The sequence below is a fragment of the Polypterus senegalus genome, chromosome 10 (assembly GCF_016835505.1).
Source record: "Polypterus senegalus isolate Bchr_013 chromosome 10, ASM1683550v1, whole genome shotgun sequence".
NCBI lineage: Eukaryota > Metazoa > Chordata > Cladistia > Polypteriformes > Polypteridae > Polypterus > Polypterus senegalus.
This window is the reverse complement of record NC_053163.1, coordinates 162,496,043-162,616,408: the sequence shown is the minus strand read 5'-3', so window position 1 is coordinate 162,616,408 and position 120,366 is coordinate 162,496,043. Positions and strand designations below refer to the sequence as shown.

Here is a 120,366-nt window from a genome sequence, read left to right as displayed (position 1 = left end):
CTGGGTGACGTTTCAGTGGTCGGGCGCGGCTCAGCGTATTGGGAGACGTATCGCGTGTATTGTGTGTATGACGAGAGGACGTCCCCAGTAATTTGGGACAAAGACGGGACACAAGCTGCTACAGGCACATTTATTGAGAAACAGCAGCCAATTAAAAGTGAGTGCCATCGGCACTGGAGAGTGACAGAGAGAGATGCCACCCTGCTGGTCTCGACGTCTGACGCGGCCCCTCCTTGGTGTCCTCTCCCTTTTTAAATTGTTTGGTGGACGGCCGTCGGCGCTTCACATCACGTGTTGCAGCTCGTTTACGATATTCACGCCTTTTGCTCTCATTCGTTGATCTCTCAGGTGAGCGGGCATTGGGGGGCCACAGAGTCCCTGCCGTGTGTGGAGTGCTGAGGAGTGACACGGCACGTCGTTTGGTTTTCTTTTATTTATCAGAATCTGTTTCTGATGACGCGTTTCGTTTTAACATCCGTCCATTATCCAACCCGCTATATCCTAACTACAGGGTCACGGGGGGCTGCTGGAGCCAATCCCTGTCAACACAGGGCGCAAGGCAGGACACAGCCCACCACGCAGCAGGGCACGTTTGAACGTTTAGTCAAAGACGTTTGAATATTCGAATATCTTCTTACTAAGGGCCATGTCGTTACGTTTCAGGAAGTGACGTCAGCACACGATGAGGTGTGAAGGCCATCCGAGTTTCCGAGGGCCTCTTCGTCAAACAAATTCCCGGCTGAAGACCCTGGGCTTTGATTTTCTGAGCTGCTTTGGGTTTCAGTTCTGGGGTCTTCCTCGGTGCAGACCCTCGTGTTTGCAGCTTGCCTCGCCCTTTTGTTTTTCTGTGTGAACTTTACGGAGCGGCGACTCCGCTGCTGCAGCCCACGAGCCACTCGGCGCCACAGGTGCCTTCTCTGCACAGCCAAAGTCCTGAAAAGCAGCTGCCGCCTTTGAGCCGGGGGTCTGCACTTCAAATCCTGCAGGGTCTTTGACTTCCCTTCTTCCTTCTGCTAAGGCCGTGATTTGAGACAGGCCTCTTCATCGTCTGCTGCTTTACTTCATGGCCGGCAGCCTGCTGCTCATTCTTAACCGAGCGTAGAGCTGTGCACGTGACAGAGGGGCTTGTGGGTCAATTCTGTAAATTGTCATTGGCCTCTTGTGTCAGGTGAGGCCACATCGTGGAGGTCGGACGGGTGACGTTAATGACGCATGCGTTGAGGGAGTCCACCCGTTGGCTCATTTTTGTTCCTTTATTATCGGCAAAAGAAACGTTTCTCCATTTGGTGTATCATTTCTTTGCTGTGGCACCTTCTTGTCACATTGTGTTGCTGTGTCACCGTGACTGGTGGCTTTGTGGCCATCGTTTTTTGTGAGGTCATTAAGCCACCTCCTGAGCCACTACAGGTATGTGGGCTGCCCTTCCTGGGATTCGACACTCGGCGCCTTTCTGCCTCTCAGTTGCACTCGAGGTTGACTTTGTGACTTTCTGTTAGTTTTGTTCTTCTTACTTCGTCATAAAGTTGGGACGAGCGTTTTAAGGGCTCACTACCAGAGAAAGGCCTTCAGATTAGGGAGGAGGAACGCTGAGTGGCGGAAGGTGAATGAAGGCAGCCATTCGTTAGTCACCTTTACGTCACAGAGGTCACGTCAGGCTGGGGGGCAAGCACTGGTATGGCACGTCACCGCACCCACCGCACCCACCACATGACGAAACAGCTCATGACCCCAGCTGGCAACCCCCCAGGCAGAAATGACCCTAAGCCAGGTGTTAAGTGGGGGACCCCTTGGCCTGGTCCAGCCACTCGGGTCCTCAACAATGAGGGTCCTATCAGCTGATCACCCTTGGAGAATCATGTGACCATAACTGACACTCCCTCACAATGCAGGTCATGTGCCTCATTGGGGACTCCGTGAGCAACACAAAGTCACACCAGCAGGACCCAAGGACCCTCAAAAGACACACTTGAAGGAGTCCAGTCTTCATCTCCAGTCACTGGAAGGTGTCCATGTCTCGCTAACAGGAAGCACCAGGACTCTAAAGACTTGGACCTTCGTCCTTTTGCTGAGATATCGGGAGCACCACACACCCCTTTCCAGTGACCTCATGAGCCCCCCGTGAGGAAGAGTCACATGAATGTCACTGCTGAGGTCAGTAAACCTCTCGATGACGAGGTTGACACTCAGACAGACACACTGCTGATGTGCCCAAGAGGTCATTAAAGGCCTGGCTTTTGGTTTTTATCAGAACCCTCGCAAGCCCAGACACTCAGACTCCTCACTCAGTCTCGAGACCCCCAATGAGAGCCTCTATTGAAGATCACAAAGTCAAGAGCAGTGAATCTTTCCTCACAAACAGATGCCCCCCAGCCGCTGGACCCCATGACCTTACCCAACACAGAATAGACCCTTGATGGACCCCCAGAATCAACTGGGAACAACACAGAGGTCCTGCCACCACTCTGCTCAGCACTCACAGTACCCGTACAACTTCGAGGGGATCCCGCGAACCCTCAGGACGTCCCACAGGGCAGCTCGATCAACTGAGTCGAACACTTTGCGAAAATCGACAAAGGCTGCAAAGAAACTGCCGATATTCACGTTTGGGGTCCATGAGACCCCTCAGTGCCAGGATGCGGTCGATGGTAGACAACTTAGGCATGAAACCAGACTGTTCCGGTCGCTGGTAGGTGAGCAGGTGATCACGGATCGTATTGAGGACGACCCTAGCGAGGACCTCACCCGGCACCGAGAGCAGCGTTACCCCCTGTAGTTGATCCCCCTTCCCTTTCCAGATTGGGACCACAAGTCCCGTTTTCCAGTCAGCAGGAGGAGAGCACAGTCAGTCCGTCAGTTAGTTACGCGACTTTAACGAATCTCTGAACACATCACAGCCATCTTAGCATCGTTACGTTATGTCGGTGAGCCGCCCGCTTCATAAGGGACCCTCAAGTCCTACTAACGCCCGAAGTAATCTGCCTGCCCCCTTCATTCCAAGTCATAATCTTAGATCTTCTGATGGCCACCGAAAACCTGATAGAGAAACGCCAGTGGAGATCAGACCCACTTTTGGAATTTCACTCGTCTTCCCAATGGAATTCTCGTGCAGGGAGTTGCCGTCTTCTTCGTGGATTCTCAGGCTTTTCTTCTCTGTGACTTCTCGTTTTTTTTTTTCAATTTGCGCCGCTGCCACCATCGCCTGATCAATGTCCTCTGCAGACGCCTGTGATGAAATGCGGACCCCCAACTTCCCACGAGACCCACTGTGTTGAATCCCCTCGGACAAAGCCTACATTTGGCAGAATGGCCACTTCTTTTGGCCTTGAACCCCTGCTGGTTTTGTTTTTCTCATCAGACCCTTTAGAGTGCGATGTTATTATCTGTCTGTCAGGACTCTCTACTTCTCCGTCAGTGACTTCTCTGTTTTATGGACGTTAACTTGACATTTTGTAAAACACTGCAGTCTGTAAATGTGCCATAGACTGAAGTGGACATCTTGTTGTTGTTTTCCACAATGACTTTGAGTTCTGGGGTCTCCAGACCTTAAACGACATTTCTTGGTACAAAGACGCCTGCTTTGCTTTTAACGCGCGTCTCATTAACGCAGCTAAGCCGTCACCGATTGGGCCTCCGTCGACAGAGGAAAACTGCCATTTATTTTTCAAAGGACTTTCTGGGATTTCCCGGGACTCAGACGACTTTCTTCAGAGCTCAGTTGACTGGACCTCCAAAGTCCAAGGGATCTGAGCGGTCAGCTGGCAAACTCTGCGGACCTTCTTATGTAGACCTCCTGTTGTTATTGCAGAGCCTTTCACTGGGCGATGTCTCCTAATGTCATCTTCAAACACGCTGACACCTCAGCTGATGCACTGACAAACGATTTGAATGAAATCCTCGACAGTTTGAATTTAATTCAACATGTCGACTTTTCAACTGCTAACAAGGCTGATATTTTAGACTTAGTTGGCTGCTCTGGTATCCCACCTCGCAGTCGTATGCCTACTGAATCACAACAGGGTCACATTTGATGTCAAGCGCCTTATTAGTTTATTGCTATCCCGGCCTGTTTCTCCTTCTTCTACCACACCATCAGAATGAGTCGACCGTCGATACGCCGGCTCCCTTAATCCCGCGGACTCTTTCATTAATTCACAGCTGAACTCTGCCAGCTCAAAGCCATGGGCCGTCCGTTGGAGCGTCTAGCGGGTCTTGACGTGCATTAAGAAATGTATTCCATCATATGTTAAGAAAGAAGAAGACTCTCTCTGCGGCCAAAACGGTAAACTACTCTACCGTTACACCAGAGCTCTTTTTTCAACAATGAGGAGGCAACTTCCACCACCAGAAAATGTCGCTCACCATAACCTCTCTGCTAAACGCTGCTCTATCTCGGCACTGTCACTCAAATTATATTCCCTTACCAACCTTCTGATTCTCACGTTTCAGTTTGCCAGCTCAAAATGGAATTCTTCCACATGCCACTTAGATCCACCAAGTCTCCCCCATGATAGCTGCCATAGTTAACTCGTCCCCCTCTCACTAGCATCGGCCTCAATTACTCCAATTCTGATAGATCCTGCCTGAGACCCTAATGTCCTTCACAACTACCGGCCGATCATCTCAGATGTTCTAAAGTTCTCACAAAGATGGTTGCCTCCCAACTTCGGCCCCATCTTTCTAAAAAGGCCCTCGCTGTTTCAATCTGCCCTTCGTCTTGAGCACAGCCCAGAAACTGTCCTGCTCAAAATCCCCAATGATCTTCTCCGGGCAGCTGACATGGGACTTTGATCAGTTCTTGTGCTTCTTGACGTCACATCTCGTCAGATGCTTTTGAAACGCCTGGCTGGTTCTGGAGTCCGAGGCCTTGTGTTCAAATAAAGAGAGGCGAGAGTGCGGTCGTCTGCCTCCTCTTTTTCTCGTTTAGATCTTCCCGATTGGTAATCTCTTGACACCACGCTGTTCCATTTCATTGTGCTGCTGGTGACACACAGCTTGATCTCCCCCCAGATACTCTCATGTCACGTCTCCAAATACATAAAGCTCCTCGTTGGTTCTAAAGCCACACTCGCTAAGGTTAACCGTTCTTCCATTTTAATGAACAATATTAACACAAACATCTCTACCCAGGTGAAGAGCCTGGCGTTATTCTGGTCAGTCCCCTTTCTTTTTCTTCCCATCTAAGTAATGCTTCTCAGACGTGAGACATTTCTAGACGTCGTCCTGCTCTTACTCAACACGGTACTGAAGTATCGGTTAACGCTCGAGTCACGCTAATCTATCTGCCGTCCCACATAAACGTATCCATCGCTTACCGCGTGTTCAGAATTCTGCTGCTGGCTAATAACTCATCGCACCCGCTTCACTGGCTCCCTCCCCGTTTACTAGCGGAGACAACAGAGACCTCCTGGATCTCCCTTCCGCTCCTCTTCTGCAGCTCGACTTTCTGCACCGCACGTCACGCTCTGTGCTATGGGTGCTCGAGCATTCTGTCATGGCGCCCCTCACGTCTGGAAGTCTCGTCCCTCTCACATCCACCAACTCGTCAGACTGGCGCGCCACTCGTCAATTGCCTGATCTGATGACTTCTGTACCTTCTTGCTTTTGGATTTTATCGTCCTCTGATCTGATTTTATTAACGTTGTTTAACTTCGCTGTACGGTGACGTTGAGTGTTAAGAAAGGCGCCTATTAAATAAAAGGTATTATTATCATCGTGATTATTAAGTCCTCATGGCGCCAGCCCCATATGGGGTTTACTAAGGCAGTCCAGGGGCTGCACGTCCAGAGCCCCCCTGCCACGCTCGGCAGCACCTGACCCTTCTTCTCTACTTACTTCCTTCTACATTTGTTTAGTCAGATGAGCGATTTCCTCGAAGTCGGTGAGAACGGCACGACGACTGACGGCCCACTAAGCCGCCTCCGCACGTTTGCCTGCCTGCTCATTTCCTATCCAAGCATTAGTTATGAACGACCTGCAAACGGGTAGATGCCCAGTAGGGTTGGGAGAGAGAGGGGGCATGGCCAGGAGGTGGAGGGCAGACAAGGACCAGAAGACCTAAAGGTACCGATTGGGACGAAGGTCAAAACCTGAAACGCAAAACCAAAACCTCAGCCACAATACCTTAGTGGAAGGGTCCCGACGCCGACTCGCTGACGTTACCCCAATGCTCGCTAAGAGGGGATTTGCTTTGGTCGTGAATTTACACTCGTGGATAGCAGTGCCACCATCTTCTATAGGCAGGACATTATGACATGATGTGTCATGTGACCTCCGAAGCACATGACCAGCACCGAGATAAAAAACAAAGCCGTTGTGACCACACAAAAATCGACACCAAACGACAGGGACCTTACCAAAACTACAGCGCCCCCATAGAAATAATAAAAGAATTTGGAAAAGGCGAGGAATTCAGCAAACGGTCAAGCGCAGATTCATTACACGGGCGACATGATCGGTGAGATGCATCCTGGGACAATTCCGAGGCTGAGATGTGGGCAGATTCACATTCAGAGGGGCAGGAGAGGAAACTTCCGATGACACAAGGCCAGCCCGCTGAACACGAGTCACCTGACACGATGAGAAGGAAGCGAGGTGATACGCGCAGCTCCTTCGACTTCCACCTGATCACACGCGTCACGACTCTCTGCGTGAATAAGCACTTCCTGAGGTTTCTGTGAATTTACCCTCAACTTTGTCCCCACGCTGATTTTTTACGGTAAGAGCTGCCATCTTCATAATTTAAACACATCTGTCCATCCACTCACCCTCCTCCAACCTTAAGGTCTTGTATGTTGGCCTTGTGCCTGCTGCCTGCAAGGTGGGCACTAAAAGCGTATTTACCCTTCTAGGGGTCCACAAGTCCGGGCCTTGGTTCTGCTGGTCGGTGACGTCCCTCTTAGCTCGCGTTGGAGCTCCTGGGTGACTGTGTGTGGCACTGTCTGAGTGACGTGCCTTTCGTACGTACATCAAACATGGCAGAGCGGAATCGAGACCCCCGAGACATTCCTGATGTCAAAGGGACTTAAAGTCAAAAGGAAGTGACGAGTGTGAGGACGAGAAGGCCATGTGGTCCCCGAGGAGCCCTGAGGAAATGCGTGGCGTCACCTGGGAACTCAAGGCCAGGGGCGAGTGGGGGGGCCGCTGCTTGAACAGATTCAGAGTCACTGGGGGTGACAACGCGATACGATTTACCTGCTGCAATCCAGAACACGATGCAAGGGTGTGCCAGTCATCTGTAATTTCTGGACCGACTGTAAGGAGATTTAGTTGGGAACCGATCTACGAACTTACCAACAACTGCAAATCGATGCTGCCATCATCTGTAGGTCCGAATACTCCGATTATACTTACTCTGCTTGGCTTCAGGCCGAGGCCCATTTCTACTTACATATATTAACGTAGACGGAAGACCACCAACGAGAAACCTCCAAATGACCCCAAAACAACGGCACTGAGCACGACACGCAGTGCTCTGCTGCGCCATATTGACGTTGACTGTGCACGAGAGGGAAGAGCGGAAAACTATGAACAAGACTCTCAAGCCCACCTTGACGTTCCATGCAAGTCCAAAAATGATTAGAGACGGCTCCGAGGGAAGTCCTCTGTGCTGCATCGTGCGTTCGGTCCCTAAAAATGGACCCAAGTTTGATGTTGGCAAACCTAATCTGAGGGCTTCGAGGAAGGGGACTTGTGCAGGGCCCAACCAGTGGCACCCATGGTGGTCTACATGGGCTGGCAGAGGTGCTTGGAATGTCAAAAGGCTGAGGAAAGCTGAAGCACAGATGACAGTGGCCAATTCAAACATCCCAGACGTCATTTATGGGTGGTCCTTAACCGCAACGTAACGCTAAACTAAAACGGAACTTGAAAGAACAGGAGAAGCTAGAGACGGGCAGAGAGGTGCAGGTGAAGTGCGGGCGTCCTGAAAGTGGGCGAGCTGTTGGCATCACTACTTACACAGCCCGGGCCCTCCTGGTGCCACATTCTTCATCTTGAGCTAAGCCTCCCTGTGTGTGCATAAGCTGGGCATGCTGATCTGGTTGGCACTATGGGCGACATGGCTGTGTGCTGCTCAGCTGGTACATTCTTACTACATGATGTGCCTCAGAAAACAAAAGTCAAAAGAATCAAAATGTGTGAAATGAAGCAGAAGAGGTGCCAAGACGACTGAACGCCAAAGCCGTTCTCGGGCTGCTTCAGCATTTCTTGGTTGGGGTCTTCTGATGTGCTTGTGTTGCCCTCCACAGGAGGTACCATGGACTTGTTCTGGTCTGAGGGTCTCTTGGTGGTTGTTTTGGGTTTTGCAGCTGTGGGTCTTGCAGGTGGGGGTGCGGTGGGTTTTACAGTTGGGGGTGCGGTGGGTTTTACAGTTGGGGGTGCGGTGGGTGGTGCTGTTGGGGGTGCGGTGGGTTTTACAGTTGGGGGTGCGGTGGGTGGTGCAGTTGGGGTGGGGTGGGTTTTGCAGTTGGGGTGGGGTGGGTGGTGCAGTTGGTGCGGCCACAGTGGTGGTGGTGGTGGTGGTGGTGGTGGTGGTAGCTGGGGTGGTTAATTGTGGAAATGCTGGTTCAAACACCGGGTTTCTGTTCGTCACTTTAAATGTGTTCAAAACCCAGGGCAGAAATCCAAGCATTCGGGTGTAAATCCCAGGTTTTTTAGGCTGTGCACAACTATATCCATAACTGACCACTCCAATGTGGTAGAACCTTCCATTTTTGTCATTGTAGCACACGAATGGACCACCGCTATCCCCCTGCCAAAATAAAGCTTGTGTTTTTCAAAAAGAGAAGCCCTCTGAGATGTCAGACAAGAACAAGAGGAGCTCAGAAACAAACCAAAGGGACAAAAGAACCAAAAGGCAGCAGAAGGACAAGAACACAAAGGGGGGACACCTCAGCCCCCCCGGCACACTTGTTATCACCCCCCAGCTAGCACTTGATAAGCCTGTGCACAGTCAGGCACGGGTGGTCCCCCATTGCTGGAACACAGAGGGTCTCTACTGCTCAATGACTCCAGCTTGTGTGGACTCACCTGGTGGGGAACATAAACTGGGAAGAAGGGGGACCAGAGACTGACGGAGGAAGCAACAGGGAGGTCATCCTCATTTTGAGGTGGCATTGGCACCAAATGCCGATGGGCATGCATCAGTGGCGAGGCCCTCACTACCAAGGAAGCAGGAAAAGCAAACGTACCTGACAAGCATCCTGCCCCCCCTTTTCATATCCAGCGCAGAACTGGGTCTCTTTGTTAATTGGCGGTGGCAGCCAGTCCTTGGCAGTGCACTGCCTCAAGGGCACCAGGGGCACGGGCAGTTCCTTTAAGACTGTAGGAGGTTGTGGTACTGCAAAGACAAAACAGAGCACATCTGTCGGCGTCGTCTCAGGACTGGCGTGTCACACCAGCCATCACGTCTGACAAAGCTACTCTGGGTCACGGGTAGGCCCAGGCCACCGAGCCACGACGTCACAGATGGCTTTGTGGGTTAACTGAGTGTCACTGCTCGCCGTCCTCCTCGCTTGGAGACCCTGACACGGTGGCCTTTTAATGATAGTCTGCACGGCCACACCATACGGAAACTGAATGTAGCGCCTTGTCAGTCGCTTGCGGCTATCGCAGAGGGTGTGATGGAGCAGAAGCCAACCGTCGGCCTTTCTGATGCCAGGGACAGGGGGTCAACACGCAGACAGGACGGCTCTTGATAGTCTACATCGGCTCGTAAGCCAGTCATCGGCCCCTAAAGGCCCGTCGCCATTGTCGGGTCTGACCACGCAAGCCCCCCTTAGGCGATGAACAGGCCGTTGGGCTTTACGGACACCAGGCGACCGACTGTGAGGAGCGACAGCCGGCCTGAATACGCAGCATCGGCCCTCTTAACACGTCACACTCGTCACGGCTCGTGATCTGAACTGCGATACGCAGCACGTGCTGTCATTTAGCTGCTTTGTTTGCATCGGGGGGCTCGTCGTTTCCCCCTGACTCGGAAGTGTTGCCTACTGAATGTGTGGGTCGCCATTTTTCTTTTGTAAACTTTTATAAACGTGAGCCCAGGAGTGCGACTGTGTCTGATTCTCCCACTCACAATTCGTCGTGGACCCCCACCGATGCTGCCGACTGATATTTTTTGTTGTCACTTCTGGGTGAACTAATCCTGCATTTAGTCACTTGTCACATCTGTGCTTGCGTTTTACCCCAGAAGTTGCGCCAGGGCTCGGCGGCTACGCTCGGTGAAGGGCGCTACACAAAAATAATGTGGCTGATGGACCTGGGGGGAGGTCACGTAACCTTTGGCAAGAAACGGACATGAAGTGAAATGACGGACGGGCATCAAGTGGCCCAGCGACAGCCAGTCATTAAGGATCGCTTACCGGTCACGTTGATGTTTCCCCAGCCAGAGACGAAGCACTTGGTATAGTTGATCCCCGAAAGGTCGCCTATGGGCAGGCAGGCCGGCCGCACGTAGTCGTTGAATTTCAAAGGAGGCTCCACTCTTAACAAGACGATGTCGTTCAGCAACTCCACAGGTTCGTAGTTCTTTAGGAGCTTCTCCACGACGACCAGCCTCTGGCTCTCCGGCCCCGGCTGATTGTATCGAATTCCGCCCACGCGGATCAATAGGAGTTGCCTAGGGCTACAGAAACAACAAAACTGACCACGGGGAGAATACGACTACGGGGCCTGCACGTCTTCTCGAGGGCTGGACCCTCTGCCCGCCTCTGCAGTGCCCACCCTAAGAGGCAGGACCTACCTCTCTTTCTTGGGAAGGCAGTGAGCCGCCGAGATGACCCAGTTCTTGGTGATGATGGTTCCTCCACATAAATGATTGAAACGCGTCGTTGCAGTTACGCCGTGTGCCATGCTGATCTGCCACGGCCAGCTGCCCTCTTTCGCGTCCCTTCCACCCACAATCCTGTCCTCATATGCTGGTCTCGTGCCACAAATTTCTGTAATGCATTGAAAAGCCAAGCTGTTTTTTATATAGCGCCTTTACGGTCCGTCGCATTACATTACAGCATACAAAAGCAAGGCAGCGTAACCTACAAGGGGAGCTACTGAGAAAAGAGAAGGAGAAAGTAAAGTGAAGCTTTTGTTCAGATGGTCAGTGGAGATGTGTGGTCCAGTGGTGGTCCTGGAGTCCCTCCTGCCAGCCTCATTAGTCAATGCTTTGATGGGGCAAAAATGCCACACAACCTGCCAAATGAAAAGGAGCGACTCACAGCGACAGAGACGTCACAACCTACTGTGGCAGGGACCACCACTAGACCCTGACATCAATAACGCCCTGGAAGGGACACAGAGGGACAAGCTCTTAAACAATGCCCCCCAAAGACTAGGGGGCAGATCACACAGCAGGGGGCCGAGTGAGGCTGGGGAGAGTGGTGAGGTGACCTGGGCAGCGGGTGTCACTTAAAGGGCCCCTTTGAGCCAGCCAGTGTGGGTCCGTTAGGTGGTCTTGGGTGCCAGTCAATGGAGCCACACTTGGCACTGTCAGGGCTTTCAACTGGCACACCTGTAAATCGAGACATGGCTGATGTGAGAACATTTGGGAGGACGCGTAAAGTCACAGCCGGCCAGGTTGAGTTTGAGGGTCCAGGTCCACTGAGGGGGGACGAAGAAACAGCAGCAGTGGCCATCTGTGAGATAGGGAGACGGGAGCAAGCGCTGGATTAGGACCCCCACAGGCCCCAGGGTGCCAAAACCCACCTCACTATCCCAAACAGGCCCACACATCTGTGCTGATATTATGGGCACCATGTACGACATCAGGTACAGGCACTGGAAGTAGAAAAGATCTCCAAAGCTTCATATTGGATCAAGTGGACCTTGGAATTTACTGGGGTGCTGTATATTCCTGGGGGGCCAGATTGCGGTGTAAATAAAGCCTGCAGTCAATATGCCCGAGAGTGCCCAAGCAACACAAACAGCATCATGCAGAATGTCAATGCTGCAGCTTCACCTGGCGATAAGACAAAGGCGGGCAACGTCGGTCAAACATGGGTACGGGCACAGATACCAGAGCACTGCGCCCGGGCCGATCATCAAGTAAAACCAAATCAAAAAAGGGAAATATATATATATATATATATATGTGTATATATATATATATTTATTTATTTATATATATATACAAAGTATATGACAGCAACACTCATCACTCATAACAGTGACAACACAATTACATTGACAATCATGTTACGTTATTTTCAAAATGTTTCCTTTTCTTTTTCATTACTTCTTTAACACACTACTTCTCCGCTGCCAAGCGCGGGTATTCTGCTACTGTTCTTATATACAGTAGTGCCTAAACTCTGAGGCCACAACTGCTGGCCACAGTCGCCGTGACCCTGAGCACAATAAGTGACAGCAAGTGACACCAAGTCAAGCGGGACACAAACTCCTCGTCAGCCCAAATTCACAGTCACATCGATGGCTCCCACGCCCGTCTCGGTGACGGTCAGGAGGTGGGAGGTTGTGGTGAAGCCACCCGAGTCTAGTAAACGAACGTCTGATCCACTCGTGTGTGCCTAAACACCCACATGGGACACAAGAACACCGAAATCTGGGGACAAGACGGGCAGGCAGACAAGCAGAGGGCACAAAGCGGGCGCAGATTACAGAGGGCACTTCAGCACAGCCAGGACCAGTGGCGGCCGAGCAGCGTGACATGGGACCAGCTCAGGTGCCACTGTTCTCAGCGTGAACTCAGTTGGCACACAGCGGGTACAATACGGCTCCATGTTCAGGCACAGCCTTGAGGCCTAAACCTTCACCCAGAAGACATTCAACCATCTCAAGACAACACAACCCACATGGCTTGTACAAAATGTGGGCAAGGAAGAGACCCCAGGTGGGCACAGCCAACTCCCAGTGTGAGCCCTGGCACCGTCCCTATACTGAGGCAGACTCACTTATTTGTGCTTTGGTTGATGGAGCAGCCCCTTGGGTAACAAGTGACCCAGAGTGACCACCTGGCACCTCCTTCCAGGCTGGGATGGTATGGTGGCACAGTGATCAGGGCTGCTCCCTCTCTGTGTGTGCCTGGGGCCAATGCCCACTTGAGGTTTGGACTCTCTCTGCCCTAAACTGAAACCGTGACAAGGCCCAGGGGCTGCAAGCCTGGCCAAGCAGAAGCCCATCCTGGTGGCACACTCACTGTTCCGGTATGCCTCCTCGCCTATCTTCTCCTCCTCCTCCTCCTGGCTCTGTGTGAAGACCCCAAGTGCCCTCAGAAGGAGCAGCAGGACGCCCCACACCAGCTGGAAACGCATGATGCAGCTTTACCTGCGCACTCAAGTGATGAAGAGTTAAAGAGAAAAACTTGGCAGCCGGAGGTCTGTCATCTCCCAGCCAGTAGGTGGTGCCAAGCTCTCCCTTCACTGTCACCAACTGCAGCCACGACAGGCTCCAATGGCGTCCCTGCGTAATGAAAGGCCGAGAGTGAAGCCGAGTAGGAGAAGGAAGACGGGCATTCAGACACACAAATATCTGCTGAAAGCCCAACAAAAGGGAGCTGTACCTTGGCAGCAGACTGGCACTCACCTCTTGAAGGGCAGATAAGTTGACAAAGCAAAAATAAAAAAAGACAAAACACCGCAGGGCACCAGAAAAAACTCGAGTGCAATGGAAGGAAGCAGAAGGAAGAGTGAGGCTGAAGTGACGAGCCGAAGCCACAGAGTGGGACTTGTATGCCAGCGGGAGATACCAAAGGGCCGTCTGGGACGGGGGTGCCATCTGGGCACAAGCTGGCTCTGGGGTGTGCCAATGGGCCAAGTGCTCCTCAGTCTTGAAACCTGACGATTGAACTAAAGAAGCCAATAAAGGCAGCAGAATGGAGGAGTGACATTTGAGGAGCAGCGTCACCTACACTTGTCATGTGGGCAGAATCCACAGCTTTGGGGTCCCCCTGGAAGACGATTAAGGAATTTGTTTTTTTGGTCAATTTGTTGCCCACCCGTGTCACCAAAACATCTTTGTCTTTGCTTTCTATACAAGTGAGTGATTAGCTCTACAAAGAACAGAAACGTCTGTGGTGGTCTTCACTTCTCCTGTTGCTCTTTGAACGCGACATCTGCACAGCATGCTGGGATGGCTCTGAATGATCTCAGGGAGGAGTTTAAAGTGGCCATGTTGAGATTTAAGGAAGTCAGGATTCCGTTTATGTGGTCGTGTTATTCACGTTGCTGTAAAGGACTGTGGAGTGAAAGGTGGCTCAGTGCTTAGCTGGTGGCTCAGTGCTTAGCTGCTCCACAGTCCGCGGTTCCAGTCCTGGCCTGGTCACATCACCTGCCACATCCCAAAGACACGCACACGACTGAATGGGCCTCGGACTGAGGGGCATATGCCTCATTGTGCCCGCCCTCAACTGACTTAGGTGCCCATGATGACCTTCTGCCCTCGGATTTCTTTTCTTTGCTCTTTTTGTCTTATTGATGCAGGGTGTGCGAGGACAGGCCTGTGCAAACAGACACTCAGATCAAACCCTTGGACCTTGGAGTGCCGCCCTCGCCCAAGGGCACCTCGGCTATCTGACTTGCTGATGCTGGCGATTCAGACTCGTGACCTTTGTCTTCATCCTTCTTCTTCTTCGAGCCGAGTCAGCGCCAAGTCAGCCATTCATGATGTCAGCCCTTGGCACTTCACCGTGCCAGCTGAGGCCCTTTCTGTCTTCTAGACTGGGCACTTTGCTCCACATGTCAGGCCGGGTGCCCACATGCTGTGTGCCCCATGAGGATGGCCTGTAAATGGCCTTGCACCACCCGTTTCCGCTGGCCTTGTCCTGCCTTACTGCCCTGTGGCATCTGCGTGTAGTGTCTCTGGGTGGCACACATTTTTGGTGGACGTTACTCCATTTTGGACTGCAGTGTCTTGTCAATCAGCCGCCTGCCAGTTTTGGGAGTTCACCTTCCTGCCGTTATTTTTCTCCTTTTATTTTCTTCACTTTAGTCTTCTTTTGTTCTCCTTATCCCCCTGCGCATGTTGACATTTATTTCCTCTTTCTGCTTTAACACACAGAAGACGTTAAATAAGACAATAGCGAGATGGTGGCTCAGTGGTTAGTGCCCATGCCTCAGCGCTCCAGCTGTCTGGGTTTGCCATCTGTGCGGGGTCTGCATGCTCTCCACAGGTCCCGGTGGGCTTTGCCTTCCTGATTTACTCCCACCATGGAGCCGTAGAGCAGCTTAGGCCAGGTATGCGGTGGGCATCAAGGGAGTACAGACTGGCATCACACGACCCAGGTGACAGGGCCCACCTGCTTGTGCCCCATAGTTTCCAATTCAACTCACCGAAAGGCTAAGCAAGCCACTCGTGAGCAGCGGTGAAGCTTTGAGGTTAATAGACGGCCGACTCGACTCACTTTTATTAAGCGACGCCCGACTCGACTCGTCAGTGCAGGAAGACAACGAACTCACCTGACGTTCTGAGCCCCCTTCAGTAGACCCTTCTTGTCTGCCCAGGTGCTTGGTGTTTGTGTCACAAATTCTGTTATCTGTTCAGGGTTTTCTTGTCAAGTGTTGCGTACTTTTGTATTTTTATTCTATTGTCTAATTCAAAGCATTGCGCTTCCTGTTCTTATCTTTACTTTGTGTTTCATCAGATATTATTTGTATCCAGCGCTGCACATGTCTTGTTGATCGTCTGGAATCTCTGTGAAGTGCTTTGAGCGATGGGCGCTATATAAATCACCTTGAATGGGACATTTCAACTCATCTCGGGCATCTCGTGACTGTTTAGAGCTCCTCCTAAGCAGACCCATGGCGCCCCACTTTGGCTGCATTTCATCTTGCCACCTAAAGACGTGAAGCTACAAGGTGGCACCCCACGATGACAACCTGAAGGCTCGTTGGCCCAATACTGTCACTCGCAGAGCCGCAGCACCAGACGTCACCGCAGCTGTAGACCCGGAAGTGACGTCACCTTCGTTTTAGGACTGACTTTGTAAAATGAAGGTTTAGGCAAATTAAATTACAACATAACTGAACTCCTGAAAAGTGGCACTAAAGTGTAACTTAAGAAAACGCAGCGGTATATAGCGCCCTGCCCTCAGCTGACTCCCCTCAGTCATTCGTTTAGGGGGACATTAAACTGACCTGACGTTCGGCCCCTCTGTCTGTCTGTCTGTCTGTCTGTCTGCCTGTCCAGGCACTCGGGGTTTGAACTTTTATCACGGACCATTTAATTAAACACATTGAAAACAATTCAGTGTTTAAGGAAGTTACGGCACGTTGTCTGGTGGAGAAGTAAAGCTGCACTGTACATTTTAAAAAAATGTAATGACTTTTATTATTAACGTCTTATTAAACTCTAACGTGGTGCAAACATTGTAATTATATTGTATACTTTGTTTTACGAATGTAAGCGATAAACTGTTTTCAATTAACACAGATCTCGATGATTTTAGTTTTGCCGACATGTTAAATGGTTCTTACAGACCCGAACACAACGTAAATGTTAATACTTCACAGAAACGCTCCGCATTGTTTAGTTTGACGTGCGACACGACGTGATGGCAGAAACCCTCTGAACTTCACAATGATGCGTATTGTTTGGTGTGATGTTCAGTTTTTCCCTTCTACTTTTAATCGCTTAATTTCTGAACGGGTACTTGACCCGATGTTACTTTCCGGGCTTTGCCGAGTCCTGCCGAGACCTTCCAAAAGTAACTTTACGATGTCAGTCCTGAAACGACGGTGACGTCACTTCCGGGTCTGTAACTGCGGCTCTACGGCCATAGACATACCGTATATACTGACAGCCATAGACATACCGTATATATATACAGTACTGTAGATAGGCGCCACATTCACTGTGCTGCCCAGTCGACACGATACGTCAGTGTATCCGCCACATTGCGAGCCATTTAAACTAAGACAGATAGACGTGGACTCCGGGTTTTCTGATGAAAAAACAATAACGTTTAAAACAATTTCATTTACATACAACAGATTTTAGCGAATCGTTTACATGTAATTATTTATATCAATGTATACACTAATAATGACAATTATTAAATAACAATAATAAATAATTCCTCACATATAAGTCACATTTCTCAGACTGCCTTCTTCCATCTCTGACACATTTCTAGACGTCGTCCTGTTCTTACCCAGCACTGTACTGAAGTATGCCCGAGTCACCTGACCTATAGATTACTGTAATGCTATTCTAGCTGACGTCCCACATAAACGTATCCATCGCTTACAACTTCTTCAAATTCTGCTGCCAGGATGATAACCTGCTGCTCTAAATCCACTGAACACATCACACCGATGCTCTCTCGACTTCACTGGCTCCCTCTTGACGACTGAATACGACACACAATCCCGCTGTGAACATTTCAAGCTCTCCACACCTCGCTGATCTCCTCTCCTCACTCAGATCCTCATCTGCAGCTCGACTTTCTGTCCCAACAACTTCAGACTCTGTGCTATGGGAGCTCGAGCGTCTTGATTCAATAACACATTTTATGCCACAACTGGCATACCAATTGTGAATTTTGCACTGTTAATGCCAGTTATCTTTGTTTGTTTGCTAATTATTGCTTTTTGATTTATCATTCTCTTGTTTTAATTTTACTAATGTTGTTTAATTTTATTGTAAGGTGGCCTTGAGTGCTAAGATTATTAAACGGGATTTTATAATGGCCAAATATAACTAAAACAATTGTTCAGCCTTACCGATGAAATGTAATCCCTGTGATCAGGTTTGGAGCGCACAGCGGTTTGTACAATCCCAAACTGCACATGCGCGAGGCACCTTTATGCTGTACTTCACTCGGCAGAAGTGCCACTCGCAATATGGCAGAAACGTTGACGTACGATACTGCTGGTCATGCGGCGTCTAGTAATTCTATGTCTATGTCTACAGCCATAGACATAGAATTATATATGTCTGTGTCTACAACTGCGGTGACGTATGGTGCAGTGGCTCTGCAAGTGGATGCTACTCAGCGAGCCTGCTATTATTTGAGCGCGCACGGTACAGATGCCTTTTGGCCCTAAAGGCGCTCCGTCCGGCTCTGGCATGTGATGACGTCACTGCCTTTGACTAGGGGCGGGTCTCCTTGTCTTCCGCGTTCAGTGCAGCTGTCCGCTGCGAGGTGAGGAGGCGGTTTGGAGCCGTGCAGAGCTTCGTTGGTGACAGCCATGCTGCTCCCTGGGGGTAAGCAGCTCTTGATGCGGCTCTCCGGCTGCTGGAAGCCCCTGCTCAATGGGCGTCTCCTGCTTGTGACCAACACCGTGAGCTGCGGGGCGATCCTGGCCACGGGGGACATCATTCAGCAAACTCTAGAGAGGAGGAAACGACCCGGGCAGCAGAGGAGCTGGGCCCGCACCGGTGAGTTGCGTTTCGCCGAATCACGCGCGAGATTACAAAGGAGTGCGGGGCATAACGGGGCATCCTTGAACGAAGGTAGAAAAAAAAAAAATACGTGCGTCCAGGGTGAGGTGGCAGGGTGGGCTTATCGGAGAGGGCACTCGTTCACGAAGCTCTTGGCTTGACTTGGAAGACGAGAAGTTTGCACGGCAGGCACTCCCTGTTGCGCAGAACTCGCTTGAGGGGAGAAAACAACCGTCCACGGCATGGCATGAGCAGCTGTCAGGCAGCGACCCTCCGATGTACGCCAGTGACACTTCAGTGTATAGACCAGGGGTGCCCACACTTTCTCGGCTTGCGAGCTACTTTTAAAATGACCAGGTCAAAAGGATCTACCTACATTAAAATTGAGAGATATATATACACTCTGCGTATCAGAGGTAGGTAGTAACGAGTTACATTTACTTGAGTAACTTTTTAAAACATTGTACTTAGATAGATAGATAGATAGATACTTTATTAATCCCAAGGGGAAATTCACAGAGTAAGAGTAACTAAGTAGCTAAGAGTAGTTTTACTGCACCATACTTTGTACTTTTACTTGAGTACATCTGTGAAGAAGAAACTCTGCTCTTACTCCGCTACATTGGGCGACACTCGACTCCTTACTTTTTTCCATTAGATAAAGTCTGACAGTCAATTTTCAATCTTCTCCGTGTAGTTGATGCCGTCAAGTTGTGCCCACGTCTTCCATTGCGTCTCCAGCTCTGACGCGAGGTTTTCGATGTTCCCCAAATCGAGGCGCTGCAGCTTTGAGGACAGAAGTTTGAAAGCATTAACTGAGCTAATCATATTTACCACATTGGTTTTCTCTTTACCTTGCAGCTGTAAATTAAGCTCATTCAACATGTTGGTCAGATCGGGAAAAAAATGGCAAGTGTAGCGGCCATTGATCGTCATTAAGTTGCTTGTATTCTGCATGTCTAATGACGAGGAGACTCTCCTTTATCTCCGGCCAGGGGTCTTGAAATCTCAGCAGGAATTTCTCCCTCAATTGAGGCCTCTTTTATCATCTCTCCACCTGGGAAGGACTTCTTATGCTTAACGATCGAGTGACTCGCCCTGAACGATGCTTCGGTGTGTCTGCCTTTGCTTTTGTATTCAGCCGAGTGAAAAATGACGGCTGTCCGATTAACTGTGATTTTAGTTCCCTCTCCTTTCTCTTTCTCAGATCGCTTTTTCGTAAGGAAGTCAGTTTCGTAGTTTTTATGAACAGTTTGAAGGTTCCTTTCCACATTTTCCTTCTTTGGAAGAGCAATGATAGATTGACAGATCAGACAAACGCACTTCGATTGTCACATTGTGAGAAAAAAAAAATCCTCTTCCAGTTCCACATCCAGCCCATAAACAACACGTTTTGTTTTTAATCCCTTCTGTAGTCGATAGAAATTGGAAGGCTAACTACAAAGTAGATCACTTAGATAGCCGGAGTGTTGCAGTAGCTCACGTGTGTCAGAAGAAAGGAGATCTCCGACTGGCCGCCCTGTATGTCAGTCAAGTGGCCAATGCCATAGGAAGGGTACACGATAGACTAACGTTTAAAAAAATGTGTTTTGAATTCAACGAGATCTACCGGTCGATCGCGATCGACGCATTGGGCACCCCTGGTATAGACATCCTATGTGGATACAGAGAGAGTGACATATGTGTGCCAGGCGCTTGCGACATTTTCACCAGTCACGGGACAACAGCATGGCTGCTGCTGGCAGGTATTTTGCAGGTGACACTCGGTTAGGTGATTCTGGGCCCATGAAGTTTACCGTAATGGACGTAATTCTGAAGTGCTGCACTGGGGGTGTCTAGTGACAAAGGACCACCTGGAGACCCCTTGGGAAAAATCAAGACAGGCTAAATGTTGAGGAGGGACCAGGATAGAAGGATTTGGGTGATAAGCAAATGTGGAAGACATTGAAACAGATGGGCCAAAGGCTGAAGGATGTAAACGTCAGCTGTAAAGAGCGCTTCAGTGAGATCACTGGGTACCCTCAGAAGACGAGTTGATTTTATATTCGTAAATCGGTGTGAAACATTAAACGTCTGGTAAGTGATGCCAGTAGATGGCCTGGCTGGCCCCAGGTGGTAGTGCCATGTGGGTCGGGTCTGTCAAGTGCTTGGAATATTGGCGAGCCCTGAGCCGCCCTTCTTCTTTCTGCCTCCTCTGCTCAGGACTGTCATGGCGTTGGCACGTAGTTTGCCCATCCTGCACCCTTTCATTTTCTTCTGTTGTTGTTCTGGCAGGGCGGATGTTTGCCATTGGATGTTCCATGGGGCCAGTGCTGCACTTCTGGTACTCTTGGCTGGACCGCATGTACACCGGGAAGACCTTAGCAGTGGTCACCAAGAAAGTCTTAATAGACCAGCTGGTGGCATCACCTACCTTTGGCGGCTGGTACTTTGTGGGTAAGTCATCCAGAGGTCCAGATCCTCTCCCAAACTGTGACTGTAACGCTAATGACTGTTGATGTATGTTAAATATGTCCTCTTTTATTTTCTTGAGGTCCTCTAAAAAGTTTAATTTAAGTATCCTTGGATCTAATGCCTTGGCAGATGTGAACAGAAAAGGGGGGCGTTTATCGGCTTGGGGGGTCAGCACAGGGTTTATCGAAGATGGTCTGCCTGGTTTTTCTTCACTGACAGTAAATGAAAACGGCCAACAGCAGCGTGACGTCTGCCACTGACTGGCGAGGTCACTTCCTGTAAGTCTTGTGTAACAAACCAGACGGCGAGTCATGATGTTTGTCTTCAGATTTTTGCTGTTCTTCTGAATTAACTCGCCATCTTGTGCTCTGCTGTGATGGATTTCTGAGCCTCTTCTTGGCTCGGGGTCCAAACACAAAGCCAGAAGCCTTGAGACGTGATGATAGGACTGTTTGCCAAGCCCAGAGTGTTCTCGGGTATCGATCCGCTCCCTGAGATTGCACACCATATTGTGAAACAGCAGCTCCTTGTTGTTTTAGAAAGGAGTGAAGTGATGATCCAAACACTTTAGTGAGGCTGAGGAGACTGGCGAGGAGAAGCCCACCTCGTAGCTGGTGATTTCACGGTGAGCTGCTGTTGACTCCCAGACGTGAACTGCTGGCTCTGCCCTGTGGACGGACAGACAGACAGACATCACTGAAAAGGTCACACGTGTGATCACTCACCGTCTGTCACCACGTGTCATTCAAACAGCCATCTCACGTGACCACTCGGCACTGCCTCGTCATATCAGGGGCTGGAGAAGCCGTGAAACTCCCTGGTGACGTTCACTCGCCCTCTACTGTCCTTCTGTTGCCACATCCTCGGCATGCGCTGGATTTGTCTGATCTTCAGGAGGCTTTTGATGAGGCGTCACGTAAACAAAGGGGGGCTCGTGTGTAGGTGAGTGCAAAACTGGCCCATACATAGGAACCAAAGGGTCATGGGAGAAGAACCATCTCAAGTTTGGGGGATGTTGACAGTGGCGTCCCTTAGGGGTCTGTGCTGGGGCCACTGCTCTTTTTTATGAGACACAAGCGATATGAAGAGCAAGCTGGTGAGGTCAGTAGATGATACTAAACTGGCAGCAACAACCGATGACGCAGAATTGGCTAAATTGTTACAGAGGGGCTTGGTTGGCTGATGGGTGGGCAGATTAGTGACGAAGGAAATATGAGGTTTGAGTACACAATGGGAGATCTGAAACTTGAATGTAAACCGCTGCATAAAGACCAGGGAGACGTCTTGGGCTGGTCAGTGTCTGCATGCACACGATGCCCAGACGCCGTTAAGAAGGCCAACAAGTGAGCTGAACTCTGTGCAGACTCCAGACACCATCTCGCTCGTGCCACCTCCTTACGTGCCGCAGTTTCTGTTAAACAGTTGGGATGCCTTTGCCTTTTTAAACCCCTGAGTCCTTGTTGGAGGTCACTTCCTGTCCCCCAGCTTGTAGACGTAATTGCTGTTCCCTTTGTCCACATGTAGCACTGTCCTATATTAGTCTCCATATTCCAAGACTTTGTCCTCGTCGTCAGATGTTTTTAGTTGTTTTAGCCGCCTCCTCATTATTCGAACATTAGAACAATCTGGTGGCGAGCAGGCCATTCTACCCCACAAAGCTCACCAGTCCTGTCCTCTTAATTCTTCTAAAAGAAACATCAAGTTGAGCTTTGAAAGTCCCTGAAGTCTTACTGTCTACCACACTACTTGGTCTCTCACTCCATGTGTCTGCAAAATTTACACTTCACAAGTGTCAGGCCGTATCCCCCTGTTCTTGACAAACTCATTTTAATGTCACCGTCTCGATCCACTGGACTGATGGCCTTCATCATTTTAAACACCAGTCAGGTCTCCTCTTCATCACTTTGAAGGCTCAGCTCTTTTAGTCTTCATAACTCACCCCCTGTAGCCCCCCGTAATCCGCCTGGTCGCTCTTCTCTGGACCTTCTCTAGTGCTGCTGTGTCTTTATGGAGACCCAAACTGCACACAGGACTCCAGATGAGGCCTCACCAGCCTGAGCAGACCCTCCTGTGACTTGTCCTCCACACGTCAAGGCGCTATATAACCTGACATTCTGTTAGCCTCCTTAATGGCTTCTCAACACTGTGTGGCAGTTGAGCTCACTACGACTCCTAAGGTGGACCCTCGATGTTCAGACCCCCATTGTGTATTCAAACCTCACATTTTTACTTCTTATGTGTAATTCTTTACATTTCCTGACATTGATTTTGATCGTCCACAAATCTGCCAAGCCTGTCTGCTGTCCAAGTCCTTCTGTGATGATATAACGGATTCCAAATGATCTGCTAATCCACTGATCTTGGTATCATCTGCCAACTTGACCAGCTTCTTCCTTATATTCCTATCTAAATCATTTATATTTATTACAAATAGCAGCGGCCCCCACACTGCCCCCTGCTGGTCACTACTCTTAACATCGGCCAGTTCTGATGAGGTTCCTGGCACCATCACCCTCTGCTTCCTGTGTCTGAGCCAATTCTGCACCCATCTGCACACATCACCCTGAAGTGCCACTTCTTTTAGTTTGATGCCCACCCTCTCATGTGGCACCTCATCAAATATTTTCTGAAAGTCCTCATCAATCATCTCATCTGCTCCTCTCTGGTCGTCTCCTTTTGTTGTCTCCTCATTGAATTCCAGCCTGTTAGTCAAACACAACCTCCCTCGTCTGACCCCACGCTGACTGTCCTGTCCTTGCCATGTGTCGCTCCATCTTCTCCTTAATAATTCCTTCCGTTAATTTTCCTGTGATGCCCGTTAAGCTTACTGGCCTGTAGTTGCTCTGATCTGCCCTGTCACCCTTTTTATGTAACAGGATGATATTTGCTATTTTCCAGTCCTCCACAATCTCTCCAGTGCCCAGTGACTTGCTAAGACTATGTGTCGAGGGTTCATATCTGTACTCGCTAACCTCCTTCAACACTCAACTCTAAATCTGATCTGGTCCTGGTGATTTGTTTGATGTCAGCCTCTTTAATCTGAGCAGCTCGTCTCTCTCTACGATTTCCAAATCCCTCAGCACCTCCTTAGTACAACAACAACAACAACATTTATTTATATAGCACATTTTCATACAAACAGTAGCTCAAAGTGCTTTACATATTAAAGAATAGAAAAATGAAAGACATAATTATAAAAAATAAATCAACATTAACATCGAATAAGAGTAAGGTTCAATGGCCAGGGGACAGAAAAACAAAAACTCCAGACGGCTGGAGAAAAAATAAAATCTGTAGGGATTCCAGACCATGATACCGCCCAGTCCCCTCTGGGCATTCTACCTAACATAAATGAGTAGTCCCTGTTACTGCTGGGCGGTTATCCACTTCCTCACATGGGTGTTTAGGGCATCTGCTAATTCACTGCCTGTATTTTTAATTCCCCTTTACTATTCTCCCCCTCCTTGACTGTGACTCTCTTGGGCTCGTCTTTCTCCTTAGCTGCCATATTCCTCTCCAACTCTCTTTTAGCCTCCCTGATGTCCTCCTTGATGGTTGCTCTCCTGTTCTTCTCTGTCCTACGGTTCACTTTGGAGTTATTAGTCTTCTATACCTTATCCATCTGTTTTTTCCTTTGCAGTTGTACGTTTGTCCTTGTCCTGCGTTCCACTTCTAAATCTGTTCGGCTGCTCCTCGACTGTCCCCACACTTAACGGCCTCTCGCAGTCCATTTCTCCTTAGACTTTGCCACATTTGCCCAACCAAAGTAAACGTCCAGACTTTTGCACTCCTGTGCTTCGTCATTCTTCCAACTTACTGAGAATTGTATTCTATTCTGGTCATGTGATCCTAGTGGTCCAGTCACCTCGACACCCTCAATTCTACCCTCATTATTATCACAAGCCAGACGTCCTCACTAAGATGGGGCTCATCGTCCAACTGAAGAGGATTTGTCTTTAAATTCTGCAGCCCCTCCTCCTTTTCTGTTGTTCTAAATTTGTCTTTCCTTCAATTATCTGCTGTCCCTCTAGTTGTACTCGTGGCGTCTGCTGGAATCCACGTCATACGTGTAAAGCATGGACTCCTCAATCAGGATGAAGCACGTGGCACTCTGCCAGGGACGCACAGCTTCCATACGGGACATGAATGCATATCAGACCCCTCTTTGCCCCTTTAGTGGTGGATCATGTTTTATGTTTAGCCGAGCTCAGCTCAGGTGATATCTGCTACCCTACAGTGGTCCCATAATGCCTGCTTTGCTGGCTGAGTTATTTCGAGATGCCTCGCTCGCCTCCGGTCTGCTTTTTTAAGATACCCCCAATTGTAGGTGCGCCCCCATTAACTGTCCTTGTAGGCACCTCGTCAGTATTTAGTGACCCAACGTCACTCGGTAATTCACTTATTCACTTTGTTCTCATTGAAGTGCTCCATTAAATTAAAAAAGTTCAAATTTGGAACTGAACTTTGCACCCCCAAAGTGTCGTGTCATCATTCTCACCGCTAAGCCACCAGTGACCAATCAGGTTGCATCATTTTATTGTATGGCTGATGACTTTGCACTCATTCTTTGTATACCAGCGACACGTCTGCCTGATCGACTAGTTCACTGCCCCCTCATGCATTCAGCAGTCGGGACTGGCACATCCTGCTGGCCAGTGGTCTTAAAGGGCAGGCTGACCCAAGAAGTGCGGTATTCTGCCCGTCTGTCTGCGGAGACGTTATCTTTAGGACAGCATTAATAAGAACAGTAGCAGTAAATATTTAATAACCCTGAAGTGGCATCTCTTCTCGCTAATCAAAGTGCTTTACATGGACAGAAGATGGGGGGTGGCACTTGTACCTCTACCATTGTGTAGTACCCACCTGCATGGTGCAACGGCAGCCATTATTGTGCTGTTAGTTGGAGAAGAGGTGAGAGAGACAGACATTTAGAGACGGGCAAGTGATTAGGGGGCCTGAATGACCAGGTTGTGGTGTGCAAATTAGCCAGGGCATCAGGGTACCCCCTACTCTTTTTGAAAGATACCAGAGGGACCTTTAGTGACCATAAAGAGTCAGGACGTCTCATCTGAAGGGTGGCACTAATTTTATTTCACGGTGTCCCCATCACTTCACTGGGACATTGGGGTCCACATACAGACCTCAGGGTAAGCGCCCCCTGCTGGCCTCACCAACAGCACCCCCCAGCTTCTCCTAGGTGGTCTCAAATCCAAATACTGGCCGGGCCCAAGCGTGCTTATCTTCTGATGGGTGACCTCTTGTGAAGTGCAGGTGGTGAGGCTGATGACATCACATGACAACAAGAAGAGGCCACCACAGTGCTAGAGTGCTGATGCAGGTGGCTTCTGTTGTTGGCATCACTGTAAGTGGCACTGAGCGTCCAGTCCAGTCCAGCAGGCACTTTGGGGTCATGAAGCCCTCCAGATCTGCCCAGGATTAGGGGACCTAAAATGCAACAGAGAACTGGTGTTAGGCAGTAAGAGTGCCCTGTACAAATGTGGCACAGCTGGGCACAGTGATGACCAGCCACATGCTAGTGGCAGAGCAAAGGCAACTGTGAGAGTCACCACCCTTATAGCCCTTCCAGGAAATTGGGCCAGAGATCACAGCACTCCGCCTCACAACGTCCCTAAAGCCATTTGTCATCTCCGTGTCACAAACTGTCAAGTCTGGCACTGATTACTTTTTTCTGTTTGTTTTCAGGGATGGGCATTTTGGAAGGCCGCTCGGCAAAGCACGGCTGGGATGAATTTGTTTGCAAGTTTTGGGAATTCTACAAGGTAAAAGAATTGGTGGGTGGCACTTGGGTGTGCATGGTGCCCCCTTGGGCCTGCATTAGACAACTTTCACGGTGGGAACTGAGCCATCCTCTCCCTGCCAGTGTGGAGGGTTGTGGGCATCCCGTCCTGTTCTGCAGTATGTGGAGTGTCTACACCTCTTTGGATGGGTGAAGAATAACGAGAGCCCTGCTGCCCTGCACTGCCCTGCCCTGAGAGTGTGCCACCGTGCTGACGTGTCTGATTAGTCGCCCGGGCCAGCAGAGCACTTCTTTTTATCTTATCCTTCATTCATCCATCCATTTGAGGTCCTGCCTGTCTGTCACCCCCCCAGCCTCGTGGTTCCTCCTCCTCCTCCTCCTCCTCAGTGTTGTTTTGTCACCTGTAGATCCCCCTTTGCTTATTGTAGATTCATGATGTTCTCACAAAGAGGGGTCTGAGAATGGTGACACAGCACGTGGCACACACGGGGGTCTTCAGAGTCCGTGCTCGGAGACGGGACAGGAGGGTGACGGCCATCTTGAATTCAGTACTAACTTTATCTCCCTTCTTTCTTTAAGGCCGACTGGTGCGTGTGGCCCCCTGCTCAGATGTTTAATTTCTATTTCCTGCCCGCCAAGTTTCGGGTCATCTTTGTGAACATTGTCACCCTGGGATGGGACACGTATCTGTCCTACATCAAGCACCGAGTAAGTGATGCCACCTTTTTGGGGTCGCAGCTTCATTTTCAAGATGGGGACGTGTGACAGCTAAATGGGGGAAGCCCCACAAAGCTCAGGACCAAGGGCCATGTCTGTCGTCACGATGGATGTCACCGTGTGTCCCTGGGCTGAGGCTGTAATTGACTCAAGTGTGAAACGCCACAGCACGGGGTCTTTGCTGGTTTCCCAAGTGGGTCTTACCACCCTGTGGCCGGTGACTGGGCCTGAATTATGACAAAGTAAAAGGGTCCTCGTCAGACCGGGCCGAGGGTCTTCTCTCTCTCTCTCTCCGAGATTCAGGCTTCAGTTTTGTGCCCCCTGGAGACCCTTTGTTCCAGTTCTTGCATTTCTGCTGCCATTTTGTTTGATCTCCGGCGTTGATAGCACTTTGGGTTTTACCTCCAGATGCCCCCCAGAAGTTTTCACCAGGGTGTGGGGTTATTTCAGATGGCAGCTCACCTCATCTGCTGAGATCTCCAAGTCTGGCCCAGCTGTGCGTTTGGCACTCCTGTTAGTGGGGTGGGGGCGGTTGTGACCCTTTTTCTTTCAAATCTTTTAGTCGCAGCCCCCCTCTCCTTTTTGGAAGCCAAGTTCCAACTGATGGGACTCCAAGAAGCTTAGCACTTAAGGTCCCCTCAACCACGCTGGCACTCTGGGTCTGTTGAAATGGTTATTGGATTGGCAAGGGTGGGCACTGCAGTATGTTCGGTGGAATGTGGAGGGTCCCAGCTGGCCATCTGCACCTCTGCAGTCTTTTCACAGATGACTTCACTACACCCTCGGTGGTCCGGTGCATCCCTTGGGGCACTTCCTACCCTCTCACCAGTCTTGTGCTGCACGTGCCAACCTTCACTTTTCCTTTTAATTCTGCACTTGTCTTCCTCTTGCACCTGTCTGGTCATCGTCACCTTCACTGCCCCCATTTGTCAGCCCCACCATTCCTCAGCGGTGGCTTCCTCGTGGGCACCCACCATTTGGCTGCAGCAGTTGCCACCTGGACAGCCCCTGGAACTGGCAGCCAATAGAAGTCTGTCACTTGGAAAAGCAAGAAGTGACGAGGCAATGCAGGGCTGTTTTACTGCGGGGCCGTCGTGTAGCGCACCTCCAAGAGGGGGCCGCTCCAGAGACCCCCGCAGATTCATTTTATTGTCATTTGATGGACGCCAAGGTGGCTGAGAACACCTGACATACAGTTGGCTCTGGTGAAGTGTCCTGCTCAGGGTCACACAGTGGTGGCAGTGGTGGGATTCGAAGTCCACCACCCTGAGCACGACGCCGCCCTGCCTTCCATTATTATTGGTAATGTGGCGCCCAGGAGACCACCAAGTGAGGCAGCCAGTGACCCACGAGAAACGTGAGCGTAGTGTCTTCTGGCACAAATGGAGCAGTGCGTGCGTGTGCTAAACTGAGGTATACTCCAAGACCACCCGGCCCCCCAGTCGTGCACTGCTGCCTCATCTCCGGTTAAGACCACCAGAGACGTCTCACAGAGGCAGCCATTGCATGGTGGGCACACAAGTATGATTGTGATGGAGTTAGTGGGCCACCTGTTGGCCACCTTTACCTCTCGTTGTTTGGCTAAGGGGTCCGATTTAAGCATCGGCTACTCCTTCAGAGAGTGGCTGAAGAAAAACAAACCGTAGCCACAGTGTGACCCCCCAACCATGAATTAGAGGGACAGATGACGGACTCATTGGGACACTGGCACCAGGGGCACCAGGCCTGAACTGGGGAGTCACTGACATACTGGAAAGAGGGGGGAAACAAAAAAAAATAAAATGAAGTGGACTTGGCAGACTGGGGGGCCCCGATGCTGCCCGTCCGAACGCTGCCCGTCCTGACGCTTGTCACTGAGCCCACTCTCACACTTGTTTGGTGTTGTTGTTTGTCTGCAGGACCCTGAACTTACAAACAAGCCCAGCGGGACCCTCGGACATCAAGACTCGGAGCCCTCAGAGGTCACAAAGAGTCTGAAGGAGAGACTGTGAAGTTTCCTAGCATTCCCTTGTAGGTGCCAGCGTGGGACTTTCTCCTGTATGCCATTGAAACTGCCAGGGACCTTTGGGACTTCTCTGAGCCATGGTGACCAGTCTGCAGGGTCAAACCAGCGCTGAAGGACCAATTTGCTTGTTCTCGGCATGGGCGCTGCCTTTGGCGCACTCCCTCATGGGCACAAACACATCTGAGGGCTGCTCAGGAAGCTCAGACTTGGGTGGCACTGCCCACCTTTACCTCAACAGCCTTTCCAGTTTTTATATTCCTCTGCCACCTCACAAAGCCTAAATTGCTCCAGTGAGGCGAGCAGCTGCTCACTCCATTGCCACTTGGGTACTCTCTGTCTGCCCAACATGCCATCATTCGTTAGCACCGGTCACATATCCCATCATGCATTGCTCCCTCAGCTCATTCCCCATATGCTGTCACCCAGTGGTCTTCAGCATGTGCCTCCCTCGTGTCCCATCATTCCTTGCTCTGTCACCACTTATCCCGCCATTGATTCCTGCAGATTTCTGTGCCACTGCTCTGTTGTGCCTTTTCACATGTGTGATGGGAGGCAGCCTTGCCAGTGTGCCATGGTGTCTGTGATTGAGACTGGCCACAGGTACCCATTCATGCACAGTGGTGTTGCCCCTTGGTAAGCCCACCTGCCTCAGATGTCTCACACACAGCTGATGACTACAAGTTGGTTTTGTGTCTTTTGTGCCCCCTTCTTGACTTTCTATACCAATGTGCCAGCTGCTCTCTTGCCCTGCCTGTCCAATAAGTTGCCTTTTTGTCCCCATTGGCCTGCAGCTTTGACATTTCAGTGCCAGCTCTCCTTTATGCCAGGGCTTTTCAAAGCCAGAGTGCCATTTTATAATAAATTGGAGGATTGGACAGAGGCGGCACACCAAGTGGGTCTCGAGGTTGGTACACTCCCTGGTCAGCTCCTGTCCTGGACTCCTGGTGCTGGCCGCCTGCCCGCTTGTGTTCTGAGTGACCCCTGTGGCCCCCCCTTCAGTCTCCCTGTGGTTCACTTGCTGTGTTGTCCTGTAAGTAAAGGTGGGCTCCTCTGTCACGTGGTGGTGGTCCTTCTTTATGTTGTAATTTCACAGGCTGTGCTGCAGTAAGTGTTGTCACCTTGGGGTCAGGGACAGTGGCTGCCCTCAGAGCAGACCCAAATGACCCTCTGATAAGGAGGACCCTCCTGGAGACCACCGATGTCACAGTGCCAACTGACGGGAACAGCGAGCAGAGGGGGGCAGCTCATTTACTGCACCCATAAACGGGGTCCAGAGAGCCCCCCAGGTGAGGAGGCTGACAGTCGAGGGGTGTCATGTGTGAAATGTGCAGCCCCTCGTCGTCTGTACTTAAAATGCCACTTCAAAGTAAAACGATGTTTTAGCAGGTGGGACCCCCACACGAGGACTCGCTAATAATAAAGCAGTGGGCCAGTTTCTCCTTGAGGCGGTTCAGTGTGTCATCAAGCGGCAGACCCCCAGTGAGGGCTTTGAAGTCGTTGCCCCTTTCACCTCCTTGAATGTTACTCCAGTTTGCCTCTAGGGGACGCTTTGGCACAGCGCAGGCCTGTGGTCCTTAAATGATGAAGCAGGTGGGCTGGCAGGATGGGCTCTGGCTACGTGTGGGTGTAGTCCATGAGTAACCCCGCCCATCTGTACCCATCATCACAACTTTGGGGGTGGGGGTCCCACCCACCCATCACATAAACTGGCAAAGGGTTTTGGGCCAGTGGAAGAAATGAGACCCTCATAATAAAAATGAGCTGAAGGCCGCTTCGATGGCCCCCCTAATGGGAGATGAGTGGGAGTCCCGGCCTGTGGAGTGGTGCTGCTTTTACTGGTGGGCTGAGCCCCTCCTAGAAGGTACAAAGTGACACATTGTCATTTTAAGGTCCTCTACTTGGGGGGGTCTGTGGAGGTCCAGCACAGGGTGACAAGTTGAGAACATTCAGACCTGGGACACTGAAATTTGAAGCCAACGGCTGAAGCTTTGAGTGTGGGGGTCTGGTGGGTGGCGGGACTTGACTTTAAATCGAGAAGGCCCACCGCTGGGTCTCTTAACTCCGTAATGTCCGCTCCCTAAGTGACCCGCCTAACAGCAGTCAGCTTACCCGTTACAGTAATCGATAAGGTGCTGATATCCTCATCATCATCATCGTGATAAAGGGGCTCACAGGCGATGGAAGACCCGTTGGTGCCCATCGAGCTCGGCTGCTGAGGATTTGCTGGCCAGTCGCTCTGCAGGGCTGTCATTGAGCTGAGGATCAGGGGACGGAACGATAAGTTGGGGACCGTATAAGGGGGACTGGTGAGGCCTGGCTGGGTCACCTGGGTCAGTGCATGCAGATAGATAGAGTGAAAGGCGCTATATGATAGATACTTTATAAATTCATGATAGAGTGAAAGATACTTTATAAATTCATGATAGAGTGAAAGGCGCTATATGATAGATAGATACTTTATAAATTCACATACTCCAGCAGCAGCATACTGATAATAACAATATTAAAGAGTGATAACAATGACTGTATAACAGACAATAACTTTGAATAATGTTAACGTTTAGCCCCCCGAGTCACATAGTGTGGGGTCTCCTCAGTCTGGCAGTCTGTCTCTGAAGCTGCTCCTCTGTCTGGAGATGATCCTGTTCAGTGGATTCTCCATGATTGATAGGAGTCTGCTCAGTGCCCATCGCTCTGCCACGGATGTCAAACTGTCCAGCTCCGTGCCCACAGTAGAGCCTGCCTTCCTCACCAGTTTGTCCAGGCGTGAGGTGTCCCAGCACACCACCGTGTAGAAGATGGCGCTCATCACAACCGTCTGATAGAACATCTGCAGCATCTTATTGCAGATGTTGAAGGACGCCAGTCTTCTAATGAAGTATAGTCGTCTCTGTCCTCTCTGGCACAGATCATCAGTATTGGCAGTCCAGTCCAGTTTATCATCCAGCTGCACTCCCAGGTATTTATAGGTCTGCACCCTCTGCACAGTCACCTCTGATGATCACAGGGTCCATGAGGGGCCTGGTCCTCCTAAAATCCACCACCAGCTCCTTGGTCTTGCTGGTGTTCAGTTGTAACAAAGTCCTTGATTAGCTTCCTATACTCCTCCTCCTGCCCACTCCTGATGCAGCCCACCATAACAGTGTCGTCCGTGAACTTTTGCACGTGGCAGGACTCTGAGTTGTATTGGAAGTCCGATGTATGTTGGCTGAACTGGACCAGAGACCAGTCCAGTCCGCTGTGGTGCTCATGTGCTGCTGACCACAATGTCAGACCTGCAGTTCCAGAGACGCACATACTGAGGTCTGTCTGTAAGGTAGTCCACGATCCATGCCACCAGGTGTGAATCTACTGCCATCTCTGTCAGCTTGTCCCTAAGGAGCAGAGGTTGGATGGTGTTGAAGGCGCTAGAGAAGTCCAGAAACATCATTCTTAGAGCACCACTGCCTCTGTCCAAGTGGGAGAGGGATCGGTGTGGCATGTAGATGATGGCATCCTCTGCTCTCACCTTCTCCTTGTATGCGAACTGAAGAAGGTCGAGGGCGTGGTGGACCTGTGGCCTCAAGTGGTGAAGCAGCAGCCGCTGCATGGTCTTCATCACATGTGACGTCTGAGAGACAGGCCAGAATTCATTCAGCTCACTAGGACGTGATACGTTACCTTTGGGACTGAGGTGATACAAGATGTTTTCCAAAGCCTCAGGACTCTCCCCTGTTCCAGGCTCAGGTTGAAGGTGCGCTGTAGAGGACTCCCCAGTTCCAACGCACAGGCCTTCAGCAGTCGTGGTGATACTCCATCTGGACCCGCTGCTTTGCTGGCACGAAGTCTCCTCATCTCTCTGCTCACCTGCGCTGCTGTAATTGTGGGTGTTGATGTCTCACCTATGCTGGTATCAACAGAAGGATGGGCTGAGGGTTCAGTACTCTGAGGTGAGAGTGGGTTAGGGTGGTCAAACCTGTTAAAGAAGTTGTTCATTTGGTTTGCTCTCTCCACGTCTCTCTCGATGGTGGCACCCCGCTTCGAGGTGCAGCCAGTGATGATCTTCATCCCATCCCACACTTCCTTCATGCTGTTCTTCTGTAACTTCTGCTCCAGCTTTCTCCTGTACTGCTCCTTCACCACCCTGAGCTGGACTCGGAGTTCCTTCTGCACACACTTGAGCTCACGCTGATCACCACCTTTAAAAGCCCTTTTCTTCCTTGATGTCACTTGTAATCCATGGCTTGTTGTTAGCATAGCAGCGCACTGGTCTTACTGGAACTCCAATGTCTATCCAGTAGTTGACGTAGTCAGTAGTGCAGTCAACAGCCTCCTCAATGTTCTCACTATGTGACCCCTCAGGATATCCCAGTCTCTCAGAGCCTCAGAGGACCACTTCCTGAATGACGTGTGGTTGTCGGTCACTCCGTCACTCTTGGTTTGTAGTGAGGCTGAAGCAGAACCAGGTTATGATCGGCGGGTGGCGCTGTGTGCGTCTTTAACGTTGGCATACAGTAGGTCGATAGTCCCCGGGTGTTCCAGTCCACATACTGGGAGAAGGCAGGTAATGTTTTGTCCAGCGTCACTTGATTAAAGTCTCCTGCGATTAGCACAAGCGCCTCGGGGTGCTGCGTTTGTAACTTAGCAACAGCAGAATTGATGACGTCACCCGCTATCTCCGCGTTCGCCCGAGGAGGGATGTAAACAATAACAACAAAGACGTCCAAACTCTCTCGTAGGGACGCAGACGTACGGCCAACAGTCCGATGTCCCTGCAGCGAGTTACACCATCTTGTGTTCACACAGAGAGCGAGTCCTCCTCCTTTCTTCTTAGCGCTGGTACTCGCGTCTCTGTCCGCTCTAACTGTGCTAAACCACGTTGGCATCTGACATGTTAGTCGTTAGCCACGTTTCACTAAAACACAGCACACTGCGTTCTCTGGAGGTCCTGACATTTTTCACCAGCACGGCCAGTTCGTTGATCTTATTTGGTGGTGAGTTCACATTTCCCAGGATCACAGAAGGCACCGACGGTTTGTAGCGCCACTTTCTCGCTAGACGCTTGGCTTTTGTCTTAGCGCCGGCTCTGCTGCCCCGATACGACCTTCTTACCTCATCAGGTAAATAGGGAACCACACTGGCGTGGACATTTGTTCTCAGCGCTTGAAGTTGACTACTTGAATAGACGAGTCTCGGCGTTTAAAATTACATGTCAAGTAGTAAAAAGTGTCCAGGGAACGAGTCCACGTAAAAAAGTGATAGGAGTGATCAGTGAAATAAGAAGGTGGTAGAAAAAGTAAAGTCGTACACGGAGCTGCTGGAAAGGCTGCCACTTGCGTCGGTGCCCGAGTCATGATGTGACATTAAATCACCTGATGAGCCCGCGATGACGTCACTGGTGACATGTCTGCAAGACCCAAAATGGCCGTCTGGAGGACAGGAAGGTCACAAGTGATCGCTGAGCCCCATGCAGGCCTTGTGGGGTCACACAGTGCAGACGAACTCAAAAGGAAGCGACTTCTGTCTGTTGGCCTCGCCAGCCTCGTGAAAAACAAATGAAATGGGCACAGCGAACTCCACCACTGGGGTCTTTGGAAGATCTCCCAGCATGCTCTGCGGGTTTCAAGTTCAAACTGCCACAGCATTCGTGAAAAAATTCCTCAAAGTTTGTAAAGACCAGGGCCTCACGTATAACGCCGTGCGTAGAACTCAAACTATGACATGACGTAGGCACAAAAGCCGAAATGTGTTTACGCACAGAAAACTCCAGATGCAGGAATCTGTGCGTACGCCAACTTCTGTGTTCTTCTGCTACTTAAATCTCGATCAGCGTGAAAAGTAACGCTCGTGCACGCGCTTTATGTCCCGCCCCAACTCCTCCCCGAATTACGCCTCTTTGAATATGCAAATCAATATCAATCGCCCTTAAGCTCCGCCTTCTGTGAGAAGACAATGGGAAAAGGGGGGAAATATAAGAATTTCAGCGAATACCAAGTGGAGGCAAAGGAAAAACAGACTATTAGTTCAAATAAACTGTGGAATAATCGAGAAAAGGAAGTTGATCGAGTGACATAGCGTGTCGGAGAAACTCGAAAGCTCAAATACACAAAGTCGCACAGTGCTGGAAATAAAGAAGAAGTCACACATCAAAGTCGCCGTGAAAAGCCGAGTTGTAGCCCACCGTCTGAGTGCCACATGAAAGATTATTAGGGTACAGAGAAAAAAAATAGGAACACGGTGGGGAAAAAACACGAAATGTCAACTTGAATCTCGACATCTCCACTTTAATCTCGTAGTTTATTTTGTCATTAAAGTAGAACGTCATAAACTTCATCTTAAAAATCGTTTAATTAACCAGTTTCTAACATCACATCGTAATTAAAGTCGCACGTTAAATGCTTTGTTTTGTATTTGATCTTCTACTCGTATGTGCTCTGTGTGTGTGAATCACTACTTGCTTCTTAAACCGGCTCTCTTCCTCCAACTGGTCACAGAGTCCATGACATTCGTGACATTACAGCTCTCTGAATAACTCAAATACTGAGATGTATACGTGATGTCATTGTCATGATGATAGGAGTTAAAGCACGTTATTAAACAGGAGTTTCACTTTGATGAAATCATTTATTACAGCAGTACAATCAGGGGCGGCTCTAGGCTTGTGGTGGCACTGGGCAGAGGAAGAATCGGTGGCTCCTTCGCCCGCCCGTCAGTAAGGTAGCTTATCACGGTGGATGGCCACGTCCGTTGTAGACACTGATAGCCGCCTCGTGCTCATGACAAGCATTTATCTTTTGTTGAAATTTGTCGCTGCGTTTTTAGCTGTGTTGTTATTTTCTCTTTCTGTTTTATATTCAATATATGTTGGCGTAGCCGCCCCAAGAGTCCTTGCTTTTCTTTCCCCAAGTAACCGATCGCCACACAATCAGCTCTGTAATAGACGTTAAGCCATCTGTAAGCTTAGCGCCGATTCTTCAAAACGTTTAAAGAACATTGAAATATCTTCGTAGTACATGTTTAATTATTCTATCCTTCACGACACTCCCAGTGAAGAATATAGATTATTTAAATGAAGTTCAAGTTTTATGTGTATAATTTAACAAACATATTTTGCTGCATTTCACCTTAAAAATGATCTCGTCATCTTATGTAAATACGCGCTTTATAAAGTGGCTCAGGTTGTGTGATATTATAACTGTAGTGCAAGTTTACAGTGAGGTGATTGTACTTCTAAGTCCTAACAGTTCTACAAGGAGCAGTGATTGAGTGCGTTTAGAGCTCTTAGGATGAAACTGTTTGTGAACCGCGAGGTCCGTACAGGAAAGGCTTTGAAACATTTTGCAGTGGCAGAGACAGCGTGTCCTTAAAGCTGTATACCGATAATTGTCTTTCCGATCAGCTGCTGCTGTGATTCACACTCGGATACAGTGATATAAATACTCTGAGTGGTGCAGTGAGAGGAATATGGAAAAAGATGATCCGCTGTGGCGACTCCTAACGGGACGAGCTGAAAGAAGAAGAAGAAGAAGAAGAAGAAGAAGAAGAAGGTGCAGTGAGAGTAACGACGCTAAAGCAGTTCTGCTGTCTGCACTACTCTGGCTGTTCCCTGGCCCATCATATTGTTACGAGTTCATTACAATCAGACGCGTCACACTAATAAACGATATGCGGTCAGTTTTGGTGTATTTATAAAATAAAGAGTAACCACACAGGAACATTGGCACTGCTGTGATGCTGGGTGCCGCCAGTCTGCCAAACCGAGCGCAGAACTTCCATACGCCAGGCTATGAGGTACCGTGTTAAAGTGCGCGGCTTTAGGTCAAGTGTAAGTTTTATACATCGCGATTCGAACGTAGAAAAGTTCTTACACAACATTTCTGTGCGTACGCACCGTTCATACCTGAGGCCCCAGGAGATCCCACAATGCAATGGAAGGGGCGGATCTTTATGCAAATACGGGATGGTCATGTGACTGCAACAAGCTTATTTTACATTGTGGAACACTTCACCCAAACATGACATTCGCTCTGAACGTCACCAACTAAAGTCACAGAGAAAATCGTTCAGTGGAGCCTCCCAGTCACCAATTCCGGACAATAGAAAACAATGTCACCGCGTCACTCGAGTCACCTAATCTAAATGTGCTGACATATTACAAACATTTTAAAAAAAGCAGCCGGCTGTGTCAACGGCACCACACGTTCCCACAATTCTGTGCGTCAGACCTGAGGACGGGGCTCTTAACCAATGAATGAGGGGCAGAGGCGGACCTCCTCCCGTTGCTTTGCCGTTGTCCTCCTTTCCACATGAAGCCACGCCAGCTGTCACCGTGAAGCACAGAATGTCACTGTTTGGTGGCACATTCCTTCAGATCCCTGCCAGGGATGACGGACGTAAAGGGACCAAGAGAAGGGTGACATTTCCTCGTCCTCCTCAGTGACGTGCGCTTTGTGGAGATTCTGAATAACTGAATTGTGTCACCATAAGTAGGAAGAGCCACACGATGCCAGTGTCACCGCAGTTAATCCACTGGTGACCAATTGGTGAAGGCCGGACAGGCCTGCTGCTCTCCACAGGTGGCACTCGCGAGGACTGGCAGGGAGAAGGACAGTGCCCGGAGGGTCAGACGTGGTCAGGTAGCGGAGCATTGAAGGACCAAAGCGGAATGTCGTTCTTCTGACCGCAGATTCGTTCCTAAAGCTCCAGTGGAGTCGCCACTCACCCCAGGACCCCAACAGGGCTGTCCACTGAAACCACAACACCAATGGACCCCCAAGCAGGGCAGCACTGCCACCCAGGGTCCTGAAGGACCATGTGCCCCTAAGAATGAGCCCTGTAATGGCCACTCAGCTGGAGGCACCAGCCTAGCCCTTCACTGGAGATGCCCAGCAGGGGGCACCAACCCAGTGGTCTGTGTGTGGATCCCAATGCCCGAGTGCGGTGACAGGGACGCTGCACTGGAAAGCAGCCTGACCCTCTGTGGGCGTCCTTTGGAAAGAGTTGGTTGTACCCCGATGTCCTGGCTAAACTGCCCACCATGTCTGGTCATTCTGGCCCCCTAGTCAGCATAGAAATGGCTGCCGTCACGTCATCCAGATGGTGCCTGAAGTGCCCGCCGCAGTGAGAAAGGCGCTATATCAATGTAAAGAACTGTTATTCTTATAAAGGTCTGGGCCACTACCCACCCACCCTGTGCCACCCCCTAGAGGCAGGCCTGGGCGCTGCAGGTGCTGATGTGCAGAAGTGGGGGTTCAGGAGATGACAAAATGGACGGGTCAGCTGACGAGTGGACCAACGGACGCACTGCAAGGAATGAGGGCAACATAAGAAGAAGACCACCATGTGAAGGGGGCAACAGCATTCATCACAGCTCACTGACACCGTGCCCCCAGGGGTCATTTGGGGGTTTACGTAGAACATTCTGCCCTCAGTGTGGTCAGTCACATGATGGTCAGCCCACCAGTGGGCTCCTCCAGACCCCCATCGTTTAATGGACCTGTGCTCCTGGGCGCCTTCTTCAGGGCCCTGTATTCAAGCCCCCTCTCAAAGGCGCTATATTAACAAGGACCGGCCCACCGAGTGGCCTTTTTGTGTTTGTCTGTGAAAGATGAAAACGAGCCAATTAGGGCACGGTGAGGGAAACAAAGGGACAGTCAGCATGTGGTGGTCCGCACGGGGGGCCGATCGATTAATGAACGGACCCACAGACTGGAGGACTGACTGATTGATGGACTCATTGACTTTACTAAGAATCCTCCCCAGTCAGTCACTCCGGTGGTCAGCAGTGGGCGCTCCATCTCCTGGGACCACTCCAGATGACCTCCTGTCCACACCACCCAGTGGATCCCCCTCCTTGTTCAGATCTTCCCTAAGCCCACCCCGTCCTTCACCTTGAACTTACCGCTCTCCCAGTACCACTCCAGATGACACTGGTCAGGTCTTTTCTGCCCAGTCCATGGTGACCCCTCCATGCCCTCCACTCACCCACACCACATGTCCCATCCCATTATGTCCTTTGTCTCCCTTGTGGTCTCCCCTCCAGCCAGCCCCCTTGCACCATTGCTTCTCATCACTGATTTCCGGTTCACCTTTTTCTGTTCTTTTCACGGGTAGCCTGTGACAAGCAGCCCTTTGATGCCCCCTAGTGGTTGACCTGTTGGTGGCCATGACAAGTGGCCCTTTGCTGCCCCCATGTGGAAGTTGCCACTCCTATCCAAGTTTCTCAGCCTTGCTGGCCTGGTCAGCAGTGTGGTGCCACCTTGTGTTGCAGTATTCCAAGCTGGGATGGCAGGTCCAGGCTGCCCGTTGGCACCACGCTTTGCCCCAGAAGTCACTCACACAGGCGGTTTGGTGTTTCGTGTGTGTTATTTTTTTATATTTTTATTTCTTTCTCAACAGATACAGCAAATAAGGAGATGACGACAACTAGCAGTTTGACACTTGATGACGTCACAGTCGTCGCATAAACTACTTGGTGAGGTGGGCACTTTGGACCCCCAGTGAAATGAAAAATGCAAACCAAGAAGAGGCCGAGACGCGGCCCGCTCAAGAAGCACAGGGCATAAGGGCCACCCCGCAAAGCAGCGTGTGTCGGCCAGCGGGTGGGTGCCATTGGCAGTCTCTCTGGTGGCCGACAGCTGACACTGCTACTTCAGTGGCATGGAGGGGGCAAACTCAAACACCCGGGTCAAAATCACGACGAGCACAGCGCAATTGCCAGGAGCAAAATGACAGCACTAATAGAGCTGGGGACGGTCACCATCTGCCACAGCCAGCAGGGGGCGCTGTCCACCGAGTCCTTGGACGGGTCCTCTCTCGCTCTTCTTTTGTGTTTGCTGCCACCTCGACGCCATTGGAGAGAAGGAGTGGCATGGCAGGCTGGCTTTGTATTGCTCAGGGTTCTGGTCACTTGGAGTCATCCACACGGCGGGCTCCCCGACTGTCACCATCTCGGCACAAGCGACCCGGGGTCAGCGCTATTTACAAAAGGAAGACGAGGTCAGGAGGCAGCCGAGGGGCCGGGACCTCAAGGTCAAGAATTCTGTCCGTTTCTAGAACGTTTCGGCCGGCAAAGCAAAAGACTGGAAATTGATATAGTAGGAATTGGCCGCGGTCACTCACAGCAGTGCCCAGCCGGTGCCTCTGTCACTTCTGGCCAAAGCTGTCGCCCCTAATAAACACCAGAATGGGCATCAAGGGCGCCACAATGAACACAGAAATCAAGATGCCAACTTGCGCCACGATTCATGAATGGAAAAGGAAGGGAACAACTGCAGGGTGCCTCCTAATGGAGAGCCCTCAGCCTGGCATCACACCCCATTCAGTCTGCTCGGCTTTGCTTTGTGGTCACCATGAATGGCGCTATAATGTAACGACTCAGGGGGCAGGCCAGCTGGGGCGAGACCATCAGGAAGAGGTGCAGCAGCTCCCAGAATGCCACTCTCGTTGTCATTGTCACATTGTGCAAACCTGGCAAAGCAAATGGACAGTGGCAGCATTCTAGCCTAGGCCAACCCAAAGGTGCCACCAATGGGAGAAAAAGAAGAAAAAGTAAAAAGTGAGCGAGGTGGGCACTACAAGCCATCGGTGTACCCGTCATTGACAGATTAGCGCAGCCTGGCCAACAATACCCACCGTTACCCCTAGTGCTTGTGTGCCCACCTCAGTACAGCAACAGGTGGGATTAATGGGGCAAAGTCAGACCTCCGGAGAAAACTGCACAGGTGAGCATGGCAAACATCGGGCAGGGCACCAGTGGAAATCTAAGTGAGCAGGGCATGTGACCTGGCACTCCAAGGAACTGAGGGCATCCAAATTGATGGGCACATGCTTTTCTGCAAGGCACCCCCTTGCCCCTTTATGGCCCCCTAGTGGTTATTAAAATGTCTTCCTGTGATATAGTGCCTTTCACTGTGACATGCTGCCTACTGCCATGCACTTCTCCCTCCTTTTCACCCTCCTGTTCTCATTGCCCCCAGTAGCACCGATTCAGAGATGTGCCCCGGGTAGTGGACAATATGATGCAGTTCTTTCTTTTTTATATAGTGCCTTTCACACTCCACTGTCTTTCTGTCTTTGATATTTTGCCTTTTGCTGTTATTATGCCACCTAGTGCCAGGCTGTTCATTCCTTCTGTCTTGATATAGTGCCTTTCACAGTCACATGCCCCCCATTGGACAGTCTCCTGCATTTCTCGTTTCCTTTCACTCCACTGTTGCCCCTGAAGCACCAGTTCTGAGATGTGCCCTGGTGCCCAGTAGATGGCATCCCCATGCCGCCTCTCGCCCGAGTCTTGCAGTTGTCAGGAGTGGCGTGAAGGTGTGTGGCGCAGAGCTGGTGTGAATTATTGATTCGAGTGTCGCATTACATGAGCCGGCTGGCACAGGTATCGGTGACGGTGTGACGCACGGCCTTGTCACATGCATCTGTCATTGCTCGCCCGCCCAAATGCCCCCCCTCGCCACCGCTGACCTGCCCAACTCTCAGCTATAGAAAACAGAAGAAGGACGACAAAAAGAAAAGAAAAAGTCAAAACAGCCAATGACCTGAAGGAGGCGCTGCGCTCAGGAAGGCGCACGTCCGTGGAGCTCCTGTGAGTCCGCAGCGGCCGCTTGGCTCGTTGGTCTCCCTTCTAGAATTTTCCATGGAATACACTAAAGTAAAAAACGGAGTGCCTCGAGCCGGCAGCCCCGCTATCGGGGTGGGATGCGGGGGAGCAGGTGTGACATGACACACAAACTCGGGGCACGTGGGGTTGGACTAACGGGGCCGGCTTTGCTGGGCGCCCCTCTTCTAGCAGGCGCAGTCCTGGTGCGGCGGGGCGCTCTGCTCGGTCAGTTGAGGTCCCTGTTTGGCTCCGGTGACCGCGGGGTCGGCGGCGTCCAGGCTCTCTGACATCTTCTCGCAGATGATGTCTACCAGCCGCTCGAAGGTCTGCTTCACGTTGATGTTGTCTTTGGCGCTCGCCTCGAAAAACTCAAACCCTGCAGAGAAAGACAAAGAGAGAGACGAGTCAGGGCAGCCAGCAGGGGGCGCCTTGGAGGCTTAGGCTTGGAGAGCCAAGGGAGATGCCCAGTGGGCCGTCGTGACTCTTGGAGTCTCTGGACCACCAGCTGCCCACCTGCATCCCTTCTGAGTCGGACCATCTCTCCATCTCCTACCATGCTTGTCCAGATTAGGGTCACAGCTGGGAGGTGCCAGCAGTGGATGGCATGTGGGCACACACCTAGGTGGAGATACAAGGTGTGGCTTGATATGTCACCCCTGGGCCCCGCCGACTGCCCTCGACCACATCCGCTGCTGGACGTTCACTGGGGCAGCAGTTCATATCGAAGGGTCCAGGGGGTCTCTGCCCGGGATGGCAATTTCTTCCCTTACATCAGATGCCAGTTGGCAGTGTGAGGCAGCCTGTCAAACGTCTGTTGAATGGCAGGTGCCTACAGTGCCATCCTAAGAAACACTACTGAGCTTGATTCTCCCACTGACACCCTCTCTGGGCGCCAGTCCATGCCCACTTTGTAGTCACCTACCTAGATGATCGGCCAGTTGCCTGCCCCTCTCTGAAGCGACCACGCGCTCGTCCTCCATGTCACACTTGTTGCCCACCAGCAGGACCTGGGCGTTGTCCCACGAGTACGTCTTGATCTGTGTTGACCTGCGGAGAGGGCAGCAAGTCAGCGACCTGAAGGCTCCACGGCGCCCCCTAGAGGCTGGCCAGAGAGGACATGATGCCCACCAGCCTACAGGGCAGCCACCTACCAGTCCTGGACGGCATTGAAGGACTCTTCGTTGGTGATGTCGTACATCAGAATGAAGCCCATGGCCCCCCTGTAGTAGGCCGTCGTGATGGTCCGGTATCGCTCCTGTCCCGCCGTGTCCTGAAAGCGAACAGAAAATGGCAGGTGAGCACCAACCTGTCCAGAGGGCATCGGCTTTTCTAGTGCTTTCCACTGCCTGCAGGTGGCGCTGGTCCCTTTGGTGGGTTCCGCTCGCTTTGTGTGCCCTGTGAAAGGGGCGTACATAGACTCAGGACTAACGGTCATGTGCCAGCCACTGGTCAGCTTGAACCAGATACACGGGGACAACAGCGACTAATGTAGGCGATGAAGGGGGCATTTGTGGGGGGCCGTCAGTGGGACCAGCCCTCTGATTGGCTGCTGCTCATGTCAGCCTCTGAATAGCCAGAGGAGGACCTGGAAGTGTCAAACATTCCAGTGTGCCAGCGGGACGCCAGCAGGATGCCACCCTCATGGCTCATCTTCACTGCAACTGGGGCAAGAAGACCATCAGGTGGCGCCACAATGTGCCCATTGTGGTTTGGCAGTGGTGCCCAGCACCGTGATGTCACTGGGACACAACTTACAATACATCTCTCCACTGAGTGAGGTGACAGCGGGGACGCGCCTACAGTAGGAGAGGATCCTGAGTGACAGACACAGGCGTACAGAGGGACATCATGTCTGGAGAGGCGCTATATAACCAGGTAAATAGCCCCCAGAAGACCCCCCCCAGATGTAGCCTATGTATGATGCTGTCCCCAGTGCTTGTCTTGTGACACCTGTCAAAGTGACATTTTGGTGTTCACACTGGCATTGCCCGCTGGTCACCATCAGGATCAAACCCGAGGCTTCTCAGCGGCTCTGACTTCTCTTTCCTCCAATTTCTAAAGTTTAGGAGCAAAGAGAAGACAAAACCTTCAGGGGTCACACGAGGAGACGTGGCACCCCCCTGACTCCCTGATGCCCGGAATGTGAGACCCACTGAGATGACCCCCATCTGGAGGCACTGGAGCCTCAAGTTTGAGTCTTTGGACTGGAAAGTGTGAGACTGCAGTTTGGGAGACCCTGTGTCACCTTGCCCACCTTGCCCACTTGTGGCAATGTTTGCAGCAGACGGCTGTTCTTGTGAAGATATAAATTAATGGGTGACACGTTATCAACACGGTGACGCCCCCCCACAGTCACCCTTCACACTTAGCCCCTCGTGCTTGCTGCTGCCCACTGGGAGCTTTGGCACTGACAGAAGCCGAGATGCCAAGGCTCACCGAGATGTGATGCTGCCCCCTAAATGCTCAAGCCTTTACTGCACCACTGAGCACAGATGTGGAGAGCGGGATCCTCGTGCTTCATAAAGCCCCCCCCCCTTCAAAACTGGGTTTGCCTGGCACAGGGCATGTGTGGGTGCATTGGCATCAGCTAGAGACACACAAATTGGCGAGCCTCCGCTCACACCTGCTTGCCCTCACAGCCAGCAGCGGACCCTCCATGACTTACCCAGATCTGCAGCTTGATCCTTTTGTCGTTCCTGTAGATGGTCTTCACTTTGAAGTCGATGCCCACCGTGCTGACGAACGCCGGCGTGAAAGAGTCGTCCGCGTACCGGAACAGGAATGAGGTCTTCCCCACGCTGCTGTTTCCAATGATCAGGATCTTGAACATGTAGTCGAAGTTCTGATCAGAGGACTCCTTCTGGCCATAGCGGGCATCAGTGGCGGAGGCCATCTGCGGTGACAAAATGCAAAAAGACACGGATGGGAGTGACCAGTGGGCTTGGTGGGCTGTGACCGGGGTGTCTTTGTGCCACCGTCTGTGTGTGTGTGTCCACCATGGTCCATGGGTGGGGGTGCAAAGGTGTGACCTCTGGCCCTATGTGTGTGAGCTGAGGAGGGGACGGTGTGCACCCCCCACCCGTACAGCTCTTGACAGCCAGCAGGGGGCACTGCTGCAGACACCCCATTATCTATCTTCATCTCCTCCTTGGTGTCACACATACACGCTAAGTGTCACCTCAAGGACCCGAGTCTCGACTGCATGTCCCCCCATTCCTTTCAAAACACGCAGACCCTAAAAACAGCAAGTCTGAGTTTGCTTCAGCCTCCCAGGGTCTCATGAAGTAACCCAACAGGGGGCTCAGCTCTCCGGAATGCGCGGGCGCCCACACTGCCAAACTGCCAGTGCCACCCATGGAAGCGCAGCCTTCACACTCCCACAGCCAGCGCTCCCCTAACATCACGACAACACGCCAAAGGCGCTATAAAAATCAGCAGCTGACTAATGTGTCGGCTTTAGAGCGTGCCCACTGGTCACCTACTAGTGTATGCCCACCCAGCCCAGTCAATGCCACACCAAGGCGATAATAAAAAAAAAGGTACTGGGAAGGGCCGTCCATGGCCGTGTGTCACCTATTGGTCACTCGTGTCCCCGCACCCCGCTCCTCCTCCCCCGCCTCTCAAATCTCCCCACCCCTGCAGGCACAGTGGGGGGAGGGTGCCTCCGAAAAGCATCGCTTCGTCCAGCGGGGCCTGCCGTATCGGTGGTCGGCTGAATGTCCTGCACGCCGGCCGGTGACACCATCTGCTCGCGGTGGGGCCGGCCGGCTGAGCAAAGACGGGAAGAGATAAACGGCTTTGGGGGGGTTCCGATCAGGGCGGCTTATCCCGTCCCGACCCGAAGCCGCCCCGCTTCGCCGCCCTCCTCTACCTCCTCCGCTCCGCCGCTGCCTCCTCGACCGGCTCGGCTCGCCATCCTAAGTCAAATGAAGGTTACGTCGGCGCGGCGTTCAGCACCGCGGCCAGCGACAGGCGGCCACGTCCCTCGGAAAGGCGCTCGGCAAACGCAAAAGCTGCTAGCGGCTCGCGGGCTCAGCTCGAGGGGACAAACGAGCGCGTCTGCAGCCCCGAGTGGCTTACCCTGTCGCTGTCGCAGTCGCCGTCGTCGTCGTCGTCGTCTTAATCTTCTTCTTCCCTTCGAGCTCCTATTGCACCAATGCAGCAGATCTCCGTGCACCTGCAGAAACGCTGACGTCATGTGACGGACAGCCGCGGCTCGGGGGCGGAGTCGGAGCTCATTAGAGGGCTCAGTGGGCGGGACGCGAGGCGACGGGTACGTCAGGAGCGCCGAATTCTGGGTCAGTCGAGCGGGGATGGAGGGTCTGCTGCCACGGGAAGGGGGGCCGAGCGGGGTGATACCGCGCCGTTCTGCTGCTCGTGCACTTGGCGTTTAATTGGACGCGCGCAGTCGCCATCTCTACAGATCCACACATGCGTGTATCTGGCGGGGCCGCGGGAGTCCTGCTGCCTCACAACAAGCAGCCTGCACTTTACGTCCCTGGTGCCCCCTGCACGGAGTTGGCATGTCCAGAGACATGCATGTTAAAGGAACTGGCCCTGATATGTGATTGTGTGTGTGTGTGTGCGTTTTTATCATGCAATGGGCTGGCATCCTGTCCCAGGGTGGTCCTTGCCTTGTGCCAACGCTTGCTGGGATAGGCACCAGTTTCCACTTGACCCGGCCCTGAATAAGTGGATTATGGCCATGGATGAAGTTCTGCTGCCTCGTATCAAGGACACCGAGGATGGCATTCTGTGAAGAGACTGCATGTTCTCCATCTGTCCATGTAGGTCTCCTCTCACACTCCAAAGACATGCAGGTTTGATGAATGGGCATTGCTAAATTGGCACGTGTGTGTGTTCACCTTGCAATGGATTGGCACCCAGTGAACCCTGGCATAGGCACCCCCTTATCCCATAAGTGGGTTAGGAAAAGGGAAGATAGTGGGCCCCAGTACTTGAGGGGGCAGTGGTGGGAATTGAAGATGGGATACACTATATAGCGCCTTTCATTACCAGCACGTAGGTTTCCTGTTTCTTCAGTGGTGGCGGTCACACCTCTAATCCTGAGCCTCGGTGCCCTTGGTGTCCTCGGTGTCCTCAGCGTCACTGCACTCTTCTTGGTTTTCAGTGTCCTTCAGACGCAGCCTCCAGATGCAGGCCAAGTGTCCGTCCCGTCGCACGCCTGACCCCATTTGGCCCCACAATGGCCCTTTTAAGGGGTCTGTGCTGCTTTTTTAACAAGGTGGCCTTTCACACTTCAGCCCCACCAGTGTCTTAAAATCTAACCTGTTGATCCCATCCTGATATGTTTGGCACCCTGAAATGTCACCAGTCGTAGATCTGTGCCACTTGTCCATCACCTGCTCTTCTGCCTCATTTGGTGTCCTTGTCAGACCTGACCTGCCCGATCTTTAAATTCTTATCAGACATTTTATGGCGGGCATCTTCAGTGAGGGCCAAGGCTGCTGGCAGATGACATTGGCAGAAGAATCCACCAAAGTAGGCTGGGCAGGCCATTTCTTTCATTCAAGATGGGGTGAAGCTGACAAGAGCATAAGGGTGACAGCTCTAGGGGGACTTAGGTGGCCAGATTTGGTCCTTCAGTCTCAGGAAGCAGGTGGCTTTGCTGGAGTTCACAGACCACTGGAGACCACAGTGAAGAAGCAGACAGGTTGCTGGCAGAGTTTTGGACCAGCGGATGGAAGTTGGCTACAGAGGCCCCTCATTACACCCTGGAACTCCTTGGCATAGGGGGGCTGCACAACAGGAGGGCCTTCCAGAACATTCAAGAAGCTGCCCAAAAGGCTTCTGGGCGGCTTGGGGTCAGGTGGGCTGAACGTTGGTGTCATCTCCACTGGGTCACCTGGGTGAACCTGAAAGCACCCTGAGACCCCCAGGGTGATCCCATGTGTCCAAGCTGCACCTCAATGTGTATCAGAACACAGCTGAAGCAGCACAGACCCCCGGGCTGCACCACTTCTCTGTGGGACACTTCTAATCCTCAAGGAGCTGAGCAGCCACCTGGACTTTCCCTGACAAGGCTACACGGCCCACCAACTCACAAAGCTCCTCACAGACCTGCATGCCCACCACTGCTACTGTCACTCCACTACAGCCATCTGGCCACCATGTCATTTGGCCCCCTCTGCTCATTCCCTCCTTCTCCACTGCCATTCCTCCCATGGTGTCCTGTCACTGTCCCCACCGCCCCATCACTGTCACCCATTTCTCTTCTCTGGTCTCCACCTCTTGACACTCTGCACATGATAGACCCTCCTGGCTGTGTCTCTCTGAAGCCCCCCCCCAGCACCGCTAAGAGGTAATGGAGGATGTCAAAGGTCCATGCTGACCCCAATAAGGTCCGATCTCCTCGAGCTTCAGAGGCACATCTCTTTCTAACCGGGATGAGCCCCCCCGCGTGACACTCGTAATTTTGTTCTCCTCCTCCTCCTCATCCCCACCCCAGCCAGCCTGCTCGGTCCTCTCGTTTCTCTTCGCTCCACTACTAAAGTCTCCAGCCCACCACCTGTCCCCATGTCCCCTCACACAGTCTCCTCGTCCCTCATGTCTGCAGCTGCACACATCATGGACTCCTCACTCAGCACTGCTCCTTCCTGTTCACACAGGTCCTTATAACTCCTCCACCTGAGAAGCCCACCCTCGACCCCCCTCATGTAGGTCATTACAGACATTTCTGCTCTCCTCCAGGTCTCTTCTGACCACTTGATCCTCATCTGTCAGGTTCTAAGAGGGGCCACTCCACCGAGACGGTCCTCCTTACCGTTGTCACCACATCACGGCTGTCTAGAGCTGCCACCATGTCAGATGTCTCCTCAGCCTTTAACGTGGCCTACCACCAGGTCCTCCTTGCCACCCTCTCTGACCTGATGCTTTGAGTCCTGCCTCTTGGGCAGATCCCACCATATGTCCTGGTGAGAACTGTCAAGGGTGCACCTGGCAAGTAGGGGGCGCCTCAACAACTGGCACCGGGTTCTCTTCTCTCTACACATCTCGCTAGACCCCCATCATTTTGCTAGATGGCTTTTCATATCAGTGCTGCGCTGATGATACTCAGCTCTACGTGGTGATGCCTCCCTTGGACCACCTGGCATCAGCTGGAACCCCAGCAAGTCTGACTGATGTCACAGGCTTGATCTGTGTCCCACCCTGGCATACGGCCCTTCTTGTTCTCCCAGCTCATCCATCCATTCGGCAGCCCATTCCTGTTCAGGTGGGCTCACCGTTGCCAGCACCTGCCAAGTCCGTACCCACACACTGCCCGGCTGGCCTTCACTGCCCACGTTGCTATGGCCTCTCGGTCTTGTAGGTCACTCAGCTCGTATCTGATGAACTACATGGCACAACTCCTGTCCTGTCATGTCAGGACTAGTGGTACTCTCTGCTGGCAGGGCCACCGCTGTGTGTCACCAAGCCACTGTAGATGATTTAACATGCACGTCACTCCTCTTTTCAGATCACTGCACTGGCTCCCTGAAGTGGCACACATGAAGTTCAAGTCCTTGGTGCCCAACTACAGAGTAGCCAATGGCCCACCACCTGCACATATGGAGACACCAGTGAGGACCACTCAGGTCCACTGATGAATGGTATCTGGTGATGCCACCTCTGCCTGGTATTCAACTGCAGACCAGACTCTTGTCATTATGTTTCCCACCTTCATGTGGACACCCTCAGTGTCTCTAAGAAGACTTTGAAGTCCTGCCACGTGCAAAAGTTCACTGACGACACTGCTATGGTGGGCTGCATCAGGAGTGGGCAGGTGGAGGAGTATAGGAACCTAATCAAGGACTTTGTTAAATGGTGCGACTCAAACCACCTACAACTGAACACCAGCAAGACCAAGGAGCTGGTGGTGGATTTTAGGAGGCCCAGGCCCCTCATGGACCCTGTGATCATCAGAGGTGACCGTGCAGAGGGTGCAGACCTATAAATACCTGGGAGTGCAGCAGGATGATAAACTGGACTGGACTGCCAACACTGAAGATCTGTGTAAGAGAGGACAGAGACGACTAGACTTCATTAGAAGACTGACGTCCTTCAACATCTGCAATAAGATGCTGCAGATGTTCTACCAGACGGTTGTGGTGAGCGCCCTCTTCTACACGGTGGTGTGCTGGGGAGGCAGCATAAAGAAGAGGGACAAACTGGTGAGGAAGGCAGGCTCTATTGTGGGCACGGAGCTACCTACAATAGCACAGGTGTCGACAACGTGGCTTCTGGAAAGGAAGAAGTGGCACAGAAGGCATCTTCACAGTGCCAGGCATTCCTGGGCACATCTTCACAGTGCCAACTACCTCCTTTCATATGTTCACTGTGCCAGCTACCTCTGAGCATATCTTCACAGTGCCAGCTACTTCTGAGCATATCTTCACAGTGCCAGGCACCCCAGGGCACATCTTCACAATGCCAGCTAACCCTTGGCACCACTTCAAACCACAAGGAACGATTGGCATTAACTTTGTCGAGCTCCCATAACTCATGAAAATCCACTGGCACCCACTGTAAGACTCCACAAGATAAGCAGACCACCAAAGCACAGAAAGGGGGATGGAAGTAGGGAGGATGTGGGCACCGCATGGCCCCCAGTAGAGGTAGCACTGACTTGGGCTCCAGAAGGACAGAGCTGAGGACTGCCAGGCTCACCTGGAGGAAGCCACCAACAGAGAGCAATGGCAGTGCCTCATGTACTGCCAGAGAGGAAGAGGAGGAGTGAGAAAGTCCTCTTGATGAGGGTCCTCTGCCATAAGAATTGAGCCAAAGGTGTTCCCACCCATGCAGAGCCTCGTGAATGCCACTCCTATCCAAGCCCCCCTCGTTGTATGCCCTTTTGCTCCCTCCTCACTGCACTGTGCCATCCCACCCGTGTTGTGCCAGTGCTGCCCGCTCAGTGTCCTCGGCTGCTCCATTCATGATTTTCTCTCACAGGCCTGTGATACCTTGGCTTTGCCCCGTCCCCTCATTTTCTATAAAGGGGTGACACTTGGTGGCTTCACCTTGTGACTGTTAACCCCAATAGCTCAGCTGTCCCACCTGCCCCATCTCCACAGTGGTGGTCCACTTACGGGGGCCGCCTGAGGTGACCGCTGCGCTCACTTCTGTCCTTGTGGTTAGCCAGCGTCACAGGAAGGGCTTGTCATTTCACCAGCAGACCTTGGAGGAGAGCACAGGGACCCCCTGCCACTGCTCTCTGTCCAAGTGCCACCCACAGGTATTTCCTTTGTTGTTTCATCTAAAGGACACAGCAGCGTCACACCTCTTGTGTCACCAAAGAAGCTTTGAGGTAAGGCGGCCATCGGTGAGACTCTGAAGTGTCTCTGAAAGTGGGGGGCCAGCTTGTTGGGTTGAGTGGGCTGCTCACGTCACACTCGTTCCAATGTCCCTGCTGGGATGGCACACGTCTGCTCTCTTTGAATGCCTTAGATGACTGGCAGTGAGGTCCCCTGACACGTTCTGGCGCCACTGGGGTCCAAGTTTTCATTCCCACCCTTTTTTTTAATAGAGGAAACTAATCCCACCTCGCATCCCTGACTTTGGGGGGATTCACCAAGGTGGTCTCACTTGGTTGTGTCATGGAGCTCATGTGGTGGTCTGCTGCTCCCCAAACAGGAGAGGGGATGGGAAGACCAGCAGAGCAACTGTGGGGGGCTCACGTGGCACCACCTGTGCATAAGGGTTAGTCTGTCCTCCTGGGTGGCACCTCTTCTGTGACTCCCAGACCCCCGCTTCACGTCCTGCTCTCACCTTCTCTGCACGCTGAGCCGTCCGTCCGATTGTTTCGACTGTTGCCCATCGTTGCCACGACCGCCCGGACCCTTCAATGAGCAGACTATGGAGGGGATCTCGAGGTGGGCAGAAGCCCCTTGCTTGGGTTTCTTCTCGCTTTGTCTATTTTGTGGTCTGACGGTCGAGTTTCTCAAGTTGTCCTTCATTTTGTCCCTCTTGGTCGTGACACCAAACCAAAGTCGGGTCCTGCTCTCTGAGTGTCACATCTCCATGACAATCTCAAATTCAGAGTCACACAGCTGTGCAGCTGCCAAAGAGAGCTCTGCTGGGGGTCTTTGGAGGCTGTCACTGTCACACGCTGGTGACACTGGCACACACACATGCTGGCTTGTGATGCTGGGCTGGCACTCATCGGGTGCTCCATTCGGGACGTTTCATTGGCTGAGGGCAGCTGCTGCCATCACTGAAGTCTCACCTTATCTATTAGCACAGGAAGCTGTCAAGGCGCTGCCAATGGCGGCCTCAGAGCTCCTGCCAAGTCCCAAAAAAGACCTGAGGTGTCAAAGCAAATGACGTCGGTGTGTGGCTGCCGGTGACAGATTGGACGAGGTCTTCTTCTTCTGTGAAAACGTGAGCACACGGCGCAGCGCTGCATGCTATGCTCTATATAGCGCCTTTCACAAGGGCGTGAGCTCCGTGCTGAGGTGATGCCACACATGTCACACCTGTGCCTTTATATGCCACCTGTCTGCAGGGGTGCATGTTGGCAATGGATTGGCATCCCCTCTGGAGGCGACTCACCTTCACTGTAAACAGGTGCCAAGGGGTCTGTGCAGAGTGATGCCACACTCCCAACAGGACCATTGACATGGCAGCTCCAGAAGGAACCTTTGATGTCTTCCGATGCCCACCAAACCACAAAGAGAAGATCAGGCACTTGGCTGGCACGGGTCCCACCAGGACCCCAACTATACAGCTCAGATCAGCATCAAAGAGCCCAAAGACACCGTGTCACATGAGTGTGCCTCTGTGCAGGTCACGGTGGCACGGTGGGCAGCGACTCAGGTCCTACACACTGTCTACTCTGGGCACCTGACATGGCGTGACATGCATGTCAGGTTAACCAAGGACGATAAATTAGCCCGGGATGGACGACAGTGCCAGGCGATGCCCTGCCATGCCCCGTCTCTAACTCCATATTGGAAAGAGTGTGCCCTCGAATCGGCACTCGGACGTCCTGCTCCCACTCCTTCACGGCTTCATCCTGAATGCTCGTCTCCATTGTTCCCAACGCTGTCCTCGAGTGTGACTTTGTCACTGCCTGGATGAGGATGAGGTCCCCCTGAGGGTCTCCTCCTCCGTTCCCCTCTTCTCTGTCCTCTTTGTCTCCAGCTGGTTGATCAACTTGAGCTCCGGTTTGTGGGTCACCTCTGAGGCCTTCAGCTTCTCGGGGGTCCGTCGTGTGCCCAATTCGCTGAACTGGTGTTTGGGATTTGGCCCCTGATGATGTGGGTGTGTTCATCCTGTCCAGGGGTTGTGCTGGGTGGGCTCAAGAGATGGATGGATGGATGGACAGATGTGCTGATCATCATGTGGCACGTCACTCGCTGGTGCCAGGGTTACTGGGCAGAACTATTAGACCTCCCAATGTAAAGGGAAACGAGGAGGAGATGAAAAGGGGCTATGAGTAATTCAGAAGGGTGGGCAGCTGGTAAATTTACGGGGTTGCTCTGCCCAGAGTCCAGTGCTGTGCGACATGCCACATGTCACCCCTGCCCGGTGCCACCATCAGTGAGGAGAGCCACCTTCCTTAACTGACAAACACCCCGATCCTGACGTTGCTGCGTCCAGGTGCCCACATTCACTCCCTGTAACTCTCAGAGCCCTCTGTGGCATCAGTGACCAACAACTAGGACTGCGCTGACCAGTGACAGTGGCTCAGGTCACTTTGCTGCAGGTGTCCCCAGGCGTCCCTCCAAGTAACTGACAGGTGACACATCAGACCCTGCCATACAATTCCCACACATGCAGAAGGGGCACAGAACTGGGTGTGGATGGGTACAGCCAGAAGTGGCACTGACTTTGTGGTGGTCCCAGCCACCTGAACCCCAACTTTGTGACGTGAGCCCCCCACCACCCACTCTTCTAAAAAGCCACATGTCCTCCAGACTGGACGAAGTTGAACCCTTTATTGCTATTTTTCTCCCCCATAAAGTGTACAAAACCAGCAGATTCTGAATGTTCGCCAGGTGCAGGGTGGTCCTCAGGGGTCCGGCTCCACTCTCCCACCCAGCTGCTGGTCTGTAACGCTGCTACGACAGCCTCACTCAGAACGAGTCAGGCGCAGGAAGACACCTCCGTATGGACGTCCCGTCTTGTCCGTCTGTCCATCCTCTGGCCGTCTGGGGGGCTCTGCACCCCGGGCCAGTGATGTCTAAAAGAGATGTCGCCAGAGGCCGGCACTCCTCCTTCCACGAGTCGCTCAGGGCGCCCTAAAGACAGCCGGCTGCCATGCCTGGTCAAGTGGGAAGCGTGAGCGACGTGAGCCTACGTAGCGGGCACGGTACCCTCTTGTGCTATGTGCCCAGCTGAGCCAGCAGAACGTTGCCCTCTTGGTCCACGGGGCACTCTCTTCCTTCGACGGCCGTCTCCAACTCACGTGTCACCCCGGCCGTTGTTTGATTCGGGTCTTGTGCTACTGTGACACTTGCTATGGCTGTCGGCCCACCAGGCACACTGCTGTGGTCCCCCGGAGGCTCTTGGGGTGGGGGGCCCAGCTTTGGCAACGTCTCTACGGCCCCGTCGGTGGACTCCGAGTCGTCGGTGATGAGCGTCCTGGCGTCGCTGCTGCTGGTGTCGTCTTCTGCTGGGCTGTCGTTGTCCGACTCGGCCTCATCCTCCTCCAGCGTGAGTGCAAACTGGAACTTGTCGCCAGGGATGGCATCGTCTCTCTCTTGGTCCTCAGGAGGTGGGGACGGGCTGTGCGGGATCATACTCTGGTACCACTCACGGTTGTCCTCCAGAGTGTCCAGGATCTCTTGGGCATCAGGGTGCACGAGATCAGCCCATGTCTCCCAGAGGGGATGCACAATGTAATCGATAAAGCCCACCTGAAACAGAGGAGAGCATCATGAGACATCTTACCCTGTCCCCTTGGCCACCACAGACCAGACTACCAGGGAAAAAGAAAAAAATGGTAGGTATGCAGAAGTGGCACCCCATGACAGGTACAGGGTCCGACCAAACCAATAACGGGGTAGTGGGCAGTTTAAACAACAAAGAGGCGGCAGGCACATCCACCGGGCACACTGGGCATCTACCTGCGACTTCTCAATGGAGGCGTTGTGCTTGTCACACATGGCGCTGATCTCCATTCCCCTATCCCGCTCTCGGTCTCCCTGGGTGAAGAACTCCACCATGATGCGGTCCGTCCACTGCCGGTACAACTCCAGGGGCTTGGTGGGGTTGCTCAGGTCTGCACAGTGGACCATATTCTGAAGGACCTGTGGGGACGAGATGGAGAGAGAGAGGCTGGCATTGGGGATAGATAGATAGATAGATAGATAGATAGATAGATAGATAGATAGATAGATAGATGGATGAAAGGCACTATATAATAGATAGATAGATAGATAGATAGATAGATAGATAGATAGATGGATGAAAGGCACTATATAATAGATAGATAGATAGATAGATAGATAGATAGATAGATAGATAGATAGATAGATAGATGAAAGGCACTATATAATAGATAGATAGATAGATAGATAGATAGATAGATTTTAATTTAGTGTAGTAAGCATAATAGATAGATAGATTGAATGAAAGGCGCTATATAACAGATAGAAGTTTATTTGTCCCCAGGGTGATATTTGACTTCAAGCTAACCACACACTCCATACAGGGACCCCTCGCACCACCCGATGACAGGATTTGGGTGGGCTGACGTGCATCTTTGCTTCTTTTTTCTGGGACCCTTCCTGTTGACCACCCTCTTGCCCCCCGTGACTGCGGTGCCAAGTGCAGGTTACTTGGTCCAAATGGAGGAGGCGCCCAGTGCCACTCACCTGAATGCGATCTGAGTAATTATCCAGGAGGAGGACCCCTAAACTGGTCACTTTCTTCGTCTCCACCATGGTCTTCAGATCGGCCAGCAGGTTCATGTGTTTGGACATATCAGTCGCCAGCACCTGCCAAGAGCAAATGCACACTCGGGTTACAGCGGGACAGCTGGACCAGGGTGCTACATAGTGTTAGACTGGCATCAGTGTCCAAAGTGAAAGGTGGCCCCCTCTCAGAGACCCACAAGACAACATGGATTGGGCAGATGGGGGACGTCAAGCAGAAACAGCCGACATCTGAGCTGGTGCCGCTTACAGGAGTTGTGATGAAGCAGCCAAGAACACAGCAAGCCGGGCACAATGGCAAATGCCAACACAACATTAGATGGAGTGGCAAGGGACAAGATGGCACACAAGACTTTCACTAAGTTAAAGATGGCACAGGGACTGCAGGCCTGCGGAGGCAAATCAAACTAATGGACGGACCGAGGCAACTTCTAAATTGTACAAAAAGACGGAGGTGAGGAGACGGCCAACAGCCAATCGGGAGCTCAGATCTCGTGAAATACGCCATGCGGGTGTCAGGATACATGAAATAGCCGAAGGAAGCCCGTCAGAGCAGCACGGCATCACCCGCTGCTCAGATGTCCAGTCTGCCATTTTCAGGGTCACGGGACGGCACTGATGGTGAGCAGAGACATGTGACAATCACGAGTCACCCCTCAGTGTGACCTTGGTGACCCCCAGCTTGAACACGAGATCTTTACACGCTGTGAGCACACGACTGGGTGACTGCAGCACGAGTGCCATGAGTTCCTTTGGCATCTCAACATCTTGTGTTTGGGCCGAGTGCCCCTTCCTGCTGTCCACTTGTGACCCTCTGTTTCTCTCTTTCATTGTCTTATTCGGAGTATTAACTCTCTGTGAATATTTCCTGCATATTCAGAATTTTCCCGCATATTTAATTCGATTGGATTATTCCTGGGTTTGCATGCATTGTGCTGCTAAGTGACGTTGGGTTTGCGGTTATGTCGGTGACATTATCGTGTCCCCATTTCTGTTCTGTGTTTTTGGATCTCCACCTCTTTCTATGGTCATCAGAGCTGTGTGACTGTTGTGTCACATGGACAGGGACGGAGAGACCAGAAACTGGGAAGACACAAGAAATGTGACAAGTCTGTCACTTGTATGTTTAGCTCGGCTGTCCCCAAGTCTCATCCTCGAGAAAGTTCCTGCTGTGTCCGGGGGGGGGCGGGCTCTCCTCTCACTCAAGACAAGTGAAGCCCCAGGAAAGCACAGACAGACTGGCAAATGGCAAAGGGGCCAACCTGGGCACTCGAGTCAGGGGTCAACGGTCAAACCAAAAACAAAAATCAAAGCCCGAGGACAGTCAGGCGGCAGCGAGTCGCAAGCCCAAATCCTAACCAGAGCACACGTTAATCTGCCGCGCCCCTGACAGCCGATTGTCACGTTACAAACACGTCACCAGCCAGCCATCAAACGCTCCAAGTGGCACTGTGTGTCCTACAAGCAAAACGATTACAGAAAGTAAATGATCAGAGGGACCTGAAAAGTTAAAGAAAAACCCAACGGCAAAGGACCGTGTGATGCCAGCGCAACTTAAGATGGCGTCACGGTAAACACCCCGTCCAGGGAGATGGACTTCCATGAAAGGAGCCTGTGTGGGAGCTCAGGGATGGATTTCCAGGTCACCGGGGGGCTTTTGTCGGACACGTTTGGTTTGGTTTGTGGATTCCGTCCACACTTTGGCCTTTACCACTCCTTACCCTCGCCAGACCTTCAGATGCCACCTGTCATGGCTTCTCCTCAGCTGATTCCTCATCCCGCCGTCCCTCGACCCACACTCTGCTCTTGTCCTGCATTGGCATGGCACAGGAGGACATGGCAGCACCTAAAGAGGCACCATAGGCACCCATTGAGCCTAATAGTCATGTGGGCACAGGTAGAATGTGCCACCCTCAAGTGCCAAGTGAACACAGGGCAGAGAAGAGGTCAACAGGCAGTCCTACATCTGGCTTCGGGACTCGAGGATGGTGCAAAAATGGAGAGCTGATACAAATCTGAACCTGCATGGCGCACAAGAGCAAGATGGCTGGCAGCGCGGGCAACAGGGCATCACACTGTGCCGCTCAACGTGGCTACCCACACCAGGATGTCCAGAACTCTCAAAGGCCAATCAGATGGCGGATGGCTGAAGCCAGGGGGCGCTGTGGCATTCTTTACATCTTTGCACTCAAATTCTTTTTTTCTGGCAGCATTTTGAGGGTCCCTGCTGCTGCTGCTGGTGGTCTTTAAGGAGTTGTTGGTTTCTCATTTTGTACTTTGGGGACAAAGCTGCAGTGGATTGATGGTTGCATTTTGAATTCAAGGCACCGCCATCTTGTCTGCCTGCTGGCACCGCCATATTGTGGCTCATTACCATGATGGCTCGTCATGCCCCCGTTAAGTCTGCACTTTATAAGCCAGCGTCATGGCGTTCGAGTTTAGCAAATTCTCCCGAGGGCAAAGAGCGCCAGGCCCCGAGTGTCAAGGTGCAGGCTTCTGGTGGGTGACTCCGTGCTTCGTGTCTCCGGCTGACGGTCCGTCTTTACGCTTTTGTCACTCATTGGTTTTGTCTTTTTGTTTTTATCCACGTCGAGTTTTCATCTTCTGATGCCCCTCTCCTCAGCTATCCAGCCTGCCAGCTTCCATCTTTGGCACAACTCTGGCACAAAGGCTTGTGGGAATTGGGAACAAACTGGCGAATCATGGAAGTCAGAAAGGGTCAGGATGAGACAACAGGAGGGCTGGGCACATCGGGGGGCTGCTAGATAAGCGCACTCATTCTGTACCCCGTGGGGGCAGATCTTCTAGGATTGTGACCCACCAGGCGGACGGGCAAACCACCAAATGTGTGATGTGTGGCTCTGCTGCGCTGGCCTTCTTTAGGACAAGAGTGACACAGTGGGGACTTCTGTCACCTCTCAAGCAGACGTCGGCCTCAAAGCTCCAAACAGGCAAACCTGGAGCCGCACACCATGAGGGGGCCAGGCGTCCATCTTGACTTCCTCGTTGCCCTCACAGGACATCGGGCTCTGCTCTGTGGACGGCGACTGGGCCTACGACTGCCTTGTAACTCTTTGTTTTCAGAGAGGTGGGCATCCTTTGGTCACAGGGGATTCCGTGGCATGGCTGGCGATCCTGGAAGCTCAAGACATTGCAAGGTGGCTGGCAAAACGTCCCGAGAGGGCAACGGACCCCAGGAATGAAGGACCCACAAGGCGCCCTGTGCGGAGTGCAGCAGTGAAACAGTTGCTACAATAACAGATCACATGGGGGCGCATGGCAGCTGGAGACCCCCAGAAAAAAGTGAGGCTTTAAATTAACCTCTTAACGCGCACACGTCCCGGTCCCGGGACATAACAGCGGTTCAAAAACGTTACAGTAATGTGTGCATGCCCATCTGCCATGCATCTCGACACCCTACCCATCAAATGAAACTTCAAAGTCTCGTCTTTCCGATGATATAAACCATTTTGACACACAACAACCACAGCACTGACACTAAAGCCTTTTTTACAGAGAAGTACATACTTTTAAGAGTTGACTGTGCCTACCTTTGAAGACCCCCAGCAAGTCAAACATCAATATTTCCGAGCAGTATTGATCCCATTGTGTCCGTAAGGCTCCAGCGAATATAATCCAGTAAAACGATTTAGGTCCAAAACACACGATATATTCTCAAAGGGACAAAAACTCCAGAAAATGCTTCATAACTTGAGACCACCTAAGTAATTTTTTTTCACTTATATTGCTCATATTAGACGTAATTTGTTTCTGTCGGCGATAACCATGCTACCGCATGAAACACGGAAGTGTTAGCTTTCAAAAGACACCTAAGTTGGCCATTTACGATGGGTCTGGGGTTGACTGGCACCTCGTATAGCCAACCAGTGTCACAGAAAGCTTTAGATGATGACGTCTGCTTCAAACTCTGGTAGAATCTACCAGTTTGATTGGACACTGTGACTGACACTCAAAACTTACAGCCAATGAGCAGCCGAGCATTTTGATATGTAACTTGCCATACTAACTTGTAAAAAACAATCGAGCTGCGTGAAGGTGGCATTTGTGCCAGTCTGCAGAGTTGGTGCGTGGTGGTTTATTGTGATTTCGCCAAGTTTTTTCGCAGTTTAAATATGAATAAAAGTAGAAGTTTAAACGTAAATAAACGCTTGATTAAATAATAGATGCATGTACGCGTTGCGAAAGTATTCAACCGGCACAGGGACATGTAATGGCGAGAGCGACGTGCCACGCCTTGTGCTTTCTGCTTGCTAGTGATTGCTGCCATCAAGTGGCACATGGAAAAACGCTGAGCTGTGTTGTAACAGTTTGTAAAAGAAATATATATAGTTTGTGTGCATTTTATAAAAAAAAGTAAAAATAAAAATATAAATATATTTTTGGCTCATAACTTGTATTGACTATTTTTACATAGAAATGTGTATTTTTTATTGTTTTTATTATTTTTATAACTAATAGAGTGACACTGTGTGTAGATATAGATTCCTTTAGGTGTAAGCTTTCAGTAGAGCCCTCATTGATATCTGTGGGTTGAAGCATTCAAAAGTTATTACACTTTTTCCATATGTTCCAAAATGTGGATAATGGTCCCTCTAAAAACCCCCTGGGCATGCCCACATAAAAACTGGTGTAAAAATGTCATTTTTACAGGTATTCTTTTCAAATTTGAAATGTGAGTAGTCAACAAGTTATTCTGTTGGTACATTGTGTGTTTCTGTCCTCACCTACCTACTGCAGCTTTATTTTCCTTTATTTTCATAAAAAAACTTAGGCGAGAACAAAAAAATTCGTTTTTTTTGTGAGTTCTAATGTGCATAACTTTTGATCAGTCACACCTACAGTGATTCTGACTACTAAGGGTGAAACTAGAGAATGTTACCTTTACAAAGAGACCAAACATGTGTTTATACTCCAGATAGTTCAATAACAGCAATGATTCTAATTTGGAGAGGTCGAATTACAAGCGATTTAGCAAAAATGACCCCGAATGTTATTAAAAACCTCAGAAAGAGACGAGGGGGATTGTGGGAAGGAACAAACAAAAAGAGGTAGCTGAAGTACTAAAAACAATGAGGGTCTTCACATGCCAACAACCGGGACAGGGCCAACAGCAGTCAGCCTGTGCCCCTCAAGAAGGGCAACCCATAGTGAGCAGAAGGGGCAACAAGCCCAATGCTGCATCTCAAACGCAAAGCCCCCTCCCTCGCTGAAGTCTGTCTGAGTGGCACGTCAAGGCCAGTGGGCACATTTCAATATTTCAGCCACACGAGTCACCGACTGAAATCTCAAAAACGCTTTGACCGAGTCGACTGAAGTCACAGAGACAAGAAAATGAGGCGCCCTGTGTGGTCGAGGGGGCTGCAAAGAGAAATGGGGGGCACAGGCTGCAATGGGGTAGCTGGTGACGAGATGTGAGGAGGACGAAGAAAATGGCGGTGTGGTGGTCGGCAAGTGGCCTCCTTGGGTGGGCGCAGTACGCCCTGTTCACCTTCCTGGGACTACTAAGGAGGTACTGAGGGGGCATGGAAACTGTAGAGAGAGAAGAGCTGCTGAGATCAAACAGGCTGGCATCAAACAAATGACCAGGCAGGAGCGGAGCAGAGAACACTAAGTGTCGAGTATTTAAGGAGGTCAGTGAGTGCGCAAATAAAACCTCGATGCAGACGTTTAGGGGGGCACTGGGCACCGAGGAGATGGAAAATGGAAAAGGGGTGAGCGGGCAGATCAAGGTAACTGTACGCCAGTAAGCTTAACGGGCATCACAGGAAAGGTAATGGAAGGAATTCTGAAGGAGAAGATGAAGCAACACCTGGCAAGGGAAAGAGTCAGGGTGGGCTCAGACGAGGGGGGACGTGTTTGACTAACAGGCTGGAATTCTATGAGGAGGAAACAAAAGAAGATGAGCAGAGGGGAGCAGATGAGATTATTGATGAGGACTTTCAGAAAACATCTGATAAGGTGCCACATGAGAGGTGGGCATCAAGCTAAAAGTAGTGACAGTTCAGGGTGTGGAGCGTAGACGGGTGCAGAATTGGCTCAGACACCGGAAGCAGAAGGTGATGGTGTGAGGAACCTTCTCAGAACTGGCCGATGTTAAAGAGTGGTGACCAGCAGGGGGCAGTGCAGGGGCCGCTGCTATTGTTAATATCTAGAAATGATTTAGATAGGAATATAAGGAACAAGCTGGTCAAGTTGGCAGATGATACCAAGAAGAATGGACTGGCAGATCATTTGTAATCCGTTATATCATTACAGAAGGACTTGGACAGCAGACAGGCTTGGCAGATTTGTGGACGATGAAATTTAATGTCAGGAAATGTAAAGAATGACACATAGGAAGTGAAAATGTGAGGTGTGAATACACAGTGGGGGTCTGAACATCGAGAGTCCACCTTATGAGAAGAATTAGGAGTCACAGTGGAGTCATCACTATCAACTGCCAGTCAGTGTTGAGAAGCCATGAAGAAGACTAACAGAATGTCAGGTTATATAGCGCCTTGACGTCTATAACTCACTGGTGAGACGTCATCTGGAGTCCTGGGGGCAGTTTGGGTCTCCATAAAGACAGAGCAACACAAGAGAAGGTCCAGAGTGGAGTGACGAGGTTGATTACGGGGGGCTACAGGGGGTGAGTTATGAGGAAAGATTAAAAGAGCTGAGCCTTCAAAGTGATGAAGAGGAGACCTGAGTGACTGACGTGTTTAAAATGATGAAGGGCATCATTCCAGTGGATCGAGACGGTGACTTTAAGATGTGAACGGCGGGACACAGCTGGACACTTGTGAAGGTGCCTTTAGCACAAACATCAGGAGGATTCACTTCACACAGAGACCCTCAGGCTCCAAGTGACCCACCAAGTGACCCAGCAGTGTGGTGGACAGCAGGACTTTATGGATCTTCAGAACTCTACTTGATGTTTTTTAGAAGAGTTCAGTGGACAGAACTGGTGAGCTTTGGTGGGCCGAGGGGCTTCTTCTCGTCGCGATTGTTCTCATGTTGTATACCGACAGCAGATATCGGTGGTCTGGTGGTCTCTTTGCCATTGAAGTGCCCAAAAGAGCCCTCTAAAGCCCGCACGCTAATTCAAGGTGGATTAGACTGTCGAGAATTCTTATCTGTATGAACTGCAAATAATGGCAGGCTGGGCTCAGTAGTGAAATCCGGAGAGCTGGGGAGACCCCCGGAGCTCAAATCGCCACATGCCACTGCACTCCAATTCACACAGCAGAAGTTGGGACCTGCCAGTGCTGCGTTTCGCTGCCCGCTTCAAGCCCTCCGTATAATACACTGGCACACCACTCTGCGCAGGTCACCATCTTATTTCTTCTCTTATCTGTTGTGGGTGCAAGTGAGGAAGGACAGGAATCCCCATCCAGGAGGCCATAATGGAAGGATCAGGCGAACGGGCCCACCATACAGCAGGTGGCAGTGTCCCCCAGAGCTAAACCCAAGCAGGACACCCTGGGAGGTGTGGCATGGTGGCATGGGAGTTGGAGTGTGGAGATGCAGTCCTTTGGGGACCAACAGAGGGTTTACTGCCCACCCAGAAGGGCTTCAGAGGATGTGGACAGGAGACCAGGAGCAGTTCCCAGGTCCAGCTGAAAAGGAAGCCCACTGCCTCACTTAAACTGAGTCGGGTGCCAGTGGGCTACGCTCTCTTGGAGGATGAAGGAGAGCTGGTGGGTGGTGAACCTTGGATGGTGTTTTGTAGAAAAGGCTGACAGTGTCTGTGGTGGGGGGCTCAGCGATGCCCCCAAGTGGTTACATTGTACAAGGACCACGTGAATGTGATGCCAGTCCTCAGGGGGCTGCTTCAGACCCAAACCTCCAAAACTTTGTGACGATCCAAGGCCAGTGGGGAATGCGGTGGGCTCACAGCTGACTGAAGTGACCGTCTCTACAGGATGTGTGACAAGCTCAAGTCCCAGTGTCACCACGTCCGTTAACCCGTCAGCACCTTGGGGTGTCCTGGTCAGTTAGGTGGGTAAAGCAGGAATGTGTTACCGGTGGGCAATGGCATGTCGAATATTCAGGTGAGCCAAGAGTACTAAAGAAGCCATCAAAGATGACGAATATGAACGTCGTGTTCTATCAGACTTGTGACGTCAAAGCGAGTGACACTGCCGGCCCAAGGTGACATGAAAGGGGTGGCCCCGCCTCCTAAGGCACACAACATAAGGGATAAATCTGAACAGACAATGAAAACACAAAAAAAGACCAAACAGAACCCCACGCCATCGCTTGGCACAGTGGGTGCCATCTTGAGAGGAGTGTAACGGTTTGTTGATGGTGAGTCGTGGTGACAAAGCGCAGCAGACAGATGACTGAAGACGATGGAATGGAGACGAGACGGGACCACCCGGGACAGACGGCCTCGGGGTACACAAGCCCTCATCTTAGGGATTCAGTTCTTTTGAACTTCCTGCTTCAGTGAAATAAGAATCTATGAGGGGCGGGGGGGGCGGGGTCCCTTTATATGAAATATAAATCACAAATATTTATGAAATGTCATCATTTTGGAAGCCACAAAGTGTGACAACACGGTGAGGAAGCCAAATACATTCCAGAATTCTCTGTGGCACATCCTCGGGTAATGAATCAGACGAATGAGAATCATGTGGCGTAATGGGAGAGAATGAAGAGGCTGGCGAGTGCCTGCCATTCAAATGGCACCTCGGGCGACTAACGAGCCCACAGAGTGACACCCATGCGTTGTTTGTTTAAAACGATTCCGCTGACCTGGCGAATGGCACAAAACGGTGAATCCCCTCACATGTGACTGTGATGTGACGCTGCTGTCCTCCCACGATGAACGACTCCATCATTTGTGATGCTCGCCAGTCCTCACCCAGTGACACACGTGCCACACGGCCATTTGAGCTCTGCGACTCGTTCAAAAAGAACAAATCGGCCACCGGCAGGACAAGCCCCCCTGGCAGCCCCCCTGCTTGCTTGTTTAAATACGTGTGTCCTCTTTGAAAGTGAAAGTTCATTGAATTTTGGCCCAAGAACAACTGTGGGGTCTTCTGAAACTGACATACGGCCTCACATGGGCCTTTCGCTGCTTCAAACCCCCGTCTCACCGCGTCCCACCGCGTCCCCACCACAAACTCTGTGCGTGACAAAGTAAATGGGAGCTGGCATTTGGTGGTGACTCCTTCACGTCTTACAGGTGATGACTGCATGGGTGGGCTCGCATGGTGACAGTGTGACAAGTGCAGTGCGCCCGATTGGCGAGTCCATGCTGGCTCCGCCTCCCCATAGACTTCATGTTGGATTAGGTGGTCTTGGCAGAGGAGGATCTGAAACGATGAAGGAGGTACCAGAAGATGTCGAGACCACCGAGGCCGAAGCTGTGCTTTAGTGGGCTCAAACCAGAGAGGCGAACGCCTGCTGCCCAGTGACATGGCAAGCAGATCTGAGGTGTGTGACAATGATGAGGCACTCCATAGAGACAGACCCCACCAGTGTCACTATTCAATGCCAGTACGATTCCAAACCAAGCCAGCTCATTGGACGGACTGTCCCTTTGAAAGGCGCTATACTGACCACAAAAGAGATGCGGACATTCACCATGGAGTCCCGTCACATCCAAACACAAGCCCGCCCACCCACACGGGACACCGCCACATGCCCTTACCATGTCAATCACCATTTTGCGCAGTGACAGCCGTTGCTTTTTGGTCAAGTTGGCAAAGATGTCGCAGTTTTCCTCCTGAAGCAGCTTGAAGCCCACCGCCAGGTGGTGATTCTCGAGCACAGAGGCGTCGTTGTACATGAGAGCCAGTTCAGAGTCTGGAGGGGAGAAAACAAGGTGGGTAAGCAGAGCCTGGCACCACAGAGCGCTTCGTGTGGGCATCACAGCGACCAAGGGCACGGGATGTGTCACACGAGCCAGGAGACACCTGAACGTTGAAGGGGCTCACGTGGCACTCCACCCAACAAATTTAAACAGCTAGGCTTCATCGAGTCTGCCACACGCTCTGTTGGCACCATGACCCGAGACTGGCAAGCAACTTTTGGGAGTACAGAGCAAGGTACAGAGGGCATTGCAGGGTGACCCAAAGATCATTTCAGTTAGGGATGTTCACAGGGAGCACTAAACCTGCCTTTGGTGACAGGTGACAAGCTGACAACCCCCACATCTGATAGGTGGCACTGGATTTGTGGAGGCAGCCTTTGCCATCCAAATAGATGCTATTAAAGGACTAAGAATAGCCACAAGCCCCCCCAACAGGGCCAGGCTTTCCACAGCCTCCTCGCTTTTGTGGCATCTTTGCAAACTCTACGTGAGATGAAACTGCTGTCTGGCTTGTCACTAAGACACCAGCACCTTGGCCTGGCCATGGCACCGTTGTCATGGTTACTAAGCCCATGCCCACTCGGCCATCACGCTTCTGCCTATTTAAGATGGCGGCCACTCATCAAAGCAGGCAGAGTGAGCGAGGGGTGGCACTCTGATTTAAAACCAGATTCTCCCCTTGGCCACTGCACTGGCAAACCTTCTCGCCCGCCTTTTTACTAAATGAATGAATGAGGCCCCTGAGGTTTTCATAGCACAAATCTCCAGATTTGAGGAGGCCAGGTCTCCTGTACAGACGAGCTGGGCCCACCTGTAAGACCCCCTAAGGTCCTCCGTGACTCGGTGAGCAGAGGATGGCCAGTTCAGATCCATCCCTCCATTCTCCAACCTGCTATATCCTAAGCCAACACAGGGCACAAGGCAGGAAACAAACCCCAGGCAGGATGCCAGCCCACCACAGACAGTTCAGATTCAAAGTAAAAAAAAAATGCAATGACCACCTTCACCAGCCGCCACTTTGAGTCCGGTGGGCACAGACTCACAAATGGAGCTTTCAGGATTTCTGGGGGTCTCCCTTTTCACTCCTGATCACTGACACGTACGCGGGGGTCTAATCTCCGTCCATCCTACTGAGCTGTAAAACTCTAAAGTCAAATAAATACGAGAAATAACAATAACGGCGCCATCTTACTGGTGTTGATCAGGAACTGATTTGACACGCCCGGGTGGTCCACATCATGTATCGCACTGGCAAAAATAGCAGCCATGACCTCCAGGTCTGTAAAGACGGCCTAAAAGACAAAAGAAGACATTCAGAGCCAGCGAGGGCATGAAAACGTGAGCAAACCCCAACGCCCGGGAAACACGACACGCACAGGGCCAACTGGCAGTGCCCGCTTTCTAGAGATGGCTCAAGATGGCGCTCACCTCCAGCGCGGGGGTAGAAAGGAGGACGTGGGTGGACTGCACCACGTCTGCGGCGTGCATGTTGTTGTGGTAGGCCACGTCCAGGTGGTAGTGGTCCTCAAGAGTCATCATGAAGGTGAGGAACGTCTCGACGGGGATCTTGAACGACTTCAGAAGGTCTCTCTCCTGGTCAGGGGGAGGAAGAAAGAGCAAGTGTGACTACACTGGCATACCTGGCACTCAGTTGGGCAAAGTGGGCAGACTGCTCACCTGGAAAATGGAGTACATGATGACTGTCAAAGGGCGGTTACCAGAGTACTCCGCCACCTTAAAAATGTCGAGGCCCCACCGATGGACGTCCTCCAGTTCCTACAAAAGAATAAGAGAGAGAGGGCATAAAGAGGGCACTGCCACCTCGTGTGGCCAGGGCTCGGCAGGGCCTTTTGTCATTCACATCTGACTATCGATGGGGGCCGGACTCCTGTGACAATGAAGTGCTCTCTGGGCCTGGCGTGGGGGGCACCCTGACCTCTGCCATCCAGTCGGATGACTTCAGCTGTGCCAGGTTTTCTATGCTTTTATGAGAGCCACGGTCTGGACGTGTGGCAGCAGTTGGACGTTTCCATCATTCTATTGCGTGGATTTCAATGAATGGACACCACAACTTTTGACAAAGCCCTGTGTCTCTGCGGAATCCTGAAATGCCAAGATGTGCCCTCCTGCCACCCACTGACGAAGGAGCAGCTGCACAGGCTCCGAGTCAAGGGCAGTACGAGAGATGCCACCAAACAGTGCCAATGGCCTCAGCTCTCTGAACACTGAAAAGCACATTTAGAAACGTCAAAGTGCGCCATTGTCACCGGCGGGCGCCTGTGCGTTTTCGTGTCATTTTTCGATGTATTTTCTGACTTGTGTTCGGTCTCTTTAAGGGCTCGTCTACACTTCACGCTCAGAACGCGTACGCACACACATCATGGCGGCCGCGCATTCCCAGCGTGCGTGAGTTGCAGTTTCAGCAAAAAGTCGGGGGGCGGGGCGGGCACAGTGTGCTAAAATCAGAACGTGACATCAGAGTGCGTAGCGGGAGCGTCCACTGCAGCAAGCGTCGTGTCGCGTGAAGTCCAACCCCAGCCTAAGTGTGTCTGCCATTCCCTGTGCTTTGTGGTTGGAGGTGCAGGAGGCGGGGCCACCCTGGCATCATCACTCCCGACCCCTCCCACTGGCTATTTACTGTAAGTCAGCTGGGAAGGCTCAGGAGCAGGAGATCATTGTGCTTCTGGAGGATTCTCATGAGTGTTGAAGCCCTTGGCCTGCTGTGCAGTTACCGTCCGTCACCCGATCATCATGCAGAACCTGAGCGCAGACCCCCGAGGTTACCTTGGCCAGGGGTTCTTCTGCCTCGGTCTGCACCCCAAAGCGCGGGATGCTGCTGGTGGTGACGCTGGAGCTGTGGGTCAGCTTCTTCACTCCACTGATCTGAGACATGGGCTGCTGCTGCTGCTGCTGCTGCTCCTGCTGCTTCTTGTCTTTGTCCTTTGGTCCACTCGACACGATCTCCACCTCATGCTGCTTATCTGAAAGGGAAGAGCAGAGGACCCTCGGTGACACCACGGGCACCAGGACACCGAGCAGGGGACAGCTGTGCTAACACGAGGACGACGGCTCCTCTCAGCACAGGACTCACTAAGGACGAGCCGAGGACGCCGGGGGGCTTCATGTGAAGAATACATTTGGAGTCGGGCGGCTTCAAAATCATTTAACTGGACGCGTCGGCACTGCTGGGTACCACTAGGAGGTCCTCCTTATTTCATAAGTTAAAAGCTCGGAGGTGGTGGTCCGTATTAGTTTGCCAGTTTTGGCCTTCACCATCGGCACCAAAGCTGGCAGCACCACACACAGGTGATGGGCAACGTCCCTTCTTCACTCTGGATTATCACTGTGGGCCTTGGCATCGTGAGGGGCTTCTCTGACACTGAAGGGAGAACCAAGGCCCTGAAGACGGTGACATGTCTCTCCTCTTGTTATTCTATATAGCGCCTTTCATTCTCAGCCCTTGTTCCACTTTTACTGCTACACAAGCCCCGTTACTCCCAGCTGTAACCTTCACGTTGACTTGTTGGGTCTCGGCACGGACCCTCTGGGCATAACACCTGGCACCCGGCTACACCCCACCCATTTACCCACCCGCCTTCTCCTCATTTTCTGTCTCTCAGTCGGCGATTTCATTTTTTAAGGAGGCCATTGCAACGTCTACTTCACCAACCACAGGCGCCCTCCAAACTGACCAGTCAGGATCCCCGTGCCCCGTGGCGAGACAGCAGGTGCCAGACACACGCACACACACACGCACACACACACACACTTCACGTACCTAAAAACATGTTGGAGATGAACTCGGAGACCTGATTCCCAGACCTGCTGGTTTCCGACAGGTGCGTCAGTTCTCGGTTCAGCATCCTCTTAAACTGGAAGACAAGGGAGGAATTGTGCCATTAGTGCCCCCACTTTGTCTGCACTTCCCTCCCTGCCCAATCCTCACATGCCGTTCCCAGGTACAGTGCCACAGGATCTCCATCAGACGAGTGGAGGTCCTACTGGCATGTGTCCCCATGATAATGACAGTGACACAAGAGCAGCCAAAGGACACACATCAGAATAAACTCATAAGGCACGGGCATCTAGTGCAACACATACTTACAGTTAGACGCCGTATTTGTGGTGGCCACTAGGGGGCATCCCAGACCCCCAAACACAGCCCTCTGACTCCAGTCTGAGCTCAAAGGTTGCTGATCCCTCTCAACAGACGTCTTCCTTTCACAATCAGTACAAACACAATTCCTGCTCTCTCCTACAGTCCTCCCAGGCGGGCACGTGGGCGCCACCATCCTCCTCCAGACTCCAGCCCCAAGGCGACCTCGGGGGCTCCCTTTAAAAACCCGACTTGAAGGTAATTCCAGTGTCAAGCTGTTGTCTCCAGGATCCACTCCGGGACAGGAGGTCGCCTTCCAGAAGCTCCCCCTGGTGGCACCCACTGTACACAACAGGGTAGCTCTACAGAACTACAACTCCCATGCTGCCCTGCGGGAGTCCAGATGGGAGTACACTGGGGGATGACATAAGTGTGGGAGGGAGTCTGCCACTGTCTCTCCCAACCATCTGGGCTGGGATGCTGCCACACTGTCACTCTGCAACATTGGCATCCTGGCCAGGAAAAGGGGTCTCGTCCATCCCTGCCCAGATGCCAGTGCTGCTGCATGTTCTTTCATACTGATCCTTGATGCCAGCGTCCTGGCAGAGACCATCCTTTATATCAGTCTCCCATCCAGGCAAGGTAACAGGGGTCCATCTCAACTCAGATGCCAGTCCATCCCTGGCAACACACACACAGTATTTGGTACCAGAAACAGCAGAGGGGAGAAACACCCAGCTGCTGGGCCGAGCAGTCAGTCTATACATTGGCATCTCTGCCCACTGCACTCACTTCATCTCATGCCATCCTGTTTTCTTCATCTCCTTCCCTCTTATCTCAGAGCAGGCACCCATATAATGTCTACCCTTCAGATGGCAGAGTCACAACGAGCTCTGAAGACACAAGGCAGGATGTCAACTCAGTTTCACTTTGTATACCCAGCATGACCCAGAATATCTCATCACCCAACTCCTGCCATATTCGTCACTCTGTACTCTGCCTGGCATCTCTCTTTATCAGCACAATGGGTTAGGAATACTACCAGCTGTGACAAAAATGACAGCACATTAAAGTCACGTGACAGCGACGCTCCAGAGCACTGCCAAGAATTTGCACCCAAAGAGAAGTGCGTCCGTTCACACCTGCATTTCTGAGCTCAGACGGCATACAGAAACACAAGTCGAAATGCCAAGGCGTTCTCATACAACAGTCAGGGCATAAAGACCAACGGGGCACGTAGGGCAGATGCAGCATTTCAGCAAGTACTTGTGTGTGTGACAGCCAGGCGTGTAGTTTGACATCCGCTGCGACTCATCAGGCGGGTCTGCCACTCGTTTGATTTGGCCTTCAGTCGTAGGGGGCGGGGCACACGTGTGTGCGTGCGCGTGACCGCGGACAACCAATGAGCGCTCAGCCGCAAGTGCGTGCATTTAGTGGAAGGCAGCAGCCAGGGGTTAGGAGGCGTTGGGGTCTCCTCACGTATGAAAGGTGAGGAGTAATTTACTTCTTCACAGTTTGCATGTTCTCCTCGTGTCTGCGTGGGTCCAAAGACGTGCAGGTTAGGTGCATTGGCGACCCTAAATTGTCCCTAAAGTGTGTGCTTGGTGTGTGTGTCCTGCCCAGGGTTTGTTTCCTGCCTTGCGCCCTGTGTTGACTGGGATTGGCTCCAGCAGACGCCCGTGACCCTGTAGTTAGGATATAGCGGGTTGGATAATGGATGGATGGATGGACTTGTTCACACTGCTGCACTTTGCTTTGGTGGAAGCGTGCGTGCCAATCAATCTAACTTGGGCACCCAAGGTGTACTTGAACGCTTGCTGTGCTGCTGACGTGTGCCAGAGGATCTGACTGGTGCCCCCATCAGCGGTCCGGGCATCAAAAGGTGGACCGTTCATCCTTTGACTGATCGGAACACACCGACGATTAGGAACCTCCGTTACCATAAAGCGCACTGGCACAAGTGGGACGAGAAGAGGCCACTGAGCCCCGCTAGCTCGCCCGTCCTGTCCACCTCAAGTCTGCTAAACGCCATCACGTCCGGAGCGTTGCGAAGGAGCCTCTGTACATGCGAGCGCATGGGGCGGTTTGTGGGGACCCCTCACTCCTCTGCCCGAACCTGCGCCCCCTCTCACTGTCCTTGTTCTGTCTCATGTGGATTCCACGTCAGCGCTTCCCCCCGATTCACACATAAAGGCCACTGTCACCGACTAAATGACCAAGACACCAAAGTGAAGCAGCCGACCAGCCCCCGCATGTCCACGCTGCCTATTCCCGGGATCACCAGCCAGGGACGCCTAGAAGTCGGGGTCCAACGGTCCATCTGAGTCCGTGGGTGAGGGCAGCCGGACCCCCGAGTGTGACTCATGTGGCTGGTGACGCCAAACGGCCGCCGGTACCACAGACTGTGCAGCGCGAGAGAAGCAGCATCTCCGCGGCTTAGCCAATCGTGAGCGGGGGTGGAGCTCCGATTTAGTAACTGAGGAGCCGCCAATAGAGTACGGGGGGTGGGGCGCCTAGCGTGACGTCGACGATGTTCTTTAACTCCTTGGTGCCCACAGATATTTGCAGTGCCGTTTATTCGTTCGTCAGACTCGACTAACGAAAGAGGCCAACGGAAGTCTGGGGACTGCTTGGGAACAAGTGTGACAGGACAAGGGGACACATTGATTTCCACAAGTGAAAGTGAAAAGAAAACACAGGCGAGTTACGAAACCTAACAGTCACTCAAGAGGGTCTTCAACGCGTGAAATGGCGTAGTCCACGGGAGCGTAAGAGGGCTCCCCTCAGGCTGAGGGTGAGTGGTGTGGCTGTGCCAGGCAGGTGTGCTTTTGTCCGTCATTGTCACACTGGTAACAGGCAGTGGAGAGGGCCACAGCATTGAGATGTCCTATTGCGGTGAGAGTAGCGTGAGGGCAGGCGACACTTTAGTGGTTGGTGCTGAAGTGGCGTGTCACATATTGTGACAGACGTGCCACCTAAACACGAGTATCCCTGACCCCGCCTACCCCAGGGGCCAGACCTGTGCCAGTGACATCACAGAGTTGTCGGTGAAGCTCAACCGTCGAAGGTAACAAGAAGTCACAGCACAGAGAGAACAAGCAAAAGCCACGCTGACAGAGACTGGGCTGGCGTGGGGTTAAATGCTGTGCCCCCCCACGCCGTGTCCCGAGCAGGAGACATCAGGAAAAGAATATCAGATGGGGAGGAGCCTCCATCACTGAGGTGACATTAAAGTGCCACATGCGGTCCCCGTGATTTAAGATTGACGGGAACCCCCTTTGACTAGGCAGTGAAACATAATGGGTGGGCTGGCGGAACCCACGTTTAGCCTATTAATGAATAGTGATGGGGTTATCAGTTTCATTGAATGGTTCTGCGGTGGCATTTGTGGCTCCATTTCTGGACAAAGAGCCACTTCAGTCTGGGGGGCTTCGTTCAGTTTGAAGTCCTCCATGTGTGAAGCGGATCAAGGAAACCTGAGCTGAGCCTGCTGTGCGCTCTTTTAAAGTCGGGACCCCCACGGACTCCTGTCACCTACTCACGTTTGCTCAGTAAATAAAGTTCTCTTTCTGGAACCTTCCCGTGGCTGGTTCTGGGCATCGCTCTGAAGAGCCACCCATGTTTAGAATGTGTTGTAATCGCCAAAGCCACCAGTAGATGGCGCGGATGTCACAGGAGACCCGTCAGCAGCGGCCTTTTGGATTTTTTTCCTTCACTTTATGCGATCCCCATTTGTGCCCAGTCCTTGCTGGGACAGGCTCCAGTGCGCCACCCTGTGACCCCCGTGGCGCTGCTCAGGATTAAGAAAATAGGCTGGCATATTAGAGTCTGGCATGTTAGGGTATGGCATCCCTGCGCTGTTTCAGATGATCAAATAACAAAGAACTGGAAGTGCGAGCGGACAAACTCGGTATGGACATGACTGACATTCAAGGCTGGCATGGGTGCCAACTCCACCTTGCCCAAATGTGAGGGGCATACATCAAGATAGGGTGGGGACCTGAAGACAATGGGCCTGGAATTCTTTCAAGTAACTCAGCCACTGGGCCACCTCTACAAGCGGGGCAGAGGAAGAAGAAGAAATTCGACATGGCGGCACCTAGCAGTGCCATGGGACACGGAGCACAACAGCTTCTGTCCATAGGGGGCACACTTCCTCCTCTTTCTTTATCTTTTGCTCTTTTAAAGGTCCACAAAGTCAGACAGTACTGGGTGCCAAGCAGGCACTTGCCTACCTTATTTGATGCCATCTCGCTGACTGAGTGCCGGGTCTGCAGGGTCTCCAGCTGGTCCAAGCACCAGTCCAGTTCCTCCAGTGTCTCAATGGCCAGCTTCTGGCAGGCCTCATCTGTGGGCAGAAACACAAGCTGGTGTTCAGGTGCTGACCTGGCAGTGCTCGCATTCCCTCACCCCTGACAACATGGCACACATCCCTTCTGGCAAGATACATGCTGGTACCAACAACAAGCCCTGTTACACATGCCACCCAGATGCCTGAAAGGTCACCTTGTGATCAACTTCATTGTGACACCCCAGGGTGGCCTTGTCACCTCACAGCACCTGAATGTGGGAAATCAGAGCAATGGACTTCTGTGCCCAGCTGTGGGGAAGGTCAATGCATAGGCATAGATGGTGCCACATTGTCAACAGGGCACAGCGTGTGCCAGCAGGATTTTACGTCAACTTCTCAGTCTCTTGGCTCTCATCATCTTTGGGCTTCCATGGCTCAGCGCCCACCAGTACTCGTCACACTCTGTAGTGCCTGGCATGGCAGTTTGTCTCAGTTACCACCATGCCATTTAAGATTTTAAAGAGGCACTGCCTCCGAAACATGGCTGGTGGCAGCAGAGTCCATGTGCCACACTTGGTGTGCCCCCCTCCTGCACTGACATATGTTAGATATGAAGACCTGAAGATGGGAGTAGATTCACACCTGGTGCCATGGATCGTGGACTACCTTACAGACAGACCTCAGTATGTGCGTCTCGGGAACTGCAGGTCTGACATTGTGGTCAGCAGCACAGGAGCACCGCAGTGGACTGGACTTTCACTGGTCCAGTTCAGCCAACATACATCAGACTTCCAATACGACTCGGAGTCCTGCCACGTGATGACACTGCTATGGTGGGCTGCATCAGGAGTGGGCAGGAGGAGGAGTACAGGAACCTAATCAAGGACTTTGTTAAATGGTGCAACTCAAACCACCTACAACTGAACACCAACAAGACCAAGGAGCTGGTGGTGGATTTTAGGAGGACCAGGACCCTCATGGACCCCGTGATCATCAGAGGTGACTGTGCAGAGGGTGCAGACCTATAAATACCTGGGAGTGCAGCTGGATGATAAACTGGACTGGACTGCCAATACTGATGATCTGTGCCAGAGAGGACAGAGACGACTATACTTCATTAGAAGACTGACGTCCTTCACCATCTGCAATAAGATGCTGCAGATGTTCTATCAGACGGTTGTGGTGAGCGCCCTCTTCTACATGATGGTGTGCTGGGCAGGCAGCATAAAGACGAGGGACAAACTGGTGAGGAAGGCAGGCTCTATTGTAGGCACGGAGCTGGACAGTTTGACATCCGTGGCAGAGCGACGGGCGCTGAGCAGACTCCTGTCAATCATGGAGAATCAACTGAACAGGATCATCTCCAGACAGACAGAGGAGCAGCTTCAGAGACAGACTGACAGACTGAGGAGACCCCACACTATGCGACTCTTCAACTCCACCCGGTGGGGTAAACGTTAACATTACACAAAGTTATTGTCTGTTATACCTCATTTCTATCTATCTATCTATCTATCTATCTATCTATCTATCTATCTATCTATCTATCTATCTATCTATCTATCTATCATATAGCGCCTTTCACTCTATCTATCTATCTATCTATCTATCTATCTATCTATCTATCTATCTATCTATCTATCTATCATATAGCGCCTTTCACTATATCTATCTATCTATCTATCTATCTATCTATCTATCTATCTATCTATCTATCTATCTATCTATCTATCATATAGCGCCTTTCACTATATCTATCTTTCTATCTATCTATCTATCTATCTATCTATCTATCTATCTATCTATCTATCTATCTATCTATCCATCTGTTATATAGCACCTTTCTATCTATCAATCTATCTGAAGAGGAAAAAGCAAGTGGGTGGAGGAGGGCCGATGCCAATGTCGACATGCCCATCATCACCTTGGGGCTACATGACAGTAATGAGCACAGTGGGCCTGCCACTGTTGGCACTCAGGAAGCCACCACCCCGAGGAGAGCACCAGTTGTTCCACAGAATAGAAGGAAATGAGGGCACAGGGTGGGCAGGAAGGGAAGCAAAGTGGAGGAAGGACAGCAGAAGGGTCCACACAATGTCATGAGGTGGCGCTTCGATTTTGAGGGAAAGCCAGAGTGACAAAGAGAACCTGACCTGTGGAGCATCCCACCTGAGACATGGAAGATGGAGATGGATGAAGGGTGGTCATGGGGTGAGTGGCATGAGGAGTGGAGGGGACTGGCAGATGGACAGCCAAGGGTCACTAAGCTTCATTGTGTTCATTGGGGACAATGACCAAGAGCTCAAACACTGAGTCTGATCAGGTCGTGGACCACCAAGGGACAGCACCTCACTTCAGGGCCCACCAGTGGTGTTCCTTAAAGAGCCCCCGGGCACATCCGCTTTCTCAGACAGAAGCCAGCAATACACAAAATGGCCAGTAGACCACCGCCACTGCCAGTGGGCAGTGCCACAAACCTGTGTGCGTGCAAACCTGGGAATTATGGAACAGGCTGGATGCCAGGACAGGGGGTGGGGCCGGAGCCGTCTCTGTGCCTACTGCCCTTGTGACGCGTCCCACGTCCAGCCGCCCCGCTAAGGAGGGCACCGTCTTCATGACACACACCTGGCAGGTTCGTCTTGCACACAGCTGGCATGCCGCTGCTTGAAGATCTTCTGAAAGAAACACAAAACAGGGGACTGGTGTAAGAAGTTGGGCATTTGGGATTGGGATCAATAAAGTGGCTGTCAGGCCCGGGGAGGGGGGCACCAGTCCGCCCACCTCAGGACACTCAGACAAGATGCCACCCAGACACAGTTCCTGTTCTGCTCTGGCGATCATTGATATGGATGTGCCAGTGTTTTACGTCCACGGCCTGTGAGATGCCACCTGGTGCCATGGTGAGGGACGTGTAAGTGGACTGGCGTGAGCAACAGTGGTGGGCCGCCAGGGCCTGCAAAGCCTTCTCTGCTGGCCTAAAAAAATATCTGAATCACAAAGTGATGTTAATTATATTTTGTCCATGAATACTTCTTAAATAATTCCAAATTGTCTGTCCGCTTCCTTTCATAGCTTTTCCGATGGTTGTGCTGCTTCCAGAAACACGTATTTTCGTATTAAAGCGTTTAACCAATCACATTTCAGCCATCATTTGTTGCCAGGCGGAGAGGACTTCACAATCCGTTGTTGATTAACCTGTTGCTTCAACCAATCAGATTTTGAGTTGGTGTCAGTGCGGCCCTCTAGCAGGCGTACGGCGACGTCACCGTATTCAGACCCATTGATTGGATAGAAGCCGATATGAGGGACTCTCCGAGGCCACTGAACACACCGCTGGCGCTCCGAGCGCAGGATCGTCACGTACACTACGGCCAACTCCTTGGCAGGATTCTGGACAGTATTATGTGCCAGGCACAGTCCAGATTTCAAGACCACGAAAACCTGATGTTTGTCACGCTCCTCGAGCCCCAGAAGTTTCGGGAATCCAAGAAAACTTTCCCGCATGCGGCCTTCTCCAGTTTAACACGAGAGCCACGGAGCGCTTTTTGATGTGCCTCGGCTGAACACAGAACTGACTGTAATGTATGCCAAGGATGATTTTGCAGGAGAATCTCCCACGGATCGGAATGAGAGCGTGGGGCGGCTGTTCACATTGGCCTATTTGGCGGTGAGCATTCCCGTGTCCACAGCTTCTGTCGAGCGGACATTTTCAGCCCTAAAGCGAATTCAAACTTGTGGCAGGAATACGACAGGGCGGGTTCGACTGTCAGCATTGGCTTCGATGGCGATAGAAAGGGACGTTTTGATGGAACTGAAGCGCTCGGATAATCCGTACGACTGAGTAATTGAACTGTTTTTGAGGAAAGAGAGGACGATGGATTTTGTTCACAAATAACCCTGATTTTGGTGAGTGAAATGTTGCGCTCCTCCCGACTAATATTGCAAGTTTCTGAGTTCTTGTTGATGTTTTGATGAGAGCCGCGGCTGTGGCTGCAGTACAAAGGAGTTGTCTCTTCACTAAAGGCACGTATTGTGGCTGCAGGACTTATCTGTCTGCGATGCAGCGCCTCTTTACTGGATTTCCGCATATTAAGATGGTTTTATAACCACAAATTAGTTTTTGAGGGGCGGGCACCACTGAAGGCCTACGTGTGAGATGCACGGTCCGCCACTGGTGAGCAAGGACCAATAAAGCCATCAAGTGTGATGACCGAGGGCCGTGGCAGTTCTGGAGCACAAATGACATTTTTCTTGGGCCCTTTCTGCCATTCATGCCAATCCACACTGGGCCTACAGTATGTGGTGACCAATCGCTCAATGCCTGAGTAGTGCCAACTGCCGGAGGTGGCAAGCAGCAGGTTTGACCTCAGCAGCTGAGATCAGATGGTGACATGGGCTGCCAAAATTTGGCAAGGGCCTGGCAGTAGGGGACACTTGTTTCTCCTTTCCAGGGTTTATGTTGGCAATGAGATGGTCATCTAGTCAGAGGCCCGGTGGGCACACGCTACCAGGGTCCTTCAAACTGCACAGACAGGACGGTCAGCGTCCCTTTCACTGTCCTCTTCCAGCTGCTTTTTGAGGCCTGCTTGTCATCAGACAGACAAGTGCCGACCACCTGCCTCGACACTCCTCGTCCATAAAGAGCGGAGGAATGGCATGGCAAACCCAAACTGGACGATTGACCATCAGGATGCCACAGGAGGAGGGGGCAGAGCAGAGGGTCCCAAAATGAGCGAGCAGCTCAAACCACTAAAGGTCACAAAGGGAAAATGAGGTTGTCATTCACAAGTGTGGCCGCCATCTTAAATAGGTGGGATGTGATGACATAACGCATCACATGACCAGCAACGGGCATAGCAACAGCCAAAAGCATCGACACTGAAAAGGAAATAGGAGCACAAAGTGATGGCGTCACCAAAATGACGTGGAAAATGAGGAACATTACAAAAACTACATAAAATGACACAGAAAAATGAACCCACAAAGTCCACCCTGCCAACGGGTCCTGGCGTGATGCCACTCCCTGCACTGGCAGACCAGAAACGATAGCCGAGGATTGCTAAGAAATACAAATAGTGTGGAGAGGCAGACAATGAAAGGACAACGGTGGGCAGCTGTATGGCCCGGGGACCTCAGGACCACTCTGGGTTGACAAAGCTAAAGCAATCTCTCCAGGGGCTAACGAGCCCACCAAACCCTGCTGGGGCAGTGCCACTTCATGTCAAGAAATGAGAACTGACACCTGAGTGCCTCAGACCCTAAAAGAAGGCCAATCGTCTCGCGCCGTGTCATTTTCCAGCTCTGCACCTCCTGCCCATTCCTCACCCTGATGACCCTCCTTCTGCTGTGCCCCTCTAGATGCCAAGTCTGCTTACTTGCTTGATACCCGATCCTGAAGGCGCGTCAAGACGACAAAGTTGCAGCGGACCGTCCTCAGGCTGGCCAGCACCTGTAGAGGGAAGAAGACATGGCAGTGAGGGGCTTAAGTGCAACGGCTGGTGTTAGTCATGTGCCCAGCAGCGGGCGCTGTTTTAGCTGTTTGTGTTACTGGCACTGCACGGTCCTTCTCTTATATAGCGCCTCTCCCCCATCACACATATGTTACCAAGACACCTGCTGCTGCCCAGCATCATACAGGGTACCAGTGAGCTGGGAAGGGGGATTGGCACTATGACCGCACCCTCATGGCTGCTGCTTAGTTTCAAGGGTGGAGTTGTTTCTTCCATCTTGTTACTTCTAAAAGCGTCACAGAGCCTATGGTGGTGTGGCTTGTTTGTTGGCCTTGCCAGCCTGTGCCACAGTCACATGAACAGACTTGCCAGGGCTCAAGTGCATCTTTCTCTGACCCACTCGCTCCATACTAATAATAATGCACTTTATTTATATGGCGCCTCTCTCATCCATGGCAAGTGACATACCCTGAGCTGCCCATCAAGTGGTATACCTGCCCACCTGTGCCCTCGTATAATGAGTCAATGACTCCAGCTCTCTTTGCCATATGGGGTCAGCCCAAAGACACAAGGGTGAGTGAGGCTGTGAAATCAGTAAGGGGCACCACTACTATCGCCCTGCTAATGACACGGCATGAGGTGCCACACAAATCAAACCACTTGGTTGATCAGTCTGGTGTGACCAATCGTCATCTAGCGCCTTTTCATTGTCCAAACAACTTGGCGCGCCACCGAGGACGCTGAGGTCACTTCTGAGCTCCTCACCTGCTGCACTTTAGGGGGGCACATCTGGAGGACAACACACAGAATTCCCCTGCCATTCACTGAGCCCACGTCTGGCCACTTTGTACTGTGCCCTGGTATCCCAAAAGCTTACATAAATGCCAGAGTGCTAACTATGCCAGTACAACCAAATGAGATATCACTGGCCATGCAGCCTAAAGTGCCACCCTACAGAAAAGCTGAGCTTCCAAGTGGGAGGAAGGTACTGGGGGCACCTGTCACCCCACATGGCTCTGTTGTCAAATCCATCCCCTTGGCATTGTGGGTGGCAAAGAGAGCATCGGCCCGTGATGCTTATACTCCCTGCTGATTGGCACCATGGCCAAGTGGCTAAGGCGCTGGACTTTCTACCCCCAGTCTGTGGGTTCAAAGACCCCCCATGGCTCAAGCACAGACATCTCTGTAAATGTAGAAAGGCGCCATATAAAAGAAGTCCAGGCTGAGCAGCATAAGGCAAAGGGGCAAAGGGCTTACCTGAGCAAAGGGGGTCACAATCATGTCTTCTCCGTGCCTGGGAATAAAAATATGAGTTAAAATGAAGCACGAAATGCACCCTTGACGGACGTCCAGACCAACGTGCCACTTAATGACATTTCTATGCCAACGTGAATGAGGGTCACTCAGACCTGTGATCAAAGGCTTCAGTGAAGACCCAGCGGCGCCACCTGCTGAAGCCCCCGCTCCCTCAGGCTCTGCTCGGCTTCTTGAATTCTGAGGGGCTGCCATGTGACCGTGTCTTGTTTTTGGGCGACTCCATCATTCCGATTTCTCTGCACTATTTTTCTCGATACTCTTAAGGTGACATTGGGATCACCGGACACACCTGGCTCTGTCATCGTGAGCCGACCGACTTTATACGACTGCCGCAGAACATTTAAGGAAGTCGTCTCTGTCTGTGGCACCCTAACTTCGACACGCATGTATGAACTAAGAGTACGGGCACCACTGACATGGCACACACGGGTTAATGAAGGGTGTGAAGGACTGATATCCTGCCGACTACGCCATTTAGTCAAATCATGGAGCTCAGGAAAAAAGCAGAAGAGAGTAACAAATGAGAAAAGGTTTGGAAGAAAACACTCACGGGGGGCTTGTGGGTGGCACCTTGTCCTGAGATCCCACAGAGGGGCGCTCCTTCTTAGAACTGTCAAGGTGGCAGTGAAAGGCGCTATATAAAGTGATGCTGCTTGTGTGACGTCCATATTGGGAACACAAAACGAGTAAGTGACCAGAGCCCAGCGGGTGGGATTGTAGTCATGTGTCACATACTGCCCAGCTCCTGTGTGCCACCAGCGTCCTCTGCATGTAGGAGCTTAGAGGTGGCTGTGAGGAGCTGGAGGGGCACATGTGCCTAGGGCAGCTCGAATTAGCTGCTTCTCTTCATTCTATATAGTGCCCTTTATGGTACGTCTGACTTGTCTTCATTCTGTCCACCAGAGGGTGGGTACACCATTACCAGAGACTCACCAACGTGGGCCCTCAAATGTGTTTTATTGTAGTCCAGCATGTACAGATGGCACAACCAAGATGGCGTGTGTCACGTCATTGACTTGGCGTGAAGGGCATTGGGCAGCACTCTGAGATGCTATCATTCTAGACTCCTTCAATGATAATAGTCGAGGCTGGAGGGTTCAATAAAGCCAGGGGTCAAAATGCCCGCTGTGCCCTTATGTGGTGTCATGGATGGCACAGCAGGGATGTGCATGCAATTCTCGCCCTAAAAGTCTCGTTCACTTGTCTTGTGGGCCATCGATCTTCCTTAAAGCCAACGTCACACAAGCAGCACACGATAACAAGGTCACCCACCCAACGCACCAGGCTGGCACGACTCACTCAAGGTGGCCAAGCCACGATACTCACAGCTCGCTGGCGGTGGACGAGTTCCTCGACATGGCCTTCGGTGACAGGTCAAAGTCGCTGTCGGAGCGGTACAGGAAGGACTCCCGTCGCTGGCTGTGGGGGAAGTTGGTCTGCAGGACCAGGCCTGACCCGGGACTGGACTGGGGGTCCAGGGGAGTGCGGCCCACCGACAGTCCATTCTCCACGTCAAAGCTGTAAAGAGAAAGCAGAGAGGCAGTTAAGACACACACAGGCAGAGATAAAACTACTGAGAGCAGCTGCACAAGCGTGGCACCAGTGCGGTGGCTGTCACTTGATGCCCATTATCATGCCAACAGAAGTTGACACCTTCAAGGTTCAGACCACTGCATCCATGAAGTGTTGGAATCCTGGGCATCACTGATGAAGGTGGTCCCATGGCCAGTGCTTCCATCTTTAGTGTGCCTGGTTGGCACTCATCATGCCACTAGTATCATGCCCACAGTGGTTGCCCACCCCATACTCCCTGAGCAGGAGTGCCCACTCCATCTTGCCTCACTTTGTGAGGGACTGGCATCGTGTCCCAGGATGGCCCCTATGCTGTACCTGTACTCCGGTGCCCAGTAATCCTAAACTGGAATGATGAGGCAAGGAGGGTAGAAGCGTCTGGGATGTGGCACCTTGTGCTCTTTGCCAATGGCACTGTGGTCAGGACCAACTGAGGATATCCTTGGAGTTTGACAAAGTTTGAAACATCAGATCGCAGGTATAAAATGACATGTCACCAGCAGAGGGGGACAGTGTCAGTCAGTAGGACGAGACTCACCAGATGGGCACAAAAGCAAAGGCCACAACAACAGCCAACAGAGACGTAGATCAATGGAGACCCCCACACACTCAGACTGAGGGGTCGCAGCACTTCTGGGCCCTGGGGACACCGTCATCTTGTGTGGCTAATGTGAAGACTTGAAGTGGCTGCCTGGGAAGAAGGGGTGCCAATTGTGGAACTATGGTCTGCCACCAGCAGGATATGCCAGGCTGGGGGTGAGCTTAGTGGTAGGGTAATGGCTATGTGGTGACCCCCGCTGGACTGGGGGGCTCTTTTACAGCTTGCAGAGTCTTTCATCCAGACATGGACTTGAATTGAAGGACACAGCATGGCAGAGATGGCACTCAGGGGCACAAGTGACTAAAGTCAATCTTCGATGACACAAGACAGGGTCCTGTCCTACCTGCTCATCTGTCAGTCCCACAATGGCACAAAGGTGATGAGCCATTAAAGAAACCCCCTGGCACCAGGCAAGCAGACAGATGCCAGCCCAGAACCACACAATTAAAATAATAAAGACAGTGCACGGGGAGAACCAGCAGAGGCAATGCAGCAATGCTAATCGCTGTGCCAGCACGCCACACACTTTCAGTGTTGGCATACTGGCATCTCTGCTCCTCAGTCTTATAGGTCTAAAAAGACATGAGTGGCACAAGAGACCAAAGCTTCAAAACACACACACACGCACGCACACGCGCCCATGCAGACTCACACGCAAGTGGCACTTTGTCACAATCTGTCCCCACTGGACACAAATTCAAGTCCTGCTCAACAGTGAGAGCACAAATGCACAGCTGTGCCAGTCAGGGGTCTTTTCCTTCCACTTGAGTTCTGCCACCATGCCACTTCCTACTCTGTGGCCTGGAGCGACAGGCCTGGCATCGCAGAGCTGAGCCCGTGTCGATTTCAGCACGTGCCTCCCCATAAGCTCGATGTGACCTTGAACCACGGGAGGCTCATGACTGGGACTGGCAGTGACAAGACGTGCCACACTGAGTGCGCTGAGAGGCTGACGGACGTGCGCATTAAGCGGAAAAATGGGGGTCTTGATGTAACAAGATCGATTAATGTGCGGCCATGTGAAAGATGACAAGGTCACCATAAGCTGGCATTACTGTCATCGAGCAAGCTGGGGTGGGGGTATCTGAGCAGAGGTGTCACCATACTCAGATGTGCACCTGACATGGGTGTCATGTGACCTGATAGGACTCCAAAGAATGGCCTGGCTGAAGTGAGGGCACACCTGCTCATGCTCACCAATGAACGAAGTGCCAGTCTGCTGCAAACAGCCAGAAGGGATCAGGCTTCTGATGGGCATAGGCACAGCAACTTGTAGGCCTAACCACAGGCTTGGGGCTGTGCTTGGCAAAAGCCCCCTAGGGCAGCCCAGTCTAATGCACTGTGCCCCAAGTTTAATACCCACAAAGTGCCCTAGGACCCCACCTAAGAAGAAACAGGACAAGTGGCAGCATGAGTGTCATTAGAGGTTTACCCCAGTGGACAACATGTTTGGGTGCCAGTCACACCCCACCCTGTGCCCTCCTGTACCACCCACTAATCAAGCTCCACCACACTGGCACCTCACCTGCTGGTTGTCATGTTAAATGACACAAGACACGCCTCTGCCCACCAACTGGGGGGCACTGCACTGAGTGACACATGAGCACCGCCCACTTCCTCCTCCACATGTGAGTCTCTGCTGTGTCTGACCTTTAACCCCAACTCCCTTGGTCTGGGCAGGTCCTCCTGTGAGCTGCTGTGCCCATCACAGATGGCACCCCTGCTGTTATTTTAGCTGTGTCACTGTAACGGCCTGCCAACCCAGCCAGCCGGTGACTTTGTGTTCTCATTCCATGCACAGGTGGGCCACTTGTGCTGGGCGGTCCACCGGAGTGACTCGTGTGTTCAGATAGCCTTCAGTAGCCCCCCCACTATCAGTGTCACCAAGGAGTGCTGGAGTTGAGCATCAATACAAATGCCATCTGTCCCCATGTGTGTCACTACTGCCAGTTTATGCTGTGGGCACTGGGGGGACATCCAGGGTCTCTATATGTGTCTGATAGTGGACGCTGTAATCTTGTGGCAGAGCTGTCTGTAGAAAGGCGCTATATACAGTAAAGATCAATTCTTCATCTTCTTCTTCTCCTCCTCCTCCTCTGTCCTCGCCGATTCTCCCTTCCCAACATCAGTGCCCATCTCTCAGGTCTTGAGGTCTTAAAAAGGAACTCCACACTCTGCTCCCTGCCAAGCCTGAATGAGATGCCCGTCAATGTCACAGGGGCTCCATCCCTGTTGAACCCTGGCCACTCATGGGACGTAACAATGGAATGAGGCCACTGCCCAGGATGATGCCACAAGGCTCTTCTATCCTGCCTTTCTGTGCCCATTACCCAGGTGCTGCTGCCAGTGCATGTCACATGCCACATGGTGGATCCGATTTTTCCATATTTGTGGAGGTGCCCACACTAAAGGGCATCAAATAAATTAAAAATGGGTAAGTTGTGCACCAAAAGGCTCTAATGACATGAAGCAGCATGATGACCACCAGGAAGGGAAAGGGTGCCAATCACTGCTCACCAGGCACTAAATAGAGAGGGCGCTGGAGTGGCATGTGGCGCCATGCCTTTGATCTTGGATGATGGCCATGTAATGGTGTCACTGCATAAGGCACTATATCAAACATGAGACCCACAAAGACCTTCAGATGGACCCTCAAGCTGTCATAGCAGCCACTTCAGTGACCAGACCATGTAGGTGGGCTGTCACTGCTCTTCAAGGTTTCTTAAAGTGCTTTGCAAGGCGCTATATAAAATGAAGTGCAGCATGTGCCACTCAGGCCCTCCATACAGTGTGGCATCACAGCCTCATCTCAGCTCCACAGACCCCACATGCATATGACAGAAATGACAAACAGCACGTGATGACAAATCCCACCACTAACCCCCTCCGAAGGCCTCAAGCAGATGGCCTCATATAGCGCCTTTCACCGCCACAGTGACTCACCAGATGCAGGAGTGTCTCCGCGCGGGGTTGTAGGTCACCTGCATGATGGACCCCGGCCACTGCAGGTCATTCCCTCTGTGTGTGTGGCTCGCTGCGCTCGATGCCCGCTCTGCTTTCATACAAATGTCTCGGCTCCTTTGTGTGCCGCTGCGCCAGGGACATAAGGACACCTTTGTCAGCGGCAAGCCAAGCGGCAGCCCATATGCCGCCCATGGCGACCACTTGGCTCAGTGTGCGCCACTTGCTGTGCCCGTCCCCTCGAGCGAGACAGCGATCGACGGCGTCCACAGGGGTCATCCCAAAATGTTAACCCCTCGCTGCCCGGCTCCCATCCCAGTCAGACACCGGGGCCGCAGGTGTCAAATCGTTGTCGACCTTTAGGGGCATCCCAGACAGACAGGGAGCCGTGTCATGTTTTCAGGTGAGGGTGGGTTGGTCATCACGTAACCACCAGAAGCCCACCCGGGGTCTCCCTAAGACTCTGGTGTGTGGCCTCATCAACAGCCACCACTCTTTGATCAGAGCGATGACAGAAGCAGAATCGATGGCGGGCCGACCTGCTGAGGCGGAATGGGCGCTCCCGGGTGTGTTCATTGGCCGCCGTTGCTATGACAGCTGCAGATCACCAAGGGCGGGCTGTTAACCCTTTAGTCACTGCTCTGGGTGTGGATGGCTGCCCCCTGCTGCTTCCTCAGGGCAGCACAGCTCTGTGTGCCCTTGGGTCACTTCTCCTGCCCACTGGCCATTCTTCATGTGTCTGGTGCCAGGTGGTTCACTTGCTGGTGCTGCCACTATTCTTAAGACTGTCAGAAGACAGCAGATGCAAATCAAAGGGACAGGTGGTGGGCACGGAGTATGGGCTCCTTAAACCCATGAGCCATTAAAATATTCCGAGGGGTCCAATCAAACCAGAGAGGCAGACGCCATCATTGCCAATACATAACTTTCATGACGGGCATTAGCACAACATGCTGCCCTCTTTGGGCAGTAGATCAGCAAGTCTTTATTTAATATAGTGCCTTTCACTGACTCTCATTGATATGCACCACATGCCACCAGGGGGCAGCACTTCTCCATAGCCATTGGCCAGTTAGAAGATGGGTGAAGGTGGGTGAGAGTCGTTCCTGGGTTTATTGTGACATCGAGATGATTCAATGTGGCACTGTGACTTGGCTTGGTATCTTTCCAACACTCACCCTTGAAATGAAGCATCTTGTGCCAGGCCTGAGGGGCGCTATAAACACCAGACTGTTTTTTGTTTCTTGTGACATTCTGAAAACTGAAGGTGGAGACATCGGAATTTGAAAGAGTGAAGGACCACCAGTGGTAAACTGAGATGGAATGCATGAGAAGATATGATAGAGTGTGGCAGTGCCCCCTACTGGCCAGCGCCAGAAAAAATAAATTAAAAACAACTTCCTGAGGGCACATCCCATCGTCGAACTCACCCAGAGTGTACCACCTTGTGGCAATGCCCACCACCAGCTCACTATGATACCCTTCATGAGTCAGCTGAGCCAGCCAAACTACAAACACAACTGTACTGAACCTTCAGGGCACCGTGGGGTGGTGCTCACTGTGAAAGGCGCTATATGAGTTCAAGCCCCACCTCCAAATCACTTTGTGAGCCCTAATGAGGCACTTCACCTGTCACGGCTCCCTCTGGAAAAATATCAAAAAAGCCGTCGCACACCTTCAGGGCACAGTGCTCACTGTGAAAGGCGCTATATGAGTTCAAGCCCACCCCTGACCCGCTTTGTGACCCTTGATTAGTGACTGCACGGCCACAGCTCTGACTGAGCTCACTACCAAGGGACACTGGGGTGGCAGTCACCATCAAAAAAGCGCTATATAGGTCCAATCCCACCACTGACTTGCCATGTGACTCCTGCCATGGCAATCACCCCACAAGCGTAAAGCACTATGGGGTCTTATTGGTTATGAAAGGCGCTACATAAAAGAGGAGATGCCATGAAGACCCTCAGCAAGTCACACCACCAAGCGTACTAAGAAGCGCAGTGTCCATTTTGGGCCCACATTTACTGGCTGCCAGTGTGGCCACCTGCTGGCTGGTGACTCTGTGGGGACTTTAGACCCACATTGTCACCTCCTGCTCACACTGTTGTCACACTGCTGTCCTTTGACCAGCCTGTCCCCACTCCCAGCGTCACGCTGCGTTTGTCTCTGAGGTGACCTGGCGCCCCCCGCAGGCTGACTTCCTGCCAGACGGGCAGATGTTCTTCATCTTTCTCTGTTTATTCTTTCCCCAGACGGGGCCTCGTGGGTGACCTCAGGGTGGTGAGCGGTGAGTGAAGAATTCTGGGAGAAGATCTGGGAAAACGAGCGTCTGATGTTGGGGGGCTCTTCTGGAGGAATGAGGAGGGGGGCAGAGAGGACACGAGCTGGCAGGTGGGCACAGCCTGGCAGCCATAACTGGATGATGAGGCAGCTGAGCAATGGGGCTGAGCGGCTAGCTGTCCTGCAGAAAATGGACTTGGAGAACCGGGACTCAGAAAGACGGGACCACCAGATATTCGAGCCACGTGACAGCCAGACCGGGTATATCCCATTCTGGGCTGTCTAGGACTCAGACAGGAGCCACAGCAGTGACGTAAATACGCCGTTGGCTCCCTGGACTCCTCCCTCTGGGAGCAGTGCAGTGCAAGAGCCCATTCTGCCACCTAGTGGCAGCAGATGGCTTTACAGCTCAAATGGCACTCCAGATGGCCACCCTCTGCGTGTGTGTGTGTGTGTGTCCCATGACGCAATGTCAGGTGACACCTGGAGGGAAAGGAAATGGTGACAGAGCAGTATAGCAGCTTACAGCTGGGCACGTTCTGTAGGGTGTGGGAAATGTGATAAAGAAACTGGGGGCAGGGTGGCATGGGCATAGTGACAGAGAGCAGAAAAAAGAAAAAATGAAAGAAAGTGTATAACACACATGCAAAAGGCGCTATATCACAGAAAGATCCAGAATACAAAGCCCCGTCTCAGCTAGGGGGCGCCCTATGAACACTGACGATCAAGTGAGGGGACAAGTGACACGGACAGACAGACAGGAGGTGGCCAGAAGGCACATAGTGTGGCAATCCCAGAGTTCACTTCAGGTGAAGAGAGGCCAATGAAATGTCACACCAGGTGGCCAGCAGTTCCCAACTCATCCATGGGAGGGCGCCTCACCTCCGACCTCATCTGCTGCCACACAAGGCACTTCATAAGCCAAGACAGAGGAGGAGGAGGAGGAGGAGGAGGAGAAGAAGTCCCAACGAAAGGCTTACCTGGGCGCGTGGGCCACGGTGAAGCGGCGCTGAAGGCGGATGCTCTGGTTGACCATGAGCTTCCGAAAGAGCAGCGGGGAGTTGCGTGGAGAGTTTTTCGGAGAGGCTGCTGGGGAATTTCCTCTGGACCTCGGCATCTTGAGCTTCACGGGCTGCGCTCTGCCCAAAGGCTCGTCTTGGGACATCTTGGGTGGCGTTCCAGCCTCACTCAGTCCTTCCTCCTCCTCCTCCTCCTCCTCCTCCTCCTCCTCTTGGACTGTTCGTTTTTTTTTTTAAGGTGTCCAGAAGCAACCCTTTAAGCGGGCACCGGCAGCAGAAGCCTACAGAGCAGCGTCCGCCATGAGCCTGGCGCCTCGTTTGGGAAGTTGGAGAGTTCTTTATATAACTCCCTCCCTCCCTCTCTCCCTCCTCCCTCCCTCCCTCCCTCCCTCGCTCTCTCGCTCCCTCGCCTTAATATGGCCTGCAGTGACACACGGAGCTCAATCCCCCCGAGGAATTCGCTCAGCCGGCCATTCCTGTCTTGTAAACATTAAGCAGGCCTGGCGAGCCCCACGCCGCCTGATTGACGCCATGCGAACGAGATGACAAGCGGCGGAGGCGGGCAGGTGTCTCGGCTCACTCTGCCAACACGTGAAGGCGCCGGTGGGGTTCAGACATCTGAGACCTCCTCCTGTGGCCACCGTCAGGAAGGGACGCACGTTCACAAAGGGGACATCACGGGGGCCTCTCCTCCTTCATGCCAGTCCACGTGCAGTAGACGTCTTGCAGGTGGAGGGAGAGGCGCCCCCTCTCGGGACTTCTGGGGGTCTAATTCAGCGATGCAATAGGACCTGAGATTGTGTGCGATGTGACACTCAGACCTTGGCACCTCGTAAGGCGGGCACTCCAGCAGTTCTCAGCTGTGCCAGTCAGTATTTGTAGAGCCCCAGAAATGTTCACCTCCGAGGGGTCCTCCAGCTGAAGATCTGGATGCGGGCCGCAGGGCTTTGATGGCACCTGACCACCTCTATGGGGCTGCTGTGTCACCAAGACGTCCAGATGTCCTCACCTCACCTTGTCTGCCTCAGACCTTCACCCTCCAGGATGAGCAAAGCATCCACTGAATGTGCCAATAGTAGAGGACGGGGAGGGCACAGGCCAGCATAGGGCATTCTTGGCACTGCCAGGAAGGAAGGAAGGAAGAACAGATGGAAAATGGAGGCACAAGTGTTAAAAGGGACCCCCACCCTGCAGACCCCTCAAGGCACTATAAAGCTGATGTGACAAGGTGTCAGCTCCAATCCCTGGTGGCCTCATCCCTTGTGTGCCCACCATCACTGCGTCCCCATTTATAAGCTCTGAAGGCAGAACCACCCCCCGGGTGACCCCCAGGCCCCCAGGACACAGTGGAGGTTTCTGCCTTCCATTCTGAACCTGCTTAATCCAGTTTGGGGACATGGGGGGGGGGCAGCACCCATCTCATTGGCTTCTAGACAGGACCCTCAACCCTTGCTGAGAACATGCAGACCCCTAAATGAGGGGGCCACTGGATATGTGAAGAGTGATGTTCCCCCCGTGGCCCCCTTGTTTGCCCATTTCTGCAAGTCCTGTGATGGGCAGGTGTGTCCAGTCCAAGGTGGACTCCCGCCCAGTGCTACCAGACTAGGCTTTGCCCCCTGTGACCATCAGCAGGCTAATCAGGTGAACAGGTGGACCCCCGTCCCCTGTGACCATCAAAGGCCAACCTCTACCCCCTTCATGTTTTCTCTGCAGGTTTCTATTTGACGAACACCCAAGGGAGGTGAGGAGGAGAAGAGAAAGGGCGTGGCAGGTCACCATTACATATACTGCGGGTGGGCAGCCAGGCCGGGTGTCACAGAAGCTGAGCCACCCCCTCACATGAGAGCCACTTGACATTTTTAGAAATCCTTGGGGTCCATGGATGACTGCTTAAAAGGGCCCACCAGAAAGTGGATTTCTGCCCCCTATGCCATCAATGCCATGGCGCCCCCTGTGGTTCACCATGCCAGTGGACAGGAATGTGGCCCAATTATGTGACCTCCAGGGTCAATCACAAGAGCAAAGCTGGCTGGCTTGTACTATTGGGGTCTCCCATCAGGCTGGCTTTGTGCCACCTGAACACTCTGGACCAGTGTGTGCTCATCTCGGGCACCCCATTTGTGAGTGATGTGCTTGTAACACCGTGTGGTGGACGTCGTTCTCCTAACATGTCACCTTTCGGGGCTCCTTTCAAGCCTGCAGCGTTTCACAGAGTCCTTCTTAAGGGATCATCTGCAGATTGAACGGGGTGTGCACACTAGAGGGCGCTCTCCAAATAAAGAAAAGATGGTGGCCCCCTACAACACAATCTGCCATCTAAAGTGACATGGAATCATCGGGTCACATCGGGTCACATCGGGCCACACAGTGCAAAAACAGTAAAAGTCCAACAGGACACGACCCGGTGGGTGGTGGGCTTGCTTTGTCTGCTCAAAGGCACATCTGTGAGGAAATGATGAAGTAATGGCAGAGGCCCACTAGGTGGCAGCAGAGTATGTAAAATGCCATTCAATGACCAACCTGCCTGCTGTCCCCTTAACGTCAAATGAAGGCGCTATAAACAGCTTTGAGAGGTGGTCTACGACATCAACCCCTTGTTAAGGTGAGGCTGCCACACCATTGGATGCCCTCAGCTGTACCTCTCTGCAAATGGACACTGTGGCACCAAAATCAGGTGCTAAGGGCTAAAGTGGGCACAATGTGTAATGCCATGAAATACAACAGACCCCCTGGCCAGGTGAAGGTGAACCGGAAGGGGGGCAGAGGCCATCCCAGTGAGCTGACGTCATGAGACCCCAGAAATGAGAGGTAAAGGACCAAAAATGAGGACCAGGTGGACAGCTGGCAAAGGTGGACTGTTATGTGCAGTGTGTGCCCATCGAGGTGGGTTTAGGGAGTCTTTCTGTGAAGACTATGCCACTGATGCCATTGAGAGAGCAGGGTGGACATAAACCACTGTCTGACTCATCACTTTGGGGTTGGGGTGGGCTTATACATAGTGGTCCGAAAAACTCAGTGGCCCCCGGTGAATGAAGGCAAAATGTCTCAGCTACATTTACTGAAGGCCATCAGGTGGCAGGGCATCAAACTGACCACTGAAGACAATGCCCTCAAGTGTCCAAGGTAATGGAGCATCATGGGAAGAGCTCAAGTGACACCCAGTGGGAAGGTCAAAGGGCACAGGAAGAGGGCAGCTTGATCACACGTGTGTGTGTGTGTGTGTGTTTGTCTTTTAGCCAATCACTGATCCCAGGTCCAGAGGAGATCACATGAGGGCGCCAAAGAGCTTAAGCTTCTAATCCATAAAGTGCCACTGGTGGACCCGCAGGTTATCTTTACTGAAGACCCCCATAACCATTTTGAGTTTTTCACGCAGCCCACCTGTTCACATCTGACCGGATGTCCATCCACCCGCAGGGATTCTACTGACCACCAGTCTCTGAGCTCGACGTGCCCACCCCGCTATGACCAAGTCCCCTTCTTGTGTCCTCCTAAAACTGCATCACATCGGTGAATCTCAATCTCGATGTCCAGTCACAGTTACACCCCCACACTCAATCTGCGTTTCTCCAGCCTTCCACACCCCAAACCTGCAATGCCCGATGAAGTGCCCATCTATACCAGGTTTTTTCAAACTGTTCCCAAGAATGAATCCCTCATTTCCTTGAACCCCCTGGCAGTGACCCAAAAATGTCTGACTGCCACTACCCCTGAATGCCTTTCTGTCCTCCTCCTAAACTCCTGAATTATGGAGATGCTGTTGGTTGGCAGGGCAGCACGGTGGCACAGTCTGCAGTCACTAAAAGAGAATGCCGGGCTGCAGACGTGGAGCACATCCCACTGTGGACCCTCACTTCGTGTCCCTTCCTTCCCATGAGGCTCCCTTAAAGCAACACATCATGAAGCCCCCTTGGAGGTCCTGGCACTATATAAAAGTGAGCTCAACTGAATGGACACCTCATGTTTGTCTCCTCACGTTTTCTTCAAGCCAACGAGCTAACAAATCATCCAACCGTGACAGAAAAGTCCTTCAAATCACCCAAAGCTTCATGAGCCTCAAACGAGGATGGTGTTAAATGGTGAAATATGAAGAGCGAGGAAGATGAAGGACAACAAAGTGAGATGTTAGGGGGCAGCCCTGAAGTCAGTGGCCCAAGGTCTGCTGGGCATCCCACACACCTCCTTATCCTGCCGACTACACCACTGCCACTCTGTAAGCAGCTTTGACCCAGACGTCCCACCTACAGTTGGCATCCCAAAAGTGCTGGGCACAGGGACACTGCTGGACTGTCTTTGATCTTCTTTCTGTTGTTTCTTTGAGGCTTTTTAACTGGATGACAAAATGGCCACCGTGGGGGTCCTGACTGACCAACCCACTGTTAAGCAGTTCTTCTAACCCTCTCCCTGCCTTGCAGTTGTCTTCCTCATCCTCTATATACTGGAATTTCAATCCTAGAGCCCCCTACACATGGCACCACCAGAACTGGCCACCAGGCCTTAACCATGCCATCACGTGGGACCCCGGTGGGTCGTCTGTCCCCTCTGTTCTACTGCTCAATGTGAGGAGGGGTGGAGCCTGCAGCCTCACATATGATTTGTTGAAGGGTACAAACAGCTCTAATCATGTGATCAGTGTCCGCAGCTATGCCTCTGTGTTGACTCTGGACACGTACAGGACCCCCTAGTGTAAGGGCAGGGGTCAGTGCCAGAGACCAGACAGCCCGAGATACCCACTGAGCCTCACCCACCTGGGAGATGCACTCTGAGTATTCCGGCAGTGAGTGCAGTGGCAGGGCTGGACATGAAGATGTCCAGATATGGGCTCCTCCTGCACCCCTTAAACCCAAACCCCAATGAGACCGCCAAGCGCTGCCACCTCCCACAAAAGCCCCAAGAACATGCCTGTCTGACCCCTCATCATGTCCATCTCCCTCATTATATAGTGCCTTTCATATGACCACAGCTGAGGACAGAGAGTGGGTGACCTCCAGGTATCTGAATGAGACTGTTGGAAAGTCGCCTGGCAGATCATCATTGAGTGCCCACCTGCAGCTGCCCGCCACAAACATAAGCAGCCACAGCATTCATCAAAGATGTTGGCACCCTGGCATGACCACACCAAGGCATGCCACTCTTCCTTCATTGAAAGCTCCACTGTGGCACCCACTGACACCTCGGGCTTCATCTTGTCATTTCTGCAATGTCACCTGAGACCTGGCATACAGTTGACCAAAGGAGGTGGCCTCAGGGCCATGTTGGGGGCTCAGCTGTACCCCCAAGTCCACTCCTGTCTGCTCATTATAGGTGGCCACTTCACACCAGGCTCTCTGAAATCCCACCACTGATGTCCCTCAACCTGGCTTTTGGTAAATTAGTGGGACGGCTTGCTGAGGCTCAAGGACAGCGTGCTGGTGACCGTCACTCGCCATCGTGGAGACATCTGGGGCCTCTGCTTGTGGTCTTTGGCACTGCGGTGGCACTCCTTTCAGTGTCTCTAGGGAGCCAATTAGGCATGACAGTCAGGGGCTCATTAGTCAGTGGCTTGGGCCTTTAAAGATCCCACCAGCCGGCCTGACTTGAGGGTGCCCAGGCCACTCATGTCTACAGAGTGGCTGTGTGTACATCCACTCTACTGATGGTCACGTGGTGCCCCACCCATGGTCACTTCTGCTTTCATGAGCACCCTCAAGACCACCACCTGATACAAATGGTGCCACTTTGTGTCCTGCTGCTTGTCTTTATCCACACACTGGGCAGGGCCAAGGTGGGCATGGGGTCAATTTGTGTCGGTCCTTTCATCATCAGGGTATCTGAAACTTGGACTGGCTGGTCAAATTGGGCTACCAGTTAAATTTGAGCTGTCCACACCATTGCAGAGTTGGCATTTGACTGGCATGATTCATGTCTGTCTTATATAACGTCTTTCATCTATCTACTTTAGAGCGCCCTTCATGTTTGTCTATTAGGGTGGAGTGGCAAGTCAGAGTCATCATGGCGGGCATGAGGGACACACTGAGCAAGGACGGGGACACTGAGGAACAAAGAAGGCTGGACCTGGCAAGGCTGCAATATCTGTCTAGCTGTCTGTTATATAGTGCCTTCCACTTCTATCTATCTATCTGTCTGTTATATAGTGCCTTTCACTTCTATCTATCTATCTACCTATTATATAGCGCCTTTCACTTCTATCTATCTATCTATCTATCTATTTGTTATATAGCACCTTTCACTTCTGTCTATCTATCTATCTATCTATCTACCTATTATATAGCGCCTTTCACTTCTATCTATCTATCTACCTATTATATAGCGCCTTTCACTACTATTTATCTATCTGTTATATAGCGCCTTTCCTATCTCTCTCTTTATTACTTGACATCTTTCCCATTTCTCTGCCTACCTTATCTGTCACATATGATGGCTTTCTTAGCTATTCGTCTCTATATAGCGCCTTTCAGGTTGATCTGTCTGGCTTGTTTTGTGTCCACCCCTTTCTATCATACGGCGCCTTTTCTGTTCCTGCCTGACAGTCACGTGTCTCCCGCCCGTCTGCAGTCCCCCTGCCCGCCTGTCACGTGTGATGTTCTTTACACAGATCTGATCTCTTTCTCTCTCTTTCTCTCTCTTTCTTTCTCTTTCTCTCTCTTTCATTTTTACCATCTGCCTTTCAGGTCTGTCCATCTTTCCATTAACTAGTGCCTTTCATTGCATGTTCTGGCGTGTCCTCTTGTCATAGGGGGTCTTCCTTCCATTCAGCTCGCCCATCAGTGCCAGTGCCTACCTATCCGTCTCTATTCACAACACACTTCTTTTATGTGCCATCTTTATGTATAGCGCCTTTCCATCAGTATGTCTACTGTATGGTGACTTTTATACGTGGCTCTCCATGGTCACGTCCGTCTCATCCACCTTATCAAGCCTTTCATGCCAATCACATCTGATGCCCTCCTGTTGATCTCATTTAGCGCCTTTCAGATGTATCCACCTGTTATATAGCGCCTTTCAGGCCTGACTGTTTTCAGGTCTTTCTATTACATGGCTCTTTTTATATAGTGCCTTTCATCACAATGTTCACATCTGCCCAAATATTTATTTTGTAAAGCGCCTTTCGCTCATGTCCATCGTGTCCACTGTTGTCTCCCACTCAGTTACATTGAAAGAAGGAGAAGCGGAGCCCAAATCGCTTTCTCCCAAACCGGTACAACCCCAGAGCTGCTATTTGAACTCGTCCCCCTTCGTAAATCAGAGCCCCACTGCTCAGTCACACGGTGTTAAGTGACACCGATGGCATCCGTTAAGTGACAAAGCTCTGGGCGTCTGATCGAAGCAGGCGTGTGGCCGAGTGTCACAGAATCGCACAAGCACTGAAACAGAGACTGGACCCCCTGCGCGTTCCACCTTTGTCTGTCACCACTGCCTTCTGGCCCAGGAGCCATTAAAGGGGCTCATGTCAAGGGTCTGATGAAGAAGGAGCAGCAGGAGGTCCTACAATCAGAGCGAGCAGCCATCTGGCAGCACAGACCCAGCGTGGTGTCTTGGCAGGGCTGGCGTATTCAACAGGACTTCTCATTTTGTTAAAAGATTCAAAGGGCCCCTGAAAACTCAAATCAGATGGACGATGAGGCTTGCATAGCTTAAAAGGCGCTATATAACTCAGCACCACACTAAGCCCCCACAGGAGTGCCCACCTTGAGCCTCAGCACCAGGCAACTCAGTGACCTCCGTGCCATTTCAAAGTTACAAGCCCACGCTGAGTGTCCCCTAGTGGCCAAATGAATGAACTGCAAACTATGAGTGAGCCAAAAGAAAAATAAATACAACTCCCACAATGCAGCTGTTAGCACGAAAAGGCGCTATATAAAGTAACTGAGTTGGCACCACTTCACACTGTCAAAAACATATCAACTGCCTGCTCGTGGCGTTTAGGTAAAGCTTTCGATTAAATCAAATAAACTGAAGGAAAAGAAAAGGTCAGGCGGGCAGAAGAATGGCCTGAAGTGACCTGAAGGGACGACAGGAGGAGGCCAGCGGATGGACGCACAGCTCACCAAGGGGCTCAGTGTGCCAGTTTGCGTTTGCCAGCTTTGCCAGTTTTGAGGGCTCCAGCCTTGGCAGAGGCCCAGTAGCCATGGCACCTCTGAGTATGTAAGACGGGCTGAGAAGCACAGCGGGCACAGAAGGGGACTTGTGTTCAAATGAAGAAAGGAAAGAGACAAAGTGGGCATTGATGGATGGACAGCCAGACACCCTGAGGCAGGACTTGCCAAGCAATGTGCCCACCTGCCCCTTCAGACTCATGTGGCAGGTACCAAGACACACACACACGTGCGCTCTATGGCCCCACTATGTGCAAACATACAGGCACAGTGCCTGCAGCGCCACCTACTGCCCGAGTCTTTGCCTTCATCCTCACCTCCTATTGACAGCTTTGAGGATTTCAGTCAGATGGCCAGCTTGGCCAACACAAAAAGCGAGAAGACAAACATGGTGAGAAAGTCTGTGGCACACCGAATGGCAGCGTCCCTGTCCTCGCCATGAGCTGGCAGTCGGTGGCACTTGAGCCCGACAATCCGAGCGTATTTGTTTTGTGCACTCGAACAGCATATGAGCCATCGGGTATTCCACCTCCATCGAGTGTGAGCTGGCGCGTGTGCGGGCGCACTCAAATCTGGCATGCGTGTTATTTGGACCTCAGCAGCTCTCCTCGCCCACTCTCTGCCAAGCAGCCCCAGCCCACACGGCACAATTATTCAAATGAAGCCGCAGTTAACCGTTTCACTCACGCTGGACATTCTAGCGCCTTTTAGGAGGTCATCTCAAAATGACAGACCACCTGGGCAAGGGCAAACGAGGCTCCGCTGCAGCCATGATGACTCTCTTACGAATGATGACATCGGCATGGCACGCAGAGCCCACAGTGGCATAACAATGTGGCACCGGTAGAAGTTAAATAAGGGAAGGATGCCACCCATCAACCACCCTAAAGTTTCCCAGCGTGAGCGTCGTTTCTACAGAGCTGGCCACACAAGAGCGCCACCACATGGCCTGGTGAGTAAAGACCAGCAGACGGAGGGCGGCTGGCGACGCCTGGCACCGCCCCTAGGCTTCCACGGCTTGGGGGGCACCTGTCGGCCTCGGTGGTCGGCCGCTTTTTCTGTTCGTTCCTAAAATAAGCGGGGGGCGGGCACCCTAAAAAATAAAACGCAAAGGCCTTATCGGCCGGGGTGGGCACGATGACACGTCTGCCCCTCGGACTGGGAGTGTCAGACATAATCCCTGTGCGTGGCGCTATATGGCGGACTCCGTTCGCCGTTTGTTTTCTTACCGTTTTTGAAAGGACGACGGCCAGGACATCCGCGGCTTCTTCAGCCCCGGCCGGTGCGTCTCCGCCGCCTTGCAGTAGAGGTAGCGCTCCGTGTCCGAGTGGTACCGCTGCTTGATGCGGATGTGCATGCGGGGTTGTCTCCACAGATGCTTGGGGGGCTTCGCCATGCCGGCCCCCTCTCGGCTCAGAGTCGCGCAGTCCATGTTCGCGTGGCAGTTTAATACCAAGTAGCGTTCGTGGTGACTCATGAAACATCAAACCCCGTGCCAAGCCCGAGTCAGGCGTCTTCGAGGAAGCCGAGGCCAGCGGGGTGGCGCAGTCCGGGAGAGACACGACGATCTGCCAAGCAACAAAGTGCCAAGAAACTTTAGCGCTCCGCGGCGCCGCCGTATGTGCAGGGCTGGCGAGATGAGCGACAGTGGCGGCGGTGACAACGATGACAAGGAGGAGGAGGAACTGCCAGGCGCTGTCCACACCAAGCGGTGCTGAAACAAGTGTCCTCACTTCAATGACAAGTAACTTGTGCCAGCAGCGCGGCTCGGCGGGAGGGAGTTGATGGGGGTGGTGGGTTGGTTTAGGGGGAGGCGGGGCGGGCTGAGCGCTTTTAACTTGCGTGGCTCTAAACGAAGCCCGTCCTCGTGTGTCACCGATCGATCGATGTTAAGAGTGGGCATCAAAACCGGGCGCAGACGGGCAGCACTCCACTCGCCAAGTGTGACACCGGCGCCGGGAGGAGGTGGGCAGCGGCGCAGCTCCTCGACTCTCACCCGGTGATGTCTCCTCAGCAGAAACGGCTAATTATGCGGCGCGGAGAGCGACTGAATATTGACGTGACATCGCCGGGGAGGCTCAAGTGCAACAGATGTCACCGAGAGGAAAGGCGACGTCGCCAAGGGGCAGCAGGGGAAGGTGGCAATGAGGGGCCCGAGGGACATTCACCGGAGATAGATCTGAAAGGCGCGATAGATAGATAGATAGATAGATAGATAGATAGATAGATAGATAGATAGATAGATAGATAAAGTGAAAGGCACTATATAATGATAGATAGATAGATAGATAGATAGATAGATAGATAGATAGATAGATAGAGTGAAAGGCGCTATATAATGATAGATAGATAGATAGATAGATAGATAGATAGATAGATAGATAGATAGATAGATAGATAGATAGATAGATAGATATTGTGAAAGGCGCTATATGATAGGTAAAGGCACAGCCGCTGAGCCGCTGCTGTCTCCTCCACGCACATTCCCACTTTTTCCCTCTTCCTCGTGTTCACTTCGCGAAAGTCGCAGTTTTATCCCACGCACGGTCTGTGCGCCGCACATAATTACAAATCAGAGGGCTTTAATTGATTGTCGCACACTCAGGCTGGTTCAGCAGATGTCACTTCACATTTTCTTCTTTTGTCGTTCGTGTTTTGTGACTTCCATCAAATGTTTTCTTTATTATTGCAGAGGGGCCTTTGATGGCTTTTTGTGCCACGCGGCCCCCTGCCTTGTGAAGTTCGTTTCCCCCGCACTTTCCATCAGGAGTGTTGGATTTCTCCCCCGATTCATCTTCTTCTCGTGATGATGATGATGATGATGATGATGATGATGATGGCCTCTTAGGTGCCTTTCCCATTCTTTTCCTGGCCGCGAGTTTCGACGATGGTGACACGGGCGCACGTGGAGTGGCGTGACGTGACGTGACCTGCTGGTTGGTCATTAGTTCAAATCTGTCGCCGCTGCCCACCCTAAAGCGCCGATCTGGTCGAGGAGTCCCAGGACGTTGACTTTTGTCTTTATTTGGGGTACTGTAGGTACATTAGGGTGTCACGTGTGGCTGATGTGACATAAAGGTGGCCCAGAGGAGCTCAGAGTGACGTCGGCTACTGAAATAAAGACGGAAGCGAGAAGTGTGACTAAGCCAGGGGTTCAAGTAGAGGAAGCTTTTGTGTCCATTCGGGGGTTCGATGGGAAGGAATAAGCAGCGGCCACTGTGGCCTGAATCAGTCAATCAATCAGTTAATCAATCAGTTAATCAATCAGTCAATCAATCAGTTAATCAATCATTGCTAGGACTGCTTGAATGGACAGTCCAATGTTTTTAGTCCTCAAGTTTCTTTTTTTCGACAGTCCTATATAGCGCCTTACGACGAGCTCTACTTTGGTTTTTATTCTTTTTTTGTTTCTCAGATCCAAAGAGATTCCAATTATCCACATGGGCTCAACTGGACAAGCAGTGACTTTGATTTCCTTGAAGCAGTGAGGTGCCAGCAAGCTGGCAGTGCCAGATGGAAATAGCGTTTGAAGAAACATCCGCTGGCCAAGAACAAGTCGGTCACTTCCGCGTCATCGCCTTTGTTAGCCCGGCTCGCTGTGTTATGCGGTCACAACCGGATGCCAGCTGTCCCGGCTCTGCTCAGTCATGCATGGCAGTCACTTCAGAGTGCCGCTTGTGTAAACACAGAGGTGGCAGATAAGGCACAAAGAAATCACAGGGCGGGACAATGGCAGCAGAAGGGAGTGAGATTAGAGCCAGGATGGAGGGCTGATGGCCATTACCATTACCTGGGGTCACTGGTGATCCCCTAAATGATGTGCCACCTCCTAGATTTGTACCAGGACCTTCTGGCTAACAGGCTCACCTGTCACACAGCCTCCACCCATGTATGTCTTCAGTCCCCTGATGTCACCTTGTCTGTGTCATTGCCAGCTTTGCTGGTCCCCTAACTGATGAATGACGAGCTGAGGCCTTTGCATCAACGACTGGTCTAAAGTGACAGCCAAGTCATGACAGCATCTGGCCACCTTGGCATGGCTGTGTCCTAATCAAGTCTTTAATAGCTTTTGAAGAAGAACACGCAGATGGCATCACATGGCACCTCCACATGTCACACACACACACACGCATGACCCGGACTGTCCCGAACGCTAAGCGGTCAGCAGCTTAGTGTGTCTAATGGGGGTCAACTTTGGGTGACTGGACCAAAGAGATGGGCAGGACAAAGAAGACCTCAATGGCGGTGGGGATTCCTAGGCTGCTGGTCCTCCATGTAGGGGCCGGCTGGTGGGCCCATTAGATGACCGGCAGGATGCATGATGGCATGCGCTCTCTCTCTCTCTCCCTCCTGGACAAGAGGTGTGGTGGGCACTCGCTGCTGCCCCCTGGGGGTCATGGCACAGGCAAGTGATTACCAGCTTTAGTCCAATCCAGGAGGAGTGTCTTGTCACTGCACTTCTGCTCTGGTCATAAATGCCACTTTGAACAAGGGGTCAACTGAGGTGAGGCCACCTGAGCTGTCCACTGAACTTTGGTTGGACACACTTGGGGGGTGAGTTTGTAGTGACCAGCAAGTGGTCTCAGGGTCTGAGTGGAACCTGATGAAGACTTTGGGTCAAAAGGTGGACAAGGCATGTGACGAAGCCTAATCAGCGATAAGCCATCAAAGAAGAAAGAGGAAGAGGCGCTCTGTGTGACATCAGAGGACGGGGCTGACTGGTCACACGCCACCAAAGGTGGGCACACTGGACCACAATACACCAGCCGAGTGGACTTGGCATGTTCTCCGGGTGTCTGTGTGGGTTAAGCAGATGGTTGGTGCAAAGTCCATGGAGTTTTCCTGCCTCAAGTCAGATGCTGTCTGGTGGTCTGACCAGCCAGGACCACAAAGCGGACTGAGGGATCTGAGAACGTCTGGTTGAGCAACAAATTGGAAAATAAAAAATAAAAAGCAAGTAAAAAGCTTTGTGTTGTCTTATTGTCTCGAGTGCCGGGCATCAGAAGACCCTCTGCCAAACGAAACCAGCTGAAAACCAGGAAATCAATGAGGCTGAATCTGGGCAAGTGGGGCACCTCATCTCCCACCTGAGGGGGGCACCCTTGAGCCCCTCTATTCCCCTTTGTCAATATTCTTAGGTTGGCTTTCGTGTTCTGAGTGTCACCGTCACTGCCATTAATACACAAAGGAACCAAAGACATCACACTCTGGTGTGCTCATGGTGACACGCCCATGGCACAGTAGTTGGTGATCCATGGCACAGGGCAACAGGACACATGTTAGGGAGCATCAAGGTGGTGTGCCAGAGGAGTTTGGGTCTGAGGTGACCTCTGAGAACTCGGGATCTGCAGGAGTGACATTGGATTTGCCCGGTGGAGCAGGAAGGGTCCTCGTCCGGCCACCTCATATAAAGGATGCCAGTTATGAGATCAGGGTCCTTTCTCAAATGCGCTGCTCTGGCATGAAAGGCGCTATATAAAGATGGTGACAGCCCTGGTTTAGAGACAGAAGGCCACGAGGTGCACAGCCCACTGATGGGCAATAAACTCACCCGCAGTCGTCTGCTCGACTGGCCAATATGCCAAGGTTGATGGCTGGTGTGAGGGCTGGCATTAGCAGCACCACTTGGCATAAAACAGGTGCCACCAATGGAGCTGGCTCTTCTGCTTTTTCATGAGCCTGACATAGCAGTGCCAACAAGGTGCCCAAAGCAGATACCGCCCGCTCTTCCAGGATGAACCTTGGCAGACTCCACAGTCATCTGGTTCAGGCTGCCAGGCAGGAGTGGCTCACTCTGAAAGAGAAGCCAAGACGTGTGGCAAAGGTCACCACCAACAGTGGCAGTGTCTAAATGTGACCCTCTCTGCAGGGGGCTCAAGGTCCCGGCTTCACATCGTGACAGCTGCCATCTGCCCACCTCTGACATCCAGTTTTTCAATTCACTTTTAAATGAGGAAGTGGGGTGGACGCCAAGGTGAATGAGTGCCAGCGGGCTCATTGTGCCCTCTGCAGATCACCGGTATCCACAGAGTCATCTGAAACCTGGTACCCCCAATCAATGATGTGCAGCCCCTCATTCTGAGGCTGAGGACGTGTCCAGCTGGAGGGCAGTGACCCATCAGGCTCGTCCTTCATCTCCATGCCACTTCAATGCGCCCCCCCTGTCTGCACCTCCTCATTTATTAAACGCGTCCCCTCATCTTTGGCGTGATTTACTCCCGATGACTGATGGCTGTGACATGCAGGACGCTGCTGGCCACTTCTGTTATTGGATTGTAAAGCGTCCATCAATGGCCGGCCCTCTGGTGTCAGGTCAGCTTCACCGCCACCGCCACAGGGGGGTCTGCGGAGTCACCAGGCCCTGGGCAGCTGAGAGGAATTAGGGGTGCAGCCCACACACACCAGCGGGGCTCTGAAGTGGGGTCCACCTGGGGGAGGACATCGCATGACAATGCAGTGACGCAGAGGTTGAGGCTGACCTGGCAGATGTGGCAGAGATGAGGGCGGGTGGTGCCACTGACGCTGAATGGCCAGCAGTATCTGGAGGGGACAGCCAACAGACAGGCAAGCCCAGCAGAGGGACCTAAGTGACAGCAGAGGCCACCTAGAAAAAATAAAACTGACCACCACTCGCCTGATGAGACTGACCATCTGAGGCCTGTGAGGTGCCAGTGCTGGACTGTCAAACAGCTGGGCACAGGGTCAGCCACAGTGGTGGGCAAGCCTTTCAGCTGGCCTCATGTGACTAGGACCATACGCCACATAAAATGAGCACCTGGCACTCTTTATTTGCATTTCGGGGTTTGGCTGCAATGGGCAGACAGGCTGGCAATTGCTTGGCATGAGCACCTGTGCGCCCTTACAGCAATGCCAGCCTTGTGTCATATGACGCTTTTCGACTGCAGGGCCACAACCCACTTTTGTGGGTCATTATTGTTTCTGACGGTAGTGGGTGGAGGTGGCTGTTACGCTCGATGCCCCCCTTTGCTCTGCCAATTGCGTTACCGCGACAATGGGGTCGCAGTGGCAGGAAGGCTGACAAGCACTGCTTCAGGGCACGGCTGCCCACATTAACACTTGGGGTAATTCAGGTGGTCAGAGATTAGCCTTGAACCGGTCGCCCTGTGGTACTGAGGCTGGTAGCCCCCACATCTCGCCACCCCCCTCCCACCAGTCGACCCACCTCCCTTTGGCGCTCTTAGAAGCCGTTTAATAATTCACAAAGTTTTTATTAAATTCTTTGTCATCTTCACATGGCAGCCTTTGCCTCTGGCATGACTGATGCAGCCTCTCACTGCCTTGGCACAGCGATTCATCTTGACTGGTACTAAAGCCGTCACTGACCGTCCGACTGTCCATCAGGCAGACAGACTCAGCCCAGTTATCTGACCCGAGGGTCTGCAGCTCTCTCATCTCTTAGGCTGCATGTCTCAAACGCGGGTACAACAGACAAACACACTGGCAGCTCAGTAATCCTCACACGCCCCCCGAGGCAGGTGCCAGTTAAACCCTGAAATGGAGCAGCAGGCAGCCCACCATTCCAAAGGTAAGTGCCCGCCATGGATGAGGGAGTCAGTGGCTCATTGTGCACCAAATACAAATCTGAGTGGAACCTGCCAGGCTGAGACTGGCATTGAGGGTCCAGTGATGTGGGACTCAGATGGCTGGGTCTCTGCTGACTTTGGCACGGTATTAGAATTAGAATTAGAACAATCTAGACGAGAACAGGCCATTCAGCCCAACAAAGCTCGCCAGTCCTATCCACTTGCTTCCTCCAAGAAAACATCAAGTCGAGTTTTGAAAGTCCCTAACGTCTTACTGTCTACCACACTACTTGGTCGCTTATTCCAAGTGTCTATCGCTCTTTGTGTAAAGAAAAACTTCCTAATGTTTGTGCGAAATTTCCCCTTCACAAGTTTCCAACTGTGTCCCCGTGTTCTTGATGAGCTCATTTTAAAATACAAGTCTCGATCCACTGTACTAATTCCCTTCATAATTTTAAACACTTCAATCATGTCACCTCTTAATCTTCTTTTGCTTAAACTGTAAAGGCCCAGCTCTTTTAATCTTTCCTCATAATTCAACCCCTGTAGACCTGGAATCAGCCTAGTCGCTCTTCTCTGGACCTTTTCTAGTGCTGCTATGTCCTTTTTGTAGCCTGGAGACCAAAACTGCACACAGTACTCAAGATGAGGCCTCACCAGTGCATTATAAAGGTTGAGCAGAACCTCCTGTGACTTGTACTCCACACATCAAGGCGCTATATAACCTGACATTCTGTTAGCCTTCTTAATGGCTTCTGAACACTGTCTGGAAGTTGATAGCTTGGAGTCCACTATGACTCCTAAATCCTTCTCATAAGGTGTACTCTCGATTTTTCGACCGCCCATTGTGTATTCAAACCTAATATTTTTACTTCCTATGTGTAATACTTTACATTTACTGACATTAAATTTCATCTGCCACAAATCTGCCCAAGCCTGTATGCTATCCAAGTCCTTCTGTAATGATATAACGGATTCCAAATTATCTGCTAATCCACCTATCTTGGTATCATCTGCAAACTTAACCAGCTTGTTACTTATATTCCTATCTAAATCATTTATATATATTAAAAGTAGCAGCGGCCCTAGCACTGACCCCTGTGGTCACCACTCTTAACATCGGCCAGTTCTGATGAGGTTCCTCGCACCATCACCCTCTGCTTCCTGTGTCTGAGCCAATTCTGCACCCATCTAAAAACATCACCCTGAATTCCCACTTCTTTTAACTTGATGCCCAACCTCTCATGTGGCACCTTATCAAATGCTTTCTGAAAGTCCAGATAAATAATATCATAAGCTCCACTTTGATCGTATCCTTTTGTTGCCTCCTCATAGAATTCCAACATGTTAGTAAAACACGACCTCCCTCTTCTGAACCCATGCTGACTGTTCAGAATAACTCCTGTCCTTGTCATGTGTTGCTCAATCTTATCCTTAATAATTCCTTCCATTAATTTTCCTGTGATGCTTGTTAAGCTTACTGGCCTATAGTTGCTTGATCTGCCCTGTCACCCTTTTTATATAATGGGATGATATTTGCCATTTTCCAGTCCTTTGGAATCTCTCCAGTGCACAGTGACTTCCTAAAAATGTGTGTCAAGGATTGCCTGTATTGCCTGTGTTAATTCTGTGCCAGGCTGCCAGGACACACAGTCCTCTTTCCCAAGATGGCACATCAGTGCTGTCAACATGACACAACCCATTTTGGCTAAGAACACCTCTTGACCGCCCAGGAACATGCGTTGGACAACTTAACCATAGGCTTGGCTTCGGGCATTGCCATATCTGCTATGACTTGGCACATTCGAGATGACAGTGTCTGTTCTATCAAATCTGTGAGAGTCTGAAATCCGAGATTTCCTTAAAGACCACCAAATTCAACAACAAAAGTGCCACGTTAGTACCCACATAATGCCACCCTAGATAGCACACACATCCCATAAGAGGCCCCCAGACACTGGCAACAACATGCAAGTACAACAGGATGAACGATCTGGCAAACTTCGTTAAGACTACATGTGGGCACCCCCTGGTGGCAGGAAGGGGATTTTACCACAGCAAAGGCACATTAAAAATACTCCGGTCATCAAAGAGCGCCCACCGCCATTGCCACCTGGGGCTTTGGGTCAGTTGGGTCCTACCTGAGTGACGGGTCTCCGTCGCCGATTTCAAAGATGGCCGGTCTGGAGGTCTGTGGCTCAGTGTCTTGCCCCCTTCCGCCATCGTGACCTGTGAGGCGCCAAGACAACGGGGGAAGCTGGGGCATCCCGGAAACGAGGCGCCTGACTGCACTGAGGGTCGGAGCTGCAGGACTGGCAGGGGGGTCCACTGCATCCCTGCATCTCTGAAAAGAAGATGGAGATTTCAGTTAGAAATTAGAATGGAAGGTGTGGAGTTGGAGAATAAGTTGATGCCAAGCTATGCCCACCAATCTTTGAGATAACCAGAAAATAAGTGCTTCGTGTATTCAGACTGCACAGCGAATTGGAGGCTCCACAGGATCTTACAGACCCACCAACCCTGAGTCCCACAGCACACGTCTGATCCTGCCGACTACACTAGTCCTCCTCCTCAGTGAGCCTAAAGGCACACGTCTCCTTCTCTTTGAATTTTACTAAATTCAGGACGTGACCACCGGCTCCTAAGTTACCCACCCCAAGCATAAGCCCACCACTTGTGAGACTGGAACGGCCTTGACCTCTCAGATGATTGAGGAGATGTGCCCTCGGACTACTGTGGCACAACACCCTGAGGTCAGCTCAGGATGAGGGACCCACTTCTTCTTCTTGTATCTGAGCCTGCCAGCCCTGCTCCTAATCGGGGCACCGCACCACTAGTAGGTGTTGACCCCTCCTGGGACTGCCAATGTAGAGGCCCTGGCTGCTCATTGGACCACCACGATCTGTCCCAGGTACATTATTATTTAGGATCCTGAGCCCCCTGATGCTCATCTGTCCCACCCTTTCCACCCCTACACCTGCTCATGTGAACAGCTCACCCTGCAGGATACAACAATGAATTGCAATTAGGAACAATCATCCTCCGAGGTGGCAAGGTGGAGCTGGCATGAGAACCCGCTGTGCCAGGCTGGCCTGTTGCAAGGGACCCATAGGCCAGGGGTCTGTGGCAGAGGGGGGACTTTAGGCTTTGAAGAACTGAAGTGGACTGCAGAGGATGATGAGCAGGAAGTGTGCAAGGCACTATATCAGATGTGCAGCTGCTGGATGGCCTCAAAGCAATACGACAACATACAAGTGAGAGCAAAGTGAAACCCTGGGGGTCCGAGCCTAGCGGGTTACCTAATGCCACCGGCTGATTGTCCACCTACCTTGTGTGATATGGAGTGACCTCAGGGTCAGAGTGCAGTGACAGAAAGCCTGTCAAGTGAGAAGGAGCAGCGTCTCTGGGGACCCAAGAATCACCCCTAGAGGGCACTCATCACAGTCCCAGCTGGACAACATGGGCATTAGATGGGCATCACCACTGTGTTTTATTAGACCTGTGCCCAACAAGATGACTCCCCAGGGGATAGTGGCACATGATGTGGAAATTGGTGGGGGCGGATTGATTGATTGATTGATTGATTGATTGATTGATTGATTGATTGATTGACACCGGTTTGCCCCCTTTGACTGCCTGGTCTGGGCTCCTTTCCTCAGGTGGCTCTTGTTCTACCAATCCAGAATGGCGTTCACGTGTTTTTCATTTGGTGCCACCTTGACGTGTTGCCTTGTGCATAGACTCCTCACACCAGATCTCTTTAGGGGCTCAGGCCGCTTCCCAGCTGGACGCCCATGCGACTTGTGCCCCTCATTAATAAATTTGGAAAGAGCTGAGCACCATGCAGATAGGCTGTGGATTTATGAAATCAATCCTGGGTCATCTGCCGGCTGCTCTCTGTAGTGACAGGAGGGAATGGGGACTCACGCCAGCAGGTGATGGGCGGGATAGCCAGGCTGGCGACGGTGACAATCAAGCAGACCTTGGACGAAATGAGCCTTTGCTATGCAGAAGCCACACAGTGGCCTGAATGCTGAAATCCCACTGCTGCCACCACTGAACACTCTCCCGAGTAGCTAAGAAAGGCGCTATATAAATGAGAAGAGGAGGCAAGCCTAGACTTGTGATTGTCACCCCCTTGTCATTTTTCATGCCACTTTGTTTTCATTTAAATGCTTCCTAAGGTACAGTACATGGAGAAGTGCGCCGTGAGGGTAGTGGCCATCTGGGCACCCCTCCACTGACCATTCAGTCAGCCTTTACTGTCACAGGCTCCCTTGCCAACACACTTCACTTGGCATTTGACAGGACACTTTGGAAACACAGGGTATATGATGTCATATAGCACCTTTTGTGGATGGCATCAGCCCAGCGCCAGACACATGTCAAGTGTCTCACACAAAGAGCACATCTTTAACAGCGGAGCAGGAATGACAGGCGCCAACTGTCAGTGACAAGTAGCAGTGGACCACTTCACTTCTCAGTCGGAGGCCATTAGACAAAGCGAGGCACACGCTGTGCGGCATCTGGCCGCCGGAATTGTCATCTTCATGGAGATGACACGAGTGCCCAGCAGGGCTCACGCTAGAAGAGTGGAGATTGATCTGGAGGGGAGGGCACAGGCACTGGCATCACAAAGGGCATAAAACCCAGCTGAGCCACTATCTCTCTTTCTCCTTGTCTCCCTCCCTCAGTCCGTTTGTCTGTCGGGAAACTCAAAAGGTGGGAAAGAAACTTGAAGGTGGGCATCTACAGGGAGCCTTGAACACCAGCTGGATGGGCAATGGCTGAGGGTGTGTGCCTATGCCCCTTTTCACTGTGCTGTCCAGCGTTCTCAAGCTAAAACTATCCATACAGTTGGGCACCTCACACTCTGAGGGCAGACCATTAACTGGGCACTGAAGAAGACTGTCGAATATAGCGCCTTTCCTGAGGAGATACGCCCATGGGACACTGGCATAGCCTGGACTCTTTATAATGTGCTGAGCCTGCGTGCCCATCTCTGGAGAGAGTAGACGGGGGCAGATGGGGCAGCGGTCAGCCCGTCATGTCACCTGGTGTGTGTGGTTGGCTCTCTTTTTTTAATAATAACCCCCCGCCCACCCCACCTCAACACCGCCCCCAGCTCACCATCCCCCTCCCACCCCGGTGGGCTCCTTTAATTCGGCCGTCAACATCGCGAGACCGCCAGCCAAAGCGTCCCGCTGCGATTTCTGCGAGTTACGCACGTTTTGTGAGACCCCCCCGGGATGGCCGTTGTGAAGTCCCCCGACTGATACACGCTTACCTCCATGGAGAGGAAGGACAGGGAACTTTTGCTCTTCCTCATCGTCGCTGTGGGACGGAATCCTGTCGCTCTGAAAGAAAGCAGAGAGCAGAGCGGCCGTTAGCGGGGGGACCCGACATGACAGGACCGACTGGACACGACTCGTCACCCCACGTAGCGCCCCAGTCGCGACAATGGCGGAACGGCGTCTGCTTAACAAACATTTGATTAAATGAGAAGCTCGAGGGAGCGCTGCGACCCGCGGGAGGGCACACAATGGAGGCCCGGGGGCAGGAGCGGCACGAGGAGCTGCACTGGCAGGCCATAGCAACGCGAGAAACACAAGAGGACGAGGTGCCCGGGGGCGGGGGTGGGGGCTGCAACCAAACTGAAGGCCAGAGCAGTCAGACCGGACCGGTAAGGGGGCGGGGCGCAAAACAACAAGAAGCGAGAGCGCGCCGTGCGCAGACCCGACAGCTTAAAGCGTTCCGTGTGACGACCCCTCGGGCTTTCTCTTTGGATGGCACAAGTGGCACCTTGGCACTGCCATTTTTCATGTAACCGGCATGTCAGACCCAATAGAAGAGTGCAGGATACCTCTCAATATAATGCCTGGCAGACTGAACAAAGGCAACAGGGTCCATGCCGGTGGGCTCCTTTCACGTGCCTGGTGCCGTTGGCTCTTAAAACGGACGGATGGCAGCTGTGCCGACAGTGGGCTCGGAGGCCTGCAGCGAAAGCCGGCATTTCACGGTATATAGCGCCTTTCCTAACGGGCACAACGATGTATTCCGTTGCGATGGAAATGAAAGCATCCAGAAGTGCACGCGGTGGACTGACGACCCCTGTCTGCCAAAGAAAAGCACAAAGTGCGACAATTAAATACAATTGCTGGCTTTCAGGGGTCTTCAGATGCTTAAGCCCTTGATATATCGTGATGTGATCGCCAAGGGTGGCAAAAGCATGGGGGCATAATTTACTTTAAACGCTGAAGACATTAAAGACATAATTGGATCCAATGCTGCACGAAGGTGGCTACCCCATAACCCCCCCCAGCTCTTTACTATAAAGTGTGCACTAAAAATGCCAGTAGGGAATCCAAAACCACTTACAACCCCCACCCCCACATAAACCCACTGAAACAGTGCCCTCAAAACTGAGCTATAAAGAAGGTCTGGAGTGGCACTGCATATCCCCTCTGCCACTATCCCAGTAGGGGACCCCCCAAAATAAAACCAAAGGTAGAACCCCTTCACACAAAGACTGATAGAGAGGTGAACCCCATAAATGGTTCTTGTGTGTGTGCTGACGTTGCTGAACATTCAACTGCGGAGAGGAACAAGACGCCAACAAGGGGGTAAGACCCTGATACCGTCACATCTGAGAAATGCCCCTGGCATGGGCTTGTTGGGTTGGAGAAGAAACAGGAAGAGCAAGCAAGCTGCCAGCAGAGGAGACTCTCGGACCTCAAACATCATCTTCTTCTCTTCCTATTTGCTCATTTGATGCCTGATGCCTTCATCTGTGGTGACTTATGACATCTGAGACCCAACTGGTGACAATTCTTTTGTTTTTCTAATTGGAGCACAGCCAGGTGACTTACCCACCCTTAACCCACAACCTCAGGGTTTAAAGTCCACAGCATTAACTACTACACCACACTGCCTGCCAGCTTAGGAGAGATAATGTTCATGTGTACCCGCTGTTGGACTGGCATGTCACCCAGGTCACCTTTTCTTTTTTGTGCCCACTGCTGTCTGAATTAGCTCGACTAAAATAAGCAGGTTACAAAATGGACAGAATGTTAGGGGATGCCGCTTTCCTGCACTGTGGCATATTGTTTGGACTCAAAAGCCTCAAGTCACGGGTTCAAATCCTAACACTGTGTGTGACGTCACACGCCAGCACTCCAAAGGGCAAAAAAAAATGTTAACCAATAAATAGTATTAATAAAAAGTCCAAAGGATAGCAGCCCCCAGAAGCTAACAGCTAAGGGGAGCAGCTGTGACAAATGCAATGAAACGATGACGGGCAGCCATTGTGCCTCTCCAGGAGTGACCCCGTCAGAGCTGAGCCCACCAAAGCAGACTGGAAGGAAACTGGGGACAAGAAAAACAAAAGACGTTGAAGTGTGTGGAAGGCGCTAAACGGCGGTGTCCATCCTCTCTTTATCTGGTGGCTGTCATGGCGCTGCACATTTAGAGTCATAGGGACGTTGCGACTGCCCACTTGTAGAGAGCAAACGCTTCTTCTGTGACACGAGCGAGTGGACGTCGCAGCCTCAGGACACCATTGGGCCCAATGGAGCGGACACCTGCAGCCCCCCGCACCGACGCGTCCGGCCATGGCTCACTAAAACGGGCTGATCGACGGCTGTTTGGCGCCACCTTGCGGATTCTGAGGTGTACTCTCGCTGGAAACGCGATCGCCCGCTCACTAGGGGCCGCTGCCCACCCTAGTCCATCACAGGCCACGCGCACACGCACACGCACGCGCACTCTCTCACTCCTACAGCTCAGACACGTTAGCGCCAAAGTTTCACATAGACGGATGGTGGGGTCGTGGTGGGCGTCACCCGCACCTGAATGACATCGTGACGTCAGATGCGAATATAAACCGTCATTGTTTAAAGAAACGTTTTAGAAGGCAGGCGACAAAACGGACCAAACGGGCCACATGGCACCGCCGACCACCTCGCTGCTGTAAAGGACACGTGCATATGCCCCCGGTCTGCCGTCACATAAGTCTGTCCTAGATGTCATGCCCACCCATCAGGCTTACGACCACGAGTGCCACCTCTGCTCATCAATGTGCTTGTGTTAAGTGCCCAATAAGGTCACTCACAGCCACACGGTATTCATAAGGCAGTGTGGTGGGTGACATGGTGGGGGGGGGCATTGTCGAAACATAAACAATTAGGGTTCATATAGCGCATTTCTCAATTGGGCACCACCCCCACTGCTACCAAGACCACAAATGGTGATGTGCCAGAGCGAATGCCCACTGTGAACACTAGAGGTATCAAGATGGGCAAAAGGGCTCTGAATTAATGTGCCCATCCCTCATCCAGTGATGGTGGCAGTTATGGACCTGCTTGATCTGTGGTCCACTAAATCCAGTGGCACTCACCCACTTGGGAGGAATGGAGGCACAGCTTCTACAGGCTGGCATGCTCTACCTTCCTTTTCTTTTATTGCTGCCACCTGATAATGGCATCCAGTTCATAGTCCAAGGAAGTGACACTTATGGTACCAGCAACTGCTGCAATGCAGAGTGTGCCCAGAAGGGCCCTGCCAGTCCAGCACAGAGTTTACACACTCAACATATGGTGCCAATGTGTCAGAACACAGGGAGAGCATATAGGCAGCACACAGAGGACAATAACGTCCTCCTTGCCATCTGCTGTTCCACCATTCAATTCCAAGAGTGGTACCCACTTCATTAAACCCATGATAGTGCCCACCTGCAGCTTTGATCCAACACTAACGTCACGACACAAAGCTCATAGTGAATGTCGCTGCTGCCACTCCACATTACGGGCACAGCTGTGTCTGTTGACCTTGTGGGCTCCAAAGTGCCCACGGCAAATCTGGAGTGTGCCAAGGCCGCCCCTTCCACTCTGACTAGGGCAGGGTGACGCAGGCCACTCTCTGCGGCTGCCCCGGTCACGTGACGCCTGCCATCCGCTGTGCCCTCAGTCTGCACGTCTCCCTCTTCCTGTGCCAGCCTGCAGACCCCTGTTAGATAAACAATGGCGGCCTCGCCCTGCCACTCTCCTCCTCCTGCAGTGCCCCTTCGTTTCTAGTGGCACGTAGTCGCGGCACGTCACCGGATGGCCCGTCTGCTATTTTTACACAGCAGCCGTTCATCGGACGACAGGCGGCACTTCCGCCCTCAAGTGCGGCTCTGGGGGTCAAACGAGGGCCGCTTGGTTGTGACTGACCTGTCCGTGAAGGGCGCTATATAACAGATAATGACCACCTGCATTGCTCTGAAACAAGGGGGAATTGCGGCCAGGTACGCGCACAAGACCCGCGTGTCTCACCCCGACCTCAGGTCCAGTCCTCTGACGTCACGAGCCCATTGCCAGGGGGAAGAACGCTCGTCCCACACAGACGCCCGCTGCCCGTCTCGCCACGCTGCCCACCTGCTGCCGTTGTCCCCCAAACACGAGGTCCGCAGAAGTAATGGCTGATGAGCTCCTGTACACGACGTGCCCCACCGAGCAGGCGACGAAACGTCGGCACCGCCATAAAGTGAGGAGTGAACACTAAGCGGTCAGTGACTCGCGCGCTCGCTAAGGTGCGGGTAGCCAGCATCCTGGCAGGTGGCATCTCAGGACCCCTTAATGCTCACTCGACTAAAGTGAAAAGACCCCCGCCAGCGATGTGGGACTCCAGTTGGGGTTTACATTATATAGCTCCCCTCAGGGGCGAAGAGAATAAGGCTGGCTCTGATTTGCTGAGCGGCGTCTTTACTCACGTGCCACTTGGGTTTCATCTCATACAGCGCCTTTCAAAACAGCAAAGCTCGTTTCTCTGCCAGCTTCAGTGGGTTGGGGAGCGGGGGCTGTCCGGTAGGCCCGAGGAAAGTGTCCAAGGCACGGTGAAAGACGCTATATGACCCGCAGTAATGCCCCGATTCTTTATTATTACTGACGAGACAGTCGGAGCACAGACAGGGGAAGTGACTTGCTTAGGGTCACACTGTCACTTTAGCGGGATGTGAAGGCCCTTAGCCAGGACACCACACTGCCTGATCTGCAAGGCGCTATATTACGCGCCAAATGCACTTTTACTGACCTTCCCATCGCATATAAAGCCCCCCGCCTGTCCGTCCTTCCGCCATGACGCCGGGGCACACAATAGAAAATCTAAACAAAGCGCACAGCCAGCGCCGTCAAGGGCGACCGTGAGGCGAGTGGCCGCTGCGCATCCGGGATATCCTGTCGACACCCCTCTGCCCCTCCGCAGCTGGCACTCGGGCGTCCCGTCCTGGAGCCGACGTTTACTAATATGGCGTCTTTCACAATCACAAGATGCCAGTGCGGATAAAAAAGAAAATGAAAACCGCAGTCACACGAAAAAGAAAAGCACCGGACCTGCCAACGTTAAACTACAAAAAATGACCAGAAGGCGGCCCCTGTTGGACAGTCCCCTATGGAGACGAATTCGGGGGTCCCCACAATCAGAGGAACGCGCCTGCGCCGCTCTTCTTGTCGCCAGCGAATGAGAGAAAGCCATCTGTTGCCCGGTAGCGCACTGAAATGTCGCCCGCGCTCCGTCTCTCCGCTTCATTTGCAAATGGCGTGAAGATAAACGAGAATACAAAGGGCGTCAGTAAAGATCGGAGCGGCATGGCGGCGCAGCGCTCAACGTGTGGGTCTCCTTCGGCGCGGGCCATGTGTGACCTTTCGATATTGAATGGCGGGCTGTGTGGCGTGGCGGTTAAGGCTTTGGACTTGAGACCTTGAGGCCGTGGGTTGACATCCCGCCAGTGACACAGCGTGATCCTGAGGAGGTCACCTCGCCTAATGAATGTCAAATGTCGCCAAAATCATTTCTGTGGTTGTGCTGGCATGGTCCCTGGTGCACTTTTTTAAGTTCGATGCCGATACTTTTCCCTGCTTGCTAAGACCCATAAAATGGTCTTTGAAATCAGTTGCCACCCAACCTGGCACAAAGTGCACCCCTGTGTGCCCATCTAAGCGCCTCTGTTTGAATCCAGCATTTCACAAGACCTAAGACAGCAACTTGGAGGAGCAGAACGTCTGCGCAGCCGGCGTGTTTATTCAAAGCCTGCATTGGCGCCTGGCCCTTCCAGCATTCCGAGACCGAAACCGAGGACCCCACCCGGACGACCAACTGGAGCCCGAGAGACGTTATGCGGCCATTAAAACGGACTGATGGCTACAGGATCGGTAAGCCAGGGACTCGATGGATCGGGGCAAGGGTGGTGCAGAATGGGTCAAGGAGCTTAACCGACCTCCTGACGATTGTATCGGACTTCGGGGGGCGCGGTGGGCTTCCATTCATATACGAGGCATGGCCGTAGTTCAGCAGTTCATTCACGCTGGTATTCCGAGTTTGTTCTTCTGTGTGTTGAAACGCAAGCAGGTGCAGTGACTTCCTCAGGGTCACACAGCGTCAGTAGCGGGGCTTGAACCCGCAGCCTCCAATGCCACACTGCTGTGAAAGGCGCTATATAATACATTTATTTGAACACATCGGAGTCTTTATGCGAACTAATCCTGCGTTGAATGATCTGGAAAATAAACATTTGGCGTTGAACCTGAGAACCTGTCAAGGCGCACCGTGAAAGGCGCAATAAAAAATAAACGGAATCAGGGTGATTTGGGTGCGCTCCCTGGGGTCCGCCTCGCAAAGGGGCTTCGGCACATGTAAGGGAAACAAAAATAAGGAAAAACTTCATAACATGTTAGGAGCGAGTTGTCACCGCCAATACGGGCACTGGCGACAATCCCCCACCCGGCACATGGCGCACCTCAGTGGCGACCCGCCTGTCCTATCAGACCTGAAAAAAGAAGAAGAGGAGTCCTGATTGGCTGATGGGTGGGGCACAGCAAGAGCAGGTGTCTGATTGGTCAGTTTAATGAGCTCGTAAACTGAAAAAGTCCACATGGACGGTCATTCAAAAGGAGTGCCCGGTGGGGCAGAGAATAGCAACATCAAAAGTAGACGAAGAAGTAAAAGACGTTGCGCTGCTGAAAACCATAATCATCATCATCATCATCGTCATCACCTGAATAAGCCGTAAACACTGCAGCGGACACTAAAAACAACGGGGTCGTCAGAAGGCTAGCAGCTATAGCGTCAACGTGCAGCGCTACCGGCAAACGGGAACAACAACGCGACAGACGACAGGGACACAGAAGGAGAGATAGACGCGCCAGACGGCGACAAACCCTAACCAAGGATCCTCTTCCGGTCTTTTATTTGATTTGGTGCAGACCGGAAAACACTTCATTACGGTATCTGTCACCTTTTACCTTACAGTAGCCATGCACAGGCCTTTAAAAACGTTAAATTGAGGTTCATTAACCGCGATTAAACGTGGATTTCCTGCACATGTGATGTTACACTCGCCAGCTATAATAATACAAGGTCGGGGGCGGCACGGGGGCGCAGTGCAGTGCTGCAGCCTCGCCATCCCTGGTCCTCTCGGTGTGGAGTCTGCTGACGTTAAATTGACCCTGGTCTGTGTGTGTGTGTGTTTGTCCTCCAATGGACTGGCGCCCCGTCCAGGGTTTCATCCTGCCTTGCGCCCTGGGCTACCTGGCATAGGCTCCAGCACCCCAGCGACTCTGGTCTGGATTAAGTGCGCTAGAAAATGAAATAATAAGAATAATAATAATAATAAATTCTGTTTATATAGCGCCTTTCCCATGGTTCATCATTTGCGAGTTCCTGCGCATGCCTGGTGGGTGGCAATGATGAGCGGGGTCTTTTGAGCCCTGGGGGTCTTCATTCGCCCTTTTTACGAGGTGAGCACCTCAGTTTCGCCAAGTGGCCGTCCTGGTTTGTTGTCGCCATGAGATGCTCTAATGGCCAGAAACAACCTGACAATCAGTGACTTAAAAAGTAACTGGCCGTCCAAAGGCGGGCGAGCTGAGGTTTAATATTTAACGACAGAAGGCCGTCTCGGTCGCTCTTGTGTGACAGAATCCAGCGAGTCGAGACTGTTCGGTAAGGCGCTATATACACACAATGCATCACTAGTCTTAGCAGTAATGCCGCCCACGCACGCGCCTCCCTGACCGTGACGCTACGCAGACACCCCAGTACAATAAAAAAAAACACACACACACACTCACGATTTGTAATCCAACTTGAAGAAATGAAAGATGCGTTACCTGAAATTTAAGAAACACAAATTGGAGAAATGGAGGGTGGGGGCGACCCTGCTCGCTCCGTGAGTCCGCGACATTAAGTGGAGGCAGCGGGATTTGCTCTTTTTATACGGGTGGGCGTCTGTTCCGTTTTTGACACTTGGCCCTGAATTCGCCACCCAGCGCCGGGATGTTTTTTACATCCAGAAGTTCCGCTGTGTGGGAAAAGAAAGAAAAAGGCAAACGAGGAGCCTCTGGAAACTCCAACTATGTGACCGCTCGCCACCCTGGCGTTTTTTTCCAAAAATAGAATTTTCCGTAACAGCCCGTGCCGCGCGCGTCAGGATCTGCGAGTCTCATTAAAGGTCGGCGTGTCGCTTTGTCACGTGAGTCCCTTCTCCTGTCACCTGTAGATCGCATCTCGCCCACCAAGACGCCTTTCAGGCTTCCACGCACAATTTGTGGGATTTGAACCCGCAGCCGTGCGCCTTGCCTTCTGCGTCGTCCCCCCCAGACACGCCACCCACGTGTGACTTACTGACTGTCGCCTTCCCAAGAACGCGCAGGTGCCGCTCGCAGCCTCAGTCCGCCCGCCGGCGTCCCGACGAAGTGCCGCGACCTCAGCCGCCCACCGAGCAGTTCGCCTCGGTGCCGGAAGCTGGAAGGGGCGGGAGGTGGGACGGGCCGGGACGCTCCGGTGCTCTTTGGTGGGAGCGCAGAGGAAAGACGAGTCGCCTCGCTCGGACCTCCGAGTGCCCGGGAGGGGCGGGGCCAGGCGGGCGGGGCGGGGCGGGAGCTGCGGCTTCAGTGTCCTGCCAGAGATCGGCTCCGCCCCCACCGGGGGCTCCCAGCAGGTCACCAGGGTTCAGTTAACAGTCCAAGTGAAAGCCCGGGCACGGTGCACGCGCGTGCCCAGCGCTGCCTCAACGGCTTCTTCTTTCTTGTCCACCTGTGCCCACGTGAACCTCTCAGTACCGCAGAACGGCAAAACAAAAGCGGAAATTTGGACTTTTGTGTAAATTTAGTAAACGTAGCGGACCCCCGTGACCCTGTAGTTAGGATTTAGCGGGTTGGATAATGGATGGATGGATAAACGCTGACTTCACTTGGCGCTTCCTGACGCCAGCCAGGGTCTTCTTGGCTCACTCAGCTGGCTCTCCTTCTCTGTCCGTTTGGATGGAGACCCCCTCTCAGGTCTCTGATGTTCAAGTCTGGTCTATGGTCGGGCCACCCGAGGACATTCCCAGAGCTGTCTTCGTTTTGTGACTCTTCAGCCCACTTTGGGGTCCAGAGTGTCCCTTAGCAGGTCTCCATTATGGACCTTCCTCTGTCCAGCTTTCCCTCCACCCTGACGCCCCCCAGTCCCTGGTGCTGCCCCCAGCATGTTCGCATTTGGGACGATATTGCACTGGTGAGTGACGAGTGGGGGCCTCTGGAGTGTCGCACTGATGGTGGTCCTTCTGGAAGTTTCTTCCGCCTCCCACAGAAGACCATATAAATATTTGTATGTTAAGAGCCTTGAGCGAGGGAAAGGCGCTATATAAATAAAATGAGTGATGATGATGATGATGATGATGATTATCAGGTTTCCCTCACCCATCCAGGGTGACCCTCAGGTTCTCTGTCTCCTTTCTTACCGAGGTCCTTCCTTCTCCCCTGATTGTTCAGCTGCTTGTGCCAAACGTCTCCCACTGAAGAATTCTAGCGGACCCTCCAATGTGGCAGCCTTCCCAGATCTTCGTCCCAACACACTCCTTGGACCTCTCGGCCTGGTCATTGTCACGTGACAGGCGGGTGGGTGCCTGTGCTAATCGGTCCGATCCACTTAATTGGAGCCCAGAATGGGATGCACCTGAGCCACAGCACGGGGGTCTCAGCCCTGGCGCCAGTGGGACAGTTTAGTGTTTAATTTTAGTACCTCTGCTGAAATTCCTCTGATGTTGTCCCAGCTCTGCCATCCTGGGGTGTTGAGTGTGGATGGCACGACGGTCTGAGCAGAAGACTGCCACACGGTAAAAAGTGAACAAAGTGCCACTCAGGACACTGTAGCCCCTCCTCGGTCAGTCTGGGGGTCCGACACACATGGCTCAGCCAAAGTCATCTTGTCTTAAGCTGATCAGTAGCTGGACCAGAGCACCCCTGCCATTAAGGACAAAGCCCAGTACCAACCAGAACAGCCAAGAACTTTGAAGGGACAGTGGGTGACACAAGGGGTGACATGGGGGGTGGGGCAAGGGGATTCACGAGATGGACTGGACAGGTGAAGCCAGTGGGTCAACTCTGCCATTTTTAGGCTTCATTGTTGCTTGTGGCAGGTGGCAGGGTGGCATAGTAGTTGGCACTGCTGCATCATAGATCCCACACCCAGTCCTTGTCCATCTGAAGTCTACTAGCTGTACCCTCATGTGACCAAGGTGTCATCAGGGACTGTGTGTGTGAGGCAGCCGTCCAAGTTTGGGTGGGCTATGATTTGG

At 52.1% G+C, this 120,366-nt stretch overlaps 3 protein-coding genes across 9 annotated transcripts; 1 reads left to right on the top strand and 2 right to left on the bottom strand.

The window, feature by feature from the left end:
• The first annotated feature begins 18,054 nt into the window (after window positions 1-18,054).
• On the top strand, window positions 18,055-30,320 carry mpv17l2 (MPV17 mitochondrial inner membrane protein like 2). The gene is made up of 5 exons (XM_039767208.1): window positions 18,055-18,327; window positions 20,605-20,766; window positions 26,488-26,564; window positions 27,122-27,250; window positions 29,158-30,320. Exons 1-5 carry the CDS (start codon window positions 18,138-18,140, stop codon window positions 29,248-29,250), a joined length of 651 nt encoding a protein of 216 aa, XP_039623142.1. The 5' UTR covers window positions 18,055-18,137; the 3' UTR covers window positions 29,251-30,320.
• An 11,666-nt stretch (window positions 30,321-41,986) lies between these two features.
• rab3ab (RAB3A, member RAS oncogene family, b) lies at window positions 41,987-46,046 on the bottom strand. The gene is made up of 5 exons (XM_039767207.1): window positions 45,931-46,046; window positions 44,516-44,743; window positions 43,002-43,120; window positions 42,773-42,897; window positions 41,987-42,226 (listed from the first exon to the last, which is right to left on the bottom strand). Exons 2-5 carry the CDS (start codon window positions 44,741-44,743, stop codon window positions 42,036-42,038), a joined length of 663 nt encoding a protein of 220 aa, XP_039623141.1. The 5' UTR covers window positions 45,931-46,046; the 3' UTR covers window positions 41,987-42,035.
• Window positions 46,047-53,807: 7,761 nt separating this feature from the next.
• Window positions 53,808-118,598, bottom strand: pde4ca (phosphodiesterase 4C, cAMP-specific a). 7 transcript variants are annotated; one of them, XM_039767201.1, is made up of 17 exons: window positions 118,431-118,598; window positions 110,065-110,134; window positions 106,919-107,121; window positions 82,031-82,222; window positions 80,645-80,681; window positions 79,313-79,386; window positions 76,563-76,612; window positions 73,882-73,994; window positions 69,329-69,422; window positions 68,335-68,531; window positions 67,228-67,326; window positions 66,979-67,143; window positions 66,743-66,842; window positions 65,389-65,543; window positions 55,668-55,790; window positions 54,918-55,100; window positions 53,808-54,707 (listed from the first exon to the last, which is right to left on the bottom strand). In XM_039767201.1, exons 2-17 carry the CDS (start codon window positions 110,104-110,106, stop codon window positions 54,174-54,176), a joined length of 2,361 nt encoding a protein of 786 aa, XP_039623135.1. In that variant the 5' UTR covers window positions 110,107-110,134; window positions 118,431-118,598; the 3' UTR covers window positions 53,808-54,173. The 7 variants fall into 7 exon arrangements, with proteins under 7 accessions (XP_039623135.1, XP_039623136.1, XP_039623134.1 ...); XM_039767202.1 differs by lacking the exon at window positions 118,431-118,598 and adding an exon at window positions 117,917-117,933; XM_039767200.1 differs by lacking the exons at window positions 106,919-107,121; window positions 110,065-110,134; window positions 118,431-118,598 and adding an exon at window positions 98,463-98,966.
• Between the last annotated feature and the right edge of the window lie 1,768 nt (window positions 118,599-120,366).

Coding starts and splice junctions, on each gene's coding strand:
- pde4ca (XM_039767200.1), bottom strand. CDS start 98,710: ATGAGTCACCACGAACGCTACTTGGTATTAAACTGCCACGCGAACATG. Junction 79,387..80,644: donor TTGTGACCCCCTTTGCTCAG/GTAAGCCCTTTG, acceptor TTCCCTCTACAG/GTGCTGGCCAGCCTGAGGAC. Junction 69,423..73,881: donor GCGAGATGGCATCAAATAAG/GTAGGCAAGTGC, acceptor CTTGTCTTCCAG/TTTAAGAGGATGCTGAACCG.
- mpv17l2 (XM_039767208.1), top strand. CDS start 18,138: ATGCTGCTCCCTGGGGGTAAGCAGCTCTTGATGCGGCTCTCCGGCTGC. Junction 20,767..26,487: donor TGGCGGCTGGTACTTTGTGG/GTAAGTCATCCA, acceptor GTTTGTTTTCAG/GGATGGGCATTTTGGAAGGC. Junction 26,565..27,121: donor AGTTTTGGGAATTCTACAAG/GTAAAAGAATTG, acceptor TCTTTCTTTAAG/GCCGACTGGTGCGTGTGGCC.
- rab3ab (XM_039767207.1), bottom strand. CDS start 44,743: ATGGCCTCCGCCACTGATGCCCGCTATGGCCAGAAGGAGTCCTCTGAT. Junction 42,898..43,001: donor TTCAATGCCGTCCAGGACTG/GTAGGTGGCTGC, acceptor CCCTCTCCGCAG/GTCAACACAGATCAAGACGT. Junction 42,227..42,772: donor GCAACTGGCCGATCATCTAG/GTAGGTGACTAC, acceptor CTTTCTCTGCAG/GGTTTGAGTTTTTCGAGGCG.